At 40.6% G+C, this 144,179-nt stretch overlaps 1 protein-coding gene across 2 annotated transcripts; it reads left to right on the top strand.

Annotated features, from left to right (window-relative positions):
* Positions 1–28,968: 28,968 nt before the first annotated feature.
* Positions 28,969–104,970, top strand: ST3GAL5 (ST3 beta-galactoside alpha-2,3-sialyltransferase 5). 2 transcript variants are annotated; one of them, XM_020969481.2, is made up of 7 exons: positions 28,969–29,242; positions 60,632–60,752; positions 71,060–71,171; positions 82,208–82,551; positions 89,237–89,423; positions 91,852–92,010; positions 98,960–104,970. In XM_020969481.2, the coding sequence occupies exons 1-7, from the start codon at positions 29,128–29,130 to the stop codon at positions 99,206–99,208; spliced, it is 1,287 nt and encodes a 428-aa protein (XP_020825140.1). In that variant the 5' UTR covers positions 28,969–29,127; the 3' UTR covers positions 99,209–104,970. The 2 variants fall into 2 exon arrangements, with proteins under 2 accessions (XP_020825140.1, XP_020825141.1); XM_020969482.2 differs by lacking the exon at positions 28,969–29,242 and adding an exon at positions 29,538–29,703.
* Positions 104,971–144,179: the final 39,209 nt, after the last annotated feature.

Below are 144,179 nucleotides of genomic sequence, written 5' to 3'. Positions count from 1 at the left end.
AGGATCCAGGACACAAAAAAGCTTACTAACCCCTGATCTAGATCAAATGAAATAAGTGTAAAGCACTTTGTAAACCTTAAGGAGCTATATCAATGCTAGCTATTATTATTACTATTATTATCTCCTCATTTTTAGAAAACTTTAGTTTGACCCTGCTATCCCCTCAAACTATAGTCCTGCATCTCATCTGTTTCACTGTCAAACTTCTAGAAAAATCTCTGGCACTTGCCTCCATTTTTTCTTCTCTCACATCCTTTTTAACCTTTTGCAATAGGACTCGAACCTCATCATTCAACTGAAGCTGTCCTAGGCAAGGTGGCCCCTGATCTCTTCTCTGCTGGATTGGATGGCCTTACCATATTCCTTACCCTTCTTGAGCCTTCTGGACTCTTTTGCCCTTGACATGTCATTGACCACCTTGATCAAATAAGTCCTCCTGCAGTGCTCTTGGACACTCTCCTTTGTCTTGGTTGATTTTGTAACACAGGTCTCTCGTTTTTCTTCCTACTTCTCTGATCAATCACTTGGTCTCTTTTGCTGAATCATCATCCCATGAGCATATTGGAAGACCCCCCTCAGGATTCTCGTATCTCACCTTTCAAGACATTCTTTCTACATCCTGTGGGCAGAAACCCAAGGATAGTATGACCTTACTCTAGGGAGGCTGACAACTTGGGGAGTTGAGAATAGCAGAGTGGGCTTGATTTGAGAGGAACATTCCTGGGGTGTGGCTTGGCAGTGAGAAAGAACAAGGCATCTGGTAGCTTTCTATTTTAACTAATTTCTATTGTCATAAGAGAATGTTAGTATTGCCACCATTTGCTTGAGACAAGTCACACTACTTGGCTAGAGCTTTCAGAATTCAACTGAGGCATCAAACTTTAGCTCAGGTGATTAATTGGTTACTGAGAAGAGAATTTCTGGCTTAGCACTGTTAACTCTGTTTACTTATGGTGAGCATTTCCTGTCCCTCCTCATAGATCCAGTGTTAATGATTAGTCTGCAAATTCTAGTTAGGTCCCCTGAGGTTTGCTGATCTGTTTATAATTTTGCCTGATACAGATCTTCCTCTTCTATCTGTTCTTTGTTGTAGAAATCTTTTTTTTGCCCTCTATAAAATTCTATCCATCTGGCTAAAGACTATATATACAAGGTTTCTGAAAGTGGCTGCCTGGGGCCTTTGGTTTGTGTATACCATGAGACTCGAATCAGCATGTAATAAACAGGTTATTAAAATGTCTTTGCATATTGATAAGCATGATTGGTAGCAGAATCTACCAATGAATCCTTGGACAGTTTTTTGTCTCTCTCCTGCTGGAAAATTTTAAGTTCGGTATTTCAGCAAGTTACTTTGATCTTGGGTTCCTTAAGGGGTCAGAGCTTCTAGGAATCAGGAATAATACATAGTCCCTCCATACCCTGCTCTAATAAGACCACATTTGGAGGATTGCATTCAGTTCAAGGTGACACATTTTAAGAAAGACTTTAACTGGAGAGAGGAAAACCAGGAAGGTGAAAGGAGCTGGTTGATGTCATTCTGGCAATTGCTCGATGGAGGTAGAGACACTGAGCCTAGAGAAGAGAAGGTTTAGGGAGGGCACAAGAGAAGTCTTTTAATATCAGAAGCTTAGGGTTGTTCTGCTTTGCCTCATAGGGCAGAACCCAAAGCGATCAAGAAAAACTTCCTATTAGAATGATCCCAAAGCAAAATGGGCTACCTTGAGAAGTGGCCATTTCCCCTCTCAGTGAAGGTCTGAAGGCAAAGACCAGATGATTCTTTTAAATTATAACAGACACTTCCTGTCTGTGTGACCCCGGCAAGTCACTGATCCCTGTTTGCCTGCGTTTCCTCATCTATAAAATGAGCTAGAGAAGGAAATGGCAAACCACTGCAGTGTCTTGGCCAAGAGAACCCCAAATGGGGTCATAAAGTGTCAGTGAAGACTGAAATGACTGAACAAGTAAATTAAAATAATCCTTTAAAAATTATAATATGTGAATATATGCACACATAACATATAAACACAATGTAATAGCTATTATGTAATACAAATGTGTGTATATATACACACATAACATATGTCCACTACATGTAATATGTATTATAGTTAGAATTCTTTTTTAGGTATGAGTGAGACTAGATGGATGCCATGGTCCCTTCCTACTCTAAAACTCTGTGATTCTATGATACTTCCCTTCACCTACTTGCATTCTAGCCAAGCTGAACTACCACACCCAAGAGTAAGGTCAATGTTCCATTTTCTGTCTGTATGGTCATTCCTACTTCTCTGCCATGCTCCTTTTCTTCATTTTGTCTCTCAAAGAGAATTTATATGAAGCACTTTGTAAACCTTAAAGAGCTATGTAAATACAAACTATTAGTATTATTATTATTTCTCTTCCTTCAAGGCTCAGGTAATACACCACCTCCTCCATGAAGCCATGAGAGAGGTAGGTGTGACTTAGGAGACAGAGCACAGGTCCTGGAAGTCAATCTGGCCTCAAACACTTCCTAGCAAGTCAGGGAACTTCTGTCTGCCTCAGTTTCCTGAAGATAATAATATCTGCCTCAAAGAATTGTTGTAAGGACCAAATGAGATAATATTTGTGAAGTATTTAGCTTGGCACATAGTAGGCACTTAGTAAATATTAATTTCCTTCCTTCCTTTTCTGACCCCTCTACCATAATTATTAAGGTTCTATCCCTCCTCAGATTACTTTGTATTTGTATTAATTTGTAACAGTATACAGCTTATATCTCTCTAGCAGAATGTAAGCTTCTTAAATTTGTTGTTCATTGATTTCCGTTATGTGACTCTTTGTGAGTCAAAGATATGGTTTTGTCATTTCCTTCTCCAGTTCATTTTACAGGTGAGGAAACTGAGGCAAATAGGGTTAAGTGACTTGCCCAGGGTCACATAGCTAATAAGTGTCTGAGGCCAGATTTGAACTGAGGTCCTCCTGATTCCAGAGCTAGCTGTCTATTCACTGTGCCACCTAGGTTCCCTGAAGCTTCTTAAAAGTAGGAAGTATTTTGTTTTCTATTTTCATATCACGAGCACCTTGCCTTACATATAAGAGGCACTTCATCCATGCTGTATACTTGTATTTATATGTTGTGGAGGGAGGAGCTTTTTGAGATACTCTTAATCCATTGATTTACAGCTCTCCCACCCCCACCCTACTCCTAACCCAGTTGACGAAAACACAGAAGGGGAGGGAAGTAAGAGAGAAAACTAGGTATTTTAAAAGAAGTAGAGGAGGGGTTTTCCCCTGGTTTCCCCTTTCCACATGGGTAGAAGTTGTCTTCGATGTAATTAGAGGGCAAATTGCCCTTGGTAGCCTGTAAAAAGCAACCTTGCCAGTACTGGGGGACCTACAGGCAAGACTGAAGTTTCAAGGTGTGGGACCCTTGGTAGTCCAAAGGAGAGCCAGTAACAAAAGGACCAAGTACTTGACAGGGAATTGCTAAGTGGGGATTGAGAGGAGATTTCTTCGCATCAGAACTACTCACCTAAGTAGGAAACTCCACAGTGACTTGATAAGTCAGTGGAGGCAGCTTCAAGGAACATAACCCAGGGCAGTAAAAAGGAGAAACAGTAACCGATTCAATAAAGAATTCACTCTGGCAGTCAGGAGTGAAGTTGTAGGGAGATATAAGGAGAAGGAGTCCAACTGAGCAGCTGGCCAGCAGAGATCCAAAGGAAAAGTCATGTAAGAACACCATGAAAGGAGAAAGAGAAAAGGTCTTGAGACCCTGTACTAGCGGAGATATGTTTGGTCATATATGTTCCTTACGTACGTGTTTCATTACCAGTGTGTTCTATACATGCACTTACTCTTAATACTAATACTTTTTATGTTTATGAATGAGTGTTTCCCAGGTCTATAGTGGGGGCGCTATTTAGTAGTTATTGTTCTTACTGTACAACTTTAGCTAACCCCTTTGCTTTGAGGTAATTGTGTCTACTTGCTGGCTATTAAAGATAAGTGCACCCAGACGGGCTCATTTGCTATAATTTGAGGAATGTGGACCCATAGAGTACCTGGAACACATAGCAGTGATTGCCCCCTGGGGACCCAATTTATAACCTGTAAATATTGAGTTGGGAGCAGTGGGGAGGGAGAATGGTTGAGAGGAGGTGATTCATAAGAATATTGTTTTCCTTGATAGAATGTAAACTCATTCATTTTTGCTTTTGTATACCCATTGCCTAACAGTTTCTGGCACATGGCAGACATTTAATAAATGCTGGTTGGTAGACTGATTGATAAATGATTGTTGCACTGAATTGAATTGAACTGAATATTAGATTTGTATGGCACCCTAGATATCATCTACTTCACCTGCTTCATTTGAAAATAAGGAAAATTATGAGAGATGACAAAATTCTTTAATTATAGTTTCTGTGTGTGTGTGTGTGTGTGTGTGTGTTTAATTTTGGAGGCCATGAGGGTTAAGTGACTTGCCCAGGGTCACACAACTACCTAGTAGGTGTCTGAGGTCACATTTGAACTCAGGTCCTCCTGACTCCAGAGCCAGTGCTCTATCCACTGTGCCACCTGGCTGCCCCCCCATTATAGTTTTTTTAAGTTACTAACAATACTCAACAAACACAAATATTTAAATGTGCAAAATACAAAAAGAGGATTACATATGAAACTGTGAATTTCCACAATGTAGTTAGTTTTTTTAAGTATGTATTAAATATAACAAGGTAGTGAAATAATCAGATTGATTCTGTATTATTTTTAATTGATTTCATCCCGTAACTGCCAAAGTCATGGTTCTTTGTCTCTGAACTCAGAATTCAGCTGGCCTGTAATGAGTTAAATTTAGAAATCCAGCTCTCTTGTTAATCACTATTCTATTCTTGTGTCAAGGAAATCTGTTACCCTTGAAGGAAGAAGTAGTCACTAGGGAGTCTGGTCAAGTATCTTCACACCACCAAGCTATCCTTTAAGGATGTCTGGCTTGTTCTCCATGGAAGTCTGGTTTGCTATTTCTGTCCTTGCCGATGCGGCTAGACTCAAACAATGAACATTTCATAGTCATAGCAGGGAAGAAGCTTGCTAGCTCTCATTCCTAATTTCCATCCAATCGTATTTTCTTCCAGCTATGATGCTAGCCTTCCTATTTTCTGTGCTCCCAAAAGCTATAAAAGAGAGCTGTCCCCCTCATTCAGGGTGTTAGCTTTGCTAAGGAAGCTGAGGTCCTATTTATTGGTAAATTCATGCTTTATTAATAAATCGATTGTGCTTGGAACTTTGTGCCTCAATCTACCTTACTTTTAACTGTTAGAGGAGTAACAAAATTGCTCTGTCTCTTCTTTTCTGCTTTTTGCTTTCTTCTTCTGTGTATTTAAAAACCTTTTTAAATGTTCTTTTCCATTTTTGTTTGCATATCTATCACTACTCACTAATTCACCCTCCTTTTGTTCCCCCACATACATAGAAACCCTTCGATATAACAAGTAAGTATAGTCAATCATAACAAAGCAATCCATTGGCCATATTTGAAACTATATGTCTCATTTTGCCCCTCCAGTCTTCCATCTCTCTGCCAAGACATGAGAGATGTGCTTTTGTCACTGAAGTTCTGCATTCTGTCAAAATTGTTTTCTTTTCTATGATTATGTAATTGTTCCCTTCATTTCTCTCTCTCTCTCTCTCTCTCTCTCTCTCTCTCTCTCTCTCTCTCTCTCTCTCTCTCTCTCTCTCTCTCTCTTTTTGCTTTTTGGTGAGGCAATCAAGGTTAAATGACTTTCCCAGGGTCGCACAGCTAGTAAATGTCAAGTGCCTGAGGCCATATTTGAACTCAGGTCCTCCTGACTCCAAGGCTGGAGCTCTATCCACTGTGATACCTAGCTGCCCCGGTTTTTCTCATTTTATTCTAAATCAATTCATTTTGTTCTTGGGTCTCTCTGAATTCAGCCCTTTAATCATTTTTTTGTGGTGCAGTAATATTCCATTACCATCCTATACCACAATTTGTCCAGCCATCTCCCAATTGGTGGGCGCTACCCAAGCTACTGGTTCCTAAGTGCTGCTATAAGTATTTTTAGACATATAGGTCCTTCCCAATAGAATGTAAACTTCTTGAAGGCAGAGGCATCTTAATTTTTGTCTCCAGTAGATATGTATCAAAATATATGAAAATTTTTTAGTTTTATAAAATTTATTTTTTCTTTATTAGCTAATAAGCACTTATTTTCTCTTCCTCTCATTTTCCTTCCCCCCCCCCAATTAAACAACAAAAAGAAAAATAAAACCTAAATTACAAATATGCATAGACAAGGAAAACAAATTTCCATAATGGTCATGTCAAAAAATGTTAAATGAGTAGCACAGTAGTCTGGTATACACCAGGTGCTTAAGAGATACTGACTAATTGATTCACTCCCTCTGAGTTTGCTTAGAGGTATCATTGGATCAAAGGGTATGGACAGTTTAGTACTTTTGACATAGTTCCAAATTGCTTTCCAGGGTGGCTAGACCAATTCATAGCTCCAGTAAAAGTGCACTCATATGCTTAGCCTCCCAAAGTTCCTTTAACATTTGCCATTTACATCTTTTGTCATCTTGATGACCTAATGGGTCTGGTGTGGAACCTTGGGGTTGGGTTTTTTTTTTTAATCTCTCTTACTATTAGTGATTTGGAAATTTTTTTCAAATGGTTGTTGATAGCTTGGATTTCTTCATCTGAAAACTATTCTGGAAGAATCAGGAGAACAATTTATGCAATAATATGTGGAAAAACAACTTAAAAAGACCTGAGAATTCTGATCCATTTCATTAACCAAGCATGATTTCAGGGGCCCAATGAAGCATACTACCCCTGATGGAGGACTCAAGAATCAGAATAAAACAGAGATTTTTTTTTTACATGACCATTATGGGAAATTCTTTTGCTTATCTATGTACACTTATAACAAAGGTTTTCTTTTTGTTGTTATTGTTGTTGCTCAGTTTGGGGAGGGGAGAGAGAAGTGAGAGGGAGAGAGAATAAAAGTTTGTTTATAAAGAAAAAAAAGAAAGTTTTGAAAAAGAAAAACAAATGTCCTTTGAGCACTTATCTTCTAGAGAATGACTTTCGTTCCTAAATATCTGTACCCATTTCTAATACAGCTCAGATATGAGGAAATGTTTCCCAGATCACACAGCCAGCTAGTGAACTAGAGGTAAGGAAAGTCACTGGACGTGAAGTCCCTAGCAGCTTACATTTCTCTGCCTTCTCTCTCCAAGATTTTGTACAAACTGCTTCTCTTGCCCAGAATGAATTCTCCTCTCTCTACCACCTCATGGAATCCCTAGCTTCCTTCAAGATTTAGATAAATTAGGGGGCAAACCAAGACAGAAGAGTAAAACAGGAAATCACCTGAACTCTCCCAAGTTCCCCTCTAAATAACTATAAAATAACACCTCAGAATGAATCCTAGAGAGGTAGAACCACCAAAGGAAACAATTTGCCAGCTCAAAAGGTTGGTAGGAGAGGTTTGTCTCACTTAGGCAAGCAAAGTCCTAAACAGGTGGTGTCCGGGCAAACCAGCAGAGGTTAGCAGCAAGGCCGTACACCCCAGCACAAGAAACTTGGGACAGTGTCCCCCCCATCTTAGGAGCAGATTCCAACTTTAAAAGTCACAAAACAGGCTGGAAAGTGAGTAAAAAAACACACCTGACCACAGGTAACAGGGTAAGATCAAAATGCAAACTCAGAAGAGGGCAACAAGGTCAAAATGCTTACATGTAAAGCCTCAGAGAAAAATATGGATTGGCCTCATACTCAAAAAGAATTCTTGGAAGAGCTCAAAAAGGATTTTAAAAGTCAAATAAGAGAAGTAGGACAAAAATTGAGAAAAGTAATGAGAGTGATACAAAAGAATTATGAAAAAAAAAGAGTCAGCAGTTTGGTAAAGGAAGCAAAAAAATGGGAAAAGATTTACAAATATCCACCGAAGAAAACAACCCCTTAAAAAGTAGAATTGGTCAAATGGAAAGGGAGATACAAATACTCACTGAAGAAAATCATTCCTCAAAAATTAGAATTGGGCAAATGGAAGCTCAAGAAACAATAAAATAAAATCAAAAGAATGAAAAAATAGAAGAAAATATGAAATACCTTATTGGAAAAACAACTGATCTGGAAAATCATTTGAACCTTATTCTCATTGGAATTGGCTCAAAGAGGGAATAACATACACATTCAATTGGGTATAGAACTCTACCTTATAGAGAAGTAGGAAGGGAGGGGAAAGGAGAAGGGGTGAGGATTGATAAATGGCAGGGCAGATTGTGAGAGGTGGTGGTCAGAAACAGAACATTGGTGAGTAGGGACAGGTTGGAGAGAGAGAGAGAGAGAGATAAACAGGGGAAATAGAATGAAGGGAAATACATAGTAATCATAACTGTGAATGTGAGTGGGGATGAACTCACCCATAAAATAGAAGTGGAAAACAGAGTAGATTAAAAACCAGAATTCTACAATATGTTGTTTACAAGATACACATTTGAAGCAGAGAGACAGATATAGAGTAAAGGTAAGGAGCTTATGCTTCAGCTGAAGTAAAAAAAAAAATCAGGTATAGCAATCATGATCTCAGACACAACCAAAGAAAAAATAGATCTAATTAAAAGAGATAAGAAAGGAAACTACATCTTGCCAAAATATACCCTAGACAATGAAGTAATATCAATACTAAACATACATGTACCAAATGGTATAGCATCCAAATTTTTAAAAGAGAAGTTAAATGAGTTATAGGAGAAAATAGACAGTAAAACTATACTGGTGGAGGACCTCAGCTTTCCTTTCTCAGAACCAGATAAATTTAACAAAAAATGAACAAGAAAAAAGTTAGGGAAATGAATAGAATTTTTTAAAAGTTAGACTTGATAGATCTCTGGAGAAAATTAAAGAGGACAGAAAAGAATATACCTCTTTCTTAGCAGCATATGGCATCCACACAAAAATTAACCATGCATTAGGGCATAAAAACCTCACAATCAAATGCAGAAAGGAAGAAATTTAAATGCATTCTTTTCAGATCATATAATGCAATAAAAATTACATTTAATGAAAGTCACAGAAAAATAGATTTTAAATTAATTGGAAACTAATCTAATCTTAAAGAATGAGTAGCTCAAAGAACAAATCATAGAAAAAATAATTTCATTAAAGGAAACGACAAAGAGACAACATACTAAAATTTATAGAATACAGCCAAAGCAATACTTAGGGGAAAATTCATATCTTTAAATGCTTACATCAATGAAATAGAGAAAGAGCAGATCAATGAATTGAATATGCAATTAAAAAAAACTAGAAAAAAAACAAATTTTAAATCCCCATTTAAACACCAAATTGGAAATCCTGAAAATCAAAGGAGAAATTAATAAAATTGAAAATAAGAAAACCATTGAACTAATGAATAAAACTAAGAACTAGTTTTATGGGGGAACAAATCAATAAAATAAAATTGCTTAATTTTATTTTTTTAAAAAGAAAAAAACAGATTATCAGTATCAAAAATGAAAAAGGTGGATTCACCAACAATGAAGAGGAAATTAAAGCAATGATTAGGAGCTATTTTGCTCAATTATATGCCAATAAATCTGACAATTTAAGCAAAATGGATGAAGATTTACAAAAATATAAATTGCTCAGATTAACAGAAAATAGAATACTCAAATAACCCCATCTTAGAAGAAGAAGAAGTTGAACAAGCCATCAATTAACTCCCTAAGAAAAAATCCCCAGGGCCAGAGGTTCACAAGTAAATTCTACCAATCATTTAAAGAATAATTAATTCCAATGCTACATAAACTATTTGGAAAAATAAGCAAAGGAGTCCTACCAAATTCCTTGTAGGACACAAATATGCTGCTGATACCTAAACCAGGAAAAGCAAAAACAAAGGAACAAGACTATAGATCAATTTCCCTAATGAATACTGATGCAAAAATTAAATTAAAATTAAAAAATAAATTGATGAAATTTAGCCGTGTTTTTAAATAATATTTTCCCCAATTATATATAAACATAATTTTTAACATTCATTTTTCAAAATTTTGGGTTCCAAATTCTCTCCCTCCCTCCCCCACCTCCCAACTCTCTGAGATGGTAAGCAACCTGACAGAGGTTATACATGTGTAATCAATCATGCAAAACATATTTCCATATCAGTCATGTTGTAGAAAAAAAAAGAGAGACAGACCAAAAAAAAGATAAAGCCACTAAAAATAATCCCCACAGAGTCTATGTCATAGGGTTGTTGTGAAGCTCAAATGAAAATGTATGCAAAGTACATACTTTGCAAACTTTACAACCCTATATAAATGTTAGCAATTATCAAGAAGACTTTTTGGTTTCCTTCAGGCCTGTCCTTGAAAACCAGGATTCTCATCTGAGCCCTGGTCTGAGAAGAGGGAAGGGAATTGTCCTATGGGGGCTTAGAGGGAGGCAGTAGGTACTGCAGGGATTTCTGCTAAGGGAGGTGTTTGGTAGCATATTCCTCAGGAAATGAGAGTTTCGACTTTGGCAAGAAGCCATGAGAGGACAGAGGCAGTTGAGAGGAACTGTGCCAGCCAACTCTCCCAGAAGGCAAGCAGGAATCCATATGCATAAGGAGACCCCCTGTGTAGGGAGAGATACCAATGTCTCTCAGCCTGCTGACTGCCCCTGGGAGCTGGCAGGCTCTCCTTTAGCTTGGCAGGATTGAATTCAGGTTCTGACACAGCATCCTAGTTATGAACAGGGAAGAAAGGTGTCCTGGACAGCTCGGTGTGCATTCCCTACTTGGAGCCCCAAGCTCTTAAAATTCCCTTCTCTACCCTCTTGTACAGCCCCACTGCCCATCAAACCTCATTCCATCAGGTACACGTTCTTTGCCTACCGATGAAATGGAAAGAACACTTCATTGGTATTTTTGTTGGGGAACCTTGGACAAGCCACCTCATTGGATTCAATTTGCTCATCTGCAGATTAGGAGGGTGGACTTGGATAGATGGTGACAAAGTTCTTTTCAAGCTCTGATATTTGATATACTGTGCTTTCCAAGTTAGAATCCTGGCAACACCCTAATTTCCAGGCATCTCCTGCTGTTACCCTCCGCAGCCTCTACACTTGAGCCAAACTGGAAAGTCTGATAACCCTTGAACACACTCTAACTCTCTCCTTTCCATGTCTTTATTCTCATTGTTTACCAGGACATGCCTGACATGTCCTCTCTCCACCGCTTCACCAATTCCATTCCTATATGTTGTTGTTCAGTCATTTTCAGTCATGTCTGAGTCTTTGTGATTCCATTTGGGGTTTTCTTGGCAAAGATAATGGAGTGGTTTGCCATTTCCTTCTCCATATCATTTTATAGATGAGGAAACTTTGGCAGAGATAAGTGACTTGCCCAGAGTCACACAGATAGTAGATGTCTGAGGCTAGATTTGAACTCAGGAAGATGATTCTTCCCAACTTCAAGCCTGGCACTCTATCCACCATACCACCTACCTGCCCAATTCCATTCCTACCTATCTACTAAACACATCATTTACCAATCACACTGCAATAAAAAATTACATTCAATAAAGTGCTGCAAAAGGAGGGATTAAAACTTAATTGGAGACTAAATAGTTTAATCCTAAGGAATTGGTGGGCTAAAGAACAAATCATTATCATAGATAATTTTAATAAAGTTAATGACAACAAGGAGACAACATACCAGAATTTTAGAGTCATAGCCAAAGCAGTCCTCAGGGGAAAATTTATATCTCTAAATACTTTCATCAAGATAATGGAGAAAGATGAATTATATATACATAATACACGAATTTTTGTATAGATATATTATATACTACTTTTAAGGTTTCCAAAGCATATGTTATATCATTTGATTCTCACAGTAACTCTAAGAGGGAGGTGTTGTTATCGTTCCCATTGAACTTTCCCACTATGCCTTGGAAACATCATCATCCTGCAAGATCCAGTCAGCCTTGGTGTTCACAACTCATTAGTACCCTGGCCCCTCTAATGGGAAGGCACAGAGAACACTTCCTCAAACCTCCATTTAAGGAGGGTGCTCAGACCTCTATCTCTTCATTCCCCACTCGGTTGCATTCCTTTGGACTTTCCAATCATGATTCTGCAAGGGAACCTTTCCTGAAGATATGAACTGTGTTTCTTTTTCCAATTTGATATGCTCAGAACTTAGCACAGTGCCTGGCACATAATAGGTGCTTAATAAATGTTTGTTGCCTGGCTTTACAGATGAGGAAATTGAGGCAGATAGGTTAAGTAACTTGCCCAGGGTGACAAGAAGTATTTGAACTTGGGTTTTTCTGACTCTAGCCCCAGTGCTCTGTCCACTGTACCACTTAGCTGCCTGCAATGACTTGCCTGGTGACATATAAGGTAATCTACCCTTTCTGCATTTTTTTAAAGGTGAAAGTTAGGGAAGGGGTCAAGGTGGAATTCCTCCATAGAGGCTTCCTTTTATGTGCAATTAAACATCGGAGATAGTTCTGGGTTCTTGAAGGCTATGCTGGGAGAAAATGATTCTCTGGTAGTTCTCTTCAAAGACGGGCAGTCATCAAGTCCAGATCCAGTGATGGATCATATATATGTTATTATTCAAGCACTAGCTGAGCTCATTGACATGTTAGTCACAGGATCTTGAATTTTTCAACCACTACAACTTTTAAAGAACACCTACTAAATGCCTCTCCAAGGGTTGTGGGTTTTATTGATGAAAGAAATACTCAAAGAGATGGAATTACAGAACTCTAAAGGGACTGTGGCTAGGAGGGATAGTAGGGAGAAGGGATGAGGGATAGTAGCAGCTGTCCCACCATTTCTGGACACTTGGTGTTCAGATCTGTCTGACCTACTTTGGGTGAATCAGTCCTGTGCCATGGTAAATAGAGAATAAAATTACAGAATTACTAGGAGCATAGGACGGGATTAAAGGTGACCTGGGTAAATTGTAGAGATAGATACAAAGACACTTGGAATGCAATTCAGTTAGAACATGCAGGGCAGACCATCTGAAATGTGAAACAGAGAGCCCAAATAGAAGAACAGAAGTAATGACTGTAGGGACATCGAGCCAGAAAGGATCCAGAAATCAGAGTGAATAACAGAGCTAAAAACAAGCCATCAATATAAAGCTGCAATGAAGGGGAAAAAAGACACAGCTTGTGTCAGTGATATTCTGCAAAGAGCAGAGAAGAGAGGAAGGGTGAGGTCATTCTCCCATTGCCCTTGGTGTGGGTCAGACCAGCGGAGAGAAAAGTGTGTTCAATTCACCATTGAAGAGCACTTTGTAGAAAGTACTTGGAGAGGGTTAAGTGGACAGACTAAGAGTAAACAGGTCCCCTGAGAACTACTGTGGGAATATATTTTTGCAGTAAATAGGGAGACCATAACTAGCAATTTTGGTGCCTGAAGAGGGCAGCATGAAATACACCCTCAAACTGACTCTGCAGTTGACAATGTGAAGACCACAGAAGAATGAAGAAACATTCAATTAAGGGGGAGGGAGGATCTATTACTATAGGACGATAAAATTTCTGAGTAGGAAAAGACATTCCCTCTACACATACATAATATGCACGCACAGAGTTGGAAGGAACTCAGAGAGCATCTATTCTTATCACTTCATTTTATAAGTGAATTTATACAAAACAAAATCATTTATAAAGTTATAAAAATTACAAAAATTATTACATTATAAAATTAGAAAAGAATTTATACAAAACATTGAGGTTTGCAAAGTGCAAACTTTGCTATATAACTACCATCTCATTTTATTTTTACAACAACCCTGGGAGGTAGGTGCTGTCATAATCTCCATTTTACAAATGAAGAAACTGAGCCCAGGGAAATGAAGTAATATGCCTGAGGTATCAGTGACAGAGGTGGGGTCTGAACCCAGGTCCCTAGACTCCAAATTCAGGAGGCTTTCCAATGTGCCATGCTGCCCCAGAGAACATCTAGTCTAAACCACAAGTTCTATAATTTTGTGCTATTTCTGTTCCATGGAAGAGCCTTGTTGAGAAAGACAACGCTGGGATTATTGCTCATTCTCACTCGGATGAAACCCTGCTGCTTTCAGAGAGACAGCAGAACAGAGGCTCTTTTGCCTGAAAAGGAGAGAAGAAAGGGCTAGCCTCAGAAAAGAATAGGTGGGGCAGGTTGGGAATTTCTTTGTGGGACAGAGGGAAGGGGAGGGATTGGGCCACAACTGTCCCATCCTCCCAACACCTGACAACATCCGAGCTCCCTCTTCTCCTTCTACTCTGCTGATGGAGTACATGTGTTAAGTATCTCTACCCTCTAAATTTTCTGCCCTGGGGTAAAGCCCTAGTGTCCCTGTGTTTATTATAACCCTGGTAATTGAGAGGTGCCTCAGTCATCTCTTCACTTCTTTTTATTAGTCAGTCATTTTCAGTTGTATCTGACTCTTTGTGACCCCATTTGGGGTTTTCTTGGCAAAGATACTGGAATGGTTTGCCATTTCCTTCTCCAGCTCATTTTACAGATGGGGAAACTGAGGCAAATGACTTGCCCAGGGTCACACAGCTAGTAGGTGTCTGAAGATGGATTTGAACTCAGGTCTTCCTGACTCTATGCCCATTGCTCTATTCATTGCATCGCCTAAAGGTAACCTACACAATTCATCCAGTTCATTGATAAAAATGTTAAGCAGCAAATGACCAAGTGCACATAGATCACTGGGGTCAGTCACTGCAGACTTTTGCCGTGACAATCAAATAATTAGCAACCACTCTTTCAGTTCAGCCATTGAACCAGTTCTGTATTGATGTAATTGTGTTATTGCCTAATCTGTATTCCCCATCTTCTCCACAAGAATAGTATGAGTTACTTTATCATAAACTTTGTGAAAAGCTAAATAAGCTATAGCCACAGAACCTCCTCCCCTACTCTGTCTACCATCTGCTGGTTTAGGATCCTACTATTAAAATTCCTGTCAAAAAAGGGAAATGAAGTTAGTCTGGCATGACCTATTCCACCCTTAAACCTCCTTTCATGCCTGTAGCCCCTTTCCAAGGAATTCCAGGGCTGCTATAGAAAAGTCCTTGAAGAATTGAGGACCAAAGAAAACAGAGAGTATTACAAAATGTAAATAGATAATTTTGATTATATAAAATTAAAATGTTTTTGCACAAACAAAACCAATGCAAGCAAAATTAAAAGGAAAGCAGAAAACTGGGGGAAAATTCTTGTGCAACAAGTATCTCTGATAAAGGCCTTGTTCCTCAAATATATAGAGAACTGAGTCAAATTTCTAAAAATACAAGTCATTCCCCACCTGGTAAATGGTCAAAGGATATGAATAGGCAGTTTTCAGATGAAGAAGTCAAAGCTACCTCTAGTCATATGCAAAAATGATTTATATCACTATTGATTAGGGAAATGCAAATTAAAACAACTCTGAGATACCACCTTACACCTATCTGATTGGCTAATATGACAAAAAAAAATGACAAATGTTGGAGGGGGTGTGGGAAAACTGAGACACTAATGCACTCTTGGTGGAGTTGTGAACTGATCTAACCATTCTGGAGAACAATTTGGAACTATACCCAAAGGTAGCTCTACAACTGTGAATGCCCTTTGATATAACAGTGTTGTCACTGCTAGGTCTTTATCCCAAGGACATAAAAAAAAGGGGGGGAAGGACCTATTTGTACAAAAACATTTAGAGTAACTCTTTTTGTTGTGGCTAAGAATTGGAAATTGAAGGGCTGCTCATCAATTAGGGGATAGCTAAACAAGCTATGGTATATGATTGCAATGGAATATTGTGCTATAAGAAATGACAAAGAGAATGATTTCAGAAAAAAATTTGCAGATACATACATGAAGTGATCCAAAGTGAAGTGAGTGGAACCAGGAGAATGTTGTACATAGCAACAGCAACATTGTATGATGAAGAATTGTGAATGACTTAGCTATTCTCAGCAATACAATGATCCAAAGGACCAATGATGAAGTGTGCTGTCCACCTCCAGAGAAAGAACTGATATTGTCTGAATACAGACTAATATTTCTCTCTTTCTTCCTTCCTTCCTTCTTTCCTTCCTTCCATTCATTCTTTTTTTATTCATCTTGTACAAAACGACTAATATAGAAATGCTTTACATTATTGCACATATAGAACCTAGATCAGATTGCTTACCATCTCAGAGAGGGGGAAGGGGAGGGAGGGATAGAATTTGGAATTCAAAACTTAGAAAAAAATTAATGTTAAAATTGTCTTAACATGTAATTGGGGGAAATATAAAATACATTTTAAAAAATATTCATCCATTTCACTAAGATTGTCAAATTTATTGGCATACAGTTGGGCAAAATAGCTCCTAATTATTGTTTTAATTTCCTCTTCATTGGTGGTGAATTCACCCTTTTTATTTTTGATGCTGGTAATTTGGTTTTTCTTCTTTTTTTTGAAACCAAAAGTTTATGTATTTTATTGTTTTTTTTCCTTAAAACTAGCTCTTAGTTTTACTTATTAATTCAATAGTTTTCTTAATTTCAATTTTATAAATCTCTCCTGTGGTTTTCAGTATTTCTAATTTGGTATTTAATTGGAGTTTTTAATTTGTTCTTTTTCTGGCTTTTTTAGTTGCATGTCCAATTCATCAATCCCCTCTTTCTCTATTTTATTCATGTAAGCATTTAGAGATATAAAACTTCCCCTAAGAACCACTTTGGCTGTGCCCCATAAGTTTAGGTATGATATCTCATTATTGTCCTTCTCTTTGAGGAAGTTATTGATTGTTCCTATGATTTGTTGTTTGACCCACTCATTCTTTATGATTACATATTTTTAAAAATTGTATGTATATGTCCCTGAAAACAAGGAAATGGTGAGAGGGATAGGATAAGTTGTCCTGAAGATGAGAAGGGCCAAAGCAAACTGAATAATGACCCATGCTACTTCAGGTCAGGATGTAGTGAAGTTGGTCCTCAGTGTGAGGGACTCTCCTTGTTAGGAAAAAGAACCACCTTAGCTCCTTAAACCTGGACCACCCTATCTGAGGTTGTCACCTTTTTAATAATCCTGGTGCCTGATGTCTATTCTGGCACCAAAGCCAGAACTAGCTCCTAATTCAGAGGCAGGTAGGTAGCATAGTCAATAGGGGTCAGGAAGATCTGAGTTTCAATCTTCCCTCAGACATTTATCAGTTGTGTGATCCTGGGCAAACCACTACCCTTCTACAGCCTCAAGTTTCCTTGTGTGTAAAATGAAGGCATTGGATTCCAAGGTCTCAGGTCCATTTCAGCTCTAAATCTGGGATTCTGTGATCACTACCTTGCCCAAGGACCCTGACCAGGGGGGCACTTTCAGGGTCAGCAAGAGCTAAGACAAGAACATTAGTGTGGTAAAGTTGGAGTAGGCTAGCCTGGGCTTCCTCATCACTCCTGCCTAGCAAAAGCTGTCTTAGGTCCAGGCCTGATCCTTCATCCTCCTCCAGGAGCCTTCCTCTAGGGTTAACAAATTCCTCTCTTACATCTCACAATCATCTTTGGTGCTGAAGACACCACATCTCTTGGCCCCCTCTCTATGACTGGCAACTCTTTTTCTCCCCTCCCAGGACACAAAGAGATGAGAGAAGGCGGTGGTCTGCTCTTTGCTGTCCCACTGCCACATTTAGATTTTTCCTATTATTCCGCAATCACCTCTCATCCTCTTGAGGTCCCTCCATCCTGTCCAGATCCTTCAAGCATTTACTATGTGCGAGGTCCTACACTAAGCGCTGGGAATATAAGTGACCTCCAAGGCATTCCTCCTCCTCCTCCTCCTCACTGAAGAAGCAGATCTCCTCCCATTAAAACATGGGCTTCTTGCAAGTAGCATTGTTTCATTCTTTACACTAATATCACCAGGACCTTACATTAGGCACTTGGTAGGTACCTAATAAATACTTATTGATCGACTGAACTGCACTGATTGGAGTCACATTATATTATTTTCTTCAGCTTAGCAAAGAGAGTTACTTCAAGAACCTAGGGGACAGACAAGACCATGCTAAGCTCCTCTGTGTAGAATGTTACAGGTCAGGATCCACATTAACTCCAAGATTCACCAGACTGTTATCAAGACAGGATATAGTCACTTCTCTCACAGACTTACCTCTTGTGGGGACTTATCTCTTGCAACTTCTATAAACAACCTACTCTAAGTTCCCTGGAGTTTTGCTTAACCAGGAAGTAGCTGAGCAAATAGTCTTTTAAACAGTTCTCTGTTTTTCACTAGTCTGGCACACAGACCATTGAAAGATTCACCCACGTAGCTGGCTGTGTCCCAGATTTTGCCTTTTCAAACACCCCGTCTTCCTCGTTCTTCCATTCCTTGACTCCTAGAACCTCTGTCTCTAGTCTACCTATCTCAATTCTATCCAGCAGTTAGCCCCTTCTCTTTCTCCTAATTTAATTAAATTTGCTTCAGACACCAAAGTTCCTAGTGAAGACTGAACTGTCTGAAATTCTCTCTTGTCCTCCCCTCTGCCTCTTCAAAGTCCTATCTTCTTTCAAGACCCAGTTCAAGTACTTAGGAGAAGGGCTCTTAGCCTTTTGAGGATCTTTGTGTCTTCACTCCAATGAAGCCTAAAGACCCCTTTTCAGAATAATTGTTTGTCAACTATATTTATAATGGAAGGAAATGCTAATTTTCAGTTAGAAGTTAATGAAAACTTGATGACATTTTTTCCCCCTATCCAAATTCATTGAACCCCTCAGGGCTAGGGCACTAGAGGCCATTCTGCCCAGGAAAATAAGCTGTAAGGTCAAGAAAGAGTACTTTAAAGTACTACGTAAATGACAGTTGTTGTTATTATTATTATTGTCAATCAAAAACATTTCAGTCAAGGGCAATAGGAAGTCTGTTTTAATTGGGTGAGAGAGGTTTACTCTGAGGAACTTGTAGAAAACTAGGAGCTATCTCTGAAGCAGATATGAGGACCCTGGAGAGGTAGGGCAATAGGCAATAGTACAAAGAGAAAGCAGGAATGAACTATGCAAAATAAGGGAGAGATTAAGAAGGTCCATTAACCTTACAGGCATTTTGGAGCAGAAGATCTTGGCTAAAACCTCCTGTTGTACTCACCTCATGAAGGACTATGGGAAGTTTCAAGAAAAGGGCTTCTCTTTCTCCAACTTCCCCTCCTAGTGCGTGTCTGTTAACCGACATTATGATATATTTTGTTTGCTTCTTTGGCCAAATGTTTCCAGGAACCCAAATTTTGCCTCATCACAAAAAGGCCAAGGGTTAGCTAGCGATAAATACAAATGTAAATTAAGACAGAGAACCAAACCTCTGGTTAAATATTAGGAATTTTCCTAATTGGAGGAATTCTTCTAATTGTACTTCATTTAATATAAATTTTTTAAAGCAGCAGAGGAAGGAAGTATATTGACCCAAGGGGCCATTACATTCCCCTGGGCTTAAAAGCAGATAATTATTGTGACAGGGTGTTACATGTGAATAGAAAGTTTTCTCTGAATTTGGCTTGGACTTATAGGATGTGTCATGTGCTGTGGCTGGAGCCTGGGAATTAGGAGGTCCCATCAAGGCTACAGGGGCTGTTTCAGTTCATTATGATTCCAAGAAATGGAAAGAGGGAAGGCTCTTGGCTCAGCTGAGCAGTTCTTAGTGGCTTTCAGTCAGACAGGCATAGATACTAGTGAGCAGAAAAGAGATCACAAGGATTTGCTTTGCTTAATCACATGACTTTGAGGCTTGGTTCCCCTGAGGACTCTCTTTTCTTGTGTGGAAACCACCGAGGGGCTTGTAACTATGTCATTCAGAAACTTCTTGTTTGCCTGAACTTGGTCAATCAGCAAATACTAAGAGCCTATTATTATGTTAATCACAATATATTAATTATTAATATAGAAAATATACTATTACCATTAACACATTAATATTAATTATTGATGTTGATATATTATTCTGTTGGTAGTAATATTAAGTGCCTATTATTATGTTAATATCAAGTTAATTATAATAATGTATCCATGACTGATGTATCTACTTTAATATTCTAGTTATTAACACATTAATATTAATTATTAACATTGAGTTAATATTGTATTTATATTGATATTAAGTGCCTGTTATTATATGCCAAGCACTGTGATAAGCACTAAGGATACAAAGAAAGGGGGAAAAAACCCCACTCCTGATCTCAAGGAGCACACAGTCTAATGGAGGAGACAATATACAAAAGCTACGTACAAACAAGATTTATACAAGATAAACTGAAGGTAATCAATAGAGATCAATAGAGAGAAGTAATTCGTATTAAAGGGATATAGAGAAGCTTCTTGCAGAAGGCAGAGTTTAGCTGGGATGCTAAGAAAGCCAGGAGGCGGAGATGAGGAGGGAGAACATTTCAGGCATTGGAGTTAGTGTTAGCTGGGGGAAAATGCATGGATTTGGGAGATAGAATGTCTTATGAGAAGAACAACAAGAACACCAGTGTCACTAGATTGCACAGTATGCGGAGGTGAAGGACAGTGCACTCTAAAAAGACTAGAAAGGTAGGAGGGAGCCAAGTCATAAAGGGCTTTGAATGCCAAACAGAGGATTTTATATTTGATCCTGGAAGTGATGGGAGGCCACTGGAGTTTACTGAATAGAGAGATAACAGGGTCAGACCTGTCCTTTAGGAAGATCAGTTTGACAGTGCGTCTAGGGTGGCCTGGAATGGGAGAGACTTGAGGCAGACAGACCCACCAGTAGCTACTGCAGTAGTTTAGGTGGGAGGTAATGACAGTCTGCACTAGGGGGTGTGTCAGAGGAGAGAAAGGGATGTATATGAAAGGGGTTTCAAAGGTGAAATCAATAGGACTTGGCAGCAAATTAGATATGAAAGGTAAGAGAGGGAGGGAGGAGTCAAAGCATGCAGATCAGCTACCTAGGTTACCACTTCAATAATACAGAACAATCTCTGAGATGACTTTCCATTTGTACTGCATGTCTTTTATTTAAATAGTTGTGTAGAGGATTATCCCACATGTAGCAAAGGCCTGTCCTGCCACAGGTAGCATGTTGTGGTTCAGTGGGAATCTTCTTCTCACTCCACCATTCTCTACTTCAAGCCTTAATTCCTGCCAGGAGAGGAAGTAGGTGCCTGGAGCTAGAGGCCACTCTGGTCTCCTCAGAGAGAGGGAATACTGGGCTAGAATTACATCTATTTGCTCTCTCAACTATTGTAAGTCTAGGCGACGTGATCAGGTTCAATCTAACTCTTGATTGCTATGTCATTACTGGGGGGAAGCAGGACCCCAAGCTCTATATCCAAAGCTTGACCCTTTCCCATCAAATACAAGTTCCACAAGGACACACATAGTGAAAGTCAAAGAAATACGTTTATCCAAATTGTAACAAAATAGGAAGCAGAGAAAATATGATAGGAGGATATATACCAGACAATATAGAGTGAAGGAGCTCTACCATTGGGAGTAAGATAATTCAGCTCAACCAAGAGAGTGTCTTAGATCTCACCCAAAGGGAGGGAAACTCCTTGAAGTCTCCAGACTAGCAAGATATATATGTGTGTGTGTATACACACACATACATACATATATATATACACACATATGTATGTATGTACATAGATATAGATAAAGATATAGAGATACAGATATATAGACAGAGATATATAGATTTATGCACACATTATAAATGTGTATGTGTGTGTATATATATATATATATATATACATATATGTGTGTGTACACATACACACACGCACACGCACGCACACATACGTAAAGTTGAAAGCCCAAAGCGCCTGAAGTGACTCAAAGCTTGAAGAGTCCCCCAAAAGACTGAAGAAGGCTGGTCCTCTCCTGCTGGGCCCTGCCCCTGATGCAGGGCAGGGCATTCATTTCCACCAGTGGGCTTTGGGACTGGGGTTGCATTCCATTGTTGTCTCTTTCCTGGTCGGGAAGCTCCTGGCTAAGGTAGGGACTGTATTTTTGCCTTTCTTTGTATCCCCAGAGCTTAGATGCTGGTCTGCTAGATAGTGCGCTCTTATCAAATGCGTGCTACTTGATCGGCAGAGACAGGATCTATACCCTTGTCCAGTGGTCCTCCCTAGCCAGCATTCATTCCACGGAGCAGTAACACGCTTCCCTCGCCAGCCCTGGATCGTTTCCTTTCCTTGAACTCTACCCTTGGGCGCTTTTATTCTTCCCCAGCTTGTCTAGCCCCTAGGCCATCTCTTTGGCTCTGGCTCACCACTGCCCCTGGCAGGCTCTGGGGGTCTTTTGGTCTTCTTCATTTCCAAGTGCCCCTCTTAACATCCCCGTTCTTCAGATCCCATTTCATCTTTGTCTTTTTCTGTCTCTGCCTTTCTTGCCAAAGTGTTATTCCTATAGTCTTTCTTTCTCTAAATCCCTCTCCCCCAGCTTCGTGCACCCTGGCTTGATTGGCTGTGGGCTCTTCATTTGCTTCCCTTTCCCCCCAAAAAGCAATAACAGGGATATACTGTGTTCTATATGCTTTGCCCCAGACCTCTCTGCTGGTTTTCCGGTTCCCCAATTAATAGCTGGAGCTCCAGATTCTACCCCATTCCTACCAATCCCTCCATAGTGAAACTGGTTCTATTCCCCCCCCCATTTTTTTAAATAAAAGAAAGCCCCAAATTCTGCCTTTTTTCCTAGAACTCTCTATATTTGGAATCTTCCATATTGGAAATGTCCATGTGTCTTGATTTGGGAGGAGGTAGGAAGAGGACGTTCCCTGCTAACTCTCCAGGATTTCCCTCTCACATTAAAGATGAATAACCAATCAGATATGCCTAAGTGAGACTTTCTCTCTCCATAAACCCTCTGGCCCTTGTCTATGCCTCTGAGCAGTCCTGACATATGTAGAAAAGAGCCCAGGCACTCTCCCAACAGACTAGTAAAGGAAGAATAAAGAGTTTGGTAGAACCTTGGATTTTGCCAAATCCAAAGGGCAGCTCCCCTCACCCCCAGAGAGAAAGAGAGACAGAGAGATAGATAGACAGACAGACACAGAGAGAGAGACAGACAGAGACAGAGAGACAAAGACACACACAAATTGGGTTAAATGTATATTTGATTTTTCCCTATGTAAAAATAAAAATTTAAACAAAATGAAAAAAAAACAGAGACAGAGACAGAAAGACAGAGACACAGAGAGACAGAAATAGAAGATTATCAACTCCTTTCTTCCTCCTTCTGAGGCCTAAAGATCATCACATCTGAGGCCTGTCACCCCCTTCCTGTGACTGAAATCAGGTTGTATATATGGTATCTGAAAGTCACATGTATCCAAACTCCCACAGGGACTGAAATCTGCACATGTTCTTTACTCTGTCTGAGTCCTTCTTCCCTACTCCTCCCCTTAATGCCCCGGGTGTCTCAACTTAATCCTTAAATTTGCATCTCTTTCTCTCTCTCTCTCTCTCTCTCTCTCTCTCTCTCTCTCTCTCTCTCTCTCTCTCTCTCTTTCTGTGTGTACTGAGGAGGTGGTAAAACATACCCAAAATAAAGATCTCTTTCTTATTTGGCATCACTAGGCAGTTTTCCTCTTCTGTGAAAGCTTCTAAGCCTACCAAGCAGCCACCACAGACTAGAACACATACGGAGGCAATGATGGGGTTGGGGTGGCCCTCCTCACTATGCCAAGAAGAGCTCACATCTGCCAGGGCTAATAACCACCAATCCTAAAAAGCTGATACAGCTGCTGGGGATCAGCCTTGGGACCTGGCATGTATTTAGTTCAAGATTTGAAGCACGCCCAATTCACCTACTGTTAGCATTGCCTTTGCCCATTCCCAGTTCCATAAAGGATCCACATGTGAGGGCACTTGTGTCACCATTGGATTTAGTAATGGAGATCTTTTGGCCTTTTTTGTATCTATAATTCTACCCAAGCACAAAGAAGAGAGAAGCTACCTCAGAGCCAGGAAGACCTGGGTTCAAGTCTTGCCTCAACATATACTCTCTCATAGTATTTTGGTGCTGTAAGACAAGTAACCCTCTGGGACCCTAAGTTGAAGCAAAGATGCTAAACTATGTTGGTAGAAGGAGTTTTCCATCTCTGTGAAATCACAGGTCTAGTCTGTATTCAGAGTTGTAATTGTGAAAAAATCCTTTCAGGACAGAAAAGGGATATTTTCCATGCTGAGCACCATCTTGAAAATAAGTGGGAATAACTCATGACCATGACAGTCCCATGCGGTCTTTCCCACCTTCCTAGACTTGGACTGCATCATCATCATGCTCCCCAGAAACCCCTTCACTAGTAAACTCATCATCCAGTAAGATTATATTAGTTTTGGTACCCCTACTTCTTCAGGACCCTCAGCTCCTCTAATTGGAAGCCTTCACTTGAAGAGGGCTCACAGACCAGCCAACTCTTCATTTACTACCAACTGTACTGCTTGTACTTGGATTTCTATCAAAGCTTCTTCAGATCTTGAAACTGAATGCATGCAGGGCCCTCAGGAACCAAATCAGCATTTTAGGATGGCAATGATGAGCCCTGGCGAATGAGTTATTTGGCACAATGCAGAGGCTCCTAGTTCTCTTCATATGTATTCCAGTCTGTAGGAATCACTTGGTAGATTTATAAGCTTTCCCGCAGGAGGAAGACTGGCTAGGAAGGTACCACAGGGTACCTTCTTTCCCCTTCCCCCCTCTTCAGCTTTCTTTTCTGTGTTGTGTGCCTCCTTTACATTGTAAGCTTCCTGAGGATGGGACTGTCTCTTTTTTTAAGGGTATCCCCGGCACTTTAGCACACACTGATTACTTAATAAATGTTTATCAACTGATCGATCTATTCTTTACCAATATTGCTAGGCTCATAACAGCAAGCAAAATGGTATGAGAATTATGGTTTCTTTGCTGTGAATTTTGTGAAACTGAGTGGAAATCATGGTCATTTGTTATTGTGTTGTTTCAGTCATGTCTGACTCTCTGTGACCCCATTTGGAGTTTTCTTGGCAAAGATACTGGAGTGGTTTGCCATTTCCTTCTCCAGCTCATTTTACAGATGGGCAAATTGAGGCAAACAGGGTCAAATGACTTGCCTAGGGTCACACAGCCCGTAAGTACCTCATACCAGATTTGAACTCAAGAAAATGAGTCTTCCTGACTTCAGGCCCAGAGCTCACTGCACCACCTAGCTGCCCTGGTCATTTGGGAACAAATTGATTTATATTCGCAAAACTTGGTGTTCTAACCTTGGCTTGACATTTCAAAATTCTGTATCCCTTAGAGAATTCTGAAGCTTAGAGATCAAAGAGATGTCTGGTGGGTAATGCAGAATGAAGGGCTCTGCCTAGAGAGGGGGAAGTTTGCATAGAAAGTATGACAAGTAGCAGCTGCTTCTGTTTACTGATTTAAGTTTCAAAAAGCTGGTTTCACCCCCAAATATCTTCCCCACTGGTATTGTCCACACACTGGATACCAAGTGGAAGAGGGCTAGGCAAATGCAAGAATTCATTTCAGTGCACCAACATTTACTGGTCACCTACGTATAGAGAATTGTGCCAGGGAGATAGACAAATACGATATGATCCCTAACCCCACACAACTGATAATTTAGTAGAGTTGATGATACGTGGTGAATGCGGTGATCAGAAAGGGTTGCCTGGACCTCACAGACACCAGGGTTGGAGTGGGTCTTATGATATCTGGGAACTCTCTGCACCTGGAGCCCTTTGTTCTGACCAGATGTCAACTACTGCCTAGCCTTTAGCTATTTTGCAAAACAGTTTAACTCCTCCCAATTGAAGTGTATTTAAACCCTGCCCCTTCTGCTCCCTTCCAGCTCTCCTGTACCTGGTCTGGTGTGGTGCCTCAAATTGCAATCTTCTTGCCTCGACTAAAGACCCTTGTTGCTATTTTGGTAGTTTTCTTAATTTCAAGTTGACTTATGTTTCCAAATAGTTGGAATATAAAGTAGAATGCGGTCCACATATGAAAGATACAAACAAGATGCTATTACAGTTCAATAGACAGAGATCAGTCAAGATTGTATGAAGGAGGTAGTATTTGAGCTTGCTCTGGAAGGATGAATGGTATTTCAATCAATCAATCAATCATTAGAAAGCATTTGTTCAGAGCCTACTAATATGCCAGACACTGTACTACCTGGAGATAGGAAGATAAAAGTGAAAAAGTATAGGTTCGGCTCTCAAGAAGCTTATATTCTAATGGGGTAACAACATTTGTATCTAGATAAGAGTATTTTGGGGACTTCACAGTCATTTTAAGATCTCTTATCAGGTTTAACCTCTTCCCTGTGACAAAGAAAAACAGTGAGGTAAAAACAATAATCACATTTGATCTGGAGGCAGAGCATCAGGGGTTAGGAAAGGCTTCGTGCAGAAGCGGTATTTGAGGGACAGCTGGGTGTTGCAGTGAATAGCACATGGGCCCTGGAGTCAGAAGGACCTGAGTTCAAATGTGACCTCAGACCCTTGACACTTACTAGCTGTGTGATCCTGGCAAGTCACTTAACCCTGATTGCCTGACCAAAAAGAAAAAAAAAAGTGGTGTTTGAGCTGTGCTTTGAAGGAAGCCAAGGATTCTAAGAGAGGAGGTGAGGTGAGAGTGTGCATTAGAGGCAAAAGGACAGTTTGTGCAAAGACATGGAGATAGGGATCAATAAGCATTTATTAAGGAAATAAGGGCATAGTGCCTGACCACTAGGAACTTACATTCTAATGGAGGAACCAATAAAAACCTAGGAAGCTTAGAAGCAGCCTGGTTGTGAAAAACTTTAAATGTCAAAAAAGAAAAGTCTGTAGTTGATCCCAGAGGTAACAGGGAGAGGCTGGGAGCTTACTGAGTGGAGTGGAGGATGGGGTGCACATGGTCAGACCTGTGCTTTAGGAAAATCACTCTGGCAACTGGGTGAAAAATGGACCAGAGAAGGGAAAGGAAAGGCAGGGGATCACTTAAAAGACTACTGCAACACTCAGGAAAGAGGTGATCAGGGTCTGAACTAGGGTGGTCACTGAATAGACAGAAGGAAACATATGCAATCAATGTTGAGAGAAGTAAGATTTGGCAACTAATTGGATATGTGGGGTAAGGACAAGTGAAGAATTGCATGTGACACAAAGGTTTTTAGGACCTAGGTGAGTGGAATGATATTTGTGCACTTAACAATGAAGGAAAATTCAGAAGAGCCAGGATTTGGGTGGGGGAGTGGAGAGAAGGGGGGAAATAATAAGTTCTTTCTTGGACATGTTGACCCTGGGATGCTTACAAAAATCTAGTTTGAAATGTCTAGTCATGGAGGGAGGGAGGGAGGGAGAGAGAGAGAGAGAGAGAGAGAGAGAGAGAGAGGAGAGAGAGAGAGAGAGAGAGAGAGAGAGAGAGGGAGAGAGAGAGAGAGAGAGAGAGAGATATTAGGGCTTATATATAAATGTGGGAGTCATTTGTATAAAGGTAACGTAAGACGGGGAAGTTGAGAGAGTATGCCTAGGAAGAAAAAGCACACTCACAGTTAGTAGGTGTACCTGGATGGTACAGCAAAGGTGACTGAGAAAAAGCAGACAAGATGTTTAGGAGGAAAACCCAGAAAGGAGAGAGTCATCAACTTTGTTAAATGTGGTAGGTCAGTCAATAAACATTTATTAGCCAACTACTATGTGTCAGGCACTCTGCCATTGGGGATACAAAGCAGGAGACAGTCCCTGCTCTCAAAGAAGGCAAGAGGAATGAGGATTGAGAAAGACCATTATATCTGGTAATTAAGCTGACCATCAGTAACTTTGGAGCAGTTCTCCTTGAGTGATTAGCTCCAAAGCCAGAGGACTTAAAAATCCAGTAATGGCCTAGGAAGTGGAGGTAGCAAGTGTAGACTGCAGTGGAGAGGGTTGGATCCAGCGAGAGGTTTTTAAGGATGGGTGGTTGGGGGGAACAGACGAGTGGGCATGTTCGTAGTTAGCAGGGAAGCAGTCAGTAGATAGGGAGAGATGGAAAACTCGAGTGGGGCTCGTAGAGCTGGAAGGGGCCTCGCAGGCCATTTAATCCAGTCCCTTCGTTTTGCAGATGAGGAAACTGAGGCTTGAAGAGGTGAGTCAAGATGACTTGCTTTTGTCAGTTTCTGCGTTACCAGGTCAAAAGGGCTCTCAAGAGCTGATTGTTAATTTTTAGTGTGAACATCTACATCCGGGAAATCTGCAACCGTTACAAATCGGGGCTTTTTACATGTATCGAGTATTTAGACTTCAGAAAGTGGTAGAAAAATGCCAATAAAGCACATTAAAAGTGTGTTGTGGGTACATCTTCCCCTCCCCCTCCCCCGGGGTTGTTATACATCTACCGGCATACCCCTGTTAGTGTAATCCTGGACCAGCTGCTTCTCGTTCAGGGGTGGCCTCAGACTTTTTAAAAATGGTGATAACAGCCCCTCTCTGTTATGAGGTTCGAATTAGGGGAGGTCTGCAAAGAAAGCCCTCCGCCAACCTCTAAGCTCCGTAGAAACGTCAGCTGTCACAATGACTATGCTGCTGCCGATGGATGATAATTCTTTAGGAAGCAAGACTTGGGTCCCTCCCGTGATCCTTCGTGTCCATCCAGGGCTCCTCTCTCCCCGCCCTCCCCTTAATCGGGTCGATGCCGAATGAGTGAACTTGGGTGAACAAGCGGGTCCCCACATCAGTCCCAATGGTTGGGTCCAGAAACCCACTCCGGGCTCTGAGTGGCTGGCTTGCCTCCCCGTGACCGCCCCTCTCTCGCTCAGTGCAGGGATCCTAGGGAAGGCGGGGGAGCCCCTGAGGAGAGGGGGAGGAGGAAAAGAGAAGAAAGGAAGGGGAAGAGGGGAGGGGGGAGGCAGGAGGGAAGGGGGAGGGCAGAGGAAGAGAAGAGGGAGGGGGGGAAGAGAAGAGGGAAGGGAGAGGAAGAGGGAAGGGAGGGGGAAGGGGGAAGAGGGAAGGGAGGGGGAAGAGGGAGGAGGGGGTGGCTCGCGCGCGCCTCTCGGCGGTCACCCGGCTCTGGCGAGCCAGCGCGTGCCGAGGCTGGGTCACCCGTCGGAGTGTCCGGCTGCCGGGCTCGCGGCCGCCCGGGGAGATGCGCTAGGGCCGCGCGGGCCCTGGACCCTTCCGGGCATTATTATGAAGAGGAAGCCCAGGGACGGAGGTGGAGTGGGACGCGCTCTCCCGCCGCCCACGCTGGACCCGGCCGGGGCTCCGGAGGCTGCGGCGGCGGCTGCGGCACCTGCTGACAGAGGTGGGTGGTGCCCCCGCGAGCCAGCCGGGTAGCGGACTCGGCGGCCCCTGCTCCTGGGGCCGGCCTCGGCCGCCGATCGGCGCACCGAGCGGTCAGCTGTGTCCTCGCGCGAGCAGGGATCCGCGCGGGTCGGTGGGGAGGGAAGGGAGGGGCGGAGAGGAGCGGAGCCGGCTCAGATCGAGGCCCCCGGCGCGCCCCCACCCCGCCCCCGCGGCCTCCTGCGCGCGCCGCTCCCCCCCCCCCGTTCCCCGCCTCCTCCTAGCCTCCCTCCTTTTCCCCCCTTGTCTACCTCGCTCTCCCCGCGTGCCCGAGCTACAGCGGCGGGGGCAGCGGCGGCGGCAGCAACAGCGGCAGCGCGGGGGGCGCGGGGGGCGCGAGGGGCTCGGGCACCACGGGGACCGCGGCCCGGGTGATATGGCACGGAGCGCCGCTATCGGGCTGCCGCGGGCGGCTCGGGGCAGGTGAGAGAGTGCCGGGGTTCGCTCCCCGGGAGGCAGGGGAAAGAGGAAGGAGCCGGGGCAGCGGGTGGGGGCTGGGGTGCGGGAATCCGGGAGATCCCGGAGGGAGAGGAGGTGTCACTGCTTGGGAGAAGCCTCTGGAACTGAGTTGAGCTCTCGGAGCGTGTCTGCACCAACCTCTTCCCCAGCTCTCTTACGATCCCTGGAGGCTGCTCTCTCGTAGATGTATGTGCGTGCATGTATGTGCGTGCACATGTGTGTGATGTGCGTGTATGTGCGTGTACATGTGTGTGTTGTGCATGTGCGTATGTGTCCTTATGTGCACGCATCTCCGTGCAGCTGTGTAGTTGGGAGCAGAAAGGTTTTAAGGAGGTGTGGAGCCAGGTGTCAAACCTTCGTTGTTGCGGGGGACGTGAGAATAACCGCAGAGGACTGATTGGAGGGAGTGAGAGGGTGAAAGGGACTCCACCAGTTACAGATTTCTTAGAAGATGTCCCTTTCACGTTGAGCCTTTCCAGTCTGGTTTAATGTTTGTGACTGGCAGTTGCCCCTAACGAAGTGCCCTCCCCACCAAAGTTACCTCCATGTAATCTTGGTGCGGTTTGAGATTTTTGTATTGTCTCCTACCGTTAGAATGTAAGACTCTCGAGGATCGGAGCTGCTTTTGCTTTTTCTTGAAAAATCTACTGCTTAGCCATAGTGGACGCCTAATAAATTCTTGTTGGTTGATTGATAAGAGATGGATAAATAGCCCGCCTGTGGAATTCAGAGGTAGCAAAGCACTGTTAGAATACATTTGGATCGGGTTCTTAGAGAATTTCTAGTAACATAGCAGGCATTTATTAAAATCGGCTGCTAGGTTGAAGCATACTATTTTCATGTTTTTTTTTTCTTTCTCGTGCTTTTCCCCTTTTGTGTTGATTCTTCTTTCACAATATAACTAATGTGGATATACGTTTAATATGATTGTACATGTATAACCTATATGAAATTGCTTGCCATCTTGGGGAGGGGGAGGGAGAAAAAAATTTGAAATTCAAAATCTTATAAAAGTGAATGTTGAAAACTGTCTTTGGAAAAAATAAAATACCATTAAGTGGGGAAAAAATAAAAACTAAAAAAAACCCTGAAAAATATACAGATCCTTTCATCAATATAAAAAAGAATCAGTTGTTGTTGCCAGGCTCTAGGGTACACAGCTGCCCTCCTGAAGCTTCCATTCTATTGAGGCGGTGGGGTGAGGTGCCTGTTCACAAATATGTAAATACTGGCTATATACAAAATAAATATGGAATGTTGAGGGAATTAATAACTGGGAAAAACTAGAAATAATGTTGAAACATTATACAATTTCTCAAGGTACATTCCAAATTGCCTTAAAAAAAATAAGTAAGGCTGTCATGTGTGTTTTGTCTAATGGTAGATACAGAGGAGCCAGAGAACCCCACCCCCTTCACTAGGACGTTAAATCTACTCATTTGTTCCATGAGTATTTTGGCATCCTTGACTTATTTAAATTGTGGTTTGTCTTTTAGAAATAACACATATATGATGGATTTTTTTTAAACAAGGGAAAATGTGTTGAGACATAGTTTTTTTAAAAAACTTTGAAAATGGATGGTAAACTAAGGACTGAGATCTGTTTTCTTATGGAGATTTTGTCACTAATTAGTTAAGTCAAGTCTATAAACATTTAGTAAGCATCTACTGGGTGCTAGGCACTAGCAAGTGTTGGGAAATACAGGGAAAAGGCAGGGAGTTCCTAAGATCTCAGTGTCTAATGAGGCAACATCCAAGCAACTATGTACAAAGAAGATATCGATGGGATAAATTGGAGATAATTAACAGAGAGAAGGCAGTAGAATTAAGGGAAATTTAATTAGAAGACTATATACATACATACACATACATAAACATGTCCCATGTTAGAATGTCTCCTTGAGGGCACAGACTTTTGCTTTTTATATTCCATAGCTTAGTAATAATGCTAGTCAAATAGTTAAACATTTAATAAATGCTTATTGATTCACTGATTTGCAGAATGTTTACCTGGAAAGAAATTTCTGTGGCAATTAAATGACAGTATGGTACACTAATTTCAAGGATATGTTTCTGCATAATTAAAATAGCCATTGTTTATTACTATTATATACCGCAATGTATTTTCTAGTAGTTGGACGAATACATTGTATCACAAAAACTAGGACCAAGGCTAAACTCCTTGCCAAGGTTTACATAGCTAATAAATTATGTCCCAGGTGGAATTGGAACTCATTTACCTGAAGTCCCAAATCCAGCACCCTCCCCATCTGCACACTGGGTTTTAAAAGTTGCCGTTGTCTTATTGTGGGAGTGTTTGGTTCATTATTGCAAATTGTCTTCTATGGAAAAAAATTTCCAGAAATACTTTACATACTTACATAGAGGGGGAAAAAAATCTAGTCATGCGCTGTTGTCATTAATGGCTTCTGCAAAGGCATGCTGGTAAGTGACACAGTGTTAGTAAGTAACACTGTAAGTGTACTGCAGGGAGTAGTCAGTTCCCAGGAGCAGAGCTCCAAATGACTGCTTGACCAAACAATGTTACAGAAGAGATTTCCAACATTGCACAGAATTTGCGTTATAATGTACTGTTGATATTGTAAAACCACACAGGTCAGGGCATCCTTAAGTGGGAGGGAGCCGTTTCTATTGGTCAGTAGAACCTGTGTTTTTGCATACACAATTCTGAAAATCTGACATCTTTGAGAGCTTTATTATATTTCTGGTTGCAGAGCTGCAACATGGACCCCAACTGGGGTTTTCTTGGCAGAGTTACTGGAGTGGTTTGCCATTGCCTTCTCCAGCTACTTTTACAGATGAGGAAACTGAGGGTTTCAAGGTCACACAGCCGTTAAGAGTCTGGGGCCAGATTTGAACTCAGGAATATCAGTCTTCCTGTTTCCAGGCCCAGCGCTCTGTGCACTCTGGCGCCACCTAGCTTCCAGGTAGATTTAGCCGAGATCAAATGACTTGGGGCCCAGAGTAGCTGGAGCTTGAATCGAGGCGTCCAGATTCTGTCTGGTGCTCTTTCTACTGCATCAACTAGGTGGCGCAGGAGTCAGGAAGACCTGAGTTCAAATTATGTTTGGATACTGTCTGCCTCAGTTTCCTAAATTATAAAATGGGAATAATAGTAGGACGTACATTACAGGGTTGTTGTAAGAATTGAAATAATATTTGTGAAGCGCTTAACACAGTGCCTGGCACAAAGTAAGTACTTAATAAATGCTTATTCTTCCCCCCCCATTCCTCCACATCACATTGCTTCAATATATCAATTGAAAGGATTATCAACTAATAATTGCCATTTTATGTAGAGTTTTAAAGCTTGCAAGGGGCTTCCACTGCATTCTTATTTGATCGTCTTTTGATAATATTAGGAATAGTATTATTGCCATTTTACAGATAGGAAAACCATGGGGGCAGCTAGGTGGTGCAGTAGATACAGCACCAGCCCTGAAGTCAGGACGACCTGAGTTCAAATGCGGCCTCAGACCAAACACTTGACACTTACTAGCTGTGTGACCCTGGGCAAGTCACTTAGCCTCAATTGCCTGAAAACAAAACAAAACAATCTAATTTTATTGATATATTTTGTTTTTATATCACCTTTATTTCTGAATATATGCTTCCCTTCTCTACCCAGTGAGCCATCCCTTCAATCAAAAAAGAAATAAGAAAAAAAACCCAGCAGTTCAGCAAAACCAACCAATAAATCAACTCTATCTGACAGTAGATGTAATATTCCCCACCTGTAGTCCCCTACCTCTGGAAGGCAGGAGGGAGGGACATTTTTAAAAATCTCTTCTCCAGTCCATCCGGTTCATCATAATGGATGTTCTTCGATATTTCTGTTTACGTTGTTTTAGTCATGTACATGTGCATACGCATACACACACAAACACACATACATATGAAGTAATTTTTTTGTATGTGGTCCTGCTTATTTCATTCTGCATCAGTTTTTGTGTAAGTCTCCCTATGCTTATCTGAATTTTTTTATGACGTAGTAATATTTCAGTTACATCAGTCAGTCAACATTCATGTTCCATAATTTAACCATTCCTTAACCGATGGACATCTGCTTTGTTTTTGTTTCTTTGCTATCACAAGGACAGACAAGAATGACCAGAAGACACAGAACAGTCCCATGTGAGGAGGGTGGAAAGGATTAGGAATCTTTAACCTAAATACAAGATGACTCAGGAAGCACATGCTCCTTCCTCGGACGTTTGAAGAGCTATGGCATAGAATAGATTTCATCTTTGTTGACTTTGGCCTGCATGATTGACTAGAACTGATGGGTAGAAGTTACAGTGAGGCAAGTTTTGGACAACTGTAAGAAAGATCTGGCTAAGAATTAGAGCTGCCCCAAATAGAATGGCCTGTGCCGTGAGGAAGGAGATCTCCATTGGTGGAGGTGTTCAGAGGGAATTGAATGGTTACTTGCTGAAGGTGATAAGACCATAGATTTGAAGCTGCACGGTATCTTAGAGGTAATCTAGTACAACTCTTCTATTTGTGAAGCAGGAAATTGGGGCCCAGCAAGGTTAAAAAACTTGCCCAGGATCACAGAAGAGGTGACAGAGCAGAAATTTGAACCCAGGCTTTCTAGCTTTTCCTATTGTGCTACACGGATGATTTTTGTTTTATGTAGAGGCTGTGGGCTTCTAAGGTTCCTTCTGGCTCTAGGAGTCTGTGAAGAACTGTTCCTTGATACTTTCAATTTGTGATTTCTTCATGTTGTAAACCCTCTATGCCTTCTCATCCTGGGTGACTTGTGTCTTCTGAGAGACAAGGACAGAGTCAAAGAGAGACACACAGAGAGACAGAGAGAATGCAAAGTGGTATTCCATGTGGTTTTTGGGAATCTTGAAAGTACACCAGCGTACTACTCAGGCTGTCTCGCATTCTTATTGTACAAATGGCCCACTGTCTTCTCTGTTCAGCCATAGCTTGGATAATTCTGGCTGTAGATGTCTTCTGTGCCTTTTTGAGGGCAAGTCTTTATCGACAATGTGCAATAGCTTGCTTATGCCCATCACATGTCTTTATTCTGCCACATAAGATAGTGAGCTCTCCTTCCTTTGAATTATTTTAATTTTAATCCTGTTGAGAATATGGCATTCTTTGATTTGCAGCCATATGGCATTACTCAGAGATTATCAAGCATAATTCATTTAACAGCCATAGAATTCTTACCATATCAAAATTCAATTGTGATGAGTTTTAAGAAATAAAGGTGGAAATCTTAGCTGAATAAAACAAACTGTTTTTCCTATTCTATCTCTTCCTTTATTTTAGCCTCTTCCCTTCTGTGCTATTTAGCTGTGTTGAGAATAGAATCACTAGGGTACCTTGAAGATAGTCATGTTCTTTTTTCAAGTCATGGCTTTATTCAGTTTGAGGACAGCAGCGAGACTATGTTGTATTTGGGTTCTCTGGGACAGTCGTGGTAGGAGTAGATTTATTTGTGCCAATGGGTATCATAATGAAGGTTCACTCCTTGAATGTTTGAAAGTCACTCAGTAATAGCTTAAGTTCTTACTGTGAGCACTCATTAGTCCATTCCCTCAAAGAGTCGAGGAAACAAGAAAGAAATACGGAAAACAACTAGAGGTATAAGCAAGGTAGAGATTCTATTAGACAAATTACATACATACATATGGAATAAGCAAAATGAATAAAAGAAAACATTGATTAAGTACCTACTGTGTGCAAGGCACTGTCCTGTGGCTGCATGGAGGAGAATGAGGGGCCCTTGAGAAGCTTACATTCTTGGGGGAGGGGGCAGGAGAAGCAAACGATTAGCAGAGGCCTAGCTGACTTAGCTGTGCTTTTGTGGAATGGGGAAGATGAATTTTAAGTCAAATCTATGTCATCCAGAGGATGATAGCTAGTAGTGTGCTGCAGGGATTTGTCCTTGGCCTTGTGTCCCTTGTTTAGTTGGTGATTTCGCTGAAACCCTTGAAGATGCTGGCTAAGTGTTCTGGTTACGTGGATCTGGGATAAACAGCTAATGCGGTGGATGACAGAGTCAGGATCTGTGAAGATCTCAACAGCCTGCACTAAGGGATCCAGCAAATACCATCAGCTTCAATAAGGAAAATGCAAGGATTTCCCCCAAAATCAACTGTCTGGGTGTTAGTGGGGAGGTGGGCCTAGACCAGGCCTCGAGGCCACATGTGACCTTCTATGTCCTCGGGTGCAACCTTCAGACTGAGTCCAAGTTTTATAGAACAAATCCTTTTATTAAGGAGATTTATTCTGTGGAGTTTGGATTCAGTCAAAGGGCTGTACTTGAGGACCTAGAGGGCCTCAAGGCCACAGGTTCCCCACCCCTGGTGTAGATGATGGTTATGTGGGAAACATCTAGGGGCGTTAGTAGGCTGCCTGTTCAACATGAGTCAGTGGTACGGGCTCATGTACACACACAGCCAATACTACCCTAGGTTGTTAAATTAAGAGAAGCCAAGTTCAAGTGCCATGACCAAGGCGATGGGCCCGTTGTATTCTGCCCTGGTCATGCTACATCTAGAGAACTGTGTTCTGGACAGCCCATTTTAGGAAGAACACAGGGAAATTGGGATATTTGGAGAAGAGATAAACTTAGATATGAGATAGTGAGTGAATTGGAAAGCATGCATTAGGAGAATTGGGGAAAGGGATGGAGTGACAGTCTTCAAACTTTGGAAGGGCTGTCATATGTGGGGGCGGGGCAAGGAGGGGGAAAGGCTTGTTTTGCTTGGCTTCAGAGGGCAGAAGTAAGAACAGTGGTGTGAATTGTCCTAAGGCTGGTTTAAGGAGAAAAACTTTCTAACAATTAGAACTGTCCCAAAGTGGAGGGCAGTCCCTCCACTAAGCAGTGCCATAGGAAGCACAGATGGGTGGGACTGATGGGGAAGATTCCTCTGATCTCTTCTTGGACAGATTTGATTATTTCATACTTCTTAACTATGGATATTTTTTCTTTGAAATTCTCTTCCCTTGTTCTCCTTCTCTTATTGTTTTATCCCTCTCCCTCTGGCATCTGATTGACATATACCAGGTCATCATTGAAGTCCACTTCTTATTCTGTAGGCAGGGAATTGGTACTGACCAACTGGTGCATGGTCATGCTTCATAAATACACACAGGAATAATGGGAACTCACATTTAACACTTTTGCAAGGCCCTTTCCTCAAAAGAACCCTGTGAGATAGACATTACAAGTATTATTAGCATTCCCATTTTGCTGATTAGGAAATTGAGGCTCAGAAAGGTTAAATGACTTGTCCATTGGTCAGAGCCCTTGAGCTGAGGCTTTTCTTGTTTTTTTTTCTTTTCTTCCCCCTTCCCTTTCCAGTTCTCTTTCCCTTCTTTTTCCTTCCCTTTTCTCCTTTCTCCTTTTCTGATTGGGTCTCCCTGTCTTGCCCAGAAGTATACTGGCCACTCTTAGACCCAATTTTAGTGATAGTAATAATAATAATAGCTAGCATTATAGTGCTTTAAGGTTTGCAAAGCACTTTTCATACATTTACACATTTGATCAGTATTGATAGACAGGAAAATTTGACCTGCTCTGTTTTTGACTGTGGCCAGTCAACCCTTCCTTAGGAGGCCTGGTGACCCTGCATTCTTCTAGTCATTCAGCTTGCAAACGTTGAAACCATATTTGACCTCTTCACAGTTACTTTCTTGTCATCTGTTCCCTACCCACCTCCCCATAGTAAATCACCAGTATCTCTCTATTTTTCAGTTTTCTTCTCATCTTCATCTTTGTTTCCATTTCTGTGATCCATTGCCAGCATTCAGACAGGGATTATCGGAAGGCTTGACTCTCATCAGAATCTCCTACCTTGTCTCCTTGATTTGAGACTCTTTTACTTCTTGACACCTTTCCCTTTCCTCCCCCTAAATCCAGAAGCCAAGGGCTGTACATCCTAACAAGCCCATCTGCTTGTTTGTTTTTTATAAAAAAAAAAAACACCCATAGTTATAGCCTGGACCAGTTGACAAAGAACATGCCAGTCATTTGTGCCATACTTGATAAGCACCCTGTTTCCCTAGGGAAGAGAAGCAAAGGTTTCCGGGACCTTCTGGGAGCTGATATTGTCTATTCAGTTTGTGCCTTTATCATAAACCAGGTACAAGTGACATTTGTGATTGGCCTTTTAGGAAGAATTGATTTTGATTTGGTTTTTAATAGTGATAGAAAAACTGAGCCCCCTTCTGGGGAATTAGAAGCATCTTGGGCTAAATTTTTAGAACCCATCGTTACCCTATTTTCTGGCAAGATATAGCTCTTGCCATGCTGGGCTGCCTTCAGTTCTACTAATCTGACTGTTGGAGAAGAGCCCTGAATGACAGGAAGGCAGTGATCTTTACCAGAGGTTCCAAAATCTTATCAGCAGAAACCAGTGCTAGAAGGGTGGCTAAATGGTAGCCTGGTAAATACCAATGCATTCGGTTTTTATATTACTTGAGGACATGCGCTCCAATTGGGGCATTTGACTGAGGGAAGAATATATGCTTTCATAGAAGTGATGACTGTATAGGAGAGGAGAGTGGTTGGACCTCCCTTGTGTTGCCAAAGATTTCCCCCTTACTCGGTAAGTAACAAGCTATGCATGATGGTTATGTAGTTTGTGATGGATGGCAGTAGCTGTGAGGGTATTAGAAATAGATTGGTTGAGACATAATCCCAGATTAGAATGAGAAAGTAGTATTTGTGTCCTCTGGGTCCTCCATTCAACAGACAGAGCCGTAGAGGGTTGCTAACTTCAGTTGAGAGGAGAGAGCATCCTTGCAAAAGAGATGACTTAGAAATGTTTGTAGAACAGTAGGAGCTTCAGGAGGACTTTAGGGAAGAAGGACAATCCCTTCTCCCACATATTACTCATATAACTTCCCACTTCCTGGAATTATTTTCTGTGACAGTGCCTACCTCCAACCAATCTATGCCATAAATGAAGAAAGAATAGAAGAGCCTGCAAAAAAAAAAAACATTTATAAAAACTACCCCTTGACCTTCCTCTCCTTCTTCCCCCTCCCCCCAGGGTCAGGGTACTAATGAATTCTGTGCCAAAGAAGAGGACAGAGGGGGGAGGGTGGAATTATGACTACGTAATGATGATTGGAGCCTAAATGACGTAACAGTACAAAATATCTAGCCCTCTCCATGAGCGCTGTCCTGAGGAGGTGGAGAAGGTATAGACCAGGGATGGAGAACCTGTGGTGTTGAGGCCATATGTGGCCTTCTAGGTCCTTGGGTGCAGCCTTTTGAGTGAGTCCAAATTTTGCAAAATAAATCCTTTTATTTAGGGGATTTGTTCTGTGAAGTTTGGATTCGGTCAAAGGGCCACACTTAGGACCTGGAGGTCCATATATGGCCTCAAGGCCACAGATTCCCCACCTCAGTATAGACAATATGTGACCTTTGGGAAGTTTATAATTAATCCTTCTATCAGATAATAGGTAGGAGATGGCATCCATTATATCCCAGACAACTGGACTTCAAACCTTTGTGCATACACCCAATGTATGTATATTTATTTAACCATGTGCATGATTTAAAGTTTAGGTTTTTTTTTCTTTAAAGACTGTATTCCTGTTTCACCCAGATTTGAGGTGTAGGGAGCTCAGACTTGCTCGGTTTCTGATCTGGGCTGATTTGCCCCTCTGGAAGCAGCCTGGTGGTCCCCTGCTTTCAGGGCTCATTTTATTAATGTCACTCTTGGTGTGGACTCCTAATCATGGCCTTCTCTTCCCTGCAACTCAGAACTCCCAAGCTCAAGAGATCACCAGCCTCAACCTCTCCCCATTAGCTGGCTTGTGAGGCTCTGGTGTGGCTTGCTAATTTATTTCAGTACTTGTTTTTACTGTCTGTCATAGGTGGGAAGAAAGTACCTGACAAATCTCTAAATGAAAGAAGCGTCCTGCTGGCCACACTTCGTGACTCATGATACTCATTATCCTCCTGTTCATGCAGAGGCTTTTGTTAAACCTTACCTAGTAGATTTCCATCATCATTCTGGTGAACTCATACAAAGGTGTTGCATTTTTACATTGTTCACAAATGGGCTCAAAAATCTACTGTAATGCTTCACTTGGACTATTTTTAAAACATTTAGAAGAGTTAGTAAATTCCATTTCCAAGCTTAAGTGAAGCACTATTCTTTTATGGGTAGCACCCATTGTTTTGAGCACATGCCGTCACAACAATGGGAACATTTCCAGACGTCTGTTTTCTTCGGGCTTCCCCTATAGCACCAGTTTCATTCACAGAGCAGGTCGTTTTTTGCTTGTTGCATTTTGTACGTTGTTGTCACCTTTGTCTGATATCTGGGTTATGAGGGGAACTTAGACAGATATATCATGCCACAATCCGTTCCCTAGTGGATAAGTGGTCTCCAGGTATGAGCCAATAGTTCTCAAAAGATCTGCAAACAATTAAAACCATAAATCTCTAACAAGAAAATGCAAAACAAAACAGTTGAGGTTTCGCTCCCATCCGGCAGATTGGCAGAGATGGCTGGAGGGAGAATGGGTCGGTTTTAGAGGCCGTGGAAAGACAGGCCCACCAATGAATGCATCACTGGGGGAGCTGGGAATTTCCTTTCAAACAGTTTGCTCTTCATGTGACTGCGGTCACAGATTCTAAGAGTTGGCTCTGATTGTAGCTGGTGTGTGTGATCCTGGAGAGGTCATCTAACCGATCAAAGACCCATTTTCTTCCATTTTAAAATAAGGGTGTTGGCCTTGGTGCCTAGCAGTCAGTTCCATTCCCAAATCTGCAATCCTCAGGAGTTGTATAGCAGATTACGTTATTTACAGACCTACTAGCTGTGCTGCCAGTTAGAGAAGTGTGAGGCCCATCAGTCAAAGGTCGGGGCTCTCCCAGCATGGTAATGGATCCTATTGGATTAGGGGCGTCCAAAACTTTCCTTTGCCCAGCGCTGGGGTGGGTGTGGGGAGGGAGGTGGAGGAAAGGGAAGGGAGCAAAGTATTGGGCACATGAAAAAAATGCTTACTGATAGTTTTGTGCTGCCTGTTCACAATTTACGGAACCTTTGAATTTCTTGAAAAAGGAAACAATGTGTCAGTGCAACATTTCCTGGTTTAGCTGTCTCCCATTACAGGATGACCTGAGTCCTTGAGCTTAGGAGCTCAGACTAGCCCAGAGCCAGCAAGATCTTAAGCATGGCACTCTGTAGAACCGGGAACCTTCACCTTTTTCTGTCATGGCCCCCAGTGGCAGTCAATTGGTTGAAGCCTATGGAACTCTTCTGAAAATAATTTCTAAATACATCAAATAAAATACATAGAATTAGAAATGAAGCCAATTATATTGAAATGGAGTAGTTAAGCATTTTTTAAAAATCCACTGACCCCTGGAACGGGGAGGTGGCTGCAATGGAGAGCCTCAAGCCTGGAGTCAAGAGGACATGAGTTCAAATCCAGCCTTAGACCAGACACTTGGCACTAGCTGTGTGACTCTGGGCAAGTCACTTAACCCCAGTTGCCTCATCAAAAAAAAAAAGCTGTAGTAAAAATTCACTGACCCCAGGTTAAGAATTCCTGCTCTAGTTTCCAAGGCAGTAACAGGAGCTCTTAGATACATGAAGTTAAGGGATTATCTAGAGTCCATGGTGTTGGAGAGGTGTTTAATTATAGGAATATTAAGGAGCTCCAGGCATTACTTGGGAGGTTAGAAGGGATCTCATTCCAGGGATGTAAGCTGGGAAAGGGTTGAAGACAAACATACCCACTTCCATTGAAGATACTAGGACGGCCATTGTCTGGTCCTCCTGATGGGTGGTGCTAGGAATTAGAAGGAAGAATCCGAAGAGAAAAATATTATCAAGATTGAGTCACAGGCAATCAATACAAACCATGTGGGTTGAGAATAAAGGCTATAAGGAAGCATTGTGATCCTCTGCAGCATCATCTCCTCCCCCCTACCCTCAGGCTGCTCTGTAAAAGTCAACTAATATACCAGAGGAAAAGTACTAATAACCAGGAAATATGTTAATCTGTGCCTTTGGACAAATCATTTAATTTCTATATTCTCTTTCTCTTAACTGTTTTTGGTTTTGGTTTTGTTTTTTTTTTTGAGACAAGATTTCCAATCTCACCCAAAAAAACCCAAAACCCCCAACACCACCAAAATAACTTGATACAGGACTTCAAGAAGTAAGATTAATAAAATGTGTTTTAAAAGTAGCTTTTTAAAAACCTGCCAGTGATTTAATGTGGCATAGAGCAGTATTGTGGAAGTCAAGTGGGAATGGATCCCTGCAGGCTGCAGATTGACTTAGGAAACCACAAATTAACATTTTCTCTGATTCATTATGTTTTTATTTATTTTGTTAAACATTTCCCAATTACATTTTGATCTGGTTCTGGCTGCATTTAAGAGTGTTGCAGCAGCAGCCATGAGTTTGACACCTTTGCCATAGAGGATAGAGTTGCTGGGCTTAGAGTCAGGATGACTCTGGGTTTGAATTCCACCTCTGATGCTTATGAAGGTGTGAGTATAACCCTATTTACCTCCATTTCCTCATCTGTAAAACGTGCTGAGAAGGAAATGGCAAACCGACCACTTGAGTATCTTTGCCAAGAAAACCTCAAATGGGGTCATGAATGTTGTGCACAACTAGTTCACTCGGCTACAGAGCCTACCTAGGACCTAGGGTTTCCCAATCACCTGAAGAATCAAGACCAGCTTGATCTTTCACTCCGAGCACACACTGATGAGGTGGAAGAAAAGATGGCAGCAACTCCGTTTATTTTTAGCAAAGCACTTACTTATATAGTAAAATAACAGGAACTCTTTCTCAAGTTACAATGACGTATAACCCATGCTGTGCTCAAGGACAGTGCATGCACAGCCCATGCACTTACCTACTACCAATCACAAATACACTGTTAATGACTAATGAGTAACTAGGGAAGTTAGAGATGTATAGAATGGAGCACCAAACCAGGCAATCTGCACGTGGACCAGCACCCGAGAGGGGCCTCAGCCCTTCAGTGAGATCTCCTGAACTGTCTGTGGCCCTCTACATCCTTACAGATCCCTAACAATTCCCCCTTTTTGTTTTTGCCGGAGATGGATCATATGAAGCTCAGTCCCAAGGTCCTTTATCCGATTAGCAATGCACCTGAGCAAACACGGTCCAAAACACAGCATGGCCAGCAATAGCAAATATAATGGCAATAAAGAAGATAATAAAGATGTAAGCCAATGTCCAAGGTTATCAAAAGGGTTATGGAGTTCATCTAGCCAATCAAGTGTATGTTAGGCAGTCTTATCTGGCATCAAATCTTCATCAGCCGCCCTCGCAATATCATCAGCAATTTTATATAAATCATCAATATCCAATGCAACAGTAGAATTCCCAAATAGCCCATTCAGATGTCTACGTATTCTCTGCCACTCCCATTGGGAGTCATTGTATTTAACATTGGTAAGGCAAATGAATTCATACCTATAATCACATTTCAAATGTGTTCTATATTCTAAAATATCCAATTCATCACCTATTTCAATAATGGTTTCCTTCATTCCCTCAAGTATGTGGTAAAATCCCTCATCTGTCCTTTTTTGTGCTTGAAAACCCTTTGATACATTGCGAGCTAATTGATTCATAAAATCAGCTTGAACCATTTCATTTCTTGTGATAGATATAGATTGAGATAAAGATACAGAAGCAGTTATAATAGCTATAAGCAATACAGTTCCTAATACTACACATGAAATACATCTCTTCTTCCTAACAATTGCTAATTGATTTCTTTGGTCTATTATTCCAAAAATATGATCAGAACATGACTCATACCAATCTTTGAAAATTAAACTTTACTGTAATTGACCCATTCTTTTGAGGTGTAAAATTAAATTCCTTCCCCAATCCTGCAGATGCATTCTCTTGTAAAATAACCTCAGGTATTGTCTCTCCCCATGTAGCCAGTCTTGGCCATGGTGATTTTGTCACAAAAGTCCATCTTGTTGTATTTCCTGTCTCTGCTGCTGTATTCTGTACCACTGCCGACAATAACGACAAGAGTCACAGCTTGGTTACAAGTTCGTGTAGTGCCTTCTTCTTATTCTTTCGACTCCTTCGATTCCTGGCTGGTCTGTGTTTTCTTTTCTGCTTGCCTTGTCCCTTCTGAATGGATAATGCAGACATCCTTCGTTCTGACCCAAAGTTCTCCATCACCTGTGAAAATAAGAACAAACCCTTGCCCCCAGGTTAGCACTTGCCCTGGGCCCTGCCAGACACCATCAACGTCTCTCCACATGACTTTCATATTGTGTTTAGGAAAAAGGAATTGTTTGATTTAGTGGTGTCACTAGTACTGTTGTCATTTCCTGCCAGATATTTCATTGCAGGAGAGAGGTTACAACTGTCGAATTTTAAATAATTTATAGTATAGAGTGCAGTGTTTAATTGATGCCATGGGGATCCCTTAGCTCCCCCTTTTTGTTTTTGGAGCACCATCTTTAATGTACGATTGGTGCGTTCAACTATGGCCTGACCGTGAGGATTATAAGGAAGACCAGTAGTATGACTAATAGAGAACTCAGTACAAAACTTTTTAAAACCCTGCAAATATATGCAGGACCATTATCAGTCTTTAAGCATTGAGATGGGCCAGCGAAAGAAAAACAATGAAGCAAATGATTAATAACATAGCGGACAGCCTCACCCGCTTGAGCAGTAGCAAAAATAAAGCCTGAATAAGTATCAATAGAAACATGAACATACTTTTGTCTTCCAAAGGGAGAATAATGAGTAACATCCATTTGCCATAAGGCGTTAGGTGTAAGTCCCTTGGGGTTATGGACATCAACATGAAAAGGGGCTGAAAAGGCACACAAGTAGCACAGCACTTAACAATTTCACGTGCTTGTGATTTTGTTATGCCACATAAAGTTCTTAAAGACCTAGCAGATAAATGTAATTGATTATGACTATTCCTTGCTATTTCCACATTCATTGTTAAAGATTTATCAACAAAATCATTACCTTCAAAAATTGGTCCTGGAGCAAGAGTATGGGACCGAACATGCAAAACATAAAATTTTTCTGTCCTATTCTGTATATAATGTTGTATATCATGAAGCAACTGACAGATATTATTACCAGTATTTTTTATTATTGCAGTCTCTAGGTGTTTTAGGATTCCTTTTACATATTTACTATCTGGGATGATATTCATTGGCTCCTTATGTTTGTGAAAGGCACAATAGACAGCATATAATTCATTCTGTTGTGTGGAGGTAAAAGGTGTATTAACCACCTGTAATTTTCCAGATAGAAGCCTTATTCATCTTTGTGGCATCAGTAAAGACATTAATTCCGTATACGGGTTCACCTGATGTATGTGTGGGTTGTATCCAAGGCCAATTCTCAAAGATTACATGATATTTAAGGGGTTTTCCATACACAAGCTTCAAATTGATATTCACTTTCCAGTTGGGCATTGTTTGTATTGCCATTTCAATTATTTGTTGAGAAAATGGAAGGTATATGACTTCCGGATGCGTGCCACATAATGTTAAACATCTGTTATCAATTTTATGTATTAAGTCCCCTATCAGAATCATATAATTACTTAAAGTGTTTTTTGGCTGAGATGGTAAATATACCCATTCTAAAAGCCTTTGTTTCTGATGTATTACTGCTGTTGGAGAATTTGGGGTGTTAAATATAGAAGCTTCCACGCTTTCATGCCTATCAATCCTGTTTGTGTGTGCTCCAACTACTTGTTCCTGAATATACAACAATGTTTGCTTTGCCTCAGGGGTCAGTATCCAGGGTGAATCTAATTGAGGATCACCTTTAAGGCAATCATACAAGGCTATCAGTTTATAATTTGGAATGCCAACCTGTGACCAAAGCTACTGTATATCTCCTATAATTTTCTGAAAATCATTAAATGTTTTCAATTTTCATAGGTCTGTTGTTGGTGGATGTAAAACTATTTTCTCTTGAAGTATTTGATGGCCGAAATATTGAAATGGTGGATGTTTTTGAATCTATTCTGGGGCTATTTGAAGCCCATGACTTTGCAACAATTCTTGTGTTTTTTGTAAAATTTCTTCTAACACTTCAGGATTAGGATGAGCACATAAAATGTCATCCATGTAATGTATCATTTTTAGCTTTTTGTAATGGAATAGTAAAAAAGCAATCTTTTAAATCAATAACTATCAAAGGCTGGGAAGTCATAAAGCATCGTTAATTTTCCTGACTACTTTGCAATAATAAAAACAGATGAATTTTAAGGAACCCAAACAAGTTCATTAGATTTCGTTTTGTATTTTGTCAGTTTTATGGATAGAAAAAGCACAAACAGTGGGGGGAGAAATAACAGCTCTCAGTAAATGTAAAATATCGCGCCCACAAATTAAGGGGAAATGAATTGAGTTTTAGCTATCTGTTATCCTAGTAGTTTAAATTCATCTTAAAATAATTGATTAGTGGTGATTTATTAGACAAGCTAAAAGTAATTAATATCTGTAAAAATTATATGAAACTTATTAAAAATTATCAAGGAATCTTGATTAATTTGTAACATTTTGGTGGTATGCTTGTAGACTGTAGAACAATATACCTAAAGTAAGCAAAGGGTGATACCTTTTGTACCTTGTCAGGGGTAATTATAAATCTATGAGACTGAAAGGCTTGTTAAAACTTGGGCATTAATAAGGAGAGTTTGGTAGTAGTAGGACAACTGCAAAGTTTATCATCCATATAATAAATTATTTTTGTCTGGGAATATTTCTGACTAACAAGTTTAATAGTGTTATGAACAAAATTTGTGCACATGGTAAGAAACATTCCTCCTTAAAGGATCACAATAGGAAAAATGGGAAATACTGATTTAATGAGACAACTATACCCAAATTCAAACTCAAAACAAAATTAATTATAGTTCTAAGAGTCTTTTACCTCAAGCAGTAAGTTTCACTGATTATGGCTTAAAGCCAGATACAGTTAATTATTTTCATAGAAATGCAATAAGCAATAAAGATTTACTAGGTCTCACATATATAAGAAATTTTACTTAACATCCTTTCTTTCCCACATTTAAACTTGTCTTGGTGAGAAAGCCAATTATTAGAAATTATTTATATAAAGTTGCAATTTCTCAGTAAGCTAAATGAATTGTTTAGGAACTCAATAACATAAACAAATTCTTTTCTCAGAGCAGCGACCTTGGCACACAGCTGGTAGGAGCTTTTGGCAAGCTTACAAAGTTAAGGGAATTGCCTTGTGCCCCTCCTTTTCTCTCAGAAGTAATTAAAAATTCTAGGTCTTAACTTTAAAACAGTAACTTCAAATAACTTAGTTAACAATTTGGTAATTTTCCTGAGTGATAGTTAAATTGTTTTAGCTCTAAGCTGTTCTTTAATCATAGGTAAAGACAGAAATACCTGATTTTCTAAATGACAGTTATAAAAAATCATAGAACAAGATTAACCGGACTTGATAAAATAATTTAGCTGAATTTACACAGTTATCTCACTACCTTTCAGTTTCTTTTAGTTCACATTTTAATAACATCTAAATTATTAAAAATTGCTTGACATAACACATAAAAGTGTACCAATTTGTAATGAGACTAGATTTTTTAAAACTTGAAACATGCATATTGCTAATGTGAATGAACTAAATTATCTTTAGATTGTGTTCCAATACTTAAAAACTTTTCTTTTTGATCTGAAGAGGAAACTCGTCCTCCTTATCTTCTCCCTCTTTCTCCCCCACCCCAACCTGGCCAGGGTTGGAATTCGAGAGAAAGGAAGAGAATATTTTTCAACATAATCTTTCAATCTTACACCCAAAGCTTTGGCCAGAGCCTTAGAATGCAAAAAAGAAAGAGAATTTTTTCTCCAAAAGTTTCCAAATCTTTTACTCTCAAATCATCTATTCCTGCCATTCATGCAAACAGATTATGTTATTCTTTCTATCTATACTTTTCTTTATTCCTGTATGCTTAAGCTTTCTTGCCTTTTGTCAGATTATATACCCTAAATAATGAAGTACTTTTTCTCCCATTCTCTCCCCCATCCACCCGCTCCCAGGAATGTGGCTGGTATTAGGGAGGGGGAAGGGGAGAAAGTCACTATCAACATTTCAGAATCCAGTTGCAGCCCTTGGCTGCCTGGCAGTGAAAGGTTAAATAAATTATAAACATGAATCACAGACCATCATTCACACAGACACAGACAAACACAGAACAAAATGACAGGGAGAATCCAAAAGCAAGAAACTTGTCAGAAATTCCCTACACAAATGAAATAATACTATTTTTATTTTATTTTATCTTTTCTTTCCATGGTATTCTAAAACCAGGCAAAATCTTTCTTAAGGTTTTGGTTTTTATAAAAGGCAAAACAATCTGTAGTTGTATAGGGACCTCTCGTAATGCTGCTTGAGTCTAACAGCTCAGGGTGTGGAGAGTGTGGAGGGGGTTTTGAAGCTTCGGCTAAGTCAGGATATAACCTATAAATCTTAGGTCTGTTCTCACTCTCAGGAGAGCCTGCTCTACTATTGTTAGGTGAGCACGACAAAGAAGTTTGAGTACAGGCAGGGAATTTTCTCTTCTCACCCTGTATGTCAGCTTGCGAGCCCATTTTTATAAGATTATATATAGTGAAAGTGCCCAGGGGAACTGATTTTGGGCCTTTGGTATCATAAAATTCTGTCAATTGTTCCCCCACTATCTTCCATGGTTCTAAATCTAAACTCCCTTCCCTTGGAAGCCGTGGAGATGTTATATCAATAATATCTAGAAACTGTCTTATTTTCTTGGAAGTTACCGAGCACCCCTGTTCCTTGATCACTTGATATATTACTCTAACATTTTGTTCCTTATCTGACAGTTTACCTAGATTTTGCCTCATGGTAAGAAGTTCTCTTACCACTCCATAGTCTTGCAGTGGGATACAATTCAGAGACCTCTCACAAGGAGGCTGCCTGGCTTCAATAGACCTCGGTGTCTTGATGTGGGTGTCACGTCTTCTTTGTCCAGACGTGTCCCGACTGTTTCATGCAGCTGTCTTACTCTCCGTATCTTCAGTGCAGCTTCACGACAGCAGTGCAGCCCCACGTTGGGCTCCAGTTTGTTGTGCACAACTAGTTCACTTGGCTACAGAGCCTACCTAGGACCTAGGATTTCCCAATCACCTGAAGAATCAAGACCAGCTTGATCTTTTATTCCGAGCACGCATTGATGAGGCGGGAGAAAAGATGGCAGCAACTCTGTTTATTTTTAGCAAAACACTTACTTATATAGTAAATAACAGGAACTCTTTCTCAAGTTACAATGACGTATAACCCATGCTGTGCTCAAGGACAGTGCATGCACAGTCCGTGCACTTACCTACTACCAATCACAAATACACTGTTAATGACTAATGAGTAACTAGGGAAGTTAGAGATGTATAGAATGGAGCACCGAACCAGGCAATCTGCACACGGACCAGCACCTGAGAGGGGCCTCAGCCCTTCCGTGAGATCTCCTGCCACTGTCTGTGGCCCTCTACATCCTTACAGATCCCTAGCACATGAAGAGTTAGACATGACTGAAAGACAGAATGGAGACACAGGTCCTTGTCCTCTGATTCTGAATCTAGTACTCTTTAGAGTATAGCTGAGTTGCCTCTAAGTGCCCACATTGCACAATGTTTTCCTTCAAATTTGCCTTCACTGGTGGACCTCACTGTTACTCACCAGTGGTTAGCGTACTCCTGCCCTTTACCACTCTCCCCATCCTCGTGATGCCAACATCCCAGCTGCCAAAAGACAAATCCCTTCCCATGATTTCAGGTGTTGCTTCTTCATTCTTATCCTCTCCCTACTCTCAATGTTGCACTCCAGACGTGCCTACCCGCTCCAGTGCGCCCTCTGAAATGCCTGTTCCATAATTAACAAATTTGCTTTTATTTTAAATTTCTTCCTCTTTTACTTCTTTCGTCTTTTAGCATCCATTGAGAATTGGCTGCCTCCTGAGGTCACAAACTCTCTGGCCACCCTTTCCAGGATGGCTTGCACTTTCGTTCATATTCTCTGACTCATTGGTCATTGTGGTGGAGTCAGCAGACTCCTCGCTCCCCATTGCCACTTTCAGACTTTGCCTCTACCAACACCACTCAGCACTCTCTCCTTTGAGGTTCATTCAATCTAAATTTATCACTCAGCCGACATTTTAGTAGCTGTTATCTACTGACTCCCAGAACATTTTCCTTGCTCAATGAGCTCAGTGCCTGTCCTGTATTTTGCCCCCTCACCCAAGAAAAAAGATTAAGGCCATTCCATAAAAACTTTCTTCATCTTATATCCCTGGGATATTGTCTCCCACTATCTTTTTTCCCCCTGCAGTCTCCAAGGATAGGGTGGCTGTTCTTGCCAAGTCAGACCCTTCTACTGTGTTGTTAATCCAATTGACCCCATCCTTCTCTGGGTCCTCCTCTCTTTTCTTTCTATATCCCCTCATTTGATGATCTCTACATTAGTTCTAATGGGTTCACTTTATTATATTTACTCACATAATTTTCAGACCTGTTTATTCAGTCCTAATCCCTCATCCTGAATTACCAGCTGCTTATTGGACATTTTAAACTAGATGCTCTATAATCACCCTCAAATTGAACATATAAATCAGTATCTTTCCCACAAACCCTCTCCTCTTTTGAACTTCCCATACTACTGTCAAGGACATCACCATACCTCTTCCCATCACTGAAGTTCATAATAGCAGTGTCATCTTTGACTCTTCTCTCTCTGTTACCTCATAGCTCAACCAGATATTAAATCTTGTCATTACTTTCTCTTTTTTTAATTTTAATTTTTTAAATTATTTTTTTATAATATAAATTAATTTATTTTTAGTTTTCAATATTCACTTCCACAAGTTTTTGAGTTCCAAATTTCTCACCCCTCCCTCCACCCCAAGATGGCATGCATTCTGAATACCCTTCCCCTGGTCTGCCTTCTCTTCTATCTCTCCCCGCTCCTTTCTCTTATGCCCTTCCCCTTCTATATTCCTGTAGAGCAGGATAGACTTCTGTACCCCATTTCCTGTATTTCTTATTTCCCAGTTGCATGTGAAAACATTTTTTTTAAAACATGTGTTTTTAAAACTTTGAGTTCCAAATTTTCTCCCTTCCTCCCTCCCCACCCACCCTCATTGAAAAGGCAAGCAACTCGATATAGGTTATACATGTGCAGTTATGCAAAACGCTTCCTTAGTAGACATGTTGTGAAAAACTAACTCTATTTCCCTTAATCCTATCCTGCCCTCCCATTTATTCTATTCTTTCTTTTGACCCTGTCCCTCCTCAGAAGTATTTGCTTCTGATTACCCTCTTTCCCAATCTGCCCTCCTCTCTATCATCCCCCTGCTCTCTTGTCCCCTTCTCCCCCTATTTTCCTGTAGGGTAAGACAGATTTCCATACCCAATTGAATGTGTATGTTATTCTCTCCTTAAGCCAAATCCTATGAGAATAAGATTCCCTCATTCCCTCTCACCTTCCCCTGTTTCCCCTCCACTGTGAGAGACTTTTCTTTTCTGTTTTTTTTTGTGAGATAATTTACCCCATTCTACCTCTCCCTTTCTTCTCCCAGTATCATCCCCTCTCATCCCTTAATTTTATTCTCCAGATATGACCCCTTAATCTTCAACTCACCCTGTGCCCTCTATCTATCTATCTATCTATATATACATACATACAATTTTTTTCCTTCAACTACCCTAATACTGACAAAGGTCTCATGAGTTACAAATATCATCTTTCCATGCAGGAATGTAAACAGTTCAATCTTAATAAGTCTCTTATGATTTCTCTTTCCTGTTTACCTCTTCATGTTCCACTGGAGTCCTGTATTTGAAAGTCAAATTTTCTGTTTAGCTCTGGTCTTTTCATCAGGAATGCTTGAAAGTCCTCTATTTCACTGAATGACCATTTTTCCCCTGAAGGATTATACTCAGTTTTGCTGGGTAGGTGATTCTTGGTTGTAATCCTATCTCCTTTGCCCTCGGAATATTATATTCCATGCCCTGCGTCCTTTAATGTAGAAGCTGCTAAATCTTGTGTTATCCTGATTGTGTTTCCACAGTACTTGAATTGTTTCCTTCTGGCAGCTTGTAATATTTTCTCCTTGACCTGGGAACTCTGGAATTTGGCTACAATATTCCTAGGAGTTTTCCTTTGGGGATCTCTTTCAGGAGGAGATCTGTGGATTCTTTCAATTTCTATTTTGCCCTCTGGTTCTAATATATCAGGGCAGTTTTCCTTGATAATTTCTTGAAAGATGATGTCTAGGCTCGTTTTTTGATCATGGCTATCAGATAGTCCAATAATTTTTAAATTCTCTCTCCTGGATCTATTTTCCAGGTCAGTTGTTTTTCCAATGAGATATTTCACATTGTTTTCTAATTTTTCATTCTTTTGGATTTGTTTTACAGTGTCTTGATTTCTCATAAAGTCACTGTCTTCCAATTGCTCTATTCTAATTTTTAAGGAAGTATTTTCTTCAGTAATCTTTTGGACTTCCTTTTCCATTTGGCCAATTTTTTTTTTAGGGCATTTTCTCCTCATTGGCTTTTTGGACCTCTTTTGCCATTTGGGTTAGGCTGTTTTTTAAGGTGTTATTTTCTTCAGTATTTTTTGGGTCTCCTTTAGCAAACTGTTGACTTGTTTTTCATGATTTTCTTGCATCACTCTCATTTCTCTTCCCAGTTTTTCCTCTACTTCCCTTACTTGCTTCTCAAAATCCGTTTTGAGCTCTTCCAAGGCCTGGGACTGATTCATATTTTCTTGGAGGCTTTGGATGTAGGAGCTTTGACTTTGTTGTTCTTCTGGTTGTATATTTTGATCTTCTTTTTCACCAAAGTAAGATAATATAGTCTGACTCTTTTTGCACTGCTTGCTCATGATCCCAGCCAATTACTTGAGTTTTAAACTCCTTGTTAAGGTAAGAGTCTGCTTCCAATGTGGAGAGTATACTGTCCCAAGCCTCAGGGGTTTGTGTAGCTGTTTTCAGAGATACTTGTAGGGACCTGTAAATTTTCAGTTCTTCCAAGGTGGTATGATAAGGGGCGAGGTATTTACTCCTTTCCTGGCCTGTGACCACAAGTATTCCTTTCTGTCCCATAACTGTGAGGAGGGGTTCCTCTCCACAGCCACTACAAGCTCCACCATGCCAGCGCTCCTCCTCACCCCAGCACTGCCGCCCAGAACTGTGACCCAGATCCACACACGGGCAAAGCAAGAGATTCCTGCCTCAGCACTGGCAAAGAGATCCCTGCAATCTCTCTCTGATCAACCACTGGATTCCCCCTCAGTCTGTGGGCTGGAAGCTTGGGAAGCAGCTGCCTCGCTCAGGGCCAGGCTCTTGGGGAATGGAGCTGAGACCCCGCCTTCTTCTCTGACCACCAACAGAAACAGATTTTTCCCACTGACCTTCTAAGTTGTCTTTGGCATTCGTGGATTGAGGAGTCTGGAAACCTCCACAGCTGCCCGCGATTCACCAAATCCACCCCTCCCCAATTAGAGAGAGAGAGAGAGAGAGAGGGAGGGAGGAAGGGAGGGAGAGAGAGAGAGAGAGAGAGAGAGAGAGAGAGAGAGAGAGAGAGAGAGAGAGAGAGAGAGAGAGAGAGAGAAGAGAGAGAGAGAGAGAGAAAACACCCTTTAAAACAAGCATGCATAGTCAAGAAAAACAAATCCACATAATTACCATGTCCAAACGTATGTCTCTTTCTGTACCTTGAGCCCATCACCATTCTGTTAGAAGGTAGGTAATGTGTTTCACCATGCACCACTGTTTAGCCATTCCACAGTTGATGGGCACTCACTTTGTTTCTAATTTTGTTTCTATTTCTTCTAATTCTGTTTTCTTCCTTTTCATTTCCTCTTCAGGATCAGGAAGTTTGTTTTGCTTGTGGCTGTCCCTTTCCCCTGTGATTATCCTTCCTCTTAACTACCCCCCCATCCCCACCCCATTTCTTGTGTGTTTTCCTGTTGAGTTTGATGTGTTTTTACAACTCTGTATGTGTGTTCAGCCCTCCTTTGTCCATTTCATATAGGGGTTGGGATCATCTCTCACACCTTATTCCATGTTTGTATACTCTTCTCATGCACCCCATTTATGAGAAAAATGAAGTTCTGCCCTCTGCTTCCTTCTTTCTAGTCCTACTTTCCTCCTTTTACTTTCCCTTCTCTTTCTCCTCTTTAAATCCTCAAAACTAATCAACTTAATCCACCCCTAGGTCCTCTGTTTTCTATATTTAACCCCCACAGTATCCTTTGGATACATTGAGGTTCAGAGGACACTTGGGTTCTTTTCCCCCTATCAGAATGTTAGTACTAGATCATCATACAGCTTCTTCCTAAACAAATTAACCTTTTTAGGTTTCTTGGAACTCTTGGGCTTGTATTTCTTATATTTCCTCACTCCATCTTCAGGCTCTGAGCTTTTCATCAGAAATGATGGAAATTTCTCTACTTTTGAGGCAACTGCATGGCTCTGGGGATAGAGTGCTGGGCCTGGAATCAGGAGGACCTGAGTTTAAATTGAGCCTCAGGTACTTGATAGCTGTGTGACCCTGGGCAAGCACTTAATTCTGCCTGCCTCAGTTCCTCTCCTGTAAAATGAGGTGGAGAAGGAAACGGCAAAACTGCTCCAGTATCTTTGTCGAGAAAACTGCAAATGGGGTCACAAAGAGTCGGATTCGACTGAACAACCATAACCTCTATTCTATTGAAGGGATCCTTTCTCCCCTGGGGAATTAGAGTAAGCTTTTCAGGGTAAATTCTTCTTGATTATAAGCCTATATCTTTTGCCTCTTGGAATATTGTATTCTAAGATCATCTTTGTTTTGTTTTGTTTTGTTTTGTTTTAGAAGTTGCCAGGTCTTGTGTGATCCTGATTCTGGTTCCTTGGTACTTAAACTGATTGGCCATCTCTTTTTTTTTTCCTTTGACCTGGAAGCTCTGGATTTTGGTTAGGACATTTCTATGATCTTTTCCTTTCGGGATTCCTTTCGGGAAGTGATTGGTGGACGCTGTTTTTGCACTCTGGCTCTAATAGACCTGGGCGGTTTTTACTTATGATTTTAGTGTCCAGACTCCTTTTTTATTATAGTTTTCAGGGGGTCTATGATTCTTAAATTTCCTCTTTTACTAATCTTCCTGGTCAGTTGTTTCTGATAGAGGATTTCTTATATTTTCTTCTACTTTTTTCAATCTTTTCAATATATCCTAATGTTTCTTCCTCCCACGGAAGCATTAATTTATGTCTGATTAGTATAACTTTCAGAGATTCCATTTCTTGGGTAAAGTTTACCCATTTCTAGTCTAAACTATTTATTCTTCCTTTAATTCTTTCCACCAAAGGCCTTTTTTTCCATTTTAAAAATTCCTTGCTTCATTTTTTTTTGAGGTATTCATGTTGTTCTTGTGGAAAATCCGTTTTTTCCTTTGAGTCTCTGGTTCCAGTTGTTATGGAGTTTCTTATTTCCTTTTGTTGTAACCTCTATATTTGCTATAATTTTTGAAAGGTGTTATATTCTTTGATTTATTTGTCATTTTAGTTTTAGCCAGGCCCAGGCTCCTCCCCTTGCTGTACATTTGCAGGGCATGGTCGGTCCTACTTGGTTTTGGTTTGGATCCCCTGGGTTTCGGTGCTGACCTCTACCTCTCAGAGTTAGTACTTACCTGTCTTTGAGGTTCAGAGTCCTGGATCCTTAGGACCATTTTTGGTGTCATGGGACAAAGTGGTAGGGACCTTGGCATCCTTGCACCTGGTCTGAGCACTACCATTATGCTCTGGTCATTTTTGCTCCCACCCAAGGTTCCCACCCTCGAGTCTTCTGACTTTCCTGGAGCTTTCCCAGAGGACCCTCCACTCTTAATGTCTTCAGGCACAAAGTCTTGCCCATGTGACCTTGGCCCTTCTTGAGTCCTGCTGAAAGGCTGCTGGTTGGTTTGCCTTCTTTGGCACAAGTTTGCTGGTGGCTCCCTTTCTTATTGGGGCTTCTGCCTAACTTTTCTGTGCAGTTCTGGGGTGGAAGAAATCACTATAGCATTTCTTGGTCAATATTCAGTCTGGTATAGATTTTAGGTTTTGATGGGCTGCCTCTGGTCAGGCCACCATCTTGGCTAGAAGTCCCAGGAAACATTTCTTGTGAGCTGCTAGTGTCATCCCTTCAAAAGTGACCATCCATCCTCTCTTTATTGACCTTGTATGTTCTGATTTACACATCTTGACTTCCATTAAAATATGAGCAGCTGATGTTTTGTATTTGTATCTCCAGTGCTCAGCTCGGTGCCTGGTGCATAGAAAGTACTTAATAAACTCATGCTGATTGATTTGTAACAATCCAGTGAGGTAGGCAGAGTGGTTTTTTATCTTCATTTCACATGTTTGTTTTTTATTTGTTGGACGTCTAAATGCCAATTATTTCCCTGAATGGGAATTAGATATATATTCCTGAAGTACAGTGAAAGCTGAGGGAATATAGATTTGACATTCATTCTGACATAGGTTTTGTTTCCCTTATCCATTGTCCTGGCTTCAGTTCACAAAGAAAATGAATACACACACATATGTACACACACACACACAAGGGGGGGGGGACAGAGAGACAGAGAGAGAGACCCAGATACACCTGTGTGACCCTGGGCAAATCAACTTCTCCCGAGTCTCAGGTTCCTCATCTGCAGGGTGGAGGGGTTGGACTTAATGGCGTCTGAGGCCCCTCTCAGCTCTAAATTGATCATCTTTGATCCTTTCAAGGGGAAAATGACAGGAGTTTCACTTGCCATCTTCCTGCTTCCATCCCACTCCCTCATCCCCACTCACACTTTCTACTGTTCCCTGATAATAGCACGCTGACCCCTTAGATTAGTAGTTTCCAGCCTATAGGAGCTGAAGAGTTCATTTAAGGGATCCATCTCACTAAATTACTCAGAATAAGAAATAATGATGATGATGATGGTAATGATATCTAACATTTGGATAATGCTAACTCTGTATCAGGCATTGTGCTAAGCTCTCAAGCATATCTTCTGTAGGTTGAATAAGTAATGTCTCACAGCCATATTACTGTTTTAAAATTTATATAACTGTACAGTGATTAACAAAATATCAAATAACTTAAGCATTGTAGTTTTGGGTTTTTTTCTGTTACCTATTCTCAACCAGCAGATGACTTCTGGTCCAACTACCTGCTCTGGGGAGGGTGAGTCCATGATATTTTTAGAGGGTTTTCCTACTTGGAAGGGAGCTACTGTCTTAGGATCTTTAAAGGGGATGGTTAAGGAATATTATTGGGAAATATTCAGATGTGCCTGTGTATTAGGGGTGGGGGAGCGTGACAGTTGTACTTGAGATTAACCAGTTTCATAAGTTATAAAAGTTCTTGCCATAAAGCTTGCTCCTCAGCTCCAACCACATACGGCCTCCTCTTCTTAGTTTCCTTTTTTTTTTTTTAACTGATGTCTTGGCATGGCCTTGATATCATCTGGTTTCTGTTGCCGTGGATCTAGCTTCTAGAATTTACTTCTCCAGCCCATAATTATGTGGTATGAGAATTTGGCTTAGTCAAGGGTTTTCCTTATACTTTTTACAAACTTAGTCATCTTGGGATGCATCATTCTTAGTTTCTTTTTTAAAAACAATTTTATTGAAAGCTCTTTTATGACCATTATTTCCAGATAGACCCACCTTCCCCCTCCCCCCCCACAGACATGAATGGAGCAATCTCATAACAAAGAATAAAAAGAAAGGGAGGAAAAAAGCAGGTCAGCCAAACTACCTAACCAAGCCTGATAATATATGTACTGTTCCCTATCCATAGTCATATCAGAATAACTTGATTTCCTTTTTTGACGTGATAACTAAATTAGTAGATGAGAGGAATTTGATGGATTTAAATGGCTGGATTCAGAGTCATCATTAATGTCATTGTGGCAAGAAGTTTCCAGTGGAGAACTCCAGGCATCTGTACCTGGCTTTGTGCTGCTTAACGTTTTTATTGATGTCATAGATAAAGGCATAGATGGTAGGCTTATCACATTTCAAGTGGTACAAAGCTGGGAGAGATAGCTAACACAGTGGATGATAGATTCAGGATCCAAATGGACCTTGACCTGCTAGAGTATTAGACTGAATCCAATAAAATGAAATTCAGTAGATACAACAGAATCAACTGCACAAGTACAGGCTGGGAGGTCCAGCTGTTGTTCTGCAAAGGATCTGGGGGTTTTCCAATATTGCAATCTCAATAGGAATTAGCAGCATGGTGTCACAGTGATACTGGGCTGCATTAGGGGACATCATACCTAGGAACAAGTCTGTGATAATTCCACTGCATTCTGCCCTTGTCCTATGTCAGTTCTGAGCACCATGGCTTGGACAGTGTCTAGAAAGGGCAACCCGGGTGGTGAAGACCTTGAGTTCGTGCCATGAAGAGTTGGGGAGGGGCAGAGGCCAAGGACGGGGAGACATGATGGCTATATTCAAGTATCTGAATGGCTTTCATGTGGGCAAAGGCTGGGAATGGCTCGGTTTGGCCCAGAACCAGAAACGATGGGTAGAAATTGTAAAGAGGCCAAGTTCAGCTGGGCGTCAAAGAAAACTTCCTGATGAGATCTGTCCCAAGGGAATGGCTCGCCTCAAGAAGCGGCTCTCTCCACTCTGGGGGTCTTCGCTGAGAGTCTTAGCAGCCGCTTGTGGAGTGTGCTCTGGTGGGGCTTCCTTTGTTGTCGAGTTGCGTGAGAAGGCTGCTGAGGGACGCTGCCTCTGCAGAGCAGGAAAGACGCTCCATGTCTCTGTTTTTCCAGCCTTGCTCACTGTCATTGAATAGGATTTAATTCATTATTGTTCTCCTTTCTTTTTATGTTGTTATTGTGTAGGTTGTTTTTCTGGTTTTTCCTGTCAGCCTTAAGTTTAAAATCAACCGACATTTGTTACGGACCTTCCATAAGCAAGGCACTGGGACTGCTGAGACAGATGTGAAACAGTCTCTGCCGTCCAGGAGTTCACTCTCCTAAAGAGGAGAGGGGATACAAAGTGTGCACCGGGATTGCAGGCTAGGGATGAGGAGAGAGAAAGTGACCATGGCTGAGGGGGCATCAGGGATGGAGGCGTCTGCGCTGGCCCTCCAAGGGGATGATAATGAGGATTCTGAGGAGGGGCAATGAGTGAGGAAAGATCATTGTCCAGACATGGGGGGTAGAGAGATAGATAAAGCATGTATTTAGTAAGTGCTAGCATACTAAATGCGTACCAGGGCAGATTTGTACTTGGGGCTTCCTGGCTCAGGTCCTAGTCTCTATCCACCAAGGCACCCACCTGCCTCTGTTAGGCAAAATAGTGTAAGGCACAAAGGACTAAATCCAAGTATCCTAAAGAGTTTTTTGTTGTCTCTAACTAGCTTAACCTGAGCCTAAGGGAATAGCCTTGGGGCCTTTTCCTGGCTGGGGAGAACAGTGGAGCCTTTGCTCAGAATGACTGCATTCACTTTGGGTTCTACATCTGAATGCTACCCAGGGGGAAGAGGGGCTAAGGATGAGAGTAGGAGAGAACTGGACCGTGTGTGTGTGTGTGTGTGTGTGTGTGTGTGTGTGTGTGTGTGTGTGTGTGTGTGTGTGTGTGTGTGTGTGTGTGTGACAGAGAGAGAGAGAGAGAGAGAGAGAGAGAGAGAGAGAGTTCACAAGGATTCTATTAGATATGACTTGGATTTACCAATGTATCTTACACACACGTACATACACACACACACACACACATACATACACACACACATTCTCTAGCAAGCAATATCTTTCTGTTATATTCTCAGAGGAAGGTTTGCATTTACAGCTAAGAAATTCTACATGTCATGACCTATATCAGATTGCATGCCATCTTGGGGAGGGGGAGGGGAGGAAGGGAGAAAAAATATTTGGAACTCAAAATCTTATAAAAGTGAATGTTGAAAAAAATATATATTAAAAAAGTTTCCATGTCAAGTCCATCCATCTAAGAATTATTAACAGAGGTATAGAGCCTCAAATGAAGCATTTTAACAAATGAAGTTTAGTCAGTGCTGTCCCAGTGGCTGTGAATGACGTGTGCAGGGTCCCATAGCTACTAAGAATCTTAGGTGGGATTCAGAGTCCCACGTGTTCCTGATGCAAAGGCTAGCTCTCTTTCCAATATACTATTGTATTGTCTCTTGTGGGAAAAATGGGGGGGGGAGATATTATTGAGCCTAGAGATGAAAAGACCTGCCAGCAACTTTGATAGGATGGAGCGAGCTCTGGGGTTGGGGACCTACTGTCTGGCACCAAGAACGTTTCCTGCCCCAGTCGCCTCAATGCCTTTGTCTGTAAACTGAAAGTATCAGGCCAGCTGGCTTTCTAAGATTCCTTTTTGCGCTTATGAGAATATTTGTAACTTCACTGAGGACAGACTGGGAAGGAATGAGCCAAGACTCGAGTGAAAGGCCTTTAGATTCTCCTTCAATCTCCTCAGGAGGCCTGGGAAAGGACACTGTACTGGATGTACTGCGTGGCTGTAGATCTTTGGGAGGGTGGCCTGTGAGTATGGGATAGAACTCTCTGCCTGATGGCCTGCTCCCACCTGTGCTTGGCACATTTGTGCCTAAGAGGGGCTGTAGGGTTTCTAAATTTGAGGCAGAAATCACGCCATTTATAATGGGGTGGTTACCAAATAAACCTGTTCAGTTGAAATAAATATTCTGAGAGTACCTTGAATGTGAAGCATGATGTTGCTTGTTGCCTGAGTAAATTAGCATCTTTTCCCCTCCCCTTTCTCCCTCTTTTCTTCTAGCTCCCTTCCATTTTCTCTGTTTTTCATTTTCTTCTTTTCTATCTATTAACAGCAATGCCAAATGAGTATAACTATGTGAAACCGAAGAGTGATTGCCCTCCTTCCCTGCCATGGTATGCCCAACCTCCAAAAAAAATGAGAAGACCCAGCCTGTTATTAAAAGACATTCTCAAGTAAGTCTATTTATCATAGGAATCCTGAAAAAGATTAGAGAAATAATTCTGTGTAATTTTGAATGTTAAATACAATGAATTTTGATGGTAATTAATTTTGATAACTGGTTTCTAGTAAGACATGTATTATCAGAAATTCAAGTATTCATAGAAGTTAATCAGGGTGCTTTGCTTTAATTTATTTACATAGCTAATAAGGAAAGTAAGCATTTTATATAATTGAAATTGAATTGTGAAAATTGGCCTTTTCCTCCATTCTCCCTTCTCCATTTCCCCCCTCCCTCATTTTCCCCCCTCCATTTCCCTTTCCTCACCTCAGCTCCCCTTTTACTTAATCTACAAAAGAATAAAATTAATGTAATCAGTCCATCAGCTACCTGCTGCCCAGCCTCCCACCCCCACCCCGTTAGCACTTCTCTTTTGTCCTTGGGCTCTACATCCCTTGGAGTTTAGAAGAACAAGAAAAGTCATTGCTTAGGTGAAGAATGTGGATGTTGGCACAGCAAACTCTCAACATTCAAGACCTCAACAGTCTCCCGTATAGGACTGCATCAAAATCCGAGATGTCTGCTGCTTCTCATATTGTGGAGAGTGTCCACAGTGGCAGTGCTTTGGGGGCAACATGCTTCATTAGCCCAGGCCTTATTGTGACCCCCTGGGGGACCTTGGAAACTTTTCTAATCACATGCTTGCCCAGGGATTTACACTTGAGCATAAAGTGACCTAGGTGACCTATGTTAACATATGGTGCCATTAGTGAAGCTTATCCCCATCATACTTAAAGATCGGTTCTTTAAAAAAAAAAAAGGAAAGAAAGAAAGGCCTACTTGATGCTTTTTCTTTCCTATAGAACTGTTACTTCTCAATGATTTTCTTCATCTTTTATTGTAACAAAGAATTCCAACAAATCAAAACAAATGAACACATCAACTGTTGTAAATGAATTGCAATCTACTTTCGTGGAGAGAATGCCTGCACCTTGGAGGTACTGTTAAGTGACAACCCTCCTTCCTAGCCAATTTAGGCTAATCTGGCAACCTTGATTCTGAAGAGGGGCTAATAATTAGAAGGTTCCCAACTTGTAGACTGTGCAGAATAATCATTGAGTCTAACACCCTATCCTTTAATTAATAAAATGGAATTTGATGAAAACACATTTTAAATTTCCCACCAGGAAAGCCCCACCATTGATCAAATTTCATAAATTCAGTCATCACATCCATAGAACCTGGCTTGAAATGAAGAAAATGATTTTTTAAAAATTAATTTACTTTTAGTTTTCAACATTTACTTCCATAGAATTTTAAGTTTTAAATTTTCTCTCCCTTCCTCTCCTCCTCTCTCCCCAAGATGGCGTGTAATCTGATATAGGCTCTACTTATACATTCATATTAAATATATTTTCCCATTAGTCATGATGTAAAGAAGAATTAGAACTGATGGGAGGAACCATGAGAAAGAAGAAACAAAACAACAAAAGAAAAGGAGAGTAAACAGTATGCTTCCATCTGCATTCAGACTCCAAAGTTCTTTTTCTGGATGTGGACAGCATTTTCCATCGTGAGTGTTTTGGAGTTGTCTTAGATCTTGCATTGCTGAGAAGAAGTAAATCTATCAAAGTTGATCATCACACCATGTGGCCATTACTGTGTACAACATTCTCCTGGTTCTGCTCACTTCACTCAGCATCAAACCATACAAGTCTTTCTAAGGTTTTTCTGAAGTCCATTTGCTCATAATTTTTTATAGCACAATAGTATTCCATTACATTCACATACCACAGCTTGCTCAACCATTCCCCAATTGATGGGCATCCCCTCAATTTCCAATTCTTTGCCACCACAGAAAGAGCTGCTATAGACATTTTTGTACATGTGGGTCCTTTTCCCATTTTTATGATCTCTTTGGGATACAGCCCTAGAAGTGCTATTGCTGGGTCAAAGGATATGCGCATTTTTATAGCCCTTTGGGCATAGTGATGAAACTGATTTAAACAGACATTAAACTTTTGGAATTTGAGGGATTACTCATGTGGAAAACAAGGGCATTGAATGAGGTAATCTCTAGGCTCCCTCCTTCATGCTCCTCTTCAGTCTTTCCTTCTCTTTTCCTTTGTATGCATTGTCCTCCATGCCTACAGTGGCCTTTTTTCCACCTTTCTCAGTTTCTTTGAATCTCTAGCCTCCTTCTAGGCTCAGCTCGGGTATTTGCTACCTCCTGTAGGAAGCCCTTTTCACAATTAGATCATACCGACGATGGTGTGTGAGATGGATTGGAGCAGAGAGGCTAGCTCAGAGGCCATCTGTTACCTATTTGACCTTGGGTGAATCCTTCACTTCTGTGGGCCTCAGTTTCCTCATCTGTAGAATGAGGGGGTTAGATTCACTGACCTCAGAGATCCTTTTCAGCTCTAACTCTATGGTCCTTCAAGACAGACATGAGAGATACAAGCAAATCAAGGAATGGGCTCGCCTAATTATAGAGGAGCTGTTTACTCTTAAATGCTGTCTATGAATTGGGCTTGATAGATCCTAGTGTTTAATTGTTCAATAAAGAAGCTATGGTATTAGGTTATCCTTGCCTCTCTGGATACTGCCCAGTGCCTCTAGTTGTGCTATATATAGACCCACCTACCAGGCGGCCTTTAGAAAATAAGTAATTCTACTTGGGGGTGGGGGGGGGTGGGGTGGATCGGGGTTTTTCTGATCCAAGTAGGATATTGACTCTATAAACTTTTTAGCCATTCGCAGTAACAGTAATCTCCCTTCAGCTGAGCAAATATAAAAAAGCAGAATATTTGGCAGAAAATAGAAAATGGTCCTTGAACAACTGTGGCAGTTTCACCATGCTTAGCAAAATTTAGTTGCTCTACCACTAATTTATAGCATTAAAATTAGCTGGGTGTTTATCTCTGTCCACTCATCTCCTTCCATCATCTTTTTTTCTTTTCTTTTCTTTTCTTTTCTTTTCTTTTCTTTTCTTTTCTTTTCTTTTCTTTTCTTTTCTTTTCTTTTCTTTTCTTTTCTTTTCTTTTCTTTTCTTTTCTTTTCTTTTCTTTTCTTTTTTTTCTTACTCCACCCTCCCTCCTGTTTTGCCCTTCTCACCAATATTCACAGAGGGTGTAGCTTACAGAGCCCCAGTTTCTAAGCAGCTCATATTTACAAATAGCTATTCCAGTTAGGGATTTGCTTCTCTCTCTACTAGACACTCTCTCTTCACTACGTCTAGGGTTACTGGCACTTCACTGTGACTCCTCCTGTGTGTAACAGCCTCCCTCTCTTCTTCTGCCACTTCTATTGTCACTAAACCTTACTTAATGCCTCTTGGGACCCCTGTGAATTGTACTTCAGATGCTATGACTATTGCAGATTTAGGGGGCTGGGGAAAGAATATGGGAGAAAGTACAACTCTGACTGACTAGGTCCTGATGTATGACTTACCCTATATTTCTCTATGGAAACAAAGTTATAAATTAAAAGAAAAAAACCATTTATTAAGTATCTATTATGTGCAAAGCTTTATGCTAAGTGTTAAGGCTGCAAACACAAAGTGAAACTGTCCCAGACCTCAGGGAGCTTACAATCTCCTAGGGGAGGAGGGCCATAGTGATAAGGATACCACATAGACAGATAAAATGAAGGTAACTTGAGAAGGTAGCAGACAGCAGTAACAGCTGAGGAATGAGGTGATATTAGCACGTTACTATAGCTCAGTTACGCAAAGACTTGAGTATAATCCCAGAACTTGCCTGGGGACCTACCACACACACAAACACACACATGCATTTTTAATAACACTATTTCTATGGGAAATTGCTTATAATCTTCCACCATCTGTCTTTTTCAATGAGTTTATCTTCTAAGCTGCTGTTGTTGGCTTTCAAATCTGTTATTGAGCAGCGTTTGTTGGCGAGATGGTTTCTGGGCTCTTTTTTGTGGTTATTATTTCACGGTGGTGATAGCTTGTGATGTTCCTTTATCCATTTCCCATTTTTTGGTACCATTAGCTTATTAAATTAGGTCAATATGGAACTTTTGTGATTGCATGCCCTATCTTTTTATCTTGATCATTTCTTCCATTTTGATGTTGCTTTTGACTTTTGCTATAGACACATCATGGAGAAAAGAGCGCTGGTTTGGGAGTCAGGGGTCCTGAGTTTGAATTCTGGCTCACTATTTATCACCGGACAAGTTATTTAACTTTTTGGAGCCTTGCTTTCCTGTTCTGTAAAATGGGAGGGCTGGAAGAACTGGTTTCAGCTCTAGAGCCACAGTATAACTTGATGGTCGGTCTGCAGGCAGACAACAATCACCTCTCTAAGCAGTCATATTTGATGTTTGGGGTTCGTCACGTGCACTGCTTTCCCACTCTTTTTGGAAGAGAGTATTCATGAAACACTGACATGAAGCGAGGGGGTCATCTACAATCCTTTGGCCTCTTTTTATTTTTTTTCTTTTAGGCAATTGGGGTTAAGTGACTTGCCCAGGGTCACACAGCTAGTACGTGTCAAGTGTTTGGTCTGAGGCCGGATTTGAACTCAGGTCTTCCTGACTTCAGGGCCGGTGCTCTATCCACTGTGCCACCTACCTGCCCCCTTTTTTCTTCTTAATCCTAAACCAGATTCATTTTCCTACCTATTTTCAGCATTCCTCTTACAGGCCCATCTTTACAGCACAGACACTGAGTTTTAAGTGGTTGGTTTACTTGGTTTGAAGGTTCTCAGCGGGATTTTTCTATATCGTCATCATCTTTAGCAGCTCTTGACATGTAAGTAGTTATTTTCAGAGAGGATTTCTTGGGGAAAGCCTGATGTTCATTATAATCACCACAGATCAAGAAGCTGAATGTCCAGTGATGATATTTCAGTTTCATTAGGGGAAAGGGAATAAGTACTGGGCTGGTGACTTCATGTTCTCTGCAATATCTTAGAGTTACCCAGAACATAGAGAGGTGGAGCTATGTGCCCAAGGTCGCACTGGCAGTACAGTGCAGGTCTTCCTAACTCTGAAGCAAGGGACATGCACCATGCTGTGGCTTCCTCTGTTCAGTGAAAAGAACATTGCTTCAGCACCCGACATTTGCAAAGCACTATTTCTTTATTTCCCTTGAGTCCATGATGAAATCAACGTCCCCAGCTCCTTTATTTCTCCCAAGAGCCTATGAGCCATCTTCCCCTTTCATGGTAGCTGACTCCTATCTTCTGGCTTTACTTAGATGCAGAGTGGCAACATTCACATAGTACAGTTCCTCCAGTTGATCTCATTCATGTGATAAGGTTCTCATAAGAGATAGAGCCAGTTTGTAGACAGTCCATGAACCGTGATTTTTAGGACTCCCAGCCCCATTTTTGGCCACTCTCCCACCATTCTTGCAGAAGTGGGAGGTGGCCACATAGGACTAAGGGTGGCTTTTCATTTTTCTTTCTTCTGAAGGTTGCTATGGCCAAAGAATTCATCACCTGGTAGCCAACTGGTTATGAACCTCTCTACTTTCAGTTGTGTTGTTGCTCAGATAGCTGATGTGGTCTGTCACTAAAACCATACTGGAAGCCTTTCTAGCTGGGTAGAATCTGCCAGAACTTGTACTCCTCTAACATAGCCATTGAGAACCAAGAGTCACCTTCACCCTATGACAAAGCATAGGGCTAGGACTTTGTAGAGGACTTTCCAATAGGTGGGTTTTTTTCTTAACACCAACATTACCCTGATGATTCATTGACTGTGAATCATGGAACACCACAAATCACTAAAGAATCAAAATGACACATGACAGTGGAGAGATTTAGCCTAAAACATGTTAGCAATGGTGACTTGTACGCAAGAAGGAGTATAAACAATTTCATCCAGTAGATGTACGATTCAATTCACCAAACATTCATTAAGCACATGTTCTGTGCAAAGATCTGCATGTGGTTAGAACAAGACATGACCTACTCATTCATGTGCAGTCCAGGCTCTAGACAAAGAAAGGGTCTTTAACCTGGGGTTGGTGAGCTAACTTGTTTGTTTTTAGTAATTTAATAATTATTTCAATATAATTGATTCCCAGTGTAATCCTGTGCATTTTATTTTATTCATTTAAAAGCATTCTGAGAAGGGGACACAAAAAAGTTAACCCCTGCTCACTTTTCCAGTTTCCACTTGCACTGGTAGGTTGGATCGCCAGAGGGAGGCTAGAGGGATGGGGCGTGTCTTTCTAATGCTGTTGCCTGCAAACTTCCATCTGTAAACTGATGTTGATGGTCAGTTGCTATCAATTAGGCAGCTACCCATAGCTTTTAGAAAGGAATATTTACTAAGGCAGAATATATAAGCATGGTTGATATAACAACATCCCTCCCTCCTTAACTAGGGACACCCCCCACAACAAGCACATTCAGAGTTCAGAAGAAAGTGGGCTCATGGGAAAAGAGGCACCTCGTACTTCCTGGTTTCTGGAAGTCTTGTTCTCCTTCCATAGGGTCCAGAGTCCAAAAGATGCCTTTCCTCAATATGTCTAATTTGTCCTTAGCTGCTGATACAGACCGCGCCATCAGCCACCCACATTCCAGGGATGCTGCTGCTATTGGTCGCAGATGGGAATGCCAGCATCGTTTAAACTTGTGAAGTTCACAGGATTAGAAGTGGGAATGGGATGAGAAGGAAACAGGGGCTCGCTCTCTGTCTCTGTCTCTGTCTCTGTCTCTCTCTCTCGCTCTCTCTCTCTCTCTCTCTCTCTCTCTCTCTCTCTCTCTTTTCTCTCTTCTTCCTCCTGACCCCAAAGTGATGCCCTCTCAAGGGCTCGGTCCAAATTGTTTTCGCCATGGGATGGCCTGCAGTTGGAATTCCTGGATTCCATGTTGGATTGCTATTTTATCATCCTGAACCCACTGTCTGAATCGTTTCAAACAGTCCCAATATGTGTCCTATGTAGAATCATTTTATTTCATCCAGTGGCTTTTATTCTTTCTAAATTCGTTATGGACTTAGTTTAATGCCTTTAATTGGGTGATAAAAGTGTCAAGACGGGATAGTCTTGTTGGTAACTTTAGTTAGTTTGGGATGATTGATTCAATCGGGGAATCAAGAGTGAAGGCTGGGGCAGGAAGGTGGCGCAGTGGATAGAGCACCGGCCCTGAAGTCAGGAGGACCTGGGTTCAAATCCGACCTCAGACCAAATACTTGACACTTACTAGCTGTGTGACCCTGGGCAAGTCACTTAACCCCAATTGCCTTAAAAAAAAGAGTGAAGGCTAACTTCTGGATAATGTCAGGGCTGCCCTGGTACCGACTGAAGGGTAAGAGTTCTTGAGGAAGGCCTCAATTATGTTGGGTGCACCCTTTATGGAGGATTTATGGGAAGGCATGGACGTGAGTTGTAAAAGATGAGGAGGTTTGCAATTTGCACCACTGCAGAAAATATCTATGTTGATGAAATCACAAAGTTACTGGCGTATTGCAAAGTATTCTTTGGGAAAATGTGTCCTGAGTTCCAAACAACTGAATAAACATACTTGTGGAACACAGCTTGTTTACAGTTAGAGAAGCATGTTTTGCATGCTTGTGTCTCTCCCTTGTGCCAGTGACACCCCAGACACAGAGGGGACCAGGGCTCATTTGGGGGGATAACAATAACTGACACCTCCATAGATAGGGCTTTAAAGTTTGCAAAGCCCTTATATACATCATCCTGTTTGATCCTTACAAGAACCCTCTGAGGTAGGCACTACATGGATTATTACTTCCATTTTACAGATGAAGAAACTGAGGTTTAAAGAGGTTAATTAACTTACCTGTGGTCATAAATTAAATCTGAGATAGAATTTGAACCAAGGACTTCTGGATTCCAAGCTCAGCAGTCTTTCCACAACATTGTATTGTCATTCCAGGTCCTACTATTCTCTCTAAGCAACGTTGGTGTTAGTAGAATTGAGATGAGGCCTTCCTTTGCTGGCCTGGCTGGGGTTACAGTATCCCTAGCAGAACTCATGGCGAGCTCCAGAAAACTATATTAGGACTTTCTCCCTTCTTGCAGCTCCACCTTGAAGCAGGATCTTATTTTCCCCTTTGAGAAGTAATGCATCCTCTGACTTTGGTGGTCTTCCTTGGAGCCTTTAGCCCCAGCCCAGCAACAGCAAAGTTGTCACAAACTCCAGTAATGTCAGTTAAACCCTATGTGCTTTCCCACTTTAATTAGCAAAGGCATAGAATCTTGTCCCATAATCAGGGAGTCAATAAGCATTTATTAAGTGCCAGTGATGTGCTGAGCACTAGAACACCACAAAGAAAGGCAAAAGACATTTCCTGCCCTTGAGGAGCTTACAGTCTAAGGGGGAGCCAACATGCAGACGACTAGCTACAACCAGACTACATGCAGGATAAGTAGGAAATAATCAACAGAGGGAAGGCGCTAGAATCTGTGTAGGGGCATTAAAGCCTCAATTTTCCTCAGATTTGCTCTGGGATTACTCAGATCATCTGAAGTTTGTCAGCTCTCTCTACTAGATATTAGAACCACCTTCCATGGTTACTGTTTTAAGACACTTGTGCTCTGAGGTCTTTACTATTCTCCTAAATCAACTTATGAGACAATTAGCCTCGACATGTATTTATGAACTGCCTACCCAGGGACCCGTGGAACAAAATGTGAGGAATGCTAATATAGAAAGCTTAAAAGTGCCTCAGGTTCCCTATCTGTAAGATGAGGGGATTAGATGAGGAGATTGAACTTAATGGCTTCCAAGACCAATTCCAGCCCAAATCTGTGATCCGTGTAAGCCACTTTTGGGACCTTTTCAGAGGACCGGCCAGAGCTTCCATTTTATTGACAAAGCCTTTAAACCCAGAGCCACTTCCATGCCATAACGTGGCCTCATGGTAGAACTTTTTTAGATTATACATGTTTGTGTGTGTACAAAACAGATGTAACTGAATCTACACAGATTTAATTTGTGGAGGTAAGGAAGAGATACTTTAACAACTGTTGCGCAATGGTACTTATAGATTGGATCCTTTAGTATGGTGCTATATATAAGGAAGATGTGGGAAAATGATCAAAGGATTCAAGAAGGGCCTTAAAATGATGAAAGTTACAAGAAAAGAATTCAAATACCAAGGATGTATATAGTGTGGCCAGGTCATTGGAAAGCAGTCTAATATAAAAGCTTTTTTCATTCAATGGGCCTAATTTTAATTATCACCTTGTATTTAGGAATAGAGAGATGTCCAGTATAAACAAAGAAAATTGCCTTAAGCTATGAGAAGATAAAAGTTAACTAATTTTAAAACTCTTATAACTCTCTTACTCTTTCATCTTTTTGTTTGTTTTGTTGGATGTAGAAGAAGGAAGGAAATTGCATTGATAAGAGCGTACATTAACATTTCATCTTCAGGATGCTCTGATTCCAGCTTTTCACGCCCTTATTACTCTTTCATGGGAGTGATAGAGGAGAAGAAATTGAGTAATTATCTAGATTATCGTGGGAAGTCTATCATAATGGAAACTGAGAAGCCATTAAGCCAGTTCCTATTATCATCATCAAAGGCAGAGGCATTCTGCCTGAATGCCTCATCACAGTAATACAGCTCAATTTCCTTAGAAATAAAAATGACCTTTGTTTTTAATGTGTCTGCCCTCTGTTTTTTTTTTCTTCTAATGATAAGAATGACTTAAGCTATTTCTTAAGTATTTGGCTTTTGTTGAATCTTTTAAATGCTTTTAATTTGTCTTAAAGTAGCTAGTGCTGAATGTTAAAACAAAGATCAGTACGTGTATTGTTTCTCATCATTCTTTTGTGAGTACTAACTGCATTTTGAAATGGCTGCAGATTGTAAGGCAAGTTTTAAACTGTATTGGGGCTATTTATAATAAAGGGTACTCTGTAACAACATTTTTAGGAAAGGAAACATGCAAATAGTTGACTGGTAGAAATTAGTCAAGAGAAAAAAATTGTTCCCTTCTTTCCCAGCTGAAGTATTTTAAAAATTTTCACTCTTCTAAATGAATGAATGAAAGGAAAAAAAAGTCATTTTTAAGTCCTTGTTTTCTATGTGCAAAGCACCATAGGGACATAAGGTGGAAAAGCAAGATGGTGCCTGTTCTCAAGGTTCTGTCACTTACTTATGGGGGAAACAGCAGAGATGTTATGTTAAATCTTTGATTTGAATGATTTCTTCACTTAATGTTTCAATTTTATTGTTCTTGTAAAATATGTTTCTAATAATAGATGATCTCCAGGGCCCTTTATCTCTAACGTTCTATCTAGAGAGTGCTAGGATTACCACCGTCGAATTGTACACAAATAAGTAATTTAATTTTTCCCCCCTCAGATGTTTGCTATTTGTGTTTGGAGTGTGGATCCTTTATATCCTCAAATTAAGTAACAATGCTGAAGAATGTCACATAAAAAGAGTGCATTATGTGGATCCTGAGCGTGTAAAGGTTTGATATTTCTTAAATGTTTTGTTTTGTTTACATTTTTGAAACTTTGTTCCATGCATGTGAATTGATTTTCCTTAAGAAAATTCTAATGCTAGTGGTATCTGGCCTCTAAAATATTAAATGTTTATTAGAAAAGGTAAATGTTGAGTAAGAAAGTAGATTTTATTTCCTATTTTGCTCTAAAATTTCACTGACAACCCCCCCCCATTTATCCTTAACATATTCTATACTTCCCAGCCTTCCTAACCAGTACTTCTAGGTGCCATCAACGTATATAGCCAGTCTAGTTTAGGGAAACACTGTATCAGATCATAGAGTTGGTTCCTGTAGGTGGATGAGCTAAACATGTTTAAGGACTACTACATGAACAGTTAATCCCATCACCAAAAGGTTATAATGAATTTTTTCAAATATTCAGTAAATTCCTTCAGTTACTGGTCTAAAATAAACAAATGAACAACAACATCCCCCCGCCCCTTTTGATCCCTTCCACTCTTTCAAGCAATTAGCTCATCTCTGCCCTCCTTGGAAAAAATACTTTTGAAAAAGTGACCCTTGATCACAGGCTTGTTTTAAGGATCAAATGAGAAAATCATTGTAAGGTGCTTAGCATGGCGACTGGCACATAGCAGGTACTTAATAAACACTTATACCCTTCGGGCTCCCAACACCACCACCACCACCCCTGCAGCATTTAATTCTGTTGACCATTACTTTGTTGATTGTCTTTCTGCTTCTCCCAATCCTGTCTCATTTGTGTTTACTCTGCTTCTTCCTTACCCCTAAATATTGGTATTTTCTAATATTCTGTTCCTGGCCCTGTTCTCTTCTTTTTCTGTTTTCTCCCTTGGCCACCTCACTTTGTCTCATGGCTTTAACTCATCTTTATTTGTCTGACTCCCAAATCTACATGACTAGCTTCACCTTGACTTTCTCCCCAGTTCTGGACCTGCATTTGTAACTGCTGATACCCACCTGCACATCCTACATGCACCTGAAACTGAAGTCATCCCAAATTGAGCATACTGGCTTTCCCCCAACCCTGTTCCTCCCAGTTTTCCTGTGTCTGTCACACATGTTCAGATCCTCGGCATAGAGACACACAATGTGGTATAGTGGGAAAACTGGTGGCATTGGGGTCAGAAGACCCAAGTGTACAGTTGCTGTGTCTTTGACCTTAAGCTGCTTAATTTCTCTGAATTTTAACTTCTCCATCAATAAAAAGGGATGAATAGTAACACATACAATAAAACATAGTACATCACATATTTATGTAGTGATTTGGACAGGTGCATTCCCTACTTCCACTAGACCAGAAGTTCCATGAAGATGGAGATTGTATCTTATTTATCCCTAGTACCTAGCACAGTCTCTGCACAGACTTGGTCTTTAATAAGTGTTTGCTCAATGATATTTCATCTTTCAGGACAAATTTTAAATGACATTTTACACATTAAAGCCAATAATTTTTTCTATATTTTCATGGAGTTGTTGTGGGCCAGAATACCAGGGAAACTGAGAAGGTATGAGTTAATCCTTCCCACTCCTGCCTCCTCCAGTAGCACATAGCCATAAACTAGAGTTTGAGTTTGAGAAAAGGACATTGATGGAGAGCTATGTGATTTGGCAACCCCTATCCTCTCTACAAGACTCTTTGTTCTGCAGACTTAGAATTCTCATATGTTCCCTCTTTATGAAGGAATTTCTTTATCTTCTTTTCTTTACCTGAGATACAGTTTCCTGTATTTCCATAGGAATTATTAGCCCTTTACTAGTGCAGCCAGGATTTGTTTAAAAATTTTTTTTTAAATTTCTCGGCTTACTTATCATGTGGCACAGTAGTGTCAAACTCAAAAAGAAACAGATTCCCACAGGCCACATATTGACTTAGAAAACCACAGAATAACATTTTCTATGTGATACTGCACTTTTATTTATTTTGTTAAACAATTTCCAGTTACATTTTCATATGGGTTTATCCAATGATTTTTTTGTTTGTTTAGAGCCATTTTTTACAGGTATTTGGAAGGGTTTCCAATGATTTTTTTTTAAAAAATGTAATGTTATACTCATCTGAAAACCAAAAAAGTGGCTTCTTCATTGCATTAAAGGTTCCCCATCTTTAGGTTAAGAACAAATAAAATGATTTTTAGCATTCTTACAACACCTCAAACAAATGAGTGCAGGGGAAAGCCAGGTATCCTACTGTAGCCCCTTGTGCCAGAAGGAGAATTTAACATGAGAAATGGTACAGAGAAGGAAAGCGGTGTCAGACCCCTGTGTCTGATCTCATCAGGAGCATTTGACAGGAGAAGGGCCATGGAGGACGCTGAGAGAGAAGCAAGGCTTAAAGTTATCAGGATGCTGTAAGAATCTCTAAAGATTGAGCATTTCCAGTACAGGATGTTTTGGGATATTCCCAGGTTGCATCTTCTTAATAGAAGGGGACACATTGTTGCGATGATTGTGGTTTTCTGTGTCTGGGGTTCAAAGAGGTCCCTTATTAGGCTCATCTTAAAAATCAACACCTGTCTCTCAGGGAAGAAGCTCAAGCAGTTTGAAAGGGCAGCTCTAATATGAAAGTACATTTAAATGTTATGGGGGGGGCACATCAGTGTCAGTTTAAGTTTTTGGCCATGTGGTCAATGAGAGATTTGACCTTCTCTTCAGTAGCTAGGGCATTGGCCTGGGATTACATTTCATGCATAGCCAACTTATTTGTTACCAACATGGTAACATGGTGTGTGTGTGTGTGCACAGTTGCCTATGACCTCATACAGCTCTTCATACAGCTTTCATCTAAGATGGAGATTCTTTTTTTTTATTTTTATTTTTCAACATTCACTTCCATAAGATTTTGAGTTTTAAATTTTCTCCCCTTTCCTCTCCTCCCCCTCCCCAAGATGACATGCAATCTGATATAGACTCTACTTATACATTCATATTAATCATATTTTCACATTAGTCGTGATGTAAAGAAGAATTCGAACCAATGGGAGGAACCACGAGAATAAAGAAAAAAACAAAACAACAAAAAAAGAAAGCAAATAGTATGCTTCGATCTGCATTCAAACTCCATAATTCTTTCTTTGGATGTGGATAGCATTTTCCATCATGAGTCTTTTGGAGATGTCTTAGATCCTTACATTGCTAAGAAGAGATAAGTCTATCAAAGTTAGTCATCGCACAACGTGGCTGTTACTGTGTACAACGTTCTCCTGGTTCTGCTCACTTCACTCAGCATCAGTCCATTCAAGTCTTTCCAGGTTTTTCTGAAGTCTACCTGCTCATCATTTCTTATAGCACAATAGTATTCCATTACATTGATATACTACAACTTGTTCAGCCATTCCCCAATTGATGAGCATCCCTTAAATGTCCAATTCTTTGCCACCGCCGAAAAAGCTGCTCTAAATATTTTCGTACATATGGGTCCTTTTCCCATTTTTATGATCTCTTTGGGATACAGACCTAGAAGTGGTATTGCTGGGTCAAATGATATGCACAGTTTTATAGCTCTTTGGGCATAGTTCCAAATTGCTCTTTAGAATAGTTAGATCAATTCACAACTCCACCAGCAATGCATTAGTGTTCCAATTTTCCCACATCTTCTCCAACATTTATCATTTTCCTGTTTTGTCATGTTAGCCAATCTGATAGGTGTGATGTGGTACCTTTGTTTTGATTTGCATTTCTCTAATCAATAGTGATTTAGAACATTTTTTCGTGTGACTATAGATAGCTTTAATTTCTTCCTCTGAAAATTGCCTGTTTATGTCTTTTGACCATTTATCAATTGAGGAATGACTTATCCTGGGTTTTTTTTTGGGGGGGGCTAGGCATTGGGGTTAAGTGACTTGCCCAGAATCACATAGCTAGTATGTGTTATGTATCTGAGGTCTGATTTGAACTCAGGTCCTCCTGAGTCCGGGGCCGGTGCTCTCTCCACTGCGCCACTTAGCTGCACCTGACTTGTACTCTTTTTTTTATTATTATTTTATTAATTTATTTTGATTTGTCGACAGTCACTTCCATATGCTTTTGAGTTTAAAATTTTTCTCCCCCTTCCTCCCCACCACCCTCCCCAAGACGGTGTACAATCTGATATAGGCTATACATTTACATTCCTATTAAATATATTTTCACATTAGTGAAGTTGTAAGTAAAAATTAAAACCAATAGGAGGAACCGTCAGAAAGAGGAAACAAAACTCAACAGAAGAGAATAAAAAAAATGATAGCGATTCAACTTCCATAGTTCTTTCTTTGGATGTGGATAGCATTTTCCATCACGAGGCCTCTGGAGATGTCTTAGATCCTTGTAATGCTGAGAAGGGTTAAGTTTATCAATATTAGTCATCGCACAACGTGGCTGTTATTGTGTACAACGTTCTCTTGGTTCTGCTCACTTCACTCAGTGTCAGACCATGCAGCTGACTTGTACACTTACAAATTCGACTCAGTTCTCTATACATTTTAGAAATGAGACCTTTATCATTCTTTCCCAGCTTTCTGCTTCCCTTCTAATCTTGGTCACGTTGCTTTTGTTTGTGAAAAAAATTTTCAGTTTAATCAAAATAATCCATTTTGTATTGCATAATGTTCTCTGTCTCTTGTTTGGTCATAAATTCTTCCTTCTTCATGGATCTAACAGGTGAACTATTCCTTTCTCTCCTAGTTTACTTAGAGTATCAGTAAGGTGGAGATTCTTAACCTTGTTTGTGTCATGCACTCCTTCGATAATCTGGTGGAGCCTGCAGACCTCTTCTCAGAATTGCATTTTTAAATGCATAAAATAAAATGCAACATATTACTAAGGAAACCAATTTTAATTAAATAAAGATGTAATTTTTTTCCCATCCATGTTCACAGACTCCTTGAGGGTCTGTGGACCCCAGGTTAAAAACACCCAGCCCTAGGCAAAATTTCAAGTAGATGTTTGATTTTCAATATTTTCTTTCTGCATTCTTTTCCTCCATTGGTATAGTGAATGCCTCTTCTCCCTGAGGGAATATGTGTGTGTGTGTGTGTGTGTGTGTGTGTGTGTGAGAGAGAGAGAGAGAGAGAGAGAGAGAGAGAGAGAGAGAGAGAGAGAAACAGAGACAGAGACAGAAGGGAGAGACAGCAGAGAGAGGAGGGAGAGAAGACTTATCACAACAGAGAAGAGCAGAAAAGGTGCCCTTTCCTTTGTCAGATAGGTTCAACCTTCAGGCGTATTGCCTTGGAGACTGAGGGAGTGTTGGTACAGAGTGCCATTAAGTCTGGATCTGGCTGCCATTGTGTTCTCAAGGCTCAGGAGTTCAGGCTGGGGCACTGAGGAATAGGGGGCAGTGCCTCAAAGGAAAGCTGGACTCTGAGAAAAGGTGTATGGGAGGCTTGGTTAGAGATGTGACTCTCTCTGGGTCTTAGCACTTTGTCCTTCTTAGCCCACTAGAATACCCTGGAAGGGAAACTTAATTTGCCTTTGGTTCTGCCCTAGTTGAGGCAGAGGGAAATCTAGTGGAAACCTGACTCCTGCAGCATCAGTTTGGAACTCATTTCTGCAGCTTTGGCCTCCAGGAGCATGAGCACTGTGTCGGCAGCCTAGAGTTGTCCAGGTGCCAGCTTAGGGAGAGAAGAGGGTGGCTGTGAACATGAAGGTCCTTGGCCCTTTGGAGCCCTTGTGTGTCTCTTTCCCCCACTCAACACCCTCCTCCCTACCCCACACCTGAGCTGACATCAGGCATTCAGAATGAAACGGAAGGACCACCTGGCATTGGGCTCAGAGCCACGAGACCTGGGGTCTTGTACTGACTTGAAGGCCAGGGGGGTGAAAAACTTTATTCCCCTGAGTCTTAGCCCCTTCTTATAAAAGGGGATAATGTCACTCACATCTCCTGCCTCCCAAGAGTGTTTTAGGGTGAGCCCTTTGTTACTTTCCAGCTTTGTCTTTCCTGAGAGCTATTACTTGTGGTTTGATATGAATGAGCTGGTTCTTGGGCCTGGCACACATCATGCCTGGGCATAGGCTGGTGCTCCAAGGATCCAGAATTGATTTTCTGGAGGCCTTGTAGTCCTTCTCCACCACTATGAGAGACTCAGGGGAAAGAGCTTTATCCCTTCCAGCACTTATATGTGGGCCTACTTGTCCCAGATCTTACTTTCTAACTCTACTTTTCCTTTTTTGTTGTCTGTCTGTCACTCCCTGTTCATCTGTCCAAAGTCGGTCACCCCAGTGCTTTTATGCCTTAAGCCTCCAGGACCCAGGACGTTCAGGGCTGGGCCTTGTGGGAAGGGTATAATAGGGATGACCAGACCAGATTCTGGAGTGAATACGGAAAGAAAGAGAAGCAGAGGATGGGGCCAGGAAGAAGGAAGACCAGGGAAGACTTCAGAAGGCTGTTTTAGGCAGAGAGGAAGACAGAATCCAGGAGGTAGCATAGGAAATTCCAGTAGTAGGCAGAATACTGCCCTCAGAATGAGGAAGACTTAGGTTTAAATCATTTGGCATTTACCAGCCATGTGACCATGGACTCTTTATTTAGCTTCTCTGAGCTTCAGTTTACTTACCTGAAATAGGGACTTCTCTAAGATGCAGGGAAGGTGCTGACTTGCTAGGCCAAAAAAATCACAGGCTAGTCCCCGTCCCTGCCCTCAGGGTCGAAACGAGGCTCAAATGAAAGGGACCATCCCCTCCAGACTCTGTCCTTTGACAGGGAAGCAGTTAAGTGACTTCTGGAGGGACATACAGATAGATAGCAGATGTCTGAGACAAGTTTAAAGCCAGGTCTTCCCAGCTCTGGCTCCTCCTGTGTGCCAGGCACCATCCGCATACAGAGCACTTTGACAATTTTAAACCATTATATTACCACCTCTTCTTGCCCTTTGTGTCATCATTATTATCATTGGATCAAGGACCTTTGTCTTTTGATGAACATGAATGTCACTACCCACACTAGATGAGGATTAAAGATACATTGACACTGTGTATAGACTCTGGACCACTAACAAAGATTTTCTTAAAACTGCAAAATCCCCATTTGGTTGCATAAAAATCACGTTCACAAGTTACATTCATTTAGACGAGTTCTCCTTACTGTTTATGCTGAGTTATCATGAACCACAGTGGTATCAAACTCAAAGAGAAACAGATCCCTGCAGGCCACATATTGACTTGAAAGCCACAAATTAACTTTGTCTGCATGGTATTGTGTTTTTACTTATTTTATTAAACATTTCCCAGTTACATTTTTATCTGGTTCAGTTTTGCCGTGTATTGTGGCCTGGGCCATGAGTTTGACAACACAGATATAGCACATGCTTACCACTAAACATGTGACAAAATAACTGTGTGAGTTTTATTTGATTACAGCCCAGATTTCTGTTCCAGAGACATAGGGATTTGCTAGTTAATAGCTTCTTAACAAATGAAAAAATCTCTAACTCTAAACATGGCAATATAGAACTTTAATTAGTTTTTTTTTTTTAATAGCTAACTTTATCCTGTCTCTGAAATTTTTTTCTTCTTTGAGAAATCCTTAGTAGTATGCCTAAGGTCATAGGATTTAAAGCTGGAAGGGATCTTAAAGATCAAATCCATCCCTTTTGTTCTACAAATGAGGAAATCACAGGGGTTAAGTGACTTGCCCAAGAACATACAGCAAGGTAATAGCTGGGCTATGATTTGAAGCCACGTCTTCCTACTGGGCCCTCTCTGAGATATGGTCTCTTAAGGACCACTTGTGCCAAAGGTTTGTAGCTTATGTAATGGGAAGTTCTCTCGATCAACAAGTGAAGCCTTTCCTGTGTGTGTGTTGTTATGAGTGGCGATCTCAAGAAAGATCATTGCATGAACTTCAGAAAACCTGGAAAGACTTGTATGGACTGATGCTGAGTGAAGTGAGCAGAACCAGGAGAACGTTGTACACAGTAACAACCACGTTCTGTGATGACTAGCTTTGATAGACTTGGCCCTTCTCAGCAATGCAATGATCTAAAACAATTCCAAAAGACTTATGTTGGAGAATGCTATCCACATCCAGATGCAGTTTGAATGCAGATAGAAGTGTACTATTTGCTCTTTTTTTCCTTCTATTTTGTTTTGTTTCCTCTTTCTTGTGGTTCCTCTTATTGATTCTAATTCTTCCTTACAATATGACTAATGTGAAAATATGTTTAATAGGAACGTATATATAGAGCCTGTATCAGATCGCACAGCCTCTTGGGGAGGAAGAAGGAGGGGGAGGGGGAGAAAATTTAAAACTCATAATCTTATGGAAGTGAATGTTGAAAACTAAAAATAAATTAATTAAAAAAATAAAGATCATTGCATGTCAGAAATCCATCTTCTTGCGTGGTCTAGTCTAGGGGTGGGGAATATTGCTCTGAAAAATATTTGGAAGAAAACCAGGTAATCTGTTCTGTTTTTAACCTTAATGTTGCAAATTGCACAAGACTTTAAAACCTGGGAGTTTCAAAGTAGGAAATAGGTTGTGTCTGGTAGCGCTGGTGTGCAGGCTTCCTCCATACTGTTTAGATGTGGAGGGGATTCGTCTTTCAGGTTGAAGTCAATCATCTTTAAGTTACTTTCCAATTTTCTGATTCTATTAGTACCTGTGAGGGTATGTATAAGTAAGTCCATAGTGTGCCAATTGGACTCTTCCTGTCAATTTGATGAGTTCTTATTCTTTTATCCTTTTAAGGCAAAGTGCTTCTCATCTCCTTCAGGATGCTTTATTTTAAGCACTGAGTGCCTCTGTTGAGGTGGCAGCTAGGTGATGCCACAGTGCATAGTGCTGGGCCTGGAGTCGAGAAGACTTATCTTCCTGAGTTCAAATCTGGCCTCAGACACTTACTAGCTGTATGACTCTGGGCAAGTCACTTAACTGTGTTTGCCTCAGTTTCCTCATCTGTAAAGTGAGCTGGAGAGAGAAATGGCAAACCACTCCAGTATTTCTGCCAAGAAAACCCCAAATGGGATCATGAAAAGTCAGACACAACTAAATAAAAACAACAGCTCTATTGAAAAGTTATAGATTCTCGTTTCTCTGTTTTTTGAGTAGTTGGAGAATCACATCAGTGTGAACAGGGACAAAGGAAAATGATTTGTCCTACTAGCACCAGGGCTCCAGGGCCTTTTGAATTTTGCATGTTGTTTTGCATTCCTGTGAATTCTTGCTGCAGCAGGACAGAGGAGTATTTCCTGAAAGAGTTGCGAAGTCTGTATCTGACTCTGGGCAAAATGCAAGTGTGGCCTTGTTTACAGATAAAGCAAGAGGAATTTCAAGTAAATTAATGTGGGCTGATGGGAAGGATAAAAAAAAAACAAACCTCCACTGCTTTGGAGCGTGAAAAACAATGCTAGGCAAGTCACCTTTTTTCATAGCTCACTCCTCTTTTACAGCTGAGGAAAGTGAATCATAGAGAGATTATTTACCAAGATGACTGAGCTAGCTCGTGGGGAACCTGGGACTAGAATCCAGGTTTTCTGTTTCCTACTTCTATCTGGGGAAGGGAATAAGCATTTATATAGTGCTTACTACATACTAGGCACTGTGCTCAACACTTCAGAAATATAATCTCTAATCCTCACAGCAGTCATTTTACATGTGAGGAAATTGAGGCAAACAAAAGTTAAGTGACTTGCACAGTTACCCAGCTAGTGAGTATCTGAGGCTGAATTTGAACTCAGGTCTTCCCGACTCCAGGCATGGTGCTCTATCTACTGAGCCACCTAGCTACCTCTGATGTGTATCATATGCAGAGCATTATGGATTGATTTTCCTTATTGTAATTCCCTCAAAAACCACATATTAAGTATTGACCATTCCTGCACTGGTAGCCACTTTCTATTTAGCCACCTGTGACTCATGAGAAAGAATCTGAGTGGAAACAAAGTTGTATCTACTCAAGGCCCAACACTCTCCAGGACTCTCAGCTGGTGACAAAGGGTGGGGAACCCTTGGCTCAGCCTTGGACCCTGGCCTTGATCGATCTAGAGTCCCGCTGTTGCTGATTCTTCCTTGGCTTCACAAAGTCCACTCCGCCCTCTCTTTTAGATCTGCCTCATTCCCTGCTGCCGCATCCTTTCCACATATAGACACACCTCCTGCCTTTTCTCTCCAGCTCCAGATAATTTGGTAATGGATCTCTTCCTGCCTGTGCAGTTTCTCCTTATCTCTGGCCTTCTCAGACCTAGACTGTGCCACTCTGGGTGGTGCCACCCAACCAAGATCTGGCCGCCAGTATGTGTACCCCTCGATATTAAATGGTGCAAAGGTAGATAGAGTTTGGGTGTGAGCCCAGTTATGTGCAAAGACTGTGCTGCTTATTTGTTGGGAGTAAGCCTTTGTGTACAAAGGCCATGAAGCTGTTAAGTTGCATGACCAGGTAAATTTCTTATCTACCTTGCTGACACAGTCATGAAGAAGATACATTCCTTTTGATGTTTTATATGTGAAACTTTGTTTCTTTGAGAATTATGCCAAGGTTGTCAACACACAGGTCCCAAGTGTATTGGTCACGACTGGGTGTTTTTTGTGTTTTGTTTTTGTTTTTGTTTTTACCAGCCTGACTGAATTTATGACATGACCTAAAAATAGGAAAGTTCTGTGGCAGGTTCCCTACTCCTATTATGGGATATTATAACACTAAACAGCAAACCTGAAAAGTAAAGTCTTTAACACCTAAACATAGATTTTTTAAAAATCTCTGTGTATTTTAGAGGAACTTATAAAATTCCTAACAGGGTTGGATTGTACTTGCTTAATTTGGCATTCATGGTAACTGACGTAAGACCATTGATTTATTAGTGGACACTCAAAAAATAAATACTGCTTGATAATTTAGTCTGCTTATAATTCCAAACCTCTTAAGTTTTTTTCTCATACATAAATGCTCTTAGCTTTAGAAAAAAAAATATATATATATAAAATGTTTATTAAATGAAAAGAATAACAGAAGATAGGCCAGTCTTTAAGACACTTGGTATCTATAAATGAATGCTTATAATATCTAAAACTTTTTCTCAGATCAAATTTTGCTTCTTCCCTATTTTAGAGAGCACAGAAATATGCTCACCAAGTATTGCAAGGGGAATGTCGACCCCATTTTGTGAAAAAGGAGATGGAACGATTATTTGATGAGAAATATGGCACAGACTCATCCCCTTTTGTGAAAGAAAATATGGAAATGAATGAAGATATATATAAATACGATCCTCCATTTGGATTTCGCAAGTTCTCCAGTAAACTGCAAAACCTTTTAAAACTTTTACCTGAGTACGATTTGCCCGAAAACTTGAAAACAAAACGTTGTAAACATTGTGTTGTTATGGGAAATGGTGGAATACTGAATGGACTTGGACTGGGTCATATATTGAATCAGTTTGATATTGTGATAAGGTACGTGATAGTCTACTGTTAAAATTGAGTTTGTTTCTTAGAGAATTCAGTTTCTAAGTCCTTCATGAGTCTTCCCTGTGTGGTGAGGACTGTACTAAATACTGTGGGACACATTGAGTCTTGATTCCTGATAAGACAAAGTGACACGTATGAAATAATTGAAGACATTAGGTAATTAGATGTGTGGCAAAACCAGATATGAATACGAGTAGGAAGAATGACAGAAATGTGAGAAAAGCAGCCAGGGAGGCTTTTATCAGGGACTTCTAGAAAATAAGGATGGAACCAAGTCATGGCCGGTCCTGAAAGCCAGGCCAAGGAGGTGGGGCTTGGTGTAGGTGGTTCTTAGACAGAGGGGCGCCATACTGAATCTGATGCCTTAAAAAGATGAATCAGGCAGCACAGTCTGTCCACTTCTTCATGGGGCCACCATGGAGGGGAGCCTTAGGTTCTGAAGGTTCTGCCAGTGGAGATGTATCAGATTCCACCACGCTGGAAAGATGTCAGGTTCAGCCCTAGCAGCAGACTATGTTGGCTTCCTCAGGGCTGACCTAGTTAAGTGTAGAAAAGCTCATCACCAGCAGATTGGCCCCTGAATAATACATTTTCTGATCATGATGACCAATGAAACAGATATCGATCATTCTCCATTCTTTGATACCCACTTCTGCTTTGACGAGGGAATGGTGGTAGAATGGGGGGCAGAATGGCCAAGAATTAGTTAATGTTAATGTAGTCCTAAAAAAATGGAACCACTATGGTTTTGACATGCTCACTACCAATGTGAACATGAAGCTTGAAGAAGTCAACAATCATTTATTAAGCACCAATTGTATGCCAGGCACAGTGCTAAGCACTGGTGATAGAAAGAAAGACAAAAGAAGCTCCCCATCTAATAAGGGAGACTACATTCCATTTACATAGATATATGCAGAATGAGTTGGAAATAATTAACAAAGGGAAGGTGCTAGAATTGGGGGGGGGTCAGAAAGGCTTTTTAGAAGGTGAGATTTTAAGTGGGACTTGAAGGAAGCCAGGAGATGGAGATGAAGAGGGAAAGAATTTCTGGCATGAGAGCAGCCATTGAAATGCCCCAGGTTGGAAGATGGAGCATCTTATGAAAGGAACAGCAAAGAAGGCCGGTGTCACTTAATAATAGAGCACATCTGGGGAGTATAACATGTAAGAAGACTGGAAACTTAGGAAGAGGCCAGGTTATGAAGGGCTTTGACTGCCAAAGACAGGATTTGATCCTGGAGGTGATAGGGAGCTACTGGAGTTGATTGAATAGAGGGGTGACATTGTCAGACCCATCCTTCAGGAAGATCAATTTGATAGCTTATTCTCCACTCATAAAGACTCGTGGATGGCCTTGAGTTGGAACAGACAACTTAGGGAGACCAATCAGAGGCTATTTTTTAGTCTTGATGAGAGGTAATGAGGACCTGTATTAAGATGGTGGCAATGTCAGAGAAGTATAATGAAGATACAGATATATAGACATATATATACACACACATACATATATATGTTATGTAATGAAGGTAGAATACATAGGACTTTGCAATGGATTGGATATGAGGGTGAGAGAGAGAGAGAGAGAGAGAGAGAGGAATTGAGAATGACACCTAGCTTTCAAGCCTGAGTAAGTGGGAGGATAATGGTGTCCTTGACAGCAATAGGAGAGTTAGGAAGAGGGGAGGAAAGATAAGGAATTCAGTTCTGGACATGTTGAGTTTAAGGTGGCTCCAGGATATCCAGTTGTGGTTGGCTAGTGGATAAGTAGATCTGAGAATAATCAGCACAAAATGGTCATTGAACTGAAGGGAGCTGATGAGATCACCAGGGAAAATAGTATGTGGGGAGAAAGAAAGAAGGCTCAGGATCGGGCCTTGGGGGACATCCACAGTTAATGGGCATGACCTGGCCAAAGAGTCAGCAGAGGAGACTGAGAAACGGTCCCAGCCTACGTGTAGGAAGAGTACCTGGAGAGGGTAGGGTCATGAAAACTTAGAGAGGAGACAGTATGAAGGAGAAAAGAGTGATTGATCATATGAGAGGCTGCCAAGAGGTCAAGAAGGATGAAAAGTACTGACCATTCACAGATGTTCCCTTGAGTGGCCTGGTGTGAGGAGTGGGTCAAGTTGGATTCTCCATTCTCTTCAAAGTAACAAGAAGCCATTTCATGGCTCATTTGGTCATTTGGCCTTGTGTCCGTGATGAGCTTAAGCAAGAAGGCCATTGTGAAGATAATCGTTTTAATGTATGTTGCAGAGGATAGAGAAAGAGAAAATGTTTCTCAAAAACTTCACAAACGCCTCTAAACCAAATTACCGTGTTCCATAATGCACAGTGACTTTACTCCCTGGCCATCTTCTTGTCAGCCACCATGCCACCCAGACCAGAAACCCAGCCCCAGAGATATGAGTCCTTCATCCCCGGAACAGGAGATGAACAGGATGTCCTCACTAGTGGTTACTTCAGTCACCCACTACACCTAGGCCCAGCTCCAGCATGTCACTGTGCACATACCCCCTCCAAAGCTCCCCCGCTCTGCACCATCACTTTCCAGTTCTGGTATAACAATCAAATAAGCAGTCATTGCTCTTAGGGTGTGTGGGACATTCTGTTCTCCTATGGCTCCACTCACCACCTCTGTAATGTTCCTAATCAAAATAACCCTCTTTAGTTACCATTCCTTATGTGGGCTGTCTTCATTGAATAAGACATTGGTAAAGCACTTGGCACTATGCCTGGCATATAAATAAATGCTTCCTTCTTTCTTTCCTTCCTTCCTTCCTCCCTCCTCCCTTCCTCCCTCCTCCCTTCCTCCCTTCTTTCCTTCCTCCCTTCCTCCCTCCCTCCCTTTCTTCTTCCTTCCTCCCTCCCTCCTTCCCTTTCTTCCTTCCTAACTTCCTCCCTCCCTTCCTTCCTTTCTTCTTTCCTTCTTTCCTTCCTTCCTTCATCCCTCCCTCCTTCCCTTCCTTCCTTCCTCCTACCTTCCCTTCCTTCTTTCCTTCCTTCTCTTCCTCCCTCCCTTATTAGAATGTCAACTTCTTGAGACAGGGACTGTCTTTACTTTTGAATTTGTATCCTCAATGCTTAGCCCAAAGCATGGCATGTAGTAAACATTTAATAAATGCTTTTTCATCCATTTCGTTCATTCAAAAAAGTGGAAAGTAAAAACTTCTTTTGGGAAATATTATTTAAGATACAAAATTAAAGAACCCAAGTGTTTGTTTCATAGTTTCATAGATTTTTGAGCTGGAAGGGGAGTTAGAGATCATGCAGTCCAGTCTTCATTTTTTTTTCAGATGAGGAAAATGAAGCCCAGAGAGTGTAAGTGACTTTCCTGAGATCACACAGGCTTTTCCCATGGTACAGTGCACTCTATATCACAAATACCTTCTTCAAAAAGAACAACTAGGGCAGCTAGGTGGCTCAGTGGATACAGCACCGTCCCTGAAGTCAGGAGGACCTGCGTTCAAATCTGGCCTCTGACCAAACACTTGACACTTACTAGTTGTGTGACCCTGGGCAAGTTACTTAACCGCAGTCGCCTAAAAACAAAACAAAAAACAGATGTGGTAAACATGGCAAACAACTTCACACGCAAATGAAACTATCTTTACAGACAGGAAATGACTACCAATATGGGACTCAGTCCCAAGTTAGCTGTCTTTATGGTCATCCATTGGTTAAAGCAAAGTCAAAATAAAACCAGACTAAAAGGAAAAATTAAAAAATAAGAAGAAAATCTTTTGTGCGGTTTCCATAATTCCAGTCCAACTTACTTAAACTGTTAATGCTGAAAAAAAATGGAACGTGGAAAAAAGTAAAGTCATTGACTGTGATTATCACTGTTTGCAAGATAAGTTTAATTTACGTAAACCAGATGCCACAGCAAGGAGACCAAAGGACCCCAGAAAGTGGCTCAGCCAAGTAGGACTATGTAGCAAGTAAAGGCAGCACTGATAGAGGGTACAAGCTTTTTTTCAAAATATTCTTGGGGATGGCGGAAGATTGTGAACAGTATTGTCTTATAAAACAGTACAAGTCAGTGTGTGGGAAAACTTGGCGTTAAACTTAACAAAGCCAAGGCTCCCCAAAACATTTAGAGATTCGGTACTATTCAACAGAGCCCTGACTTATGTGCAAGGAGCCAACGCTGGGGATGAAAGGAAAAAAGAGGTATAATAATCCATTCCCTCGAGGAGATTACAGTCTTCTGTGAGAAGGCAACATTAAAACAAACCAATATAAGGCAATTTGAGGAGAGAAGACCAGCAATTGGAGGGGATCAGGAAAGGCTTCATGGAGGAATGAGCCCCCAAATTAGGCCTTGAAGGAAGATAAGGTTTCCAAGAAACAGGGTGAGAAAGGAATGTATTCCATGCTTGTGGGACGCGATTTGTGCAAATACATGAAGGAATGGAATGGAATGTTGAGTATGAAGAATAACTTTGGTTAAAAGTTCAAGTTCATGAGGGGGAGTAATGTGAAATGAGGTGACAGCCAAATTGTAGAGGTCCTTAAGTGTATAGCTAAGGAATTCATATTTTACCCTAAAGCCAAGTTTGGGGAAGGCAAAGCAGGGGAGTTAGTGACATAGTTAGATATGTGCCTTATGATTATCATAGCAGCTTTGTGGAGGATGGATGGGAAAAAAGATCAGCTGGAAGCCAGGACACTAAGAGACTATTACAATAGTCTAGGGGAGAGAGAGCTCATGGGAGCCAAGAACTAGGGTTGTGGATGTATACGTCTTTAGAGAGATGAGTGATTTGACAGATATTGTGGGGATAGGCTTGACAGAACTGAACAAGTGATTAACTGTGGCAATAAGGGCAAAGTGAAAGGTTAAGGATGACTTTGAGGTTACCAACCTGTTTGGGAGATAAGTGATGCCTTTAACAGAGATAGGGAAGGTTCGAGGAGGGGCACGTGATATGTCTGTTCTGGGACATTTGGAGTTTGAGATGCAAGTGGAACATCTAGGTGAAGGTGGACAGGACGAAAGTGAAATAGATGATATTAGGTCCCTTCCAGGTTTATGAAGCTATATGGATGTGAGGATGAAGAGCTATGAATCCATGAGGCTAGGAGTCTATGATCTAGACTAGATCGAGACTAGAATCGAGAAGAAGGATTAGGATTAGGATTGACTATCCAAATGTGGAATAGGAATATCATAAACCTGCAGAAGTGGTTGAGATTCTCAAGAGAAAGATCAGATAGAGACAAGGCCCCAGGGCAGAGGTTGAGGGACATGTCCACTTAGAACATGGGAGGCCAGTGAAGAATCCAGCAAAGACTGAGGACTGTTCAGACAAGAAGGATAACAGATAGGTGCAAAATGGAACAGATTTGCCAGCATTTCTTTAGCCACCCCTTCTCATTATTTTGACTTTACTGCCTGAGTGCCTCGGCAAGGAAGGTGCTTGGTAAGGAAGTTAAAAAAGGCACTTAAGGAGATTGTAGGAAGAATGGCCAAAGTATGTACAAACAAGTAATCCCTGCTGCAGACAACGCAATTTTAAAGATGATCAGGGATTGACTTTCAGAGTATTTCAGAGACTGAAACATTTCAAAAGAATGAAAAAGACCATAGATGGTGAATAGTAGAGTGACATTTTCAAGGTGTGTGTGATATTGAAATGAATAAACAGCAATGCAGAAACAACAGGATGGTATCCATTTTTAGACTTTCTTTGAGAGGTGAAATTAGAAAGCCACAATGTTGATTTATGGGATTGGAAAGTAGAACCTATGAACAAGAGGTTAAAACTAACACAATATACATACATTCACATATACATATGTGTGAATACATATAACACACAAAAGTGTGTTTACATATATATGTATATATAATATATATGTAAACACACTTTTGTGTGTGTTTCTTCCTTCCTTTCTTTTTTTCTTTCTCTTTCTTTCCCTTCCTTTCTCTTTCTTTCTTTCCTTCCTCTTTCTTTCTTTCTTTCTTTCTTTCTTTCTTTCTTTCTTTCTTTCTTTCTTTCTTTCTTTCTTTCTTTCTTTCTTCCTTCCTTCCTTCCTTCCTTCCTTCCTTCCTTCCTTCCTTCCTTCTTCTTCTTTCTTTCTTTCTTTTCTTTCTTTCTTTCTTCTTTCTTTTTTCTTTCTTTCTTTCTTTCTTTCTTTCTTTCTTTCTTTCTTTCTTTCTTCTTTCTTCCTTTCTTTCCTTCTTTTCTTTCTTGTATTATTACCAAAAAAAAGTGGTAACCAAGCCAACATTAACAATTGCTGACCCACTTGCCTCTTTTTTTGTATAAATAAAATTTTTGAGGATGGTCAATATATATATGTCATGTGTCATTTGTGAAAACATGAGAGGAAGAAACAGTCCAGGCTTCTGTAAAGATTTTTTTCTAACCAACCACGTCTTTAGCTGACTGACAAGTATGGAAAGTATACCATCCCACTATTAGATTTTTGTTGTTGATGATAATTACAAAAAAACAAAAATAAAAAAAACTTGATTCAGTGGAGTTAAATGGTCACCTTAGATTTGTGTGTGATGTGGAAAGGACTACTAAATGTGCATTTATGACTTTAACTGCATGCACACCTTGTTTGAATAACATGAAGGTCAACGACAGGTAATTAGTCTGATAAAGTTGTATTTATTTTAACATTTACTTTTCCTTTTTTAAAAAAAAAATAGGTTAAACAGTGCACCAGTTCAGGGATATACAGATCACGTTGGGAATAAAACTACAATAAGGATGACTTACCCAGAAGGAGCTCCATTATCTGACCTCGAGTATTATTCTAATGACTTGTTTGTTGCGGTTTTATTTAAGAGTGTTGACTTCAACTGGCTTGAAGCAATGATAAAAAATGAAACAGTGGTAAGGAATGAAAATTCATCTACAAAATATATGCTTTGATTGAAACAAGGTTTGAGATTTAGTGCCAGAAGAGGGCCTTTAAGAACCATCCAGTCCAACTGGTTCATTTTACACCTAAGGAAACTTATTCACCATCACCTAGGTCTGAAGCAGCAGTGGACTGATTTAAAAACAAAGCAGACTTTGTTAATTCAAATGAATTATCCTTCAAAGTGGTCCCCTTGGGGAGGCTATACCCTGATCCTGAAGATGAAGAGTTTTACAACTCAGTTTTTGGGATATTTCTTTGTCAATTGCCTCCAGAATCTTGATTGAGCCACACGGGGGGAAAAAAACCAGCCTCATCACTACATTAGTCATATGAACAAATAACATTCCCCAGTTTAATCATCTATCATTTATCAGAATTTGTTCAAAATGACTTTTGGCCATTCTCAAAAATTGAGTCTGCCCTCAAAGGATGAAAATATACCACCATTGAGTATATTTAAAAGGACAGAATACAAGTTATAAAGACAGTTCCAAAAGAGAACTTCCAAAAATATTTTGAGCAAACCTTAGCATCATTTAGAGTTGTTGGGGTTTTTTACATAAAAAGTGCACTATTTTATTGTCACAACTCATATATATGACCCAAGTCATAATATCACTTGTGAAAGAGTAACTGCTTTCAGGGGTATATATGTATGTCTATATGTGTTGGGGGTTTTTTGTGTTGTTGTTATGTCTATATATTTTTATGAGCAGCAAGGTGACACAGTGGATAGAATGCTAGGCGTGGTGTCAGGAAGACTTGAGTCCAATTCTGGCCTCAGACACTTACTAGCTAAGTGACCCCGGGCAAGTCACTTAACTCTGCCTCAGTTTCCTCATCTGTAAAATGAGCTGGAGAGGGAGATTGTAAACCACTGTAATATCTCTGCCAAGAAAACCCCAAATGGGATCATAAAGAGTCAGACATGACTGAACAACAACAAATGTATTTTTGTGTATTTGTAGATATACATAAGTATTAGCCATATGAAAATGGAGCATTTTATATATAATTTTAAAAATATAACTACTATTTAACCTTCCAAATCATACCAGATTGTTATATGCCCATGGGGAACTTAGACCTTCAAAGCTTATCACTATGAAGTTCTTCAAAATTGTCACCTTTTTCTATAGGGCAATTAGGAGGCATTGAAGAAGGTTTTAAATTAGAAATCAGAATTATATATTCCTCAGTCTATACCATTCTAAAAAACCTTGAGTAGATTCAGAAAGGAAGAGAAAGGAGGAAGGAAAGAAGGAAGGAAGAAAGGAAGGAAGGAAGGAAGGAAGGAAGGAAGGAAGGAAGGAAGGAAGGAAGGAAGGAAGGAAGGGAGAAAAAAAATGGCCTGCCTTCTTCCAAAGTTGGAAGCAGTGGTAAAAAAGAAAAGAAAAGCGTATTGTGTATTATTTGTTTGACCTAAATTGCCAGTCACCATTTGGAAGGCTATCTGTTCTATACACATTACCCCTCTTGACAAACTAGCATAGATCATGAGAACAATAAAGTTTTTCTATAGGTTTGAGTTGTGTTGAAATAGTGTAGGTAAATGGAAAGAAGCATGGAGCTTGCAAAGAGAAGACCAAGGTTTTAGTACAAGGTGTGGTGCTAACTCATTCTGTGCTCATATCACCCTGAATCTTAATTTCCTTATCTATAAATTTGGAAGTAATAATACTTGAAGTACCAACCTCACAGGGTTGAGAAATGCTCTTTGTTTTGAGCAATGTATGAAGTGGCATGGTACAACATCTCAAAGGTGGAGGGGATCCTCAGTGCTATTCTAATCTAAATCTATCCCTGATTGCAAGTGCCTTACTAACTCCACTGAGTGATCATTCGTGTTACACTTGAAGACCTTGAGTGAGGGTACTATCTCTGGAAGGATCCCATTTTGAGTATCTCTAATTGTTAGAAGTTTTTCTGTATGTCATACCTATATCCAACCATTTAGTTCCATCCTCAGGCCAAGAATGAGCTTACTCTCTCTCCCATATAACAACCCTCAAATACTTGAAAACCACTCGTGTTCCCTCTCCCCCTCCCTCAACCCTCAAATCGCTGTTTCAGGTTAAGTAATCCCTGTTCCTTCAAATGATGCACATATGACAAAAATCTGCTCTATAAATAGAGGATAAGTTCCAGACTTGGGATTTTAATGTGTTCTCAAATGAGGAAGCAGCCACCAATGTAGGCGGGCACCTTCTCTGCAACTTTAGCCTTAGTGACCTAGCATGCTGAGGAACTTGTCCAGAGTCAGACAACCAGGAGATGTCAGAAGTGTTACTTGACCTTGGGTCTTCCTGTCTCCAAGGCCAGCATTTTATGTACTGCCTCTTACATAAACATGAATCACTATTATTAATATTATGAAAAATTACTTCCCCTCTTCAGCCATTTTGGGTACGCCTGTTCTTTTGGAAGCATGTCGTTGAGAAAATACCACTCCAATCAAAGCAGTTTAGGATTCTGAATCCAGCCATCATTAAAAACACTGCCATCGACATGCTGCAGTACTCAGAACCTCAACCAAGAATCTGGGGCTGGAGTCAGGTATGGTCCTTTTGGTTAAAAAACCCAAAACTGCCATCTCTGGGGAGGGACCACACTTAGCGTTGTTCCAAATGTGGTAGACTGAGTGCCTAGTGTCTGCTGCAGCAAGAGTAACCCTGTCACCCCAGGACATTTATTAAAAACGTGCGTGTCCGTAACTCTGTACCTTAAATAGAAGATTCTGAGTGAATTATTAGGCTTCAGTGACTGAGCTGAGTAAAGAGTAAGCACGTTGTAACTCTTGTGTATCACTATTGTATCATTTAGGATACCATCGCTGCAAGACCCAATTTTATATGTGACTGTGCAGAACACTAAAAGATGCTGATTGGCTTGTAAAATAAAATACAGCTTTTTGTCCAGTACAGTTCAATGTGTATCATGTGTGAAAGCAGAGGGGTATTTAATGAAGGTTCTATGCCTGTGTGAAGTATACAAAGAGGACCACAGAACAAGTCCTGCCCTCGAAGAACATAGAATCTAGTAGGGAAAATAACTTTGTTGTTGTTGTTGAGTTGTTTCAGTCTTGTTATGTAAATATAAGTAACTGTCACACCATAGGGTGTAGTAAAGGATATTGTAGGGTGTGGTAAGTTAATGGGAATTTAGAGGAGAGAGAGAGAGACAGAGTCAGAGACAGAGAAACAGAGACACAGAGAGAGAGAGAGAGAGAGAGAGAGAGAGAGAGAGAGGCAGATAGGGAGATCAGTTGATCGTTCAATCGATTACATGTGGTTGATTGGGAAGGGGGAGGAACCAGGGAAGGAGTAGGAATCATTTGAGCCCACCCAGTGGAGACATCCATATAGAGAACAGCACACACAAAGGAAAATATAGAGTGTATTTGGGGAACCAGTAAATAATCGAGTTTGTCTGGAATAGCAAGTACTTTTAGGAGAATATTAGGGCTAGACAGATAGGTTGTAGGCAGTTTGTAAAGGACCTTGATTGCTAAACTGAAATTTAACTTTCTTCTGTAATGATGTTTGGTGTCATGTTGATGTCCACGCTCAGGAGTCTGTTCATTTTAGCTGAAATGGTACTAGAGTCATAATCTTTTGGTCTGAATAGCCCGACTTCCTATAAAGGCAGTTGGCATGCTTTCCCACTTAGTGCGGTTTTGGGAAAAAAATGATTTTTTATTAAATAAAATTGTCAAGTTATTCATGAGCATAATTATTGAAACAGCATTTAAATAGATCTTAAGGTTTTTCACCCAAAAAGCCCTTCCCCTTGCAAACACCAGGTCCTATACTTGTACTCTTGACGTACTCTGCCTCATGTTCCTGTTTTCTTTCCCTCTTAGTCTTTTCCTCTTTTCATCTTCATTCTCTCCTCATCAATTGGCTCCTCCTTGCTACTTAGCAATCTTCCCAGCTCTTCCATATCCTATGAGAGAAAAAAAGTCCACTTGGCCCTTCCATCCCCTTATGCTATACTCCTCTATGTGTTCTTTTTTCACAGCCACACTCGTAGAAGATGTCGTCTACAATCATTGCTTCCAGTTTCACCCTTTCAAACTGGTTGCCTCTTGAATGAAAATTCTTAAATTGACCAAATGTCTCTGAACTGCTAAATCCAATGGCCTTTTCTCAGTCTTTATTCTACTTGGCTTCTTTGCCATTATTGCAATTTCCAGTCTCTTGGATATTCTTTCCTCCCTTGGCTTCTATGATACTGTTCTGTCTTGGTTTTCCTCTTGTCTGTCTGACCACTCCACCTCAGTCTCCTTTGTTTGCTCAATCTTTCAGCCTAGTTAGTTTAGGTTCCTTGAATCTCTTTCTTGTACCTTCTCTAGAGGTAGTCTGTCTTGGTGAGACAATCAGTTCCCACAGGTTCATTGATCATGTTTATGTTAGAGATTCCCAAATGTACATATCTAGCCCTTGTTGCTCTCCTGGACGCTGGTCCTGTATTGCCAGCTGCCCACTGGACTTATTTCCCCCTGGATGTCCGATTGTATCTCATTCTCAGCTTATCCCAAATGGATCCCATATTCCTCCCCAAACTACTATATTTTATCCTCCAAACTTCCTTCTTTCTGTCACCCTTCCCATCAGCCAGGTTTGCAATCCTAGTCTCCTTCCTGACTTTCCCTTCTCTTCACCCTGCCCTCCCAATATCCAATCATTTGCTGACTTTGGTTAATTCTGCCTCCACAACATGTCTTTCCATTCACAGATACCACGTCTCACTTAGATTACTGACATAGAATTGCCAGAATAATAGGTTTCAAGCATGGGTCGGACCATCTCAACCTCCCCCACTCGAAACTTTAAGAGGATCTCTATTGCCTCCGAATAAACTAGAAACTCCTCCTCCTGTCCTCCTCCCTCTACAATCCGGCTCCCCAGACATACTGCAGCAGCATGTCATTCCCCTTCGGCTATTTCCTAGCCGACTACTTGTGTGCACTGGACTTGCTGTGCTCCCCTGTCTGTGCCACTGCAGAGTCTGTCCCCGAGCTGAGAACCTCCCCCTTCTTCACCTCAGTCTCATTGAGGGCATAGCAGGAGAACATTCTTGAGCCCCCCAGTTGTTAACGGTCATAGCTTTCTCAAAAACTAGATGGCTCTGGAGGAGAAAGTGAAGCTGGTGACTTTGCCCAGGCCTCCCTCACTTAAATCCAGTTCATTTGCATGCTATGGCATCACCTCCCTGATGTCAGAGTCCTCTTGGAGAACGAAGGAAAACAACAACAACAACAACAAATTGCTGTGTAATTCCTGATGTGTGTGTGTGTGTGTGTGTGTGTGTGTGTGTGTGTGTGTGTACTGTCTCCCTCCCCAGTAGAAGGTAAGCTTCTAGAAGGCAGTGACAGTTTCTTTTTCTGTCATTGTATCCCCAGTGCCTAGCACTATGCCAGGCACACAGTAAGCACACAATAAATGTTAGTTGAAAAAATTAAGTTGAATAATGTGGTTTCACTCTAAGAGATGTTGAAGACCTCTGAAGATTTCATCTAACCGGGGCAGCTAGGTGGCGCAGTGGATAGAGCACCGGCCCTGAAGTCAGGAGGACCTGAGTTCAGATCTGGCCTCAGACCCAACACTTGACACTTACTAGCTGTGTGACCTTGGGCAAGTCACTTAACCCCAATTGCCTAAAAAAAAAAAGATTTCATCTAACACTATGCTTTCAAGATTTCAAAAATTCTAGTTGCATTTTCAAACTGTTCCTATTTCTGACTTAATTGTACTTCATTTGTTTGTAGTATGAAGTCTGAATGAGTATCCTAAACAAACATTTCTCAGATGGCTTGTACGTTTAAAAGGCAATTTCACTGAGTCCTCATCCAGTATTTCAGGACAAGATACTTGCCCTATTCCCCAAGTGACATTTTTAGAGCTCTAAGAGGATAAAACTATTCTTGAGCACGATGATGTGCTGTTTTAAAAGCTTTCTCTCACCCACAGGAGAATCTGTTCCTTATTTTGTTGAAACGCTTCTGAGAACCACCAGCCATTCTCTTCAGAGCCATCCTCTTTCTGATGTTTTTTCTGTTCTTCTGGTTGCATCACAGAATTTCAGAATCCAAAGAGACATTAACAGCCTTCTAATTCACTCTGTCCCCCATCCCCCACCAAAGATGGCTCACTACATATCCTAAAGAAGTAACCATCCAGCCTTTTCTTGGAGACCTTCACTAAAGGAATCCCATAACGTCCTCAATAAGTCCATCCCACTTTGGGACAGCTCTGATCGTCAGGAAGCTTTCCCTGACACCAGACCTCAATTGGCTTCTTTGCAATTTCCACCCATTGCTCCTAATTCTTCCCTGTGGGACCAGACAAAAGTCTAATCCTTCAGTGTGTCCACCCTTCAAATGACTGAAGAAAGCCCCCTTCCCCAATCAAGAAATCTATGGAGACACTACAGTAATTAACTTTTTCTACTTCATCACTGGACAGAAGTCAACCAGAAGCCAGAGGGCATCCATCGACACAGCCAGTGCCAACACAGAAGAGGTTCCCAGTGTGATGAGACACAGGCCGGGAAGCATGTATTGCCTGCCAAGCTCTGCACCTGGAGGATGCAAGAGTGAAGGGCCTGAGAAGCCCCAAGGAGGAGACCTTGGAAGGGCTCCAGAATGGAGGCAGTAAGCAATGACCGCAGTGGCCACAGCCCTTATACAAAAACAGCTCGATGGTGCCGAGATTCCTAACATCTGAGGTGCTAGTAAAGGACCTGAAGATCCAGCATTCTGAACCTCAAAGATCCAGGGAGGCCTAACTGGGGGAGGTAAGCGCAGGTAGAGCACAAGAGAGTGGGCCGCGCCACCCAGCAGTGCAGCAGGGGGAAGAGGAGCCAGGCCCTGCCGCAAAGCCCCAAATCAGGAACAAAAGCTGAAGCAATGAGGAAACCAAAAAATTTCAACCTGTAGCAAAAGTTATTGCAAGGGTGGGGAATCCCAAAAACAAAGGAGCAAGTAACTCAGTAATAATTGCAAGTGTAAACTCAAAGAAAAAAAATAGATTTTCCACCAATACCATATAAATACCTAGAAGAAATGAAGCAAGAAATAACAAATGAAAAAAAAAAGCTTCTAGAGGAAACAATTGGCAGGAGAAGAGAAAGCAGTAAACGTTACTCAGGAAATTGACTCTCCTTTTCTCCGTGATCCTTTGGAATTCCCTGACAGCACCCGCTGCTTCTTCTGGGCCTTGCCTCATCAGGTGCAACAGTATCTTTCTTGGCACCTCTACTCACCTCCAGCATTGGCTGAAGCCCTTTTTTGTTCTATCCTTTGCCATTCTAAAGTTTACAATTTATTATTGGTGGAGAAAACTGAAGTAAAATAAAGAATTCAGCCACTCCACCTTATTTCTATTGTCAATATCATCATTCCCTTCCCCCTTCCCGCCTCCTAAACCACAGAACCCATTCTTTGATGATTGTCTTTTTCCACAGCTTAAAAAAAAAGAATAGAATAGAATAAACTTGCTTCCATTTTCTAATGTTAGCCTTTAACATCTAACTTGGCTGGTGTGTTCACTCTGCACCTGCAGCAGCCTCTGCAGAAAACGTTCACTTTTTTCATCAGAGTTGTTTCTCTTTGTGGGACAGAGTTCCTGTTAGGTATGAATCTCCCTTCAGCATGCTGTGATCTTCTCCAGCTGTCCCTCCTCAAGACATATGCAGATTTAGCTGGAAAGGAGAGACTGGGCTGGCCTGTCAGGGAACAGGAAACAATTTAACCCATGGCAGGTTGACCCTGTGTACTGGGAATCTAGGAATTGCTAGGTGGCACAGTGGATAGAGTACTGGGTATAGAATCAGGAAGATGCATCTTCCTGAGTTCAAATCTGGCCTCAGACGCTTATTAGCACTGTGACCCTGGTCAGGTCACTTAACCCTGTTTGCCTCATCCATGAAATGAGCTGGATAAGGAAATGGCAAACTGCCACAGTGTCGTTGCCAAGAAAACCTCGAATAAGGTCACGAAGAGTCGGACATGACTGAAAAATGACTGGACAGTAACAACGCTCACTGGGAATCTGGAGAATTTCTTGCTCTGTTGTTCAAAAAAAGAAGAAAAAGGTCATCTCTGGCAATGCCAGCCCATGATGTTAATTCTTGGCAGGATTATAAAATGAAGTGGAAAGGAGTCTGTGTGGTTCACGGATGATGAGCCAACCTCATTTTCATTTCTGACAGGGTTACTAGATTCTTAGTCAAGGAAATGACAAATGAGTCTCGATTTTTAGTAAGGTATTTGATAAAGCATTACGATAGTCTTGTGGACACAAATTGATAAAATATAGGTTGAATGGTAGTAGTACAGTTAGGTACATTTGAAGCTGGCTGAACAGCTGTACCAAGAATATTAATTAATTGGACCACCATCACCCTGGAAGAGCGGTCTCTATTAACATGTCTAGGACTCTTTCCTAGGCCCTGTCTTGTTCATCTTTCCCATCATCCACTCCTGTTAAAGACTTGACAATACATCTATCAGATTTGCAGATGAAGTGGAGCTTGGAAGGATAATTATAATTTGATAGAAAGCAATTTTTAAAGACCTTAGTGGACTGGAATGATAGCCTTAAAACACCAAGATGAGATTTAATGGGTATAAATTTCAGTTCGACAGTACAGTGGATAGCATGATGTACTTGGAATCAGGAATACTCAAGTTCAAATCCTTCCCCTGATATATTCTAGTTGTGTGATCCCAAGCAAATCATTTAATCTCTCTCTATCTCAAGGGCCACTGTATATAAAATGTACTCAACGTTCTCCAATGTTCCTGCCAATTTTAAAATTCTCATATTGTGATTCTAAATGTAAAGTCTTATATTTTGGTTCAGAAAATCAATTGCATAAATGTAGGATAGGGGACAGTGACTTGACAAAAATTCATGTGAAATTTGGGGAGGTTTTTTAGTTGACCATATGTTCAGCAGGGATCAACAGTGTACATTGCCAGCTAAAACATCTAATAGAATCATAGGTAATATTAATGGCGGCATGAAGACTAGGTCAAGGGAGATGAGAATCCCATCATGCACTGCTGTGAGCAGATGACCTGCAGAATATTGAGCTTGGTTTGGAGTGCCACATTTTAAGAGAGATTTTGACGGATTGGAGTGGGTGGGATTTTGAAGGCTCTAGAAACCATACCAAATGAGCAATTAAAGGAATGGAGATGTGCCCTACATGAAGAAGAGAAGACTACAGGGAGATATTTTGTAATTTGTGGCCATTTAATAAGAGTTATTCTAGAGCACTGGCCCTGGAATCAGGAGGACCTGAGTTCAAATCCAGCCTCAGACATTTGACACTTACTAGCTATGTGACCCTGGGCAAGTCACTTAACCCCATTGTCTAGCCAAAAAAAAATACATAAATAAAATAAAAGTTATTCATCTAAGGTAGGGTGCTAACTAGAAAATAGTTAGTGAATAGGAATTTCTTTTTGAAAAATCTCTTTTCTTTCCTTTCTCAGAATGTGCCCACCATGGGCATTGTTGCTGTTGTCCTGGCCACTCATCTGTGTGATGAAGTCAGTTTGGCAGGGTTTGGATATGATCTCAACCAGCCCGAAACCCCATTACACTACTTCGACAACCTCTGTATGGCAGCAATGAATAAACAAACAATGCACAACCTGACAACAGAAACCAGATTTCTGCAAAAGCTCGTGAAAGAAGGGACTGTGAAAGACCTGAGCGGAGGAATACATTGCGAATTTTAAAGAAGATGAAAAAAAGGAACCTTGCAATTTAACCTGAGAGGGCAGCTTTCAATGGGACTCCGCACACAGGTTGCCAACCACATTCTTCATATTTTTCATTGTGTTAACATTTTGAAAAATAGCGGGGGGGGGGTTCTTACTCTTTAAAAAAGGTCATTTTATTTTCTTGTGTTATTTATTTGAGGTCAGTGTTTGTTTTTGCACAATATTTGTGTAAGCTGATTTTAAGAACTGAACTTAGTTGGAAAGATTTTTAAAGAGAATTTATGTGATATTGTTTTATTCTATTTTGGAAAATAATTTACATTTTAGAAATCTGTCTCTATACTGCACATAGCATACCATGTAATTAGGTGAAGGGAGGGAGAAGGTATCAGTCATTCTCTGGTGGTTCCTGCATGTTTATTTTCTAATGTGTTATTCTGCCAAGGCTGTGTGGAGAAGGGCTAAGGGCCAGCAGACCTGGGGGGTGCAGCTTCGCCAGGGCACAGGCTGGTAGTGGATTGGAGAGCCATCCTCACTGATGATGACCACGCCACTTCTTAGAACACCCTGGCTGAACCTCTAAGTCAGGATAAGGGAACCACCCTGGGGGTCCAGATGGCTGGGGCAAAGTCTCCCCATCTTCACCTAAGTAACTGACTAGGACAAGCCCCTCAGTTTTCACAGAAATAGTGGCTGTTTGGCAGCCCAAAATGGGGGTACAAGAGACTTGAACTACAATGCTATTTTTTGTTTTTCCTTTCACTTCTGATGATTCTACGCCACTCTCTTAATTCAAGATGCTCTGCTTTGTGTTTATAAACAAGACCTTTATCTGGTTAGTGTTGCTTTTGTTAAGTACAGTGAAGCTTCTGTTATCCAGAATCTCCAGAGAATGATCCATTCCAGATAAGATGACTTTTTTTTTTTAGCTAGATGAGAGTTTCCACTGCAGCTTTTTCTAGTTGATGATGGAAATCTTTCTAAAATATGCTAGGTATTTCCTGACCTTCAGATGTTGTGTTTTGCTCTAGGTATAGGGATAGAAGCAGATGGAGTCAGTATGAACTCACCTCATTGCTTCTCCCTGTCTCCCTCTCTCTCTCTCTCACACACACACACACACATACACATACACACACACACACACACAGAGGCAGGGAGTGACTTCCCCACTCCGTTAGACAACAGGCCTGGTTGGTGGCAGATCATGAACCCCTGGGAAGGTGCACTTGACTTTCCTCTTGGCACTTTTCCTCACTCCCCCATGCACACGTTCTCTGTCTTGGTTTTTCGGGCCATATTATACTGAAGTACAGACAGATGTCTTCTCTGCACCCAACCGCCTCGGGATGCCAAGATGCCCTTATTTCTCAGTCACTGAATCTTTTCTCTGCCGCCTGTCCACAGCCTGGTGCCCCTATGGCTGCTCCTTGTGTGACCCCTCCCTTCCCCCAGCTGCTGCTCTCTCCCTTTGCTCACAGATTGTCTTCCTTTTCGTTTCTCTTGCTTCCTGTTGTCATATCTGCTGGGGGTTGTTTCTATAAGGCCAGTTTTGTAGATGTTTACCAGCCCATCGGTGCCCAATACACAGGCTCTGGGTTTTCACAGCCTTTTGGCCATTTTCACTGGAATCTTTGCATGTGAGTCTTTTCTTATTGTTTCCCTTATTTATCAAAACTTGATTTTTTAATCAGAAATTTTTCCCTTTAATTTTTTTTTAACTTGAGAGTCTAAAGTCATTGTGGATTTTTAAGAGTACTATAAGGCTACAATATGATGATGATAATTTTGTGTTGTTTACCACATACACACATATACCCCCCCCAAAAAAAACTGCATACATAAAATAAGTTAGTTGTGAAACAAATTTGGAAAAATTTCCTTTTCTGTATCTCAGGCTACATTTTGATGGCACTAGAAAATACAGACTAATTAGTAGCTATTTTTTAAAACACCATATTCAGAACTAAGAACAGGGCTTGGAAAAATGCACTGGGGGATAGGGGGATAAATAGGTCTAAATATAGTCTCTTAGTTTTTTAAAAACAGAATTAAGCCAGGCTCTTAACAAAGCACTTTTAGTTCTCTAGAAAACTATTTGTGTCTGTTAAACGATTTGTTTTATCATTTATTTATGTTTTAAAATTAATATAATAGAAATTATGTTCATATGCACAAATCACATTGACATAAACAACTTGACCTTAAGTCAGTTTAAAAAAAAACCCAACCTTTTCATTTTCTTAGTCAAACAAGTTGTTTGATATGACACGTCAAGTTGGTCCAAATGCTCACCCAGATTTGTGTGTATAGATACACATTCATACAAAAGAATGCCACGACAGAATCTTGAATCTAATAATGTTTTTAAAAAGAGTTGGCAAAGGATACGTGTTTATTTCGATGATATAGTAGCAACTCTTTGGCATGTTATACAAAGACCTGTTGGATTTTCTTTGTAGGGTGCTAATTTCTTCAGATGCTTTTACAGCAAAGGTATGAACAGTCAGGCTGAAAACCAGTCAGTTCTTCTCAGGACCATTCCTTATTTTCAGTCTTACAAAATCACCTTATGTGTAATTTATTTTGTCAGTTTTCAAAAATGATTCCTATACCAAGATAAATAGCATAGAGTAGAGGAAAAAGTCATAATTCTTGTGATGATTTTTGCAAGTGAAAAAACTCCTTTGTTATGAAGCAGGGTTTTTTGTGTGACTATTTAGCAATGTTCAAATGTTACTATAAAGGATCTATGCTCTCATACATACATGTACACAGCCATGTGCGTGCGTGCGCACGCACGCACACACATACATATCCAGAGCTGAAAAACCAAGGTCACCCTCAAACAAAGGCCCCTCTTGTTTGCTCCTGGTTATTTCTACTGCTCCCATGCCAGTGGTGAAAGGAGACTTTTCTTCAGCTTTAGAGCAAAGCCTAGCCCCTGGTTCCTTTTCAGTCTTCTTCTTCCATAGTGAGTTATCCAAACCTCTCACACTTCCTGTTTAGAGGGTGACGGACTTGAATGCCATATGAAGAACTTTACAAAGCCACATGAAAAAAGGTGAACAGATCTCAGCGTACACATCACATTTACACAGTCCCTCCAGACACCAGCTCACTTCCATCTTGCTTCACCACTGAGACATGACCATGTATCTTAGGTACGTTCACACTTATAAAGCAAGAAAAGTCACACAGGATGCTGGTTCCTTGCAATCCAAAAAAACAGTACGTGAGATACATAAAACTGAGGCTAGTAAGATTAGATTACATCAGAATAAATGCACATGTGTACAGCTTATATGGATTGGAAATTTACATAGGAAACCACAGTGGACCCATAGGCAAATCATTGTCCATCCTTTTAAATGTTAGCCTCGATGTCATTAGTGCTTCAGGGACCTGTGATTTCAGCTTCTGAATGTCTTCTCCCTTCTCCCAACCCTTCTCCACCTCCAGTCAGAGGTGGCTCTTCATGAATTTCTGTAGCTGAAAAGCTACATTGCCTAATGTCCAGCCATGTGGAAATAAGTCTGTCTACATACAGCCAGGCCTGCAGATGCCAGCTCTGTGCTCGCATCCTTCCCAACTGGGTAGAACCTGACAGAGTTTGTGTTTCCTTGGCACAGAAACCCAAGCTTATCTTCATGCCACTGTCAAGCATAGAAGTAGAATTGTAGCAAAAGAAATGTCTTTCTAATTTGAGTAATGGTCAATATTTATTTGTTCGCTTTGGTTATTACCAAATGGCAAATAACCAGAAAGTAATTGATAAAGTGGAATTTCTTGATTTTCCAGTTAAAAAATGCTCTAATTAAGGTTTGCATTTTTAAAGATGTTATGTTAAGAAAATAGCATCTAGGAAGGCATTCTTAAATCATTTTCTACCTAGAGAAAATGTAAAATGTTGCTTCTGTGTGTTAGGATGAGGTCTGAGACCTGCCATCCTTTGTACTCTGGGATGAGAATGAAGCTAATCTGTTTTTTAGAAAGTAGGCTATTGAACAAATTGTATATTCAGCCATGTCACCACTAGTGTGGCAGCACTAGTATGAAATCTGGTTGTTTGCTAACAATGGGGAACTAACTTTTAAAACTGCAATCTATTTCTACTCCATCAATTATCTGTCTTTCTGTCTGTCTTTCTATCTGTCTGTCTATCTATCTGTCTATCTATCTATCTATCTATCTATCTATCTATCTATCTATCTATCTATCTATGTATCTATCTATCTATCTAGTATTTCCTCATTCAGGAGAAAACTAGTTCCAGGGAAAATTTAAAATGCTGAGTAAGCCCTGGAGGAAAGGATCAACCTTAACTGCCAGACAGTGTTATTAACTTCTACAATGATATGGAAGAAGGTGCTGAGGGAGTTGCCCAAGGACAACCCAGCTACTCACAGTAAATAAATGAATGGTTAATCCTAGCAGGGCCCTTGGAGATTTACTTTAGTTTAGTTGTGTTTTTTTAAATTACCATTGAACCTAAATGAACAACATAGATCTGAACTTCCTTGAGGGGGCGTAACTTGTACATTATGGATACTTAGCAAATACTTGTTCAGGTTTGATTATCAGCTGAAAACTGTAATTGAATCTTGATTAAAATGGTACATATCATTACTAACCAGTTGTATTGAACACTACTCACCCACTTGGAGGGCAAGGATGGAGTGTGGGTCAGAGAAAGCAATAAATAATGAAGCTATTTCTCCCTTAAGTTGGGAAATCATAATGACTTTTTAAAGGGGAAAAAAAATAACTGAGCAGGTTTTGTAATGACCAAATAAGGACATAGGCATCCTGTGAAGAAAACTTATAAATTATATGTGGAGTTGATATTTACCCTACCTCTTGAAAGAGTTACAAAAGTAAAAAACTGAATGGAAATGTGTGCATTGGCATTCAGACTGTTAACTGGAAGATTTTTTCTGTACCTGAAATTAGATTTTTGCATCAAAGGTAGTTTATAGTATTGTACAGTATTTGGAAACTAAGCTAACGTACCCTTTTGTGATCTAGTCATTTCTTGTCTTTTCATTTTCACCATCCTCTCTTAGTTACCGGAGGCCCAAAATAAAGGATGATCTACTCGAGGCACCTCTCCTTTGTTGGGACAAATGCAGTAATTTAGAAAGTAGTGGGGGAAAAGAAAGTGCCCTTGGGTTTTTTTTAAACTATGAATAATCCTGCCAAATGGCTCACCTTGGTTTTTTAGTGTACCTCCTGTATAATTCTATCTACCTCACAGAAATGTTCAGAAAATAGGGTACTATTGTTATTGTGCTTTGAGATCCTCCAATGGAAGATCTTAGAAAGGGCTGGTTCCAACCATCATTGAAAACAGCACATGAAGCAGCCAGAACAGCATGACTGATTTTAATGATGTTTTAAAGAAATGCCAAAAGTCACTGTCATTGGCTTTTAAAATGAAGAACATGAAAAGCAAAATTTTAATAAGTACAACAAACTTATTTTAATACTAAAGTATGGTCAGGTTAAGAGAACAGGAAACAGACACGCACATCTGCAGACCAAGAGATGAAAGAGACGTGAGCTGCACTAAGGAGCTTTTGTGCTGAATCTACTTCAATCACATTGTACAGTTCATTTTGATTATATGCAATGGTCCATTGTCACCATCTTCCTCGCCCTTTAAAAGCTGATGGAATCGCCAGCAATTAATACAGCCTTTTCTGTACCAAGAATTACTTTTTTTCCTTTTGTTTCTAAAGTTTATTTTTTAAATAAAGGTTGACTTTCCAATGGAACTTAATGTTTTGGATATGTCTGATTCAGGTTTTGGAATTTTTCTTTAGGGGGACCAGCAAGATGACCGAGTAGTTGTTTTCTTGCAAACCCACAAACCTCATGGAATAAAACCATGCACTAAATAAATATAGTGTGACTAAAGCTGAACCCCACCCCTAGATTAAAAGTCAGAATCACATCGGGTAAAAACATGAAATTACCACTAGATAATTCAGGTACCCAAAGGCCCTCCTCAGCGTCCTCACCCCTCAGTCCACTGCTGGATACAGTGAACACAAGCAGCCTTCCAGCCTGGTCATTCAGGGTCTGGCCAGGAGGATTCCTGCCCTGTGCCCTCATGTCAGTTGACACAGCCAGACACTCCCCTTTCCTACTCCACAAGAGGGAGCAGATACTGAGTCTACCACTATGTGTGAAGAATATATGGAGCACTAAACATGGGGGCTGTGGGAGAACAGCATAAAAGTAGTAAATGGGAGAGTTTCAGATTGGGGAGTGGGAGCTTGTCCCAAAGGGGAAAGGAAAAGGTAACATGGAGAAGGAAGTGTATGGCTATGAAGGATAGGGCCTTCTGAGGCATTTTCTCTTGGGACGCACCTGCACATTAGAAGACCGTCTTCTCCAAGAAAAGACTGCCCCCCCCCGGACTGCATCCTACATCAGGAGAAGGGACCTTTGAGTTCCCAAGTAGGGGGAGGGTGTAGAGATAGAACATAGAAGCAGAGATAAGATAATAATAAACCCTTACAGGTGGTTTCTGCTCATGATAAGGATAGGGAGAGGTAGGACCAGGCATCATAACTTAGGACCCAGAGTAATTCTCACTGTAAGATGTTGCTTCCATTTGGTGAATGAGTGAAGCACCATGCCACACGTTAGGACTACAAATAGAAAAATCAAGAGTTCCTGTTCTCAAGGAGCTCACACTCTAATTGAGGAAGATAATACTAAAAGAAAATTCAGCTGGAAAGAATGAGGAGCTCTTAAGGTCCATAAATAAACCAAATGGCAGTGCTTGGAGTCTTCAGAGCATAGAGGTGGGGAAAGTGAAGATCCTCCATCACATCCGAAGAAATGGTTGTTCACTCATCTCATCCAAGCTCTATGAGCAGTCAGTTGGCTGGCGGGAAGGGGAAAAGCAAGAGGGAAAGGGTGCCTTGGTGGTAGCACATTATCCCACTCTTTCCTGGCTTATCTTGAATAGAATCTGGGCCTTGTTGGGAGAAGAAACAAGCAAGAACTCAAAGGTTCCTCCAAGGGGACTTCTTTTATAAATTGTTATTTGTAATGGTGAGGGATGGCAGAATACAGGGAAGATTGGGGAAGAGCTACAAAAGCAATGCGTAGACATGGCACAGAAGAGAAAACTCAGATTTGGTGCTTACCATTTACTCCCCAAAGGGACAGAGTTAAGTAGGAATATGTAAGGGTATGTAACCTATGAACTTGATAATACAATTCAGAATAGACTAGAAGGGAAGAGAAATAATGAGGATAAAGCAAAGGAAAGTTTTGTTTTGTTTTGTTTTTTGGTGGGGGGAAGGGGGGAGGATGCAGCAAAAGACTGCTGCTTAAGACAATAGGTTTTGGAGTGGCAGATTTTGAGCCACACAACTGGATGGGGAAAGAGAAGCATCAAACAATGGGAAATAATTTTTTAAAAATAAGAATTAACAACATAGTAAGCAATTTAAAGGATTTTATATAAAGCCAACAAATGAGGGCATGGAAGGGGGGCCTTGTGGAAATAAATATCAAAGTGTAAGAAAAACTCTTTGCAGGGACAAAATAGTCTCTTAAAAGAATAAAGGAATCTTTTTAGTTAATAAAAGAAAATTACAAATCTGATAAACATAACTTTCAATGTGCATGGATTAAATGACTTACAATATAATGAGTGGCAAAAATGGATTTTTTAAAAATCTATAAATAAGAAACATCTAAAAATAAAGACAGACAACATGAAAATGATAGAATAGAACAAAATCTACTATGATTCCAGAAAAGTAAGAATTGCAATCATGCTCTCAAACCAAGTAGAAATATTTTTTAAATAAAAATTAACAACATTAAGAGAAAGCCAATGCAGAGCTACACAGTGGGCATGATCAGGGTGAGCTTAGAACCACCAAGGAAATACAAAGAAAGTAGAAGTAGAAGATGTCATCAAGGAATTGGAGAACCAGAGAACTCCACTGGTACCCTCATCATGTCAGGATAAAACATATAAGGCCTCCAGTATATTGGTTGGACTCCTGTTACAAATTTTTTTTTGAGGGGGTTAGGCAATGGGGTTAAGTGGCTTGCCCAGTGTCACACAGCTAGTAAGTGTCAAGTGTCTGGTCTGAGGTCGGATATGAACTCAGGTCCTCCTGAATCCAGGGCCGGTGCTCTATCTACTGCGCCACCTAGCTACCCCTTTAAAATTTTTAAAATATGAGCTAACTAGCGTCAATAGGCATAGATGGGCTATACTCGGTATTACTGAAGGCTACTGCTGAATCAAGATGAGTATTTGGGAGTATCAAGAAAGGCAAACAGGAGAACTACGCTATGCTTAAGGAAATCAATATTAACACTAAACGTAATCACCAAAATGCATAGAATATAAATTGATAGGGGGAAAGTTAAGTGAATTGCCAAAGGAGAAAGATAATAACCAAAAATTTGAATTTTGATGGTAACCAAAGATTTCAATGTTCCTCCCAAGGGTGGATAAGTCTAACAAAAAGACAAATAAAAAGGAAAATAGAAAACCAGACAACCCTTTGGAGACCTTAAATCTGAAAGACTCATGTCACCTTCTGGATGGGAGCATTAAAGAATACACATTTCTCAGCAATGTGTGATACCTTACAGACCACAACACAATAAAAATAATTAAACTGGGAATACACACAAAAGATATAGATATAAATAGAGACAATAATGGCATCCTGAATAATGAGTGGGTCAGCAAACAAATCATAGAAACAATGTTTGTGTGAAGGAGAGTGATAATGATGAGTCAAAATGCCAGAATTTGCAGGATGCATCTAATAAAGTCCTCAGGGAAATGACTATATCTCAGAAAACATTAATTGACCAAATAGAAAAACGGGGATTAATGGACTTGAGTTTGAAATTTAGGATAGGGATAGAGAATAGGCCTGTGATTGATATGGGGAACATGAGAATTAGGAAACTTCCTCAATGAATTCAGGTCAGCACCTATAGTCTTAGACACTTGCTGAGAGCTCTGAGAAGTCACATGGTATCACACCTGGTGTCACAGCCAGTTGTCTGAGATGATATTTGAATCCAGATGTTGCTGATGCCATGATCACCTCTCTATCCATTACATCCTAGTTGCCTCTCTGCATTTTTAAAACTAGAAAATCAGGTAAAACCAAAGCAAAGCCCAAAGGAGTAATCTTGAAAATGAGAGGAGATAGAGATAAGATAGAAGACAAAAAGACTACATAAAATGACGAAGAAAACGAACCTCTGGCTCTTTAAAAAGACCAACAAAATCAACAAACATTCAGCAAACATGATTTGTTTTAAAGGACGGGGGCCAAAATGAAAAATGAGCAAGGTAAAATTACAGAAAGAAATCCAAATGAACAGAGCATGCTATATAGATTCCATTATATGCTCTTAATTAATGCCTTATTAAATGCCTGCTTTCTGTCTGGAATTGTCCCACAATTTGAGGATAAAAGGAGAAAAATGAAAACAATGCCTGCTGTCAAAGACCTTATATTCTGTCAGAGAAGATGACATGCATATCCATAAACATATATGAAAGCATATAAAATAAATACTCATTGTTTAGGGTGAGGCCACCAGCAGCCGAGGAAACCAGGAAAGTGATTCTTCTGCAAAGTGTGCCACTCGAGCTTAGCCTATACAAGTGATTCTAAGAGCAGAGAGGAGGGAATGCACTAGAGCCATAGGGGATAGCCAGTTCAATTGTGCATAGGTTTTGAGAGTCAGGAACAGCAAATAGGTCAGTCAGGCTAGAAGGCAGAGTGCAAGAAGGGGAGTGACGTATAACAGTTTGGAAAGGGACTTTGGAGTCAGATTATGAAGGACTTTAAAAGCCAACCTAATTTATGCATGATCTTAAAAGCAATAGGGAGACACTGGAATTTATTGAGTAGGAGAGTGATATGGTCAGACCTCAGCATTATAAAAATCATTTTGGTAGCTATATGCAACATGGTTTGGAATAGGGAGAGACTGGAGGCCAGAAGATAAATCTGGGGGCTATTGTAATTATCTAGACATGAAATGATAAGGGCCTTAACCCAGCTTTGGTCATGTGAGCCTTGTGGGAATAAACATCTAAGTGCAAACACAACTATTTGCATTTTTCTCTTCCTTTATTCCCTTCCTTTAAGGGAATATCTTAAAGGAAGGGAATAATTTTTTTAAAAAATTAATAAAATACAAACCTGATAGTCATAATTTCAAATGTGCATGGATTAAGCAATTTATAATATAATGAGAATGGCCAAGGATTTAAAACACACACACACAACCCATAAATAAAAAGCATCTAAAAACAATGACATGCAAAATGAAAGTGATAGGCCCAAAACAAAATCTGCTATGTATCAATGATTCCAAAAACAGTAAGAGTTTTAATCATGCTATCAGATAGATGGAGGAAAATATAAACCTAACTCATAACTTTAAATGTGAATGAATTAAACAATCCAATAAAACAAACAAACAAAAAAGAATGATATTGCATAAGAAAACAAAACCCTTCAACATGTTGCTTACAAAAAACACATTAAAAAAAATAAAGACTTACCCAAAATAAAACTGAGGGGGTGGGAAAAAAATTTACTATGCCTCAGGTGGTTCCAAAAAAGCAAGAGTTGCCATCATGCTATGAGACAAAGTAAAAACAAACATTTAAAAATAAAAGGGGATAAACAAAGAAACTACATTGTGCTGAAAGGAACCATAGACAATAAACCACTCTCAATAATAAATTTATACTCTCCAAACACCTTAGCATCCAAATTCTTAAAGGAAACATTATCTGAGCTTCAGGAAGACAAAAACAATAACATAATAGTGTAAGGAGATTTCAATATCCTCTCTATCAGTTTTGGATGTCTAACAGAAAGATAAACAAAATAGAAAATACGGAACTAAGGTTTCTGGAGAAACTAGAGTTAAAAGATTTATGGTATCTTCTAAATGGGACAGCAAAACAATATACATATTCCTCTGCACCACATGGAACTTTTATAAAAATTGACTACGTACTAGGACACATATTGCAAACGTATGTTATGGACCATGATGCAATAAGAATAGAAACTGGTTCAGGAACCACAAACAAAAGATGCAGACCCAAATGGAGACAACAATTAAATCTTAAATAAGGAGTGGGCCAAAGAACAAATCATATAAACAATTAATAACTGTGTAAAGGAAAATCATATCTTTATACTCATACATTAACAAAATATAAAAAGAAAAGATTAACAAGCTAAGTATGCATTTTTAAAAATGAGAGAATAAAACAAATCTAAAATAAGCACAAAAGGGGAGATATTAAAAATTAGAGGGAAAATAGATAAATTGGAAACAAAAGGCCATAGAAATGATAAATAAAATTAAAGCCTTTTTAAAAAAATGACTAATAAGGGGCAGCTAGGTGGTGCAGTGGATAGAGCATGGGCCCTGGAGTCAGGAGGATCTGAGTTCAAATCCAGCATCAGACACATAATACTTACTAGCTGTGTGACTCTGGGCAAGTCACTTAACCCCATTGCCTAGCAAAAAACAAACAAAAAGAAAAGAAAAGAAAAGAAAACTCCAGGAAATCAGCAAAGATACTAATTGAAACAAATGTTTCAGCAAAAGTGCAGGTTACCAAATGAATCCTTGAAAATCAAGAACATTTTTATGTAATAATAATAACGCAACACATAAGAAGTAACATTAGAAAGGGAAATCCCATTCCAAACAACTATAAAATATCACATAAAACCTAGCACTTCCAGACTTCAAACTATATTATAAAGCAGCAATTATCAAAAACATCTGATATTGGTTAAAAAATAGAGAGATCAATGGAACAGACTATACAAGAGAGGTTCAGAAATAATAAACCTCAATAATCCAGTGTTTGATAAAGTAGAAAATGGAAGTTACCCGGGGAGGCAAAAAAAACCTATTTGATAAAAAATTGCTGGTGTAAGTGAAAGGCAGTCTGACAGAAATTAGGCTTAGACCAACACTTTACACAGCACTCCGCAATATATTCTAAATGGATTTGTAACTTTGATTTACCTTATTTAGTGTAACCTTAATTTAATTAACCTTAACCTTAACATTGTTAAAAAAAAAAAAAGAGAAACAGGTCATATACCTCTCACAGCTATAGGTAAGAGATGTATTCTTAACCAAATGAGAGACAGATGCAATTACAAATGATAAAATAGATAACTTTGATTACTTGAAACTTAAAAGCTTCTGTACAAAAAACATTAATGCATCTAAGATAAGAAGGAAAGTGGTCAAATGGGGGAAAAACTTTTATATCAGATTTCTCTGATAAGGGTTTGGTATCCTATATATATATATGAAATATAAAATAGCTATTCCCCAATACATAAATGGTCAAAGGATATGAACAAAACTTTTTTTTTAAACTACAAAGTATCCATAACTACATGAAAAAATACTCTAAATCACTAACAATAAGAGAAATGCAAATCAATACAACTCTGAGGTTTCACCTTGCACCCTGCAAATTGGCAAAAATGAAAAAAAAATGGCAACAGTGAATGTTGAAGGAGTTGTGGGAAGATAGGCACACTAATACATCATTGGTGGAGCTGTGAAATAGTACGACCATTTTGGAAAGCAATTTGGAATTTTGCAAATAAAGTGACAAAAATGTCAATACCCTTTGAACCAGAGACCCCATTGCTGGGCTTATACTCTAATGAAGTCATCAATAAGAAAAAAGGCCCCTTATACTCCCAAATATTTATAGTAGCACTTTTTGTGATAGCAAAGAATCGGGAGCAAAGTAGATGCCTATTGATTTGGGAACGGCTAAACAAATTGTGGTACATGACTGTAACGGAATATTACTTTGCTGTTAAAAATGAGGTGAGTGATGCATACAGAGAAACATGGAAAGATCTATATGAACTGATGCAGAATGAAGTAAGCAGAGCCAAGAAAAACAATATACACAATAACTACAACAACAATGTAAATGGACAGAACACCACACCAAAAAAGCAAAAGTCAATGTAACAAAATTATAAAGATCAAGTGTTACTCAAATAAATAGATATGAAAGAACACCCTCAACTCATCCCTTCATGGATTACGCATTTCACACGTTTTCAACTTTCTCAGTCAGTTGGGCTGACTTTTTTTTCCTTCTCTAACTTCTCCTCTCCACTATTTGTCACATGGGATGGCTCTTGCAGAAGGGGAGGGGAAGAGATACATGGAATGGAATACTATGGCGATATAAGAAACAGATTAATAATTTTTTTAAAGAACCATAAGGATATTTAGAAGGATAAAATAATAACAATAATTTCATGAATCTATAAGCTTTATAAAAGCTCTATCACTTAATTCTTGTTCTATTTGCAATCTAGGTACCAGGAATGTACCAAGAATTAAGCCTTAAGGTTCCTTACCAAGTTCCTGTTCCTAATTCATTTTATTTCCAGATCTCACCCTCAGAAGCATCTGTTAGAGGGGTGGGAACCTCAAGCCTTAAGGCCCTCTAGGTCCTCAAGTGCAGCCTGTTGACTGAATCCAAACTTTATGGAACAAATCCCCTTAATAAAAGGATCTGTTCTGTAGAACTTGGACTCAGTCAAAAGGCCACATCCAAGGACCTAAAAGGCCACATGTGGCCTCAAGGTCACAGGTTCTCCACCCCAGATATTTTGTCCTAATCCTGTCTAGGCTAGGAGTAAGAGTAAGCTCGAGGTCTCTGGCTAAAAAGTTTTGTTTTGCAAGGCTATTCTGTGGAAGAAAAACAGTAACAGGGTCATAGCTGCAGATAAGAGGAAGAAGACCTTCCTCTGATCCTCAGCCTTTTATCTTCCTAAGGAAAGGTGAAGAGGAGCCAGTCTACTTCCATCTGCCCCATTACCTTGGCGATATACTTTCCAGAGACCTCCACATAGATGATGAGGTTAATGCCGCATTACCAGAATGTGTTTGGGAGGCTACAAATGAAAGTGTGGGAGAGAAGTATTAACAATCATTTAAATAATGCCCCCGATCAGTAATAATTAAAGCAATACACATCAAAACAACCTTGAAGTTTCATATTCCTCTCAACAAATCGACAAAAAAGTGACAAAAAAGAAAGGAATAGTCAACGTTGGAAGGTGCAGCTTGGTGGCGCAGTGGTTAGGAATGCATAGAGCTAGGAAGATTTAAGTTCAAATCTGGCCTTAGACCCTAGCCATATGATGCTGGGCAAGTCACTGAATCTCTCTGAGCCTCAGTTTCCTCATCTATAAAATGGGGATGGTAATAATAGTATCTATAAAGCACTTTGCCATCCTGCATAAATGCTGATAATTTGAGTTAAAGACTGTGATGCTGAAGCAATAGCACCATTCATACATTGTTGGTGGAGCTATGAATCAGGCAACTGCTTTGTAATGATAAAAATAAAATTTCCATATTCTGTGACTCAGAGATTCCACTATGAGGCCTATATTCACAGGATGTCACTGGTATAAATAAAGACTCCAAATATGCCAAAATATTTATAAGAGCACTTGAGATGAAAGTGAATACATGTCCGTTGATTGGGCAATGACTTGTGGTACAGGAATGTAATTGGAATATTACTGTAATGAATGCAGAGATGCATGGAAAGCTTTATGCGAATTGATACAAAGTAAAATGAGCAGAACCAGGACAACAATAAACACACTGACTGCAACAAGGTAAATAGAAACAGCAACAATGAAATTATTGAAACTGAATGTTACAAAATGATAATGACTAAAAGATGAACTGTGATAATCCATACCCCAGACCTCTTTGGAGAGGTGAGAGACAGTGAGTGTGGAACATTCCCTGTAATGTCAACTTTCTTACGCATTGGTTTTGCTGAACTTTAATTTTAAATTTAAAGAGAGTGGGGGAAGGGATACATTTGGGAAATATAGGTGATCTAAATACAAAAAAATAAAATAAAATTATTTCCAAAACTCTCATTAGCCATATTAGCTAACTCCAGTCTTGTGACAAGATACCTCCTCTTGCCGACTAGCAGTTGGATTCTCTCCTCTTTGGAGACCACGTGGCCTCCAAACACCAACAATGTATGAATGGTGCTATTGTTTTAGCATCACAGTCTTTAACTAAAATTTATGCAGAATTGCAAAGTGCTTTATGAATACCATTATTATCCCCATTTTATAGATGAGGAAACTGAGACTCAGAGAGATTCAGTGGCTTGCCCAGGATCACACGGCTAGTGTCTGAGGCCAGATTTGAACTTAAATCTTCCTAACTCTAAGACCACAAGATAAGATTTCCAAGAATCCTTCCTGAAGTCAAGCCTGCACCATCTTGAAGTCTAGTATGCCCAACCACTGGGCCACCTAGATACCTCCTGGCACAGTGCCTAAAACATACTAGATGCTTAATAAATGCTTATGAATGGATGAATCTTGAGGTAAAGGATCTTAAGCTAATCCTCTGCTTAGGGACCCAATGATTTTCCTGACCTAATTCCCTAACCCCAGCCTTGGATCTCTAAACCAATTGAAAGGTTTACAGCCCTGTAACACGTACCTTCCAGATTGGCCTCCTCTCTGGGTTCTGGTTAGGAGTAAAAAGTTCTTATGGTAGGTGAAAACAGAGATCTCTTACATTCCGTTAGCTAATCACATTCTTTCCTTGTTCCAGAACTAAGATTTCTACCCAGACCTTTAGCTTTGACCCTTGTCTCATGGAATAATAGCTCCATCTTGTGGTCATCTAGCAGTATAACATCTTTGACCATCACTAGATTTGGGCTTGGAAGGCCCTAAGATGTTTCATAGGATCCTGGATTTTTACCTAAAAAGAACTTGAGTCCACACCCGTTTTCTTACAGATGAGGAAACTGAGGCCCAGAAAGATTACATGACTTGCCCAAGATCACACAATAACACAATCAGGACTGAAAGTCCAAATTCAGGGCTCATTTCAACTCTCCTGTTTATCTCTTGGCTCATCACCTCTGTTTTCTCTGATACATATTTCCCTTCTCAGAGTAGAAATTATCTTCTTTTCTCCAAGTTTAGTGGATGCCGTTTGCATTATTTTTTATGCCACAGAACTGTCCTAACCTCTCTACTCCACAATAAAACCCTCCCTTGTTACAAAATAATAATATGATAGTGTATAAAATATTTGGAACCCACGCCTCTGCTCTGAGAATGAAGATGTATTTCATCATCTGACCTCTGGAATCGATCTGTATCAGACGTTTATTTATTTTCCTCTTAGTAACTTTGCTGCAGTTTGGGGAGGCTATTACCAGATGCTTTTTGTTGTGTTTCCAATTTAAAGAGCTAGGCTTCCATTAAACAGGATTCATTGACAAAGAGGAGTAAAACTAGTACAGTTTGCCTATTCAGTTATGTTTTCAATTCTGATCCCCAGGCCTAGCCTTTTAACGTTTAAGCTTTGCTATTTTAATCATCAGTATTAGCAGTTACCATTAATATCCATAGTCAGTATTAGCAAGCACTATTTTAAAAAAGATGAAACATGGTTAGAATGAGATTTAAATAGGTGTGTTATAACACACACCTTTCTCACTAAGAACAACCCTTCACTTACCAACCCCTGCTCCTTGTTGTCATTCAGTTGTGTCTGACTCTCTGTGACCCCATTTTCTTGGAAAAGATACTGGAGTGGTTTGCCATTTTCTTCTCCAGCTTATGTTACAGATGAGAAAACTGAGGCAGGGGTGGAGCCAAGATGGCAGAGTGAAAGCAGTGACTTGTTTGAGCTCTCCTCCAAACCCCTCCAAATACTCATAAAAAATGGCTCTAAACAAATTCTGAAGCAGCAGAACCCACAAAAAGACAGAGTGAACCAAATTTCCAGCCCAAGACAACCTGGATGATTGATCAGAAAGGTGTATCGCGCCGGGCTGGGAGCGCAGCGCAGCATGGGCGCGCAGGCTTCAGCGAACCTGGAGCAGGCCTCAGAGTAGTGAATCGTGGGCAGCTGTGGAGGTTTCCAGACTCCTCAATCCACGAATGCCAAAGACAACTTAGAAGGTCAGTGGGAAAAGTCTGTTTCTGCAGTGCTGAGACAGGAAGGTGGGGTTTCAGCTCCATTCTCCAAGAGCATGGCCCTGGGCGAGGCAGCTGCTTCCCAAGCTTCCAGCCCACAGACTGAGAGGGAATCCAGTGGCTGATCAGAGAGGGATTGCAGGGATCTCTTTGCCAGTGCTGAGGCAGGGATCTCTTGCTTTGCCCTATTTGGATCTGGGTCACAGTTCTGGGCGGCAGTGCTGGAGTGAGGAGGAGTGCTGGCATGGTGGAGCTTGTAGTGGCTGTGGACAGGAAACCCTCCTCACAGTTACAGGACAGAAAGGAGTACTTGTGGTCACAGGCCAGGAAAGGAGTAAACACCTCGCCCCTTATCATACCACCTTGGAAGAACTGAAAATTTACAGGTCCCTACAAGTATCTCTGAAAACAGCTGTACAAACCCCCGAAGCTTGGGACAGTACATTCTCCACATTGGAAGCAGACTCTTACCTTAACAAAGAGTTTAAAACTCAAGTAATTGGCTAGGATCATGAGCAAGCAGTGCAAAAAGAGTCAGACTATATTATCTTACTTTGGTGAAAAAGAAGATCAAAATATACAACCAGAAGAAGACAACAAAGTCAAAGCTCCTACATCCAAAGCCTCCAAGAAAAATATGAATCAGTCCCAGGCCTTGGAAGAGCTCAAAAGGGATTTTGAGAAGCAAGTAAGGGAAGTAGAGGAAAAACTGGGAAGAGAAATGAGAGTGATGCAAGAAAAATCATGAAAAACAAGTCAACAGCTTGCTAAAGGAGACCCAAAAAAACTGAAGAAAATAACACCTTAAAAAATAGCCTAACCCAAATGGCAAAAGAGGTCCAAAAAGCCAATGAGGAGAAAAATGCCCTAAAAAGAAAAATTGGCCAAATGGAAAAGGAAGTCCAAAAGCTTACTGAAGAAAATACTTCCTTAAAAATTAGAATAGAGCAATTGGAAGACAGTGACTTTATGAGAAATCAAGACACTGTAAAACAAATCCAAAAGAATGAAAAATTAGAAAACAATGTGAAATATCTCATTGGAAAAACAACTGACCTGGAAAATAGATCCAGGAGAGAGAATTTAAAAATTATTGGACTATCTGAAAGCCATGATCAAAAAAAGAGCCTAGACATCATCTTTCAAGAAATTATCAAGGAAAACTGCCCTGATATATTAGAACCAGAGGGCAAAATAGAAATTGAAAGAATCCACAGATCTCCTCCTGAAAGAGATCCCCAAAGGAAAACTCCTAGGAATATTGTAGCCAAATTCCAGAGTTCCCAGGTCAAGGAGAAAATATTACAAGCTGCCAGAAGGAAACAATTCAAGTACTGTGGAAACACAATCAGGATAACACAAGATTTAGCAGCTTCTACATTAAAGGACGCAGGGCATGGAATATAATATTCCGGAGAGCAAAGGAGATAGGATTACAACCAAGAATCACCTACCCAGCAAAACTGAGTATAATCCTTCAGGGGAAAAATGGTCATTCAGTGAAATAGAGGACTTTCAAGCATTCCTGATGAAAAGACCAGAGCTAAACAGAAAATTTGACTTTCAAATACAGGACTCCAGTGGAACATGAAGAGGTAAACAGGAAAGAGAAATCATAAGAGACTTATTAAGATTGAACTGTTTACATTCCTGCATGGAAAGATGATATTTGTAACTCATGAGACCTTTGTCAGTATTAGGGTAGTTGAAGGGAAAAAAATTATATGTATGTATATAGATAGATAGATAGATAGATAGATAGATAGATAGATAGATAGAAAGATAGATAGAGGGCACAGGGTGAGTTGAAGATTAAGGGGTCATATCTGGAGAACAAAATTAAGGGATGAGAGAGGATTATACTCAGAGAAGAAGAAAGGGAGAGGTAGAATGGGGTAAATTATCTCACAAAAAAAAACAGAAAAGAAAAGAGAATACTGAGGCAAACAGGGTGAAGTGACTTGCCCAGGGTCACACGGCTAGGTAACTGCCTGAGGCTGGATTTGAACTCAGGAAGCTGAGTCTTCCTGATTTCAAATCTAGTGCTCTGTCCACTGAGCGACCCAGCTGCTCCTTATAACTGCTTATCAAACCTTGACTTTAGTGTCCTGGAGGCATAGAGGAGGAATCGTGGAAACAACATTAGACCTGGAGTAAGAAGTCCTGTATTTGAATCCTGTCTCTCCCTTACTAGACCTATAGGCAAGTCTTAATCTCGAAAATGGGGATATTTGAACCAACTGCATTACAGCCTTGTTGTGAAGAAAGTACTTTGCAAACTACATATACATTCTATCCACTTGTGAAAGCAGCATTAAACACCCCTGGGTTTGAACATCTCTAATGCTTTCAGGTCTCCAGTGACAGGGAGCTCACTACTTCAATCCATCCCATTTGAGGAGAACTCAAATTATCAGGCTGTTCTTCCTTTAATTTTTACTTTCTCTTACATTTAGGTGACAGCTGACCTTGGAGTCAGGAAGTCTTAAGTTCAAATCTGGCCTCAAACTCTTACTAACTGTGTAACCCTGGGCAAGTCACTTAACGACTGCTGCAGTTTCCTCAGCTGTAAAATGGGGCACCTACAACGCAGATTGTTGTGAGCGTATGTAGTCAGTACTTCATGAACTCCCTATTTCAAGGTTCCCAAATAACCCCCTCAGTGTTCTAGAGATGCCTCTGAGTAATTGGCCACAAATGACTAATGCTTTGGTTCCATTTAACCAATTAATAGCAATTACTTTTACAGAGGGATGTTTACTTCAAAGATATAGAAAAAATAGAAATACAAACATCTTCTCCCCCCTCCCAACATCTCTATACCACCTCGGTTTCTGGGGTAAACAGGCTCGGACTTGGCACAGTTTCTGCCTGGCATTGGTCCCACCAAGCTCATGGCCAAGTATAGCATTACTTTTGGTTGCGTTCTCATCTCAGCTACTTCTGGCCTGGATCCTGCAGGTCATTCATCCCATATCTCAGTATATGAACAGTAGTCTGGCTACAAAACCCAGTAAGGACTGGAGTCTTGAATGGTTTACTCTTCTGGACTTTCAAAACTCACAAGGTTATATTTTCCAACTTCATCTTAAACCAAAGAAGGAATGGCAAGGCTAAGAATGGAGACCCATGTTCATTGGACCACATGTTGACTTCAGTGAGAGGGCCCTAAGGCCTTCTCCCCTTACAGCACTGTCTTTCGCTAGATACCATCAGAAATGAGGTCCAACCAGGAGAGAGGACAGAGGCCTGCTACTGCCCCTTGAAGCCTCTCTAGCCAAAGAGCCTCCAAGTTTTCACCACATGGTTAGTTGACCAGCTAGATAACTATCATCCTATCACCATATTGAATTTCCATAACACCTTAAGGTTTACCAAGTACTTTACACACATTATCTCCTTTAATCCTCATAACATTGCAAGGTCGATGCTATTATGATCCCCCTTGTATGATGAGGAAAGTTAAGTGACTTGCCCAGGGTTACACAGCTATCTGAGGACAAATCTAAACTTGGGGCTTTCTGACTCTGAGTGTTCTCTACCCACTGCGCTACCTAGCTGCCAGTTATGGAATGTGCATGCATGCTCCAAAGGGTCTTCCAAGGCCCTTCCATTGCATGCCATCGCTACTCTCACAGAAGAAGGCTCCCTAGCTCCTTCCACTTGGAGCATTGAATCATCTGTACTCTGCACATATCCCAGGCCTCCACTACATGAGGATCAAAGGAGATAAATTATATAAAGTACTTTGTAAATCTTTTTTTAATTTTTATTTTTTGTAAATCTTAAAAGCACTATGTAAACATATTTGCTGTCATTGTTATTACTTCTACCCATTGGTCCTTGTTCAGCTTCTTGAAGCCACACAGAACAAGATTAATTCTTCTTTGATTTTGTTTTTATTTTTCAGGCAATTGGGGTTAAGTGACTTGCCTAGGGTCACACAGCTAGTTAAGTGTCAAGTGTTTGGTCTGAGGCCGGATTTGAACTCAGGTCCTCCTAACTTCAAGGCCGGTGCTCTATCCACTGTGCCACCTAGCTGCCCCTAATTCTTCTTTGTCATAATAGCTCAAGGCAGTAATTGGTTCCTATGAGTCTTCTTTTCTTCACACTAAACATCTCTGGTCCTTTAACAGGTCAAATAACTACTTATCGAGCTGACTGAAATGGTGATTCCTTTCAGGGATGGATTGGCTGGGATGCCTCTGAGGTCCCTCCCAAGTCTCATGTTCTATAACATGCCATCATCTACTCACTCTTCTACTTGCTTCACCATGCCCATGTCCTTCTCAAATTGTAGAAGCTGGAACTCTGCTCAACACTCTAGAGTCAGACTAGTGCACAGGGCAATCCACAGGGTGGTGCTTGGAGTCAGGAAGACCTGAGTTCAAATATAGCCTCAGACATTTACTAATCTGTATGATCCTGGAAAGTTACTTCATATCCCCATGCTTCATTTTCCTCTGCAAAATGGGGACCTACCAGCCTGGGTTATCATGAGAGGATTAAATGAAATAATTCATGGAAAGCATTTTGCAGATTATAAAGCACTATATAGATGTGAGTTTTTATTATTATTAATCATTATCATCATTGTCCTCATCATTGTTATTTTCATAATTGTCATCATGCTGGGAAGAAAAAGGAGAAGCAGTGACAGTTTCTTCATTCAGTGCCTCCATTTGTCAATGGACAGTTTCCACACTCTCTCATAACTTTTCCCTGAGAAATTTCTTCTCCATTCACCCCTTTTGGAACAGGGGGAGGTTGTATCTATTTATAAATGGGTGCAGAAAATAATTCTCTGCTGCTTGATTCCCTCATGTTCTATTTTATAATGTTTTTATATCTTGATTAAATGCTTTTGCTATTGGCTTGATGGCTCTTCCATGGCTTGGTAATAGAGCTGCCGAATGGGAGCTCAGATCACGGTTTGCATAATTTATTACCCTAATATCTTTTCCTTTGTACTTGTGGGAATGAGCTGAGGCCCAGTGGAAATTATATGGAAGCCTCCAGAGAGGCAATGAGAGAGGCATCAGCTGAAGAGCATCTCCAATTTAGCCCATCTATATTTGTTTGTACATAGTTGTTCTTTCCACCATTAGAATCTGAGCTCCTTATCAGCAGAAACTCTCTGTTGCCTTTCTCTCCATGCCCAGCACTTAGCACAGTAACTGGTACTTACTTGTTGAATGACTGACCGAAAACAGGATGAAGGTGGTCACAGTCTAGGAGCAGCATAACTCAGGGAATAGACCTTCAAACTTGCCAGAGGCATTCAGGGAGGACCTCTACATCAACAGGCTCTTCCTCCTGACCTACAAATGACAATGGAGACAATTAGTGGTTTCTTCTTTGTCTAATCACACATTCAACAGATAGCTTTTGTTCCCATCTTGTGCGCAAATAGGGAGTAAACACCAGTATTTGATGTTGGCCAATAGAGAAGTTTCCCTAAGACTCTAGCAGCAAGCTCAAACTAAGTGAAATATGATACATCCCCAAAGTAACTTCCTCAATTAATTAACAAATATCTATTGAGTTCCTACTCTGCACAAGACATCATTGGTTATAAATATCCATAAGTGTGACACCATGGAGTGCTTGCTGAGGGTTACATGTTCTTCAGAGTCACTCACAAGTATTAAGCAACAAGATCAGGCAAGAAAAAGAACCTGGAAACAGGATACTTGAAAATAAAATGACTAGGTTGGACTAGATCAGGGCTTCTTAAATTTTTTCCACTCATGACCCCTTTTTGCCCAAGAAATTTTTGTGCAACCCCGAGTATATAGGTATATAAAATAAGTACACAAATCAAATATTTACTGATAATAAATCATAAAGAAATTTATTTTAAAATGATTCTTTGGCATACATATAATTTTATCATTTATTAAAAATGAAATAAATTTGCATACTAAGAAGATGGATGTGCTTGTTTATTTTTACATAAGGAATTAAATCTTGATGGAATACTTGATTCTGCAGGATGTAGAGCATCTTCAACATTTTTTCAGAGTTGATCGATATTATAATTTTATAATTGTCAATGCTGAGAACACCACTTCACATAAATACGTAGTACTAAATGGCAGGAATATGTTTAGGGCCATTTCAGAAATCATTGGAAATTTTGTCCTAATCCTAAGCTAAAATTCACTTAATGCTTTTTTTAGGAAACTCAAGTTTTAAACCTGTGTCACTTGGTAACCTGGCAAGTTCTTCTTGAACTTTTAATGGCAGATGACTGACATTTTTTATTTGAATTGAGTACGGTTTATGATCCCAACTTAGTTTTTTAGAATCAAAATTTGAAGGGAAGTATTTCTGAAACTGTGTCTCCAGGTACTTAAGATGATCAATTATAACTCTTAGAATTAAATCTTTAAGAAGTTTCTTTTCTTTTATTCGAATTTTTTTTTGGTGAGGGAATCCAGGTTAAGTGACTTGCCCAGGATCACACAGCTAGTAAGTGTCAAGTGTCTGAGGTCAAATTTGAACTCAGGTCCGCTAGATTCCAGGGCCAGTGTTCTATTCACTGCACTACTTAGCTTTCCCAGGAAGTTTATTTTCAATTATGAAATCATCTGTAGCTGTAAACATTTCTTTCTTTTCTTTCCTTTTTTTTTTTGGTGGTGATTTGCCTAGGGTCATACAGCTAGTAAATATCATGTGTCTGAGAACAAATTTGAACTCAGGTCCTCCTGACTCCAAAGCTGATGTTCTATCCACTGTGCCACCTAGCTGCCCTTCAAACATTTCTAAAGAACCATTTTCCACCCTATTCTTCTATATGTTAACTTCTTTAGTAAAACTTTCAATTTTATCTTTTAACATAAATATGTTAAAAAAATTTTCTTGAAGCAACATGTTTAAATCATTTAGTTTTTTAAAAAAATTGACAAATGACAGTTTTAAAAGCCATAAGTCATTATGAAAAAAATTACAGATTTCTGCTTAGTCAAAAATATAACAATTTCAACTTTCAAATTCAATAATCTGTTTAAACTACACCCTCTTGAAAACCATCTTACCTCTGCATGTAGTAATAAGCTTTTGTAATCAGAAACCATGTCTTTCCAAAGGTTTGAAAACAAATGACTGTTAAGGGCATGCTTTTAATGAAATTAATGATTTTGATAGTATCATGAAGCATAACATCTAACTCTGAGGATTTTTTTATTTTATGGGTAGGAGTGCCTCTTGATGGATCATGCAGTGAGTAAAAGTGATATGTTTATTGCCACCAGCTTTAACTTTTGCTACAAATCCAACTTTCTTACTTAATATTTTTCCAGCACCGTCTGTAAAGACTCCAATGCAATTTTTCCACTGTAAACTTTCATTTATGAAAAATTCATTGACTTTAAGATATGTATCTTCCCCTCTTGTGTGCCCTTCCAAAGGATGACAAAGCAATAATTCCTCAAGTACGCTTCCTTCATAAACATATCTTACATGAAGTAACAACTGTGCCATGTTAGAAATATCAGTTGTTTTGTCTAACTGAATTGCAAATTTTGGCTGCCCTTGAGCCTGGTAATAAGCTACTGGAATTGGTCATTACTAATTTCAGAAATTCTTTTGGAAACAATATTTTTCAATAAAGGAATTTTGTGAATTTCATCCCCATACTTTTTCCCATGAACTATTTTTGATATTTTAATAGCAACAGGTAACACAAGATCTTCTCCTATCATGTAGGACTTTTTAGTTTATTTAACTTTTGTTAATAAGAAGTTTCATAAGATACAAGTAAATACTTTGTGTTGACAGTAACAAATTTCTCAAAACATTGTTTTTCTTTATTTGAAGATTTTAAAAGTCATTCAAAATATTCGTTTGGATTATTGCAGTATACTGCATGCTTGGTATCAAGATGTCCTTTTAGTTTTGCTGGTTTCATGCTCTCTACAGCCAAAACTTCATTATAAATTAAGCAAAGAGGTTTTCCCACACCATCATCATTATTAGAACCAAATCCATATTGCAAAAATGATTGGACGTATTTTCTTTTTCTCGTCAATTTAGGTGTACTACAACCTGATAGTAAAGACTCTGCCACATTGTCATCAGTATTTTTATCTCTTCTGTCTGAATTTAACCACTTATACATAACCAAAAAATATTTTTGTCTAAAAATATAAATAAATATTGCTAATAATTTCTTAAGTAAATACTAGCTTTAGTTTATGAAATTACATTTGTTTGCGCTTAATTTTTAAAACTGATGTTCACACATACACATACAGTAGTAACGGTGGAGACATATTATTAACGGCTTTTGTCTTTACTTGATGCAATTACACACTTATTTTTCTGTAAAAGAAGGAGATAACCGCAATTTTAAAAATCAAACATTGCAACACAATACAATCCAAAGATATACTCATTTGATACTTACATGCTGAGGAATGATGGTAGGAAAATATTAAAAGTCTATTTTCCATAATTAAACTATTATGTTTCTGTAAGAGCAGAAAACTTCATTTGTACAGTAAAAACACTACAATTCCTAATATATAATAGGCTTGAATCTGAGCCTAGGTGGTGCTGGCAGCATTCGTTGGTGTTGCGTGGCATGACAGCATGCACAATGCAAAGTGCGCATGTTGTGTGTTCAGAACCCAGGTTACAGTGAAGTCGCATGATACAACGCGGGCAAGTGCTGCCAGAAACATTGATTTTGAATTAATTTTTGGTCATTGTGTGTTCAGGAACCTTTTTTTACAACCTCCAATTCAGTTATGCAACCCCATATCGGGTCACAACCCACAGTTTCAGAAATACTGGAATAAGATGGCCTCTGAGGTCTCTTCTAGCTTTACGGAATCTGTAGTCTGTGGGTCTGGTAACAGGGGAATTAGTAAGTAGCATCAGAAACTAGGATGAAAGGTTAATGTAACTGAGATTTTTAGATCTCCCAAAGCAAAGGTTAGCTACCAGTGGCTCATGAACCACATTTAGCTCCTTAAACATATCCAGGCAACTCTTTATTGCCAAAACAAATAAGAGTTTATAACTGACTCTTGAATCATTAACACACAAATCCCTTATGAAGACTTACTTGTTAGCCCTAGAAAAAGGCAGAGTTCAAGCCTGGAGTTCTCACATGCTTCTACCTTTCCCTTAATGTCCCAACTCAATTCAATTCAAAATTCAATTTTTTTAGTTCAAAAGACACTTATTAATGGAGAAGTCAATCAAGCAAATTGTCATGTAATGTTAATTGGATTATAGACCATGGGATTATAGGTCATGGGATTATAGCTGAATGTTTCCTCAAAAACCACATTTCCCAGTTACTGTCCCAAACCCAAAGATCAAAACTTGAACAATTCTAGCTCTTAGAGCTAGAAAGGATCCCAAGGGCCATCTGGTCCAATCCCCTCATTTTGCAAATGAGAAAAGTGAGGTCCGGGGAGATAAGAGACTTGCTCAAGGCCAAGCAGGTGGTAAACATTGGAAACAGGATCTGAACACATCGTGGTAGGATGGAAAAGAGCCCTGGCTCTGGAGTCAGAGGGTCTCGGTTCAAAGCCTGCCTGGAATGCTCATTACCTGTGTGACCTTGGGCACTGAGGATACAAAGAAAGGCAAAAGAGAGTCCCTGCCCTCAAGGAGCTCCCAGTCTAATGGGGAAGACAGCATGCAGATAACTACATACAAACAAGATACAGACAGGATAAATGAGGTAACCACCAGAAGGAAGGCATTAGCATTAAAGGAAATCAGGAAAGGTTTCTTGTGGAAGGTGGGATTTTAGCTGGGACTTGAAAGCAAGCCAGGGAAATCAAGATGAGGAGATGAGGAGGGAGGGCATTCCAGGCTTGGTGGACAGCCAAAGAAAATGCCTGGGGTCTGGAGATGGAATGGATTGAGCTAGGAACACAACCGTTCTTCTGTTTCCTAGAATGCACATACATTATAACAAAGGGCCTTATAAAGACAACAAATAATTATTACTTGGTCTTTCTCTTCAGCTAAGTAAATTTTCATTGGCAAAATCAATGTGTGGAAACTCACACTAAATGAAGTAGATTGGCCACATATCTGTAATTTATAGTCCTAGAGTCTCCTGGAGGCACTAAGAGGTCCAGGCAGCTAGGTGGCACCATAGTTCACAGGGTAATGGGCCTGCAGTCAGAAGACTCATCTTCCTGAGTTCAAAGCTGGCCTCAGACATTTACTAGCTGGTGTCACCCTGGGTAGGTCACTTAACTCTGTTTGCCTCAGTTTCCTCATCTGTAAATTGAGTTGGAGAAGGAAGTGGCAAACCACTCCAGTATCTCTGACAAGAAAATCCGCAATGGGGTCATGAAGAATAGGACACAACTGAAAAATGACTGAACAACTAAGCGGTTAGACTTGGGGGAACATAACCAGTAAGTGACAGGGGCAGGGCTTGAACCTGGGTCTTCATGACTCTGAGGCTGGCTATCTTAGCCCCTGCACCATATTGTCTCCCAGCAGTGCCATTTTTAGTTTTCAAAACTTTAGTTTTCAAACCTTAAACATTGGAGGTCTTCCAATGTTAACAGCTCCAGACCCCATTCTTGTATGTCTTCCCTAATATCATCACCAGTACTAGTCAATATTTCTTTAATATCCCTGGGGATGTTAAATAAAGGGGAAAAGACACAAACTAGAGATGGCCCCATATCAGACATGGGCTTGCCTCGTGGCAAGAAAAGTCTCCTCCCATACATCAGCCCTTCCGAGGCCAGAGAGTTATCTTGGGGCCACCTTGTGGCCAGCAGGAATGGAAAAGAGCCTCATCTGGCTGTTCAGTCTCTTTTGTATGCACACTCAGTTCCAGCTCAGCAACAAATCAAAAAGCTTACTTGCTGCTACATAGTGAGTAGAGTGGAAATAGGAAATACCCATCTATGCTCTGAACTAGGGCATCATCACATACTTTCAGAGGCAGCCCGACCAAACCCTCTGGAACAGATTTTTTAAACACAGCGCCTAGCACATAGCAGGTGCTTAATAAATGCTTATTTATTGATCTGCTATGTAATGTAGTGGAGTGTTGGCTTTGTGACCAGCGTGGCCTCAGGCAACTTGTTGACTCCACTGACTTCCCTGGGTCTCAGTTTCCTCATTTGTAAAATCAGGGAATTGGACCAGTTGACTTCTATGTTCCTTTTTCAGTCTGAATCTATCGTCTTATGACCTGACACTCATAATACAATTAGGTTATTAAGTGCTTATTATGTACCACGTTTGATTCTGGAGATACAAAGAGAAAGACAGAAACAGCCCCTGCCCTCAAGGGGCTTACTTTATAATGGGGGGAAAAATAATGATGATAATAAACATTTTTAGAGCACTTACTACATACCAGGCACTTTACGATTATCTCATTTGATCCTCACAACAACCCTGAGAGACAGGTGCTATTATTATCCCCATTTTACTGATGGAGAAACTGAAGCAGACAGAAGTTAAGTGATTTGCCCAGAATCACGCAGCTAGAAATTGTCTGAGGCTGGATTTGAACTCAAGTCTTCCTGACTCCAAGCCTACTTGTCTTTCCCCTGTGCCACTTAATCATCTCAAAGCAAAATGTAAATGACTAGGAACATACAAAATACCTAAAAAGGTAATTGGGAAGGGAAAGCATTAGCAGCTGCAGGGAGTAGGGAGAAAGGGAGGAGGTGGGTAGGAAAGACCTCTTACATATGGTGGGATTTCAGCTGAGCCTTGAAGAAAGGCAGAGAAACTAAGAGGCAGAAGGGAGAAGGGAGAACATTTCAGGCACGGCAATAGCCAGTGCAAAGGCAAAGTTGGCAGATGGAATGTGGTGTTCAAGGAACAGTAAGGAGATCGCTGTATCATACAGTGCAGAGAAGAAAGCAAAGTATAAGATTAAAGAATGGCTAGGAAATGTCTAACCTGTGAAGAAGGTGTCTCAGCTGGATCGCTATGATAAAACCCATCCCTTTCGTCATTTCTGAAATGCAGTATTCTTTTGTGCAATAGTATTCTACTATATTCATATGCCATAACTTGTTCAGCCATTCCCCATGATGGGCACTCCTTTAGTTTTCAGTTCTTTGACATTATAAAAAGAGTTGCTATAAACATTTTTCTGAATATGGGTCTTTTTCCTCTTTGTTTTGGCCTTTTTGAAGAATAGTAGACGTAATAGTAGTATCTTTTGCTTAAAGTATGGACGGTTTAGTGACTGACGCATAAGTCTAAATCACTTTCTAGGAGGAAAGCTGAAGTACCCAATCGTGCATTACTGTGCCTATTTTCCCCCAGCCCTGCCAGCATTTGTTACTTTCCCTTTTTATCATCTTAGCCAATCTCAGGAGGTGGAACTTCAGAGTCACTTTAATTTACATTTCTCCAATTATTCATGATTTGGAGAATTTTTTTTTATGTGGATGTTGATAGCTTGGGTTTCTTCCTTTGAAAACTGCTTATTCATATTCAGTTGGAGAATGGTAGTTACTTATAAATTTGAACAGATTCCATATTTGTGTATGTGTGTGTGTCTGTGTGTATCTTTGTGAGAGAAACTTGCTGTGAAGATTTTTTCCCCATTTAATTCTTTCTCTTATAATTTTAGGTGCATTAGGGTTTTTAATGTAAAAAACCTTTTAATTTCATGTAACCAAAATTGTCCATTCTATCATCTGTGACCCTCTCTGTTCAGTAGTACCGCAAAATATTTTGTGTTTTGATGTTCTAAGTATCAATCCCTGGGAGAGTAGTTAAAGGTTATGGTTTCATATTTTAAGTATTTGTCAATGCATACTAATGAGTCTCTTGAATTTTAAGTATTTCCTTAGTGGGAGGAAATAAATAGCTATCCTATAACTGTGTAGTAAATATGGTCTGGGCTTATTGTCTCAGAGATAGGCTGCTATATCTCTTCCTCAAGGGGGGCCCCCTGAGAGGTCAGAGCATCTCTTCTCTAATACCATTAATTCAGGTCCCCATTCTAGATGTGGGACTGTTAGATACTAGTAACTAATATTCCGGTTTCACTTAACCAATTAACACCAATTTGCTTTAACAAAGGTTTATTTACTTCAAAGAAAAAGCATAAACAGAAATACAAACATTTTCTCCAGTACCTGAAGCGCATACTCTCCTCTATGCCACTTTGGTCTCTAAGGAGAGTAGGCTCAAATTTAATCCCGTTTCTACAGCTGTCTGGGGCCCACCCAGTTCAAGTGTAAAAGGCTGTCTACCTTGTCTCAGCTATTGCTGGACTGCATCTCAAAGGTAGTTCTTCACTCTCTGGAGCCTCAAAGCTAAGATGGTGGCGTCCTGGATCTCAAGAGGATTTTCCTCCTGTCCTTTCAAAATGCACAAGGTCGAATCCAACTCCTTCACCTAAAAATGAAAGAGCAGATTCTTGGGAAAACAAATTGAGCCACTATTCAGCAAGCCACATATTGGCCTCAGATGGGAAGGACCCAAAGCTTCTCCCCTCAAGGATTCTGCCACACTGGAGGCCAAGAGGGGCCAATGTTCTGCCCAGCTAGTCCCTTTTTAATGGATTCCCAATCAACCAAAAAGGCTCCTTTTCAGATGTAGTGAACAGACTGGAAGCAGTTACAGGACGTCTACCCGTACCCCAACGTCTCTCCAACATCCATCTCTCCAACAACATTATGGCTCTCTGGGAATCAGGCTCCCCAGCCTGTCAGTCGGTCAATAAATGGGTTTATTAAGGGCTTTCTATGTACCACCCACTAAGAATACAAAGAAAGGCAAAAGACAGTTTCTGCCTTCAAGGATTTCACAGGCTAACATGCAAACAAAGTATAGAGAGGCTAAATTGGAAACAATCAATAGAGAGGATATACTAGGATTAGGAGAGATTGGGAAAGGCTTCCTATAGAAGGTGGAATTTTAGCTGGGATTTGGCAGAAGCCAAGAGGCAGAGATGAAGAGGAAGAGTATTTCCAGGAATGGAGGATAGCCGGAAAAAAATGCCCAGAGTCAGGAGATGGAGTGCCATGTTCATGGAACAGGTCAGTGTCTCTGGAATGAAGAGTCACGGTAGAGTGTACAATGTAAGCAGACTGGAGGGGTGGGAGGAGGAGGCATATTATGAAGGCCTTGGAAAGCCAGAGAATTTTATATTTGATCTGGAAAACAATAGGAGACCACTCTTGTATATTGAAAGTAGATGGGGGTTAGGTGGTCAGACCTTTAAGAAAATCACTTTGACAGCCGAATGGAGGATGTACTGAAGTGAGGAAAGACCTTCGGTAGGCAGATCAACCAGCAGGCTATTGCAATAGTCCAGGTGTGGAGAGATAACAGCCTGGACTAGAGTATGGCAGTGTTAGAGGAGAGGAGATGGATCTGGAGAAGAAATCAACAGGCCTTGTCTACAGACTGTTTGGGGCAGGGTGAGACAGTGAGGAGTAAAGGATGACACCTAGATTTTGATCCTGGAAGACTAGAAGGATGGTGGTACTCTCAACAGTGATAGGGAAGTTTGGAAGAAGAGAGATTTGAGGGGTAAAGTTAATGAGTTCAGTTTTGAACATGTTGAGTTTAAGATGTCTTTGAGACGTCTGATTCAAGATGCCCAATAGGAGATGCAAGGCTAGAGGCAGGCAGAGAGGCTAGGACTGGATAAGTAGATTTGGGAGTCATCAGCATAGAGGATGATTGAGCCCATGGGAGCTGATGAAATCACCAACTGAAATATCAGAGGGAGAAGAGAAGAGGACCCAGGACAGAACTCTGTGGAGTCCATGGCTAGCAAGTATGATCCCACTGAAGGTCCAGCCAAGAAGACTGAGAAGAGAAGGTCTGATAAGTAGGAGGAGAACCAGGAAAGAACAGTTTCCCAAAAACCTGGAGAAAAGAGAATATCTCATATGGAAATATGTTTAATGTGATTGTACACGTATAGTCTATGCCAGATTGCTTGCTATCTTGGAGAGGGGAGAGAGAAAAAATTGGCATTCAAAATCTTATAAAAGTGAATGTTGAAAACTATCTTTACATGTAATTGGAAAAAATATGACTATTAAGTGAAGAAAGAGAAAGGGCAGGATAAATTTGGGGGAGAGATTAAGAAAACTAAAAAAAGAAAAAGAAGAGAGTATCATGTAGAAGAGAGTGATTGGCAGCATCAAAGGTTGAAAAGAGGTCAAGGATGAGGTTTGTTAGGGCAAGCCATTGGAAGTGGCAGTTGAGAGGTCATCGGTAACTTTGGAAAGAGCAGTTTTGGTGGAATGATGAAGTTGGAGGCAGGGCTGGAGAGAGTTAAGAAGAGGAAAGGATGTGGAAGCTCCCATTAGAGATGACCTCCCAAAGGAGGCTAGCCACACAAGGCAGGAGAGATCTGGGGTGATAGTTAACAGAGATGGATGAATCATGAGTTTTTGAGGATGGGAGAGACATGGTGTATTTCTAGGCAGTAAGGGAATAGTGGCTAAGAATTGCATCAGTGGCGCCCTGTGCAGGCTCATAAAGACTGGCTCAGTGTCTAGTCCCCCATTATACCCAACTTACTTTGTACATCTTTCTAGAAACTCTGTTAATCTCTTTTGGGGAGATCTTAGACATGTACCAAAATGAATATTTTTCATGGAGCTCTAGAATTGGGGTATAATGAGCCAGAGAGTGCAAGAAAAACATGACATCCCTTGTGTAGAGGTCACACTTCCCCCGTCTGTGTCAGCTAAGACTTGCAAGGTGGGAGGGAGACAAGAACAGGGAGGGAGGGATCCATCTCCCCATTAAGAAGCCCAGGTTCTGAACCTCTTTTTTTTTAAAGCACAAATCTATTCCTGGCACCCAGCCCAGTGCATCAAGTGAGATGACATTTGTAAAGTATGGTCCTTGGCACGTGGTGCGCACCTAATAAATGCTTGCTCTCTTCCCTTTATCCTCTTCATTGTATATTGTCCAGGTCTGGATCTGTGATTCCATCAGTATGGGGAGCCTCCCATGTGGAAATCCCCGTCCCCAGCGGCATCCATAATTTAGCCGTACAGAGTTGCCTGGTTGTGTGAGAGGTTAGGTGTTTTGTCCAAGGTCATGTGTCAGAACCAGGACTTGAACCCAGGTCTTCTTGGCCTCGTAGGAAGTAAACTAGGGATTCCAAGAGACAGACATAAAGACTAATTCCAGGCATGGAGCTGGAACAGCAAATGCCACGCGTTTGGGCAGGCTTGGCCTCTCCAGTCTTCCATTTCTTCTTGTAGAACATGAGGACCAGAGGGTCTTGACGTTCCCTTCCACCTTAAGCGTTTTGGGTCTTCTCTGTAGGCTTTGTTTTACAACTCCCCTTCCATGGCTTTTATTCATCCCTTTTAGAATTGAAGCTGCAATTTTAGGAGGTTACCACCAGGTGGAGCCAGTGCATCGTTTGACTGGTCAGAAGTACTTGACTCAAAAATACTGGCGTGACTCACTGAGCAAAGGCCAGAGTAGAAGGGGAGAGACAGAGAGAGAAGACGAGAAAAGCCGGATGGAACTCGGAATTATTACTAGAAGCTGCGAAAGACTCCCAGGCAGCCTGGCATGCACGTAGGCACGATGGTACGATGCCTGCACACAGGGCAAAGTTGATAGCCTAAGGGCTTCCTGGCTGGCGATTTATTCTCTCTCCACGTGGGAAAAGAGTCAAGTTGATGGGGCTTGATGAAAAGTGCTCAGGATCCATAATATGAGCTTAATTCAATCTGACAGGCATGTGGATCCAAATTCCAGCTCTTCCATCTATCAGGAACATAAGTATGGAGCTAGAAGGGACCTCAGAGGCCGTTGAGTTTAACCCCTCCATTCATTCACTCATTCATTCATTCATTCATCTGTCTGTCCATCTATCCACCCATACATACATCTATATATCTGTCCATCTGTCTCTCTATCCATCTGTCCATCTATCCATCTATCGATAGATCAATCTGTTTATATCTGTTTATCTATTTGTCTGTCTATCTGTCCATCTATCCATCCAGCTATTGATCAATTGATCAATCTGTCTATGTCTATCCAACTACATGCCCATCTGTCTCTCTGTATATCCATCTCTCCATCTATCTATCCATCTATCCACCTATCTCTCTGTCTGTCTATATGACTATTTGTCTATCTATGTCTATCTGTCCATCTGTCCATCCTTCTATCTATCCATCTATTTATCTATCTGTCCATCCACCCACCCACCCACCTATCCATCCATCTATCCATATGTAGACATATATGTCTATATGTCTATCCATCCTTTTGTTTATCTGTCCATCTATCTTTCTATCCATCTGTCTGTCCATCCATCCATTCTTCTACCAATCTGTCTGTCTATCTATCTATCTGTCCATCTGTCTTTCCTGGAGCTGGCAGCCCTGGTGTGAACTTGGAACCCGGGGCAGAGATAGGTGGCTTTCTGTCTTGTTTATTTTGCTCTTGGGCAGCCTGGCATCAATTAGGAAGAGAGAGTATGGAGAACTGGATGGGACAATAGACTTGGACCTGTAATGACTCAGGTTCCAATCCTGCCTCGTATACTTGTTGTATGACACTAACCAAGTCACTTAATTCTTTTTTCCTCAGTTTTCCCATTTGTAAAAGGAGTTTGTTTTATGGTCTTCAAATTTCATTCAAGCTCTAAATCTATGCTCCAGTAAGGCAGAGGTCCTTAACCTAGTGTCTACAGCCCCTCCCTCTCTGGGGAGTCTGTGGGTAGATTTCAGGGGTTCCACAAACTTGGTTGATGGGGGGAAAGACATCTTTATGTCAATAGAATTGGCTTCTTTTGTGATCCTCTGTATTTTAATTTCTGCATTTAAAATATGATTGTGAGAATAGGCCCCCAGGCTTCACCACCTGTCACCAGTGGGGTCCATCATAAAAAAAGGTGAAGAGCTGCAGCTAAAAGAACTCTGAAATCTACAGGTAAAGTTTTCTGCTCTAGCTCGAGGGGATCTCCTTGAGGGCAGAGCCTCTCCATTTTGTCTGCCTGTCCCCAGTCCCTGGCTTACAGCTGGCACATAAAAATACTTGGAGATCGGAAAGCTAAGTGGCACAGTGAATAGAGAGCTCTGGCCTTGGAGTCAGGAGGACCTGAGTTCAAATCCAGACACTTAACACTTACTAGCTGTGTGACCCTGGGCAAGTCACTTAACCCCAATTGCTTCACCAAAAAAAAAAACCAAACCCAAAACTTGGAAATTGCTTGATACCAGGGCAGAGGTCCTGGGATGTTATTCACTTAGCAAGCATCTATTTGCATCGGCACCAGGCACCATGCTGGGCACTGCACATACAAAGAGGAAACAGTCCCTGCCCTCAAGAAGCTTCCCTCTTACTAGGAGAATACAACATGCACACAGAAAAATAAACACGAACTAATTTTGCAGGGGCATTAACAACTTGGGGATATTGGGAAAGGACTCTGTCAGAGGTAGCATTTGGGGCTGAGCCTAGAAGGGAACTAGGGAGCGTTTCCAAGAAGTGGGGAGTGAGAAGGGAGGGCATTCCAAGCATGAGAGCACAGCTTGTACAAAGAGATGGAGGCAAGAGACAGAACAGCACGTATGGAGAACAAGCAGGCCAGTTTAGCTGGACCACAGAGCAAGGAAAGGAGAGGAGCGCATGATCAGCCTGGCAAAGGAGACTGGAGCTGGTCCATTAAGTGTCCAGCAGAGGGGTCTGCATTTTCTCCTAGAGGCAAAAAAAAAAAAGGTTCCCATGATTGTAGAATGAGAGTGGGAAGTGGACAGACACTCTGTCTACAGAGAGGGGGTGGGGGTAATGGAAGGAAGGGCAAAGGTGGGCATTAAAAAATAAAAGGAGAGTCACGGGCTGTCAGCTGGAGCTAGGGGAGGCTTGAGATAATTTGTAGGTTTGGGAATCGGAGAATCTTAGAGCCAGAAGGGACCTGCGAGGTTCTGGAGCCCAGCCCCCCCCCTCCCCTTTTACTTTACGGATGAGAACAGAGAGGTCAAGTAATTTGCCCAAAATCACACAGAAAGTTGGTGTCAGCGTTGACACTAGATCCTAGGTCAGTGATTTTGCATGACGGCTACCAAAGTGGAGTCAGTCAGTTGGGCACAAATGCTCATTAAGGGCTCACTATGTGCCAGGTGGGCACTAGGGGGCGCCATAGTGCATAGAGTGCCCAGGCTGAAGTCAGGAAGACTCATCTTCCTGAATTTAAATTTGGCTTCAGACACTTAGTAAGTCACTTAACCTAATTTGCCTCAGTTTCCTCATCTGTCAAATGAACTGGAGAAGGAAATGGCAAAGCACTCCAGTATCTTTGCCAAGCAAACCCCAAATGGGGTCGGGAAGAATTGAACGTGACCAAAAAGGACTGAACAGCAGTGGCTTCATCCAATCTACCGGCTTCCTAGCCCCATGGCTATGCTCCTGTCCTCAGTCTTGGGTACAAGCACTGGACCAGGAGTCCCGAGTTCAAATCCCTCATCAGATACTTACTAGTTGTGTGACCTTGGGCAAGTCACTTGACCTGTTTCTTCATCTATTAAGCAAGGATAATCACAGCACCTACCTCCCACAGTTACTGTTCAGCTCAAGTGAGATAATATTTGCAAAGCACTTTGAAAACCTTAAAATGCTATATACATGCTAGCTATTATTATTTATTCTTACTTGGCACATCGTAGGTTCTTAACAAATTCTTGTTGCCTTGGACTGTACCTGTAAAGCACCGTCATTTTATGGAAAGAGATCTGCTCTGGGAGTGAGAAGGACAAGGTTTTCTGTTCTCCTGGGTCTCCCATTAACTAGCTGTGTGGGCCCTGGGGAGCTTGCTGCACTGGGGGGCCTTCGTGCCCTCATCTGAGAGATGTGAACTTTGGATCTGATGCTATCCGTGGTCCCTCTCAGCTCTGGCATTCCCTGAGCTATGAACATCATTCCTGGCCCAGCCTCCTCCAAGTCTCCTCCTGCTGGGGAAAGAGAGGAGGTGGGGAGGGGAGATGCCTAGGAAGAACACAGTTTACTAGGAGAGACCACTGGATCCAGGTGATTGCAGAATCCTGCTTACTCTGTGCAGCTGCCATGTTTTTGGAATAGTAGGGAGGCAGGGGTGGGGGTGAGTGAGTGTGTGTGTGTGTGTGTGTGTGTGTGTGTGTGTGTGTGTGTGTGTGTGTGGAGATGGAAGAGGAAAAAACAAGCTGGGCTTACCTTCTAACCAGTTTCAATCAAATCAGCTTCTTACAAAATCTATTCTGGCGGCTTGCTAATTACAGAGCTCAGATCAAACTCTTTGACCATGTCTAAATAGTCATCCACACCCCCAGTTACTCATAAACCCCACTGTTACTAAAGTAATCTTATTTTATTATTTTAAAGATGAGAGAGAGAGAAGAGAGTGCAGCCTTCAAACCCCACTGCATATCCACCCACCGCTGTGTTCCTCATTTTCATGGAATTTCTCTCCCGCTCACAGACAGAAGTTGTATATACAGGATTTTAGTATTTCCTCTCCGGCTCCAGCCCCAATTTGAAGGCCTGTAAAAGTTTGAATGGCTTCCAGCCCTACGTGGTTTGTCTGGGCTTGGCTACAAGCACAGAGTCAAAACAGCCCACACAGTAACCGCGGAGTTGTAAATCTGGAGGGGGACACAGCACATACACACACACACACACTCACGCACACATAATCGAGGCCCAGAAACACCCACATGCCACACACACGTGTGGACACACGTTTCCCCACCCCCACTTCCACTGGAGATGAGCAACTGAGAAACATGGGGGGGGGTTAAGGAGTGGGAGGGGGGAGGGGGGAGCTTGGGAGCTAGGATTTTCTGAAAACCACTTCCACTTTATTGGGGGGGGCACATCTTTGCCTCCCCAGAGACAAGCACAGATGTCTTCAATGGGCTTTACACTGAGGTGATGGGGGTGGGGGTGGGGGGCATATGGGAAGATTCTTGCTGTCACCTTATCTTCCAAACTTTACCCTCCTCCCCCTGTTTTCCTTCTCTTCATCCCCTTAAAACTGTCAAAGGTAAGGAATTTCTTCAACGAGTATTCATTTGTTGTGCACAGGATTATTGGCTTCTGAAAACTGGGGCTGGAATCAAAGACGTGAGAGCTGGAAGGAACTTTGGAGCTTATCCGGCCCTACTCCCTCATTTGACAGAGGCCCAGAGAGGGAAGTGATTTCCCCAGGGGTGCACAGCTGATCATGGAGGATGGACTAGGTATTATAGGACTGGAGCAGGAAGGGACCTCAGAGGCCATCATCTATACAGGAGGAAACCAAGGCACAGAAATTCTGTATTTGTCCAGGGTTACACGGGTCTTCCTGACTCCAGGCTCAGTGCTCCATCCAGGAAGTCATTGCGGGGGGGGGGGGAGGAGAAAAAAAGAGAAGGAGGGTGGAAGGAAAGAGACAAAGACAGAGACACAGACACAAACAGAGATTGAGAGAGAATGGAATAGAGTGAAAGGGAGGAAGAGGAGGAGAGGAGAGAGACCGAGAGACAAAAATAGAGACAGAGACACAGAGATAGATATATAGAAAGATTGAGAGAGAATGGAACAGAGTGAAAGGGAGGAAGAGGAGGAGAGAAGGAGAGAGACAGACAGACAGAGACACAGAGAGACAGAGAGAGAGGCAGAGACAGAGAAAGAGAGAGACAGACAGAGAGAGATTGAGAGAGAATGGAACTGAGTGAAAGGGGGAAGAGGAGGAGAGAATGAGGAGGGGAAAAGGAAAAAGGGGAGAGGGAGGAAGAGAAGAAAGAGGAGTGGGGAGAGAAGAAAGAGATGGAGAGGAAGACAGAGAAGTAGGAAGAGAGAAGGATAGGGAGAGAGGGAGAAAGAAGAAGGAGGAAGAGAAGGAGGAAGAAGAAGAAGACAAAGGAAGGAAGGAAGAGTATAGGAAGGAGAAGAGGAAGGAGAAATGAATGATAATAACAGTGACTGAAGTGTGTGATACGCAGAGAGCTGGTTTTGGAGTCAGGAAGACCTAGAGATCTGGGTTGAAGTCTTGTTTGTGACACATACAGACTGTGTGACTCAGCAATTTCTCATTTACAGAAGGATTACAGAAGCATTTTTCTTTCTGAGAGTTCCCTACACCAATAAAATCACAGGACTGGACCAATAATAATAATAACAATGACAAAAACTCGTCTTTATATGGCAATTTGTATAGCAGCATTAACAGATATAGGGTTATAGTTTGCAAATTGCTTTACAAATATTTCTTTTGGTCTTCACAACAACCTTGTGAGGTAGTTACTATTATCCCCATTTTGCAGATGAAGAAACAGAGGCTGGAAGAGGTAAAATGACTTTCCTAGGGTTGTTAAGTGTCTAAAGCAGGATTCAAACTCCAGCTTCCTGATTCCAAGTCCAGCGTGGTACCCATTTCACCAAAGGACAGTGTTTTCCCAAAAATAACCATCTCAGGGAAAGTAGAGGAAGCAATTTATTTTATTTTATTTTTTACCAGCCTCAGACCATAGGCCAATGCAATGACCTTGGTCAGCACCACAGCAGCTGTTTGCCCTCTGGTGTAAGATGATGAAAGAGCCCCGCGCCCCAGCAGTGAGGACCTCCAAATGCTTTCAGAAAACAGCTGTCATGAGATGTCCTAGGATCCAGCTCTCACGAACAGGCTACCACATCCTGACTTGTCACCAAGCAGATGCTCTGCCCAGGGCACTCTGGGGAGGCGTGTGAGTGACAGGATCCTGTTGCCTTCCTTTGGGCAGTGCAGTGCAGTGAAGTCATCCTCGATTTGAAGAGAGAGGACACTCATAGGATCATGATGAAAAGACTGGATCTCTACAACCGGAAGGAGCTCAGAGGCCAATTATTCCCACCCTCTCATTTTACAGATAAGGAAACTGAGTCCCAGAGAAGTTAAGAAACTTACCCAAGGTCACACAGAGGTGGTATATGAATGCAGGTCCCTTAACCCCAGAGCAGACACTCTTTCCACTGGCTTCAAATCCTATCTCTAACGCTTACTACAATGATTACTACTACATTGGCCTCCCAGGGCCTCAGCTTACTCATCTGTGAAATAGAGATAATAATAGCATCTACTTCCCAAGGCTGTTGTGAGGATCATATGAGATAATATTTGTAAAGTGTCTTGCAAGACTTAACGTTCTCTACAAATGATGATGCTAGTTGTGGGTATGGTTGTCCACTGCCACTCTGTAGTAGGACTGTTATATCCCCAGACAGAGAATAACAAACCCTTAAAATCACTAAATCCAAAGTTCAAAGGAACACAGTATAGTGGAAAGGATGCTGGATATGGAAGCAGAGGACCTGTGTTCAAATCCTTGTAATTTACCACCTGTATGTCCTTGGGCGAATCACCCAAATTCTCTTGTTCTTGTTCAGTTGTTTTAGTCACATCCAACTCTCTGTGACCCTATTTGGGGTTTTCTTGGCAAAGATACTGGAGGGGTTTGCCATTTCCTTCTCTAGTTCACTTTACAGATGAGGAAACCGAGGCAAACAGGGTTAGGTAACTTGCCCAGGGTCACACAGCTAGTAAGTGTATGAAGCCAGATTTCAACTCAGGTAGACGAGTCTTCCTGACTCCAGGTTTGGGGCTCTACTCACTACAGTACCACCTAGCTGCTCCATGTCCTAAATAAACTTTTGGGGGACAAAGTCACTACTACACGGGTTGGACAATGAGTCAGTCAATTAGTAACTCCTCAGGCTGAGCTAAAAGCATGTTTTTTTTTCCCCAGGGACTTAAAACTTCTCTGCTTAAACCTTCCCAGATTTATGACCATACTAGATTAAATAAAAAATATACTTCTTATTCACTAAATAGGACCATAGGTTTAAAGGTGGAGGAAGGGAAGACTTCCTTAGGGCAAGGGAGAGCAAAGGGAAACCAGAAATATTTTACAGAGCACAGACTTCCTGGAAGATGCTGCCTTCAGTTTCTGACCACAGGAGAGGAGTTGTATTTTACTTTTTTGTACTGCTTAGTTTCAATTCTCAGTTATTAACAATAATTGGATTTTTGTTTAAGTAATAATTGGATTTTTGTTTAAGTAATAATTGGATTTTTGTTTAAGTAATAATTGGATTTTTGTTTAAGTAATAATTGGATTTTTGTTTAAGTAATAATTGGATTTTTGTTTAAGTAATAATTGGATTTTTGTTTAAGTAATAATTGGATTTTTGTTTAAGTAATAATTGGATTTTTGTTTAAGTAATAATTGGATTTTTGTTTAAGTAATAATTGGATTTTTGTTTAAGTAATAATTGGATTTTTGTTTAAGTAATAATTGGATTTTTGTTTAAGTAATAATTGGATTTTTGTTTAAGTAATAATTGGATTTTTGTTTAAGTGGTTTTCTTATGGTTCACAAAGGCCTAGTGAATTTTTAAAAAAATTCTTTAATTTTCTTTTTTTTAATTTTTTTTTCCATATGCTTTTGAGTTGAAAATTTTTCTCCCTTTTTCTCCCCCTACCCTCCCCAAGACGGCGCACAATGTGACATAGGCTTTACATTTACATAACCCATTAAACATATTTTCACATTAGTGAAGTTGTAAGTAAAAATTAAAACCAATAGGAGGAACCATCAGAAAGATGAAACAAAACTCAACAGAAGGTAAAAATAAGTGAGAGTGATTCGACTTCCATAGTTCTTTCTTTGGATGTGGACAGCATTTTCCATCCCAAGGCCTCTGGAGATGTCTTAGATCCTCGTAATGCTGAGAAGGTTCAGTTTAACATTCTTAATCATTGCTTAACGTGGCTGCTATTGTGTACAAAGTCCTCTTGGTTCTGCTCACTTCACTCAGCATCAGACCATATAAGTCTTCCCAGGTTTTTCTGAAGTCTGCCTGTTCATCATTTCTTATAGCACAATAGTATTCCATTATATTCATATACCACAACTTGCTCAGCCATTCCCCAATTGATGGGCATCCTCTCAATTTCCAATATTTTGCCACCACAAAAAGAGCTGCTGAATATTTTTGTACATGCGGGTCCTTTTCCCATTTGTTTGATCTCTTTGGGATATAGCCCTAGAAGTGCTATTGCTGGATCAAAGGGTATGCACATTTTTGTAGCCCAGGCCTACTGAATTTTTAAAAGACACAAAAAACCCCTTGAGCTTGTTGAACTAAACTAGATGTAAGCTTTGCCCACAAAAAATTGACATTTGACATCTATGCTCTAGAATTCTCACTATATTATTATAAGGGTGAGGGTCAATTGAATAAATCAATCAAATCACTCTTCTCCCACCTAAAAAAGTGCTAAAATGCTACAACCTAGTACATAAATAACATGAAAATGTGTCTCAAGGCTCTGTAGTAGGTTTGTGATTGACTTTTAATTGTTTCCTCTGTTCTTTGTACTCTTTGAATCTACATATCACCTTTGGCTTTGGTTTTCAAATATCTATTAAGGATATCAAGAATATCTGGCGTGCTTTGGAGGCTTTTCTAGATTCCATTTCATATTTTTTCTTCTTGTTGCCTTTACTTGGGTAGTCAGTCAATCAACAAACATTTGTGAAATGCTTCCTGTGTGCCACACACTTTGCTAAGCCCTGGGGATGCAAAGGGAAAACCCCATAAAAACGGGCAAGTTGTCATTCAAATATTTTGCTGCGAGTATCTACTAGATATGTATGTAATATTTTAATATCTTTCAAGGGTTCTTTCAGTAGTTTTGTCAAGCCTCTCCTGCCATGATGATATTTAATGCCAATCCTTAGGAATATTCCTAGGGAGCTCTGCTTTTCCTCCTAATGTTATTACCATCCCAACATTCTAACATGTCATGTCAGATGCAGAATTTTACATTCTCTGTCAAATATTATGGGAGAATACATTGGTTCATGATAGTTATAGCAGAAAGTAGATTTTAAAAATTATTCTGTTTTGGTACACTTGGTACCAAACTCTTAGTTGAATTTGTGCCATCATGTTCAAAAAGAGGTTTTGAAATTCCAATCTAAGTAAGCTGATCTCCTTTTCAAAATCATTCAAACCATCAGCAAAGTTTTCATTAAGTATAGATTTTCAGTGCCTTGAAGATCTCTGGCTTTTCTGTCTTCAGATTTAAGTAACTCCTCAATTTTAAATCTTATTTCCTCTTATCTGAGTTTAGGAGTAAAATGATTTCTTGCTAATAATTTCTTGCTAATTTCATGCAGTGGTTTACAACACATTTTTGTGTGGCTTGAAACAGATGATATCATTGACATGATGAAGGCAGGATGAAGCCCTTGCCTACAACTAGTTAGATTTTTTGATTTAGATAATTGCATTAGGGTTAGGTTGCTGATCTATTCCAATGTTGTTATTATAATGCATAATAAAAGCATTCATGGGCAGCTAGGTGGCAAAGTGGATAGAATGCTAGGTCGGGAGGACTCCTCTTCCTGCATTCAAATCTGGCCTCAGACTAGTTGTGTGACTTGGGACAAGTCACTCAATCCTGTTTGCCTCAATTTCCTCATCTGAGAAATGAGCTGGAGAAGGAAATGGCAAACTGCTCCAGTATCTCTGCCAATTAAACCCCCAAATGGGATCACAAAGAGTCAGACATGACTTAAAAATGACTGAACACAAGGGCATTCATATCCTCAATCCATTTCATTAGCTCATCATTTGCCTGTGGTCAGCATCATTTGCATCAAAGAATTTTCAGTAGGTGGAGTATTGATATTTCTGATTGGTTCCCACATATGGTGCCTTCTTGTGGGACCAGGACACAAAGGAACACTCATTTCTCCACTGGCCTCCATGTGAAGAAGTTGATCATTACAACTGTTCCGAGTAGGACCTGCCTGCACCCTGTCATGCCCCATGGGAGCAATTACGCCACACTGGCCACAGCGCTAAGCCAATGAATGACATCCTCAGAGCCTAATTAGCTGATGTTTTAGGGGTTTTGTCAGACCTTCACACCTCCCAAAATGGTCTCAGGGCACCCAGAGTCACCCTGGCTGACACTCCTTTCCTTTGCCATTGTTCAGCCTCACATGGACAATAGATTTGGCTTTAGGAGAGTTGTTCTGATCATCATTATCATTAGAGTTGGTTTTCTCACAACCCATTGTCTGATTTCTCTTATATCCTAGGAAGAGGAACCAAAGTTGATTTTCTTGACGCAATGCATGATGATTTCCTAAAGGGGCATTTTAGTGAGGGGATCCCAGGATTCTATTCCTCTATGTTCCCATCCAAATGACACGGGGTACAGCTGGTTTATACAGTTGGCAGTCCTAGGAACAATGGAGCTCCGTGGTTTGTCTAATGAGGAACTATTATGAACCAGCAGACAACATAATAACGTGGCCTCTGCCCTCGAGGAGCTCCCAACAATCTAGTTGAAGACATATAATGACCTATATAGTGAGAGCTAATAATCTAGGGTTACACTTGAACACAACAAGAAAAACTAATATTTACATAGTCCTTCACGTTTACAATACAAATACAAACTTAGCATACACATTGGGGGCAGCAAGGTGGAGCAGGGGATGGAGTGTCGGACCTTGAGTAAGGAAGACTTGAGTTCAAATTCAGCCTCAGACACTTGGTAGATGTGTGATCCTCAGAAAGTCACTTAACCTATGTCTCAGTTTTCTAATCTATAAAATGGAAATAATAGTAATACCTACCCCTTGGGTTGTTGCGAGATAATATTTGTAAGGCACTTTGTAAACCTTAATCTATAAGTGCTAGCTATTGTTATTATTATTATTATTAATCTCATTTAATCTTTACAATAACCCAGTGAGGTAGGCAGTCCGAGTGTCATTATCCTCATTTTACAGATGAAGAAACTGAGGCCAAATGAGGTTGAATGACTTGCCTCAGGCCACACAGCTAAGAAGTGGCAAAGCCGGGATATGAATCCAGGTCCTCTGACCTTAAATTTGTATCTTCCCTTCCCCCCCCCCCATTTCCCATAA

Source organism: Phascolarctos cinereus, unplaced genomic scaffold (genome assembly GCF_003287225.1).
Source record: "Phascolarctos cinereus isolate Bilbo 61053 unplaced genomic scaffold, phaCin_HiC Scaffold_2;HRSCAF=192, whole genome shotgun sequence".
NCBI classification, from domain to species: domain Eukaryota; kingdom Metazoa; phylum Chordata; class Mammalia; order Diprotodontia; family Phascolarctidae; genus Phascolarctos; species Phascolarctos cinereus.
The sequence above is the reverse complement of the archived record's forward strand: the minus strand, read 5'-3'. Positions and strand labels throughout refer to the sequence as shown.

Bases quoted from the DNA above. Each gene is read 5' to 3' on its own strand.
- ST3GAL5 (XM_020969481.2), top strand. From the start codon at position 29,128: ATGAAGAGGAAGCCCAGGGACGGAGGTGGAGTGGGACGCGCTCTCCCG. The intron at 29,243-60,631 runs GTGGGTGGTGCC...ATCTATTAACAG, and splicing joins TGCGGCACCTGCTGACAGAG to CAATGCCAAATGAGTATAAC. The intron at 60,753-71,059 runs GTAAGTCTATTT...TTCCCCCCTCAG, and splicing joins TTATTAAAAGACATTCTCAA to ATGTTTGCTATTTGTGTTTG.